The sequence below is a fragment of the Misgurnus anguillicaudatus genome, chromosome 7 (assembly GCF_027580225.2).
Source record: "Misgurnus anguillicaudatus chromosome 7, ASM2758022v2, whole genome shotgun sequence".
Lineage (NCBI taxonomy): Eukaryota > Metazoa > Chordata > Actinopteri > Cypriniformes > Cobitidae > Misgurnus > Misgurnus anguillicaudatus.
The window spans coordinates 20,382,112-20,510,556 of record NC_073343.2 but is presented as its reverse complement, the minus strand read 5'-3'; the positions used below and the strand labels follow the sequence as shown (position 1 = coordinate 20,510,556).

Here is a 128,445-nt window from a genome sequence, read left to right as displayed (position 1 = left end):
TTTAATTACAGAGTAATTGCCGAGCGTTGTGTTAATTAAATCTTGATCAGTTTAAGTAACTGGATTGCTCCCACATCGAGCCCATGCTGTGATGTGGTGTTTCACTGTCCCTTATGCACATCCTCTGTTTCACGTACGCTCACCCACATGCACTTCTTCAAGCTGGCAGTCTTTTCTCTACCTGTCTCTGCGACACACGGCCAAAATCTTTTTGTGTTTTATATGGGCTTTTCTTGAACAGCTTCATTTAGCTTTTTCTGGTTGGGTTCCATCACATATCGGAATCAACCCCAAAACTATTTAATGTGACTGATTTTATTGAACAAATCATCTTTCCTATTTAAAAATAAAAATGCACATTGATTAAAATGCTCCTTATGTCATCTCAGTACACTAACTATTCAGTACCAAAACTTTTCTTTAGCATTTGCGAAAATGCCATAACAAACATGATAGACGCACAATCAAGAGAGTACCATCTACTTTAATTTCAGACACTTGCATTATCTTTAGGTTCCTGTTGCTTTGGTTAAATTGAATCCTCTTAGTTTAATTGGGCTCCGTTAGGTGTTCTGCTCAAGGCAATTCCATGCAGCCCTTGCTTTTGTTGTTTCCATACTCCAGTCCCCTACCGCAGAATATTAATCACAGTGGTCCTAATCTCTGGGATTTTAATTGAAGTGCTTTGTAAACCACAAGGAGGTAAACAGAAGACAAAGGTGGTCTAAAACCCACCTCAAATAGTCAATGTATGCAAGTGCTAGCTTTTTGTTTCACGTTAGTTGTCAAGAAACAGAGATATCAGTACACTGCATATCATTACATGCTTGTCTCAGAAATTGTGAAAAGCTTGTGTGATAGAGCTATATATAAAGTATATAAATAAATATATATAAATGGGGCAAACAACTGATCCACAGGTTACGTTAGATGACAGAAGTATTGCATTTACTACTGCAATTAATCTTTAGACCGAATCCTTTCTTGCTGTGCATATTTGTGTAGCTAACACAGAGGATCATGGGATTTCCCTCTACAGATTTTAAAGGGCTTTATTGAAAATCCACTTGTTTGCTATATGGGTTGAGATTAAAACACACTGTCAGCGTACAGTAAGCAACAGGCTGTTAGTTGAAACATATTGCAGTGAGTGGAAGATTTATGGGGTTTAGGGAAACTTAATCCAGTTTCTACTTGATGCACTGAGTGATTGAATTATTTGCAGATGTTAATATGTGATGCTTTATCGTGTAGCATTCATTTGCTTTTAAAATGTTGTATTCTGATGTCATTGCCATATCAGCTGTAGTGGGCAGCCATTTCTACCTAATACAAAATAAGGGTTAAAATACATATTTAACATTTGTCCACTGCAAAAAATTATGTGTTAATTTTTTACACATTGTGTGTGTCATGCCATTTAAGGCACCATTTCATGTTAAAATAAATGAAAGGGACAACACAAGTTGTGTTAAAAACAGTGATGGGAGTAACGCGTTACAATTAATTCTGTTACTGTAATTCCACTACTTTTAGTGGTAATGAGCATGTAACAAAGTATTTTTTTAAATCAAGTAACGCAGTTACTAATAAATGAAAGGGACAACAAAAGTTGTGTTAAAACAGTAATGGGAGTAACGCCTTACAATTAATTCTGTTACTGTAATTCCACTACTTTTAGCGGTAATAAACATGTAACAAAGCATTTTGTTTAAATCAAGTAACGCAGTTACACAGTTACTAATAAATGAAAGGGACAACACAAGTTGTGTTAAAAACAGTGATGGGAGTAACGCGTTACAATTAATTCTGTTACTGTAATTCCACTACTTTTAGCGGTAATAAACATGTAACAAAGTATTTTTTTAAATCAAGTTACGCAGTTACTAATAAATGAAAGGGGCAACACAAGTTGTGTTAAAACAGTGATGGGAGTAACGCGTTACAATTAATTCTGTTACTGTAATTCCACTACTTTTAGCGGTAATAAACATGTAACAAAGCATTTTGTTTAAATCAAGTAACGCAGTTACACAGTTACTAATAAATAAAAAGGGACAACACAATTGTGTTAAAAACAGTGATGGGAGTAAAGTGTTACAATTAATTCTGTTACTGTAATTCCACTACTTTTAGCGGTAATAAACATGTAACAAAGTATTTTCTTTAAATCAAGTAACATAGTTATGCAGTTACTAATAAATGAAAGGGACAACACAAGTTGTGTTAAAAACAGTGATGGGAGTAACGCGTTACAATTAATTCTGTTACTGTAATTCCACTACTTTTAGCGATAATAAACATGTAACAAAGTATTTTTTTAAATCAAGTTACGCAGTTACCAATAAATGAAAGGGCCAACACAAGTTGTGTTAAAAACTGTGATGGGAGTAACGCTTTACACTTAATTCTGTTACTGTAATTCCACTAGCTTTAGCTGTAATAAACATGTAACAAAGCATTTTCTTTAAATCAAGTAACACAGTTACGCAGTTACTAATAAATGAAAGGGACAACACAAGTTGTGTTAAAAACAGTGATGGGAGTAACGCATTACAATTAATTCTGTTACTGTAATTCAACTACTTTTAGCGGTAATAAACATGTAACGAAGTATTTTTTCTTTTTAAATCAAGTAACGCAGTTACGCAGTTACTAATAAATGAAAGGGACAACACAAGTTGTGTTAAAAACAGTGATGGGAGTAACGCGTTACAATTAATTCTGTTACTGTAATTCCACTACTTTTAGCGGTAATAAACATGTAACAAAGCATTTTCTTTAAATCAAGTAACGCAGTTACGCAGTTACTAATAAATGAAAGGGACAACACAACTTGTGTTAAAAACAGTGATGGGAGTAACGCGTTACAATTAATTCTGTTACTGTAATTCCACTACTTTTAGCGATAATAAACATGTAACAAAGTATTTTTTTAAATCAAGTTACGCAGTTACTAATAAATGAAAGGGACAACACAAGTTGTGTTAAAAACAGTGATGGGAGTAACGCGTTACAATGAATTCTGTTACTGTAATTCTACTACTTTTAGTGGTAATAAACATGTAGCGAAGTATTTTTTTTAAAAATCAAGTAACGCAGTTACGCAGTTACTAATAAATGAAAGGGACAACACAAGTTGTGTTAAAACAGTGATGGGAGTAACGCGTTATAATTAATTCTGTTACTGTAATTCCACTACTTTTAGTGGTAATAAACATGTAACAAAGTTTTTTTTTAAATCAAGTCACGCAGTTACTAATAAATGAAAGGGACAACACAAGTTGTGTTAAAAACACTGATGGGAGTAACGCGTTACAATTATTTCTGTTACTGTAATTCCACTACTTTTAGCGGTAATAAACATGTAACGAAGTATTTTTTCTTTTTAAATCAAGTAACGCAGTTACACAGTTACTAATAAATGAAAGGGAAAACACAAGTTGTGTTAAAAACAGTGATGGGAGTAACGCGTTACAATTAATTCTGTTACTGTAATTCCACTACTTTTAGCGGTAATAAACATGTAACAAAGTATTTTTTTAAATCAAGTTACGCAGTTACTAATAAATGAAAGGGGCAACACAAGTTGTGTTAAAACAGTGATGGGAGTAACGCGTTACAATTAACTCTGTTACTGTAATTCCACTACTTTTAGCGATAATAAACATGTAACAAAGTATTTTTTTAAATCAAGTTACGCAGTTACTAATAAATGAAAGGGACAACACAAGTTGTGTTAAAAACAGTGATGGGAGTAACGCGTTACAATTATTTCTGTTACTGTAATTCCACTACTTTTAGCGGTAATAAACATGTAACAAAGTATTTTGTTTAAATCAAGTAACGCAGTTACTAATAAATGAAAGGGACAACACAAGTTGTGTTAAAAACAGTGATGGGAGTAACGTGTTACAATTAATTCTGTTACTGTAATTCCACTACTTTTAGCGGTAATAAACATGTAACGAAGTATTTTTTTTAAATCAAGTAACGCTGTTACAATTAGTGAAATTTAAAGGAACAGTATGTAAGAAATTTATATCAATTAATCATAAAATGGCCCAGATATGTCACTAGACATTAAGAAATCATTTTCATTTCAAATACTTATGTCACTCATAACAGTGGTCTGGCCAGGATATTGTCATTTAAAAAGTGGAGTTGCAGCCCTCAACTGATGTTTATGTTGTCATTTTGTGTATTGGCCCCCAGTTGTGTGATTGCAGTACCAGTTTTAGCCACAAGTTTTGTGATTGCAATACCAGTTTTGGCCACAATCCTACATACTGTTCCTTTAAATGAGTTGGTTACTCACGTTACTCTATTTTGTGATAAATGAACACTTGCAGACAAGACATTTCTGATCTAACGTCGCAGGACCATGGGGGGCGGCACAATGAATAATAACACAGAAGGTATGTTATTTCAGGGACAACACATTAAAAACCTTGTTTTCTGGACAAGGTTAAGATTGATCAAGGACTAGGCGTCAGTTATAATAGGCATTTAAGTAATTATTACAAACAAACTTACAAAAAAACAATACTGGTGTGCATCTTAGGACAATACATTGGCACTGATATATGTTAAGATATGTCAGTGCAAGTTGTTTCAAGTTTGGACAGCTCTTACATTTATTGTAGTCTAGGACTATTCTAATCCCTGTCCGGGAAACCACCCTGTAGAGTTATAATTTAGTACATATTTAAGTTACAATATTCTCCCTTAAAGGAAAACACAGTTTTTCAATATTTAACTATGTTCTTACCTCGACATAGACAAATTAATACATACCTATCTTTTTTCAATGCGTGCACTTTTAATCGTTGTACAGCGCGTCGTGAATGTGTTAGCATTTCGCCTTGCCCCATTCATTCTTATGGCTCCAAACAGGGATGAATTTAGAAGCCACCAAACACTTCCATGTTTTCCCTATTTAAAGACTGTTACATGAATAGTTACACGAGTATGGTGGCACAAAATAAAACTTTAGTTTGGAGCCATAGGAATGAATGGGGCTAGGTTAAATGCTAACACATTCAAGAAGCGCTGTACAAAGATTAAGTGCACGCATTGATAAAAGATAGGTATGTATTAATTCATCTAAGTTGAGGTAAGAGCATAGTAAAATATTGAAAAACGGTGGTGTTTTCCTTTAACATTTAAACCTAAATATGAATACTGTAATTGACTCTGTTTTAATCTTAGTATTTTGATTTAAAATTTACATTTAGCACTTTAAATGTGTTACTGTATTTGTACTGTATTTGCTCATACCACCAATGACTCGTATTCTGTGCAACCTGCTAACAATGCAAATTATGCTCAGTAATGCAAAGAAGTTACTTTTGTTGACACCCAAATTCTATATTGCAAATGTCTATGTGCATGTATGATATATTTCCTTTTTTCTATATATTTTCCTAACGGTAATTCTGAAAAGAAATGCAGATATTTCACTCTGAGGAAAGAGATTTGTGTGCATGTCGGAAAGAAGAGAATGTGTATTTCAGGTAGGTGGTTTAAACAGTGATTAGACAGTAGGATGGTAGTATGAAGGGGAGCGTGGGGGATTAGGAACTCTGAGGTGCTGAGACATCTCTCTGCTTCTCAGAGTTTTTATTTTAGTCAAGGATCAGACTCACTTTAGATAGAGAAGGATTAATGATCAGTCTAGCATGACATTTTTATGAGGGTAACCTTTCTGCTCACCAACTTCTTCACTCAAAAGACCCAGAGATGTCTTTATACTTCATCCACATCTTCCAATTTCCACCAGAGTGAACCTTTCTAGTTAATTGTAGTTAAGCTGATGTGAATATTGGTGATGGACGGTTTTATGTCAATTCATCACACATCCTGTGAACCTTTATGGCACTGTTTACACCTGGTATTAAGATGCATTTTGGTCGAAGGGTTCACCAATGGACGATGCTAAATATGTAAACGGGATGTGAAAAGTTTAGAGCTCGTCCACTTTCGACCACATTCAGGTTTTGTGGTGTAGACGCTAATGTGGTCGAATGTGTTCAAACAGCCACAAAAGACTGCATACTCTTCGCCTGATAATGATATTATGTGTGATGTACCGAGCACAATGTTTCTTCATTGGTCCTGACTTCTAGTACGAACCCACAGTGTTTGGTGCAGTCTTTAGGCTTTTATTGATTAAAGTGGCTGGTTTCCTCCTATTTTATTTTCGTTTCACTTTGCGAGCGTGTGAAAGTTGCGGAAACTAATTCATCAATTGCTTTGAAATAATAATTAATTATAATTAATAATAAATAATAATAATTTGTTACATTTATATGGCGCTTTTCTGCAGCGCTTTACATATGAAACATGGGAATCTTCTCAACCACCCCCAATGTGCAGCATCCACCTGGAAGATGCGACGGCAGCCATATTGTACCAGAATGCCCACCACACACCAGCTTATAAGTGGAGAGAAGACCAAATAGGATATGAGGGGATGATTTATAGGCCAATGAGCAAGTTTGGCCAGGATGCCGGGGCACACTCCTACTCTTTTTCGAAAGACATTCTTGGATTTTTAATGACCACAGAGAGTCAGGACCTAGGTTTAACGTCTCATCCAAAGGACGGTGCTTTTTGACAGTATAGTGTCCCCCAGTTAATCTGGAACCAGGATAAAACATGTCCAGGAAACCGCCCCTTAAAGTTTTATTTTTAAGTGTTTTAACCCTCATAAGCCTCTATTTTCCTGTATATTTTAGAGTTCCTTGGGGGTAAAAATGACCCCAGAGATTAAAAGAGTGATTGTAAAAAATATATACTATTTTAATGATACAAATAATATATAATTTTTTTGTTTAACTTCCCATCTATACATTAATGCTGTGTCTTGGGAGATTAAGTACTTTTGTACCTGTTTACCACTCAATTCCTCAACTACACCATTAGCTTGCCTGAAAAATATAAATTTTTAGGAAAAATTCACATAAATTACGATCTAAATTTGATTTAAATTGTTTTTAGATATTGATCTAGATGTTATGTGTTGAATTCGGCCATGTGGTGTTTAGAAAAAAACATAAAAGAATTACAGTTTAGGAAATAATCATTTTGACCAGCAGATGCCCATAGAGACCCATTCATTTTATTGGATGTGGCCAACTGCTCAACATCACTATTTAAGAATTTATGTATATATAAACATTAGAAACGACATTAAAAATTTATATTATTTTAAAGAGTAGACTTTTTTGTAGTTTTTGATGCATTTTGAAATGTCTGTTTTTACAAAATGCCACAGAAATTTGCCTGAATGTGTGTTTGTGTCTGTGTGTGACTTTGCCTTTCTGTGTGTGTCTGTGTCTTTATGTGTGTGTAAGTTTTACTGTGTCTTTGTGTGTGTGTGTGTGTGTGTATGTGCGCGCATGTGTGTGTGTGTGTGTGTGTTTGCGTGCACACACCTGTGTGAGCATTTTACATCTTTGTTTTGCATTTGTGGCTGTTTTTTTGCCAAATTCTGTAAGAAGTACTCTCTTTGGCAGTCATATCTTTGTGTGTGTCTGTTTCTGTGTGTGTGTGATTGAACATGTCTTTTCTATAATGCATTTTTGCTCTAGTACCACTGTACCAGGCCTACCTTTCTGTGTTACATTTTTTATTCTGGATGCATTGATTTTTTTTGACAAATAAAAGGGAAAAAATGTTTTTTTTTTTTTTTTTTTTGCATTTCCCATTTATTTCATTTGGGGTCATTTACACCCCTTTAGAACGACCGAATCAAGGCCAGTTTTTGACAGATATCTTGACAGATAATCTGGAAAAGTCACAAAATCTTATTCCACTGTGATGAAAGGAACCATGTTTTTTAACTAAAGAAAAGTGGCTTGGGGGTAAGATTGACCCCAAGGGACTTTTTTAGGGTTAAACACATGTTGCAATAAATTATCATTAACTGTGTTTATGTTAATTTAATGAACAGATGGTCTCGTTCTGGACATTTTTTGGGGGTAAGGAGGGTCTGATTTAGATTCAGATTTCAAAATAAAAGTGATGTGTCTTGGTTCAATCACAAATGCATATTTTGTAAAAGATATCCATTCAGTTAGTAAAATAGGCTAGAAATATCCAGATAGTGCATTGTTGTTTAATAGACTACTCTAGTACTACTGTAGCCACTCACGTTATTTGTATGATGATCTTATGTCCTTATTTTCTTTTCTTTTATTATTTATAGTTTTTGTATGTTCTATGTATTTGTTATTTATGTTTTTGTTTTGTCTGATATATTTTCTATTTTGTATGTTGTCATGATTATTGCAGTAATGTGACTGCAAGTAAAAAAAAACTACGGAAGCCACTCACACAGTACACACGTAAGGTTTCTTATGAACTACTAATAACTACAGTACTGCTACTTTAATAAAATTGTCAACAAATTGTCCAAAAAAGGAAAATAGACAAAATGGCTGACAAAATCTGAAAGTTTCTCAAATATTTAAATTAAACCCTAACCTGTGCGTTTTGGTTTTAAGTTACTATGGCAAATCTTGCAAACGCTCTATAAACCACGCCCAACCAGGAAGTAAATCACACAAGTCCTAGTGGACGTCTCAATCAACAGTGCCAATGCAAGTGTACTCGAATGAAAAACTGCTTACTTATTGAGATCGCTTCTTTTTAAACGATGTAATTCTTTGAACGATTCGTTTGGCGCGAATGCTGCTGCTGTATTTGCATTGCTTTCAACATTAATAAACGCTGCAACAAGGAACGCGGGTAACTTGAACTACACAGCTGTTATTTTAAATCCTTACCGCGATATCTTACGTTTATTAGTATGCAGCATGTTGGCTTCTGTCGATTTACTTAAGTAAGTTAACGTTACGCGAAACAAATGGATCTCGAGTCACGCGGAATAACCATGTAACGTATAAAGAAACCCAAATAAAGAAACACGTCTGAAATGTCGTCGGACCGGTTGACATGGACGCTGACAGGAGCTACAGTTGCCGGTGTTTTAGCGCTGTATGTTCCCTGTGCTCCCCGTACTGTGCCCGGTGGAGACTCAGGTACGACTTCACTCCATCACTTGTGTTTGTGGTTACGTCACATGCAGCCTATCACAAAGAAGCACAATATTGCTATCATAAAAAGTCTATCATACTATATAAGACCTATTGAGATGTTCTTTGTTTAATCCTTAAATTTTTTAAATGCCACATAGCCTGTTATCGTTATGACACATATAATAACACTTTTAATATGCTAGTTCATGCTAACTAATGCATATACTAATGTAATGTTAACAAACACAACATTTAATGTTAATGTCCATATAATCAGGATAACAACCTTTTTGTAATGCAAATAGCTTGAACATCAGGAAATATGATCTATCCATGGATTTGACTTCTTTTGTAATTTTGTAACAATGGAAACTGTATAATACCACTATACAGTACATATTTAGAGGGTATGTTGCCTATATAGATCATCTAGCCAGTTTGGACCAGCTTCTATTAACATTCTTCAGGTTTTTTTCACTTCAGTTTTTTCTTAGTGTCAAACCCTTTTTCTTACTTTAAACATTATAGTCTTTAATGACGTTTTCTTTTAAATAACAAATTATAGCACTTTATTCCTCTGGTTTGCTTAATCATTTAACCTTTTCAGCAACTTAAGTGTATGCAAGCACGCTGGTTGCATGACAATGCAGGCTGATGTATAGTGCAAATACAGAAATATACACAAACAGTGCTTTTAAAATGTCCCTCTTTAATCAGCCTGTTTAATAATATGAACAGTTTTTCTTCTGGGGGTGTGCAAACAAGCAGTGGCTGTTCGATTTTGCCACATCTGTGCAGGCAAGGTGGCTTTTGGAGGCTTTAGGGGGGCAAGAAGCTGGTTCGGGGCTTACAGAGGAAAAAACAGCCAGGCCTTTAAGCGTGGCATTTAGGGACATTGCAGGATGCTGCCATGATATGCCAGCTGAATGCTCGGCAGAAATTCTCCAGGTCTCCGTCTCGCAGTCTTAATCCCTTTAGGTGTGCTGCGCCCCGGAGAGGCTGATCGGGCGCCCCGCGGGACCGCTGTTGTCTAGGAATGCGAGTGTGGAAATGAGGGGGGATTATGATGGGGAGAAGACCGCGATGGTGTGCTATCAAAAAGGCACTTGGCTCCGTCGTTGCTGTCCTGTGCTCAGTTTCGTTTGAGCCTTTTTCTCTGTTTAGCGGCCCCTCCTAGGGCCTGGGCCCTGCTTTCAGCTCTAGACACAGCACTGCAGTGCAATAAATGAAATTTTGAGGTATAACATTTGATTACAGGGAGATTTGAAATGTGGTAGACCTGGCCTCATTGAGTGTGTATTTATTTCGGTTCTAAATAGGACAGCGAAAGCAAAGAAAATTCAGGCGCTGAAATGTGAGGGGTCTGCACCTTCAGATAGACGACTTCCAGCGTGACAACCAAAACAGACGACCGCTAGTGATACGCTGGAAGTGCCAGCTAACGATTTCAGAAATGTTTTGATGCACTGAATGTATTTTGTATTGCATCATAGAGCAGTTTATGGGATTTTACACTGTTTAGACAAGTATTGCATCAGGCAGCATTGCTCAGATTTATACAACAGGACTGAAACATTCAGCATTACTAGCTGAATTGACTTTATTATCCACTGATCTCTGAACTGCAGTTTATGTGCATATTTATTGTTGGTAGATTTTGGAGAAAAAAAAATCACAACAACATCACTTTTGGAAAGTCTGAGAATCTGTTACCCTTTTACCACCCTTTCTTGTTTTTAATTTCATATGTTTTCTTTATAAATACTGTTAGGGCTGGCACAATTATGAAATTTGGCTGACGGTTACTTGTCTAATAAATTTTGACGATTATGACAATAAATTGTCTGTTTTATTGCTTTGACATGTAATTTTCATACATTTTTTGTTTGTTTATGAAAACTTTTTCACACATTGTTCTAATTATTTAAATTAAATATTTTGCAAGGTTTACCTGGCAGTAAATATTAATACACATAACACATATTTCAAAGTAATTATTTAATGAATATATCTTTCAAAAACTGAAAATTCTTCATAAGAAATAAAGTGTCTGAAAAATAACTTAAAATAAAATTGCAATTAAAATAAACTGACTATACCAGAACAGGCCTTAAATAGAAGCCGGGTGATTCTCACGAAATCCAGATTTAGAAGGTGTCCAGCATCAGAATTTTTAAAAGCCCTTGAAGCCAATTTTTTTTAAGATTAAGGTCTGAACTTACTATAGAGTTCCTATAGAGTTCCTATAGAGTTATTTACATTTTTAGACCATTATAAAAAATTATCATTACCGCAACATGATATTACATTAAATATATGCATTTACAAACTCAAGTTTCGGTAATGAGAAATAAAAAGTTGTCTAGGTACTATGACAAACAAAATGTTAACTTTTATCTGGAAAAAAAGAACTGCTTATCTTGAGTGTCACAGTCAATTATGTCCCTTCCAACAAATATTTTTTACAATGTTAGTTCCTTGAGGGCTTAAACAATGATTGAAAATTAATGTGGAGGATGAGAAAATTGGTCTTGGACACATTTATTCCTTATTATCGTCTCTACATTTACCAATGATCACCAAATACCACATGCTTCTTTACTGTAAATGTTTAGTATAACATGCACTGAAGCTTTTTATTTTTTAGATTTTGTAATTATAAATATTTCCATGTCAAAGAACAAAAAAATCCAGTCATGGACACGTTGCAGTAATAAAAACGTTCCCCTTAAATGTGGAAAAAACAACAAAATTGGTTTGTATGATGTCATTTAAAATCATGTGCAAAATAGAACATGAAGAGATGTTTGTAACTGTATGCTTCTTATTTTGATACTCTTACTTTGCATTTACTTTTTTATCAAAATGTTTTATGACACCTCATAAGTTCTAATTTCTTGAGAATCACCCAGCCAATCCTACTATGGTCATATTAGTACTGGACCACCACATGTAAAAAAATTGCTTACAGATCCTTAAGAATAGCATCCTTGACTTCCCCAAATTTGAAATTGCTGTTGTGGAAATGTTTGTTTTACCTGGCAGTTCATACTGCTTATCAAAGTTTTGCAGCATTTCTTTAAATCAGATACAGTCTCATTTATACAGGCGCTGAAGCTCCCCCTTGTGTTTTTTAGAGGGATATGCAATCATTGCGGTGATCTGAAATAATCGCGATGAGGTCAAACAATCGCGATGAGATGATTTTTTAATCATTGTGACAGCCCTAAATACTGTAATGAACTGGGTGGGCATGGTCATTGAAAACCTCTACATATCAGAGATTGTTTTACATTAATATTCAGGCCTGGAAAAGGTGGAATATCTGAATATAAATGGTATATCTGAAGTGAATGTTCCGGTTTTGCTCTTCTCTGGTGGGTCATAACCCAAAAAGGCTTCATGTCTAACCAAACTTTTTTTTTGGTGCCTTGTTGCAAATGCATCTGTCACTTAGAAGCTAGCCAACATTTTGCATTACATGACCTCATGTGCATAAAGTTGCATACTGTACACGTTTTTATGGTTATATAAGACGCTCCAGTGTTTACTTTTTAGCTTCATTTAGTACTGTGTGTTGTGTCACATCATGCAGTCCCGTATGGAGTTTTACTGGGAGCATTAAGGATGTAGGGTGGCTGAACTTGCAGACATTGTATGCCTGTATACGCTATATAGAGATTCTTCGCTCTCTGCAAGCACCTCGCGTCACAAAATACAGGAAGAGCGAACAGATTTGCTTGTGTATGTGCGCATCTGTCTGCTCGGGGATCAGGGGACACTTGCGTGATGCAAGAGAATGAGCGTGTCGCTTAGAAAATGTCACACTGGGAAAATTGTGCAGGTTTTGATCCGGGCAAATTAATGCAAAACCCAGTGCAAGTATTTGATTTGGGAAAACTTTCAGGACTTGTCTCTTAATAATAATTATTGGGTTTACATTAATTTCCCTCTCTGTTTCTCTACCACAGGAGAGTTGATGACTGCTGCATGTGAGCTGGGGGTAAGCATTAGCTGCATTGTTTCATCAATCCACTCATTAACTCTTATAAGCATTAAGAAAGTTTAATTAAGTATGGGGAGGGGTGTGTGTGTGTGTGTGTGATTAATTCACTCTTTTAAGGCCACAGGTTTTTTATCCTCTCTTTTTTTTACTAAGTTAGGACTAGAGAATGCTATAATTTGCAACCCTGTTCTTCAAATCCAATTAGACTGAATGGTTAGGCGATGCTTTTGTAAGCTTTGCCTTATGTACGGTATAAGGCCTATTATACTCAACCCCTCTCCTTTTTGTGCACGCGTGTGTGCGCGTATGTAAGCCGCAAAGAATGAACTAAATCGGGTTAACAGTTATAATAAGTTTTATTATTTAATAAAGTTTATTACGCCGCCACGATCCTTTTAGGGAGGCTGTGGTGGTGTCGCTATGCCAGTAATCCGTCCCTCTGTCCGTGTGGCCTGCCTTTCTGGCGGCTCTCCCCAGGGTCGGAGGGCTCTCTCTGGGCCGCAGGCCGGTGGCCCTCCCTTCTTGCTCCCTGGAGTCGTGGATCTGTTCTCCTTTAAACTCCTCATAGCAGGACTGCCCCCTACTGCCTTCCAGCTGTGTTTACTGCCTTTTGCCACACAAGTCAATGCCGCATCAACGCTTCTTTCCATTCTGTATCGATGTCACATGGCTCCAGTGCAGGCAGTCCCAATGTAGTCGTCACAGGCCGTGTACACGTCAACAAGCATCTTTATTTCCACCTTGCTGGCACTTCTAAACGTGACCTTTCCGACCTTGCCATCTGTTTACTGTACTGTCTCTTTCTTTTCTTTTGCCCTTTCTCCGTCTTTCCTCCATAGACTCTTCTCTTTTTCTGCCTTGACCTCACATGCTTGTTGTCTTTAAGCTGTGTGTTTTTCTCACACCTTTATTTTTGTTATCTAAACAATTATGGATTTATGAACTCTTAGTTTGACAAACCCAGATATTAGTTTAAATTATGTTACTAAGGGTACATTTAAACCTATCTTTTGGTTTTTCCATATTTTACACAACCAAAGGTTGAAATAACCCAGCATTTTTTAGAATGTATCCACCTGTTTCTTGACGTAAATGTGGGCGCTGTTATCTTTGAGCTTTCCTGTTTATGACTTCCGGTGAGCCACTAAAGCTAATGGTAGTCTATTGCGAAGGACACAAGTGTGCCATTTTGACTAGCTATTTAATGTTTATTATGAAGTCCAGGAAAGAACGACATAATTTGTACAGTTAGGGGTTGCCATAATAGCTAATACAAACGCAGTAAATCTCTACAAAACATTTGTTTTAACCATAATCCATGCACAAGAACTGAATGTGTATCTGGCGCACATGCACTCGTGATCTGTATTCACAAATCCATCCAGTAAAACCTTTCATAGAAACTACCAGTACACAATAAATACAATAATTGTTTAAAAACAACTAATATGCTGATAAAAATATGCTGATTTAGCTGATTTATTTATATATTATTACAAAAATGCGATTACAGTACAGAATATATACGACATAATCTGCTTAGTTAATGTTTATAATAGTTTGTAATGTGTTTGTGTGTACTTTTGTTATGTTTTAAATGAAAAAGCAAATACTTTAAAAAGTAAGCTCATGTCTCCACCTAGCGTGTAAGGAGCGATTTAATAATATTTTCATAAAACAAAAACAATACTCATGTAGTAGTTTAATGTGTTTATTATGGTTTGTTCAAATAACTTACAATGTGTTGAATGAGAAAGATACTGCTGACGGTGTCGGATCGCGTGAAGCTTGACGTGTCGCCATAAACAAGTCCATTAAAAATTGCAGTTTAAAAAAACTTCACACCAGAGGGACAGTTGTGACATTTTAAATCAGCCCCTGAAAGTTAAAAACACAAAGTCTTTGTAAATTCCATGTACAAACTCTCAACTGACTTTCCCATTGTAAAGATACTGGTATGTCTCTGTGCTTTTATATTTGCGCATTGAAGACCCGTCACCTCCGATCAACAACACGAAATGATTGAATATATCTTCATATATCAAGCCACTTCTCAATTTTATCCTCACACTGGTTCATACATGGCAGGTGTAGTAAATATTAACTGTTTAAATCATGTTTTTGCGTGCTCTCACTACACTGTTTTTTACCGGTTGGCTATTGAACCGGAAGTCATGCACCGGAAAAGAAATACATCACATCACTTACTTCCGCATTGGAGAAAAAGGTGGATAGATGGATATCAGTGTTCGGGAAGCTACTTTGAAATTGTAATGTCCAAATCTACAAGCTACTTGTAAGTAGATCTACTACAGGCAAGACGGCTTTTTTAAAATGTAGGTAACTGTAAGAATTTTTAAGGGTGCACAGTTGCTCTGAACCGAGCCCGAATGTCCTCACTCCCCCATAGGCTTACACTAGATTTTCTCAATCTTTGCCCGAGCATGCTTTTGTCGTAAGGATACGATTTTTCGGAGGAAACAAGGAAGTAAAGCACTCTCTGAGAACACTTGAACCTATTGCAATGTCAAGTTTGTGGCTGTTTATTTCGTAGTCGATCTATCTCTTATCCCACTTAGATATTTTCACAGATGCGCGATCTACGCATACAAAGTATGTGTCTTTACAAAAATCTGTTGGTGGGCATATAGTGCGTGCATACTATTCTAATGACAAAACTTGTGTGACATGCACTGTATATGCGTAAAAAGCGAGACTATACTGTAATTTCGAAACCCAATTAAAGTTACACTTCTAAAAAGAGTGGTTACTCCTCAATGCTGTTTACTCTTTTATCACAGTTTTCTTCAGTAAACTGATTGGCATGGCCAGCCTTATGAAATTGTATGGAGGGACCCTCTCGTCGTCTTTGATCTTGAACTCACGCTGGCTTTTACACGACCGCTTGTCCACCGAGTTTTCAATCCACACCACAGACAACCCGTTTCCTTGTTCTTCACTCCAAAGCACAGCGTTTCTCAGCCTGCTGTGCCTGTGTGTGTTATCAGGCCTGTATGAATGAGACAGTCTTTAATAGCTCCAGTCCTTATCGCTCCTAAGGGGACTGAGTGCCTAATTGCTGGGAAGGCAAGGAGACGGCAGATCAGGCTTTTAGGGAGGAGAGGGACAGTGTGAAACTGTAACCCATAAATGTAAGACCTGCCTTTGAAAGCTGAACTGTAAGGTGATGAGTGTGTGTGTTTGTGTGTGTGTGTGTGTGTGTGTGTGTGTAGAGGGGTTTACTGGATTTTGTTGCTGTTATCTTTATTTCTGAATGTTGTGTGAGTTTACATGTCTGTTTTCCCCAGGTGGCCCATCCTCCAGGATACCCCCTCTTTACTGTGATCTCTTCTCTGATGCTTTCACTGCTACCCTTCAGTTCTCCGGCACACACTATCAATGTCCTGTGTGCTGTTTTTGGTGCTGGGGCTAGCGGTGCCCTCTGCTTCACTGTCTGCAGGTGAGATAGCTTTCTCAGACTTTAAAAAAGGTGACCAAAGCCTGGTAAGCTTAGTAATACATCAATACCAAAAGTTAGTGTGACTGTCACTTATTTAAGGTACAGTACAGCAGGACTGATGAGTTGTAGAAACTATATAGTTAACTCAACTCTAAATAATATTCAAGGAGCTAATTTTTTGGTTTATGACCCAAAATAATATTTTCTGGGTTGTAAAAAACAGTAGGTATCTGCTGCGTTTCCATTGCAGATTTGCGCAAAACTTCAGCGTTATTTTCTAAATGTCGAAAAAGTGAAATGACGCCGTTTCCATTATCTGATTATATGCGATTGAAACGATTGAAGTTTTTCATCTCACGAAAAGTCATTCCAAACATCACGTCGACTGATGTTGGTAGGTTTACTAATATCACATCCACCGCACTAGGCATTATTTTTAACCGAAGAAGACTTAAGAGTATTATCCAAACATTAAAGAGCACCAATGGTCCGATTTACGGTTTTCCATTTCCTTTGGTGTGCAAGTGTGTGTATTAGTACATGTTAACAATATGAAAAGGTACATACACCAAAGTAAACGATGACATGAGTTATCGTCTCCAACGTAAATCTCTTTTCTTGGACTACAACAAACACACGGATTGTAGGCAACAGTTAACTTTCTGAGATTGGTAACGTAATAAAGACCGACATTATCATTATTCCTCCCGCTTCGGACTCAGCCTGTAAGTTAACTCCTGTTAGCATTGCATTGTGACCGAATCTTTCAAATATGGTAAGGAGTGTCATATTTCCGTCTGACGGCAGAGGTATTCAGGCCAATCACAACGTACAGATTAGCTGGCCAATCAGGAAACAGAGTTTTGTAGAAAATCTATGTGTTTCAGGAAGAAAGGGAAATCTGGAGCTAGAAAAATGTACAGTATGTGGAAAATAATGTGTATTTTTTTAACCATAAACCACGCGAACACATTGTATTATACCAAATACACAAAATAACATTGGGGGTTTTTTTAGCAATGAAGTAGGTGCATTTTAATGCAAACAAAACCTCTTATACCTAATTGGTAGAGGCGGCAACATATAGGTGTTTCTTTGAGGTAATAGTACATTATTTTAAATCAAAAGAGCTGTGTTATCCAAACATTATTCGCAAGAAAAGCCTCATACTTGGGAGCAGACACGTATTGAGGTGTTTCTGGGAGGTTTTAGTACATACCGCATCATCTTCAAATAATAATTATGTGACTTACCCGCATCAGATGACCTGACAATGTTTCCATTGCAGTTTTACGAAATAGGGGAGAGCGGGACACAACCTAACGCTTTTTGGTTTTGGCTCAATCATTCAAAAAATATTTGAGTTTGATTAATTATATTTTACACAAACAACACACACATCTCTGCTACAAATTTGAAGTTAGTTTCTATTACTTACCATCTTGGACAATTACACCAAACATGACAGAAGTGCAAACGTTACACCTTACCCCATAGATGGGGTTAATTGTAACAGGCAGGGGGTTAGTTGTAACACTTGCTAAAAATTAAGTTTGCAGGCAAATATTTCAATACTATTTTGTCTATATACTTAAAGTGGATATCGTTTTATATCTGTCTATAATAGACAGGTGTCCACACTGTATTCATTCATTCAGCCCTTTTCTAACAATAGTTCAATTATAAATAGATACAAATGTCTAAATATGTGAGAAAAAGCAGCACAATTATGACAAAACATTTTTTATATGTGACTCAGTCTGTAATAACCATACTACAGTTTCAAAATCTAATTCTGAGATAATGAGCATCAAAGTCTGATTTTAGCCGTTCATTTTATTATGATTTCAATCTTTGACGTGACCTTATTCAATCAATATTAAAAATAAATTTGACACACAAGTTTTCATAAGACAGGCACATTTATTTTGTTGGCAGCCAGCAAACATTCTTGTGTAGCCTATTTAAAACAACGGCAAGAATTACGCTAACGTTAGCGTAAAAATATTTTCAAGCCCACCAAAAAAGTTGCTACGGGCTGCAGGCATATTTCAAAAACGATGCTATGTTTTAGTCAACAAGACACTGATTAATATGACATAGTATTGGTTTTGCAATCTTACACACCCAACTTAGAAACCGGAAAAATGAAAAAGATGAAAACCGAAGATGAAAAATTTACTTACATGCCACATGAACACTCGTTCATCATTAACTCTCTATAATGGAAAAAACATTATACATTTCCAATTATTTGCGGGAGATCGTCTTTTGGCAGCGTGAAAAAAATACCGGAAATCCAAAACGCTCAACCTGTAAACAGTCCGTGTTACAACTAAGCCCGCGTTAGTTTTTGCCCCCTTTTCCGAATTGCCTGAAAACAACCTTAGGCGAGCGTAAAAACTTGTTTGCGATATATGGGAGTTTTCGCGAAATTTATGTGCTTCCATTATCCGTATTTTCAATTCGCAATGTCAATTTGTGCAATTTAAAGGGTAATGGAAACGCAGCTATTGTCTTGTTGTCGACATCAAAGAGTGAGTGTCTAATCAAACTACAGTATTTTGGTGCAAGTGCACTTATCAATGGGTAGAAGCCAATTTAGACAAATGCCTGCTATGATAAAAACTATTTAAGGCAGATAAAAAAAATAACCTGAATAAAAAGACATACAGGTTCAATTGCAGTAAGGATTAATATAATTCGTGCCAATTGTTGTGTTTTGTGTTGTGCATTATTGGCTGCTAAAAGCTAAACACAAAATTCATGAGACATTTAGAAACCAGAATTGTCAGTTATGTGTCTGTTCTCAGCATAATTTTATAAATTATGCATTTCATTTTCTTTTTTTTTTTTTTTTTACATTTTTTTATACAATATTGGTTCTGTGTTGGGTCACCTCTTCCTGTAAAATTTGAAACCTGAAGCAAACCACCAAAGCCCACAAGACTATATGTAGTTCATATAGTATCATATCTATATGATATCTTCTATTATTTTGAAAGCAATATCTTGATTTTTTGTATGTACCTGTATTAACTGTGTGAGTGTATCAAGCTGTCTGTCATTAAAAGTCCTAATCCAATAATTTCATTGAATCATTGAACAGATTCATTGATAGAAAGCTTCAAATGAACCAATTGATTAAAACGAACTGGGTGCCCCCATGCTACTTAACAATGCTGACATTCTAGAGGAGTGCATTCAATATGCTTGGTTGTCTTTGCCTCTGCTCACTTGGTTTTAAAGGCTGTGTGCACTCAATGTACATTGTGCATTTGTGCGATGGTTTTCTGATCCCTCAGCAGCACTGAACCGACACCATAGTTCAGTTTGAAGCACATTCAAATGTTTAGCAATCTGTTTTTCTTCTGGCATGTCTTGAGTAGACTATAAACCTGTTTCATGAAATAGAAACAAAACAATTTTAAGTGTAAATCATTTGTAAAACTAAGCTTATGTTAATTGTCGTGCAGGATTGATATATTTTTTTATGTATATTACATGTTTTATAAATCAGGGATATTGGATGGTTGCATAGGAACATCTAAATCTTGGATGCGTGCTCTTTACATGAACTGCTCTTGACTAACAATGCAAATGCTGATGTTAGCTTATCGCTAAGTCCATAGGGCACACAAATATTGAGTTGAATTAATTGATTGAAAATATCCAGTACTGATTTTTTTTGTTAAATTTCCATTTCCTAGGTTTATTGTAAGGTAACTTGGCAAAAATATAATTTTTTACTTTTAATTTATGAATTTGGCAAATTCGTCTATCCAAAGCAAATAATAATGTGTATGTAATCTATATTATTTTTATTTGTTTGTTTTTTGGCAAATGACATTTGCGTTGCTAATGCAATGCTCTGCCAGTTGAGCTACATGAACACTTAACAGCATCATAGAGGCAAGTCTTCAGATATATGCAACATCAGATCCTCTGATTAACTTACTAGCTCATTTTGTGATTAAATGGAAATGTCCTCACATTGGTGCCGCATGTACTTTAGCCTCTACACGTGACTATTAAAAAATTAAATAATGCCGTGCTCCCAACATGCTGAGTTTGCGACCCAAGCTGGCCAGAGATTTGCCAGCCGAATGCAACCTCTGCTCTTAAGCCTCAAAGGATTTAGATCCAATTTTGGATTACAGCAACCAAAAAGTCATTTCCTTTGGCCCCTGCAACCTCGCAGCCCATCTACCCATGGCTGATGGCCATAAGGATTTCGCTGCATTCGCGTATGCAAACCAGCACACAAAACTCCCTTAGCCTTTAAGTTTCAGTATATAATCTATGCTTTCAATTGAAAATGTAAGCATAATAGGTTTTGATGGTTATCTGTCCAGGCTTAGGCTGGGGTTTGGCCTTGTGCATCTCTGCTGGGCTCAGAGCAGTAGCTGGCAGGTTAAAGATGCCAGAACTGGGAGGAGGGAGTGTTTTAGGGGTTTCAGAGCTTCCGGCACAGTCTGGGACTCCCCTCTGGGTTGGCATTGGGGTTTTTAGGTGCTTCGCCTGTGCCCAGTGGTAATGCTGAGGTGGCATGCCACTCCCAGTAGGGACACTACCGGACAGGCCTGCCCCCAGGCTGCTACCCTGGCACCTGACACTACTGAGTATAGACATTTTGTGGCCTATATGTTTTCTGCAATCATTTTCATCATTAGAGGAATTTCAAAGGCCCGAATGCCTGTTTTGTTAGTTTTGCCACCAAACTGTACATGAATTTTACATTGAATATATTATGTATCATGCTGTATTTAAATATATGGTTCCCAAAACACTTTGTTGAATTTACTGTAGCATAATCTAAATATTTATAAATGTGCGAATAAGCAAAACTTTGAAATTGTTCTGTAGACGTCCTCATTGTGAGAACTTTTTGATGTAACAAGTTAAATGAGATGGATGGACTGTTGTAATGTGCCACAGTGTTACTCGCATCCCAAACGCAGCACTCAATTTTACTTTGATTTGTCAGTTATAGAGAAGGTTTCTAAACGCCATGGTTATAAAGTCACATTACATGCCTTTGTTTCCTCTGTGAAAAGCTTTTGTCTGGGTAAGCCTTTGAGGATACCTGGCCTCGATAATAATGCTACCCATTGATTGACTAAGAAATATTTTTTTGGGGCTGACGCTTGAGGTTCTTAATATTTGAGAACTCTTTGTGAACCCTAAAATAAAAATAGTACAATAAAACTTCAGCTTTTTTGTACTGTAGATTCAGTTTTTCTAATACAGGCCACCTGTGTATTTTCATATCAGAAAACACACATACACACAGTGTTATGAAGTTTGCTTCCCAGTTTTTCAAAAGTCAAATATGACTATTATTGTTTGTTGAAGGGACACTTCATTTTTTTTTCAAAAATATGCAAATTTTTTATCTCCCCTAGAGTTAAACATTTGATTTTTACCGTTTTGGAATGCATTCAGCTGATCTCTGGGTCTGGCGGTACCACTTTTAGCATAGCTTAGCATAATTCATTGAATCGGATTAGACCATTAGCATCGTGCTAAAAAATAACCAAAGAGTTTCAATATATTTCATATTTAAAACTTGACTCTTCTGTACTTACATCGTGTACTAAGACAGACGGAAAATTAAATGTTGGGATTTTTTTTAGGCAGATGTGGCTAGAAACTATACTCTCATTCTGACAAAATGTGAGGAAATTACTTATTTAAACCTGCAGTTTGTAACTTTCTTTGGCTAAAAAATGAACCAAACTCAGTCAGAGTTTGTAAGAACAAATAATACGATATTGTAATCATAGGTGGTAACCACACAGTTGACGGTACCCATTGACTTCCATAGTTTTAATTTTCCTATGTTTAATGGTGTAATGCAGTGGTTCTCAACCTTTTTCACTTCAAGGCCCCCTTGATGCCCACAACAATATTTGAAGTCCCCCACAATTAATAATTTTAAGTCATCTTGAGGCCCCCTTGGAAATCTGCTGGGCCCTGGCCCCCTGGTTGAAAAAAGTCTGGTGTAATGGTTTATTAAGTTTAAAGGTATGGGTTTTTAGCATCATCTAGTGGTGAGATTGCATAATGCAATCGACCTCAATTTCGAACCGAAATGAGAAGATACTAGGGATGGGCATCGAACTCTGTACTTTTATAGGCAGCGAACGAATTGTGTTGGTACTACCGAGTATCGATTCACATAAAATTAATTTGTGCTCAATTTCGGTACCTGAGAGAACACGTCAGCGCGCCGCGGGAGTCTGGTACGTAGCAAAAGCGTGTGCTTGCGAGATAGATTGTGTGGGAAGTGACACCCCTTTGCAACTTGCTCAATGGCTAACAGAAAGCGCTCTAATGTGTGGTTACATTTCACAAAGGATGATGCAGACAATGCTACCTTGTAAGGTTTTGTCTTGTGTTTTCTTGTATTTTGTGTATTTTTGTTATTTGTTTTTGTATTTTGATTCTCTGCTTTGTTTGGACTTTTATTTTGAAACTCATCATGCCATGTCACGCTTCACACTTCCTGTTTGTTTTGTATATTAGTCACTTCCTGTACACCTGTTCCCCGCTGTATATTACATTCGTATGCCCAGCCCGTTACCTGTTTGTTCTGTTACCTGATCTGTTATCTGTTATCCTGTATTTTGTATTTGCATCTACCTGTTATTTGACCCACGCCTGTTTATTGGATTATTGCCTGTCTGCTGCCTGCCTTGATCTATCGCCTGTTTATTTGGATATATGATTGTGACTCTGCCTGCCTTGACCTCTTGCCTGTGATTTGGATTACGTGTACTGGATTTACCCTGTTTGGACTTGGTTGCTGGCCCTTTTGGGATTTTACTAATAAACACCTTTCGCACATGGATTCACTTCTCACTCACTTCATTTAAGAGCATACGTTACAGAATATACAGCCACACCGAAATCCAGCAAAGGACAGTAACTTCCCACCAGCACCATGAAACCCATCTACACCCTGCTTGCACTTCGTCAAAACCACCGCACCATTGAGGATTACGTTCAGGATTTTTTGGATTTAAGCTATCAGGTACATTTCGACATCACCACACTCAAAAGTCTGTTTTATAATGCCCTGGATGAACATTTACGTTTACTCATGCCTCGGGATATGGATGCTTGGACACTTGAGGAGTATATTGACTTTGCACTATTGTTATGTGGTTCACCGTTCACTGTGGGTGTTGGGGATACACCTCCGGTGAGCACTCATAACATACATAGCCATGATCTGCCCGTTCAGCCCAAGTCAGTAAATACCATGCCTGTTCATAAAATGGCCGCCTCCCTGACTGTTCCCAAAATGGCCGCCATCCTGTCTGTGTCTGCACCTGCACCCGTTTGTGAGAAAGCTATCACCATTCCTGCACCTGTTATTCAGAGGGCCATCGTCACCACCACACCTGCACCTAGGAGAGCTATTTTTCACCCTGCACCTGTCGTGAAGATAGCCGCAATGCCTGAACCAACAGCTGAGGTATGTCTCCTGGACTATAGACTTTCTGAGTTTGCCATAGCCCTGTGGTGCGTTTGGTCTGCCTGCTGCTCGTTTGTCTCTTGTGTTTCTCAAGGCCCTGAACCCGAACCCCTGGACTCACCTGACCGGCCTGATTCACCTGATCTGCCTGATTCACCTGATCTGCCTGATTCACCTGATCTGCCTGAGTTACCTGATCTGCCTGATTCACCTGATCTGCCTGATTCACCTGATCTGCCTGATTCATCTGATTCATCTGATTCATCCGACTCCTCTGATTCTTCTGATTCATCCAACTCATCTGATTCATCCGACTCATCTGATTCATCCAACTCATCTGATTCATCCGACTCATCTGATTCATCCGACTCATCTGATTCATCCGACTCATCTGATTCATCCGACTCATCTGATTCATCCGACTCATCTGATTCATCCGACTCATCCGACTCATCTGATTCATCCGACTCATCTGATTCATCCGACTCATCTGATTCATCTGATTCAATCGACTCCTATGATTCATCTGATCTGCCCGACTCATCTGATCTGCCCGACTCATCTGATCTGCCCGTCTCATCTGATCTGCCCGTCTCATCTGATCTGCTCGACTTATCTGATCTGCTCGACTCATCTGATCTGCTCGACTCATCCGATCTGCCTGACTCATCTGATCTGCCCGATTCATCTGATCTGCCCGACTCATCTGATCTGCCCGACTCATCTGATCTGCCCGATTCATCTGATCTGCTCGACTTATCTGATCTGCTCGACTCATCTGATCTGCTCAACTCATCCGATCTGCCTGACTCATCTGATCTGCCCGATTCATCTGATCTGCTTGACTCATCTGATCTGCCTGACTCATCGGATTTGTCTGTCCGGCCTGATTCACCATCTGAGACATCGCCACCTGGGACAGTGGGAGCTTTCCCAAGTTTTTTTTGGGGGGGGGTAGTACCCGGACACAGGGAGGAGGCAGAGGACACCAAGGCAGAGGCCGAAGTGTGCTCGGACCCGTCCTCTCCTTGTGTGCCAGGTCTATTCCTGCCCCATGACCCAGGTCCCAGCCTGCCCCATGACCCAGGTCCCAGCCTGCCCCATGACCCAGGTACCAGCCTGCCCCATGACCCAGGTCCCAGCCTGCCCCATGACCCAGGTCCCAGCCTGCCCCATGACTCAGGTCCTAGCCTGCCCCATGACCCAGGCCCACACCTGCCCCATGACCCAGGCCCACACCTGCCCCATGACCCAGGCCCACCCATGACCCAGGCCCACACCTGCCCCACGACCCAGGCCCACACCTGCCCCACGACCCTGGACCATCCTGGCCTCATGACCCAGGACCTCTTACGAACTGCCCTGCCTTGCCAAGAGGTCCTGGCCCGCCCACCCACCCTCTATTTGGACTTTGTTTTGTGAATGTTGGGCTCCGGGAGTCGCCCTTTAGAGGGGGGATTCTGTAAGGTTTTGTCTTGTGTTTTCTTGTATTTTGTGTATTTTTGTTATTTGTTTTTGTATTTTGATTCTCTGCTTTGTTTGGACTTTTATTTTGAAACTCATCATGCCATGTCACGCTTCACACTTCCTGTTTGTTTTGTATATTAGTCACTTCCTGTACACCTGTTCCCGGCTGTATATTACACTCGTATGCCCAGCCCGTTACCTGTTTGTTCTGTTACCTGATCTGTTATCTGTTATCCTGTATTTTGTATTTGCATCTACCTGTTATTTGACCCACGCCTGTTTATTGGATTATTGCCTGTCTGCCGCCTGCCTTGATCTATCGCCTGTTTATTTGGATATATGATTGTGACTCTGCCTGCCTTGACCTCTTGCCTGTGATTTGGATTACGTGTACTGGATTTACCCTGTTTGGACTTGGTTGCTGGCCCTTTTGGGATTTTACTAATAAACACCTTTTGCACATGGATTCACTTCTCACTCACTTCATTTAAGAGCATACGTTACATACCTGCAATATTTGTAACAGTAAGTGCAAGGCAGGCAGTTGGAATATACATGAGGAAGCACTTAGTTAAACACAATGGGCCTCATTTATAAAATGCTGTGTAAAATCCATCATACATTTGATCTTACGATCTTTTAACAAATATGCGTACGTGTGATTGATAAACCGAGCGTATGCGCAGAAAACGCGCGTACCCCTTTCAAATTTATAAATTGCAAATGAACTTGAACTTGTGTGCGCAGCCGAGCAGTTTCAGATCTCCGCCTTCAAACGATGCGTAATTAATGTCAGACATATAAAAGAGCGCTTGTCAATGTTTAAACCCATTTTCGAGCAGCAATAATGGCTTATTTTCCAAAAACTTGCACCAATCAGACAAGCAAAAGTGCGTTAGCACTTTTCCACGTCAAAGACAGTTTTTATAAATATGGACTTTGCTGTGGATTTTTGCGTACGCACACTTTACGATCAAATCTGTGCGTACGCACGCTTTATAAATGAGGCCCAATGTGTATTTAAAAGCACAGGAGTGCTTATTAAGATGCGTTTTCTTCGATCGGATCACAAGTAGACGAAAAGATACATTCTGTTTACACCTGGTATTTATCAATACCAGTCCGTCTCTTTTGTCCACTTTCGACAGCTACTGTCCGGATTACTTTGAGTTGTGGTCCGTGAAGACTGCGGGGAAGTCCCTCTGCTTTCATTTAAACGCGAGCTGGAGTAATGACGGGTTTAAAAAGCAGCGGACTCTGACATAATATTAGTTTGCGTCCAGTGTTGTAAGTAAACATGCTGCACAGTGTTTTGTACGTGAATATGTTGGCGCTTTCTCAGACTTTTCAGCGCAATTAATGAAATAAGATCGTGCAACTTTCACGCGCTCACAAAATGAACGCGCTTGGAAATCAGCCGCTTTAGTTTTATCAATGAATGTCTAAAGATAGCGCTGCACACTCTGTGTTCACGCTAAAAGTCAGAAAAGACGTAAAACTTTGTGCTCAGTACCACACCTTACATAAAAAGGCGGAGAGAAGGCGGTCCGTGTGGCTGTTCGAACACATTCAACCACATGCGGACCAAATGCCAATGCTGGTCAGGTTGGCAAAAAAGTATCTCTGTGTCCAGTCCTCTTCTATACCCTCAGAGCGAGGGGACAGCAGGGGACACAGTGAGCGTGGAGCGGGCATGGATTTTAACTGAGAAAGTTGAGATGCTGATTTTTTTTAAAAATGAACTGCTAGTATTGTTTTCTGCTTTTATGACGTTGATGTTCATTGATCATTTGTCTTACTTATATAATTTATTTATATGTAAGACACACATAAAAGTGTGATTACACTATTCCCTGGATGTTGTAGGGATTTATTTTTTTGTGTGTATTATTGAACATTTCGAAATAAATAACAAAATGTTGAAAATGAGTGGTTTGGGCTTATTATGTCCACTGAAACTCACTTAAGTCAGAGTAAAGTACCGCTGGGTACCGGTATCAAATTCCAGGTACTAATATTGGAACCGGTACCGGTAAAAATGTGAACGCTACTCAACCCTAAAAGCTACGGTAGCTACCACAAGACAAACATGTCATCGTCTGAGAGAATGTAGGGCTGAAACGCGCACTGTAGAACAGTTTGTCTGTTTAGGGCTACTGTAGAACCATGGCAGGGACTTCTGTGTAAGGAGACCCGTTGTGTATGTAGATAAAAACGGCTCATTCAGAGGTAATAAAAACAATACAGTTAATTATTACACCACTTATAATCTAGTTATGTATGTTGCAGAATATCAGAAAATATCGACAAGACTAGAGGAGGATGAACTTTTATGACTTGTAGGCTAATATAGGTACAGTACCATCAAGAAACTATTTAAAACAATTGCCTTTCATCCATCCAAAATACCAATCAAATAAAAACACGGTAAAAATCACAAAACAACAGCACTATTATCTATATTGTAAGTTATTCAGTACTCGTTTACTTAGGAAAAATCTTGTTAAATTTGTATGACCTAACATAGCACCCAACATTTAGACAACACTAAAACAACTGTGTTCTGTAAATTATTGTTCAATAATAACTTTGTATTCTCTGTAAAATCTTTTAATTATTACGTAATTAATGTTACCAAAGGTGACTCCACTCATCCTCCCCACCCCCAGCCCCAACTTCAACGCACCTGTGAGGGTGCACACCAGCCAAAGCCGACAGGTCCTGTTCCAGCTCATATCACAGCTGACCGAGCTCCAGTGCCCACCTATCCCAGTGTGTCCATGTCCATGTAAGGTGTTTTACCATATGGCCATGACTGTGTTTTCCTCAGTGTACCCACAAGTCACTCTTTCTCACCTCGCCGTTTTCCGTGGTGAGCTATGTTTTTAATCAGGATGGTTACTTTGTGAGAGTATATGCATCAGAATGTGTGAATGTTGAGGTATGTTAATATGGGATAGGAGTATGTCTTTAATGCTTGGCCTAGTTTAAGCTCTGATATTAAATATTCGGGTCTGTTCTGCGTTTATATTGTTTTTGAAGTGTCAGTTTTCAAAATCGAAGGTGTTGTTTGTCTATTTGTGAAGAATATTCAAATTGGTGTAATTTCCCACGTCCCTTGGCCGCCCCCTCCCGCATACCTCTGTCGTCAGGTAAATCATCGACCCAGAATCAACAGCTCCTGGCAGCTTAAGCACATGCTTTATTAGCCAGTCTAATCTGTAAAATGCTTTGGTTTGCAGCCATGCATTTTTTGGTAACTAACATGATCAGGTATTCCTAGCAGGGTTTTCTCTAAAACTCTGATAACCCCCTTTGGTTTTAATGCAAAGCATTAAACTTCAGACATAATATACTGCACCTGTATATATTGCAGGTTATATATTCAAGGTTAACTACAGTTTGCTCTGCATCTGCGTGGTGTTAAGTACCACTGAAAATAAGTTTTATGTAGGTGCTGTATAGAGCTAAAAATGGTTCATCTATGAATACGAGCTTTTAGTAAAATTTTACTAAAAGCGATAGGCCAGAAATGAGCATTGTTCACATGGAAAATTAACACAAAGTTAACACAAAGCCAAGTAGTGTTTATATGATTTGGTCAAATAAGTTCATTACTGCACTGTAAAAAGATATTACTGGGTATTACTGGCAACTAGCTGTCAGTAACTTACTGTAGATTTTACATTTATGTTATTAACTGGCAACTGTCTGTTCAAAGTTAAATGAACATGAAACATTTTCAGTCTTTATTTTCTACAGTAAGTTACTGGCAATCAGCTGCATAATTACAGCTAATTTTGTACAGTGCGTAACAAGCTTTTTGTTGGTTTTAATAATCTGAGGGATGTCAACATTATTTACTAAACAGTATTCCTTAGATATTTTTGATATAGTATATATTTATTTAAACGTCAAAATACCTCACTGCATATCGCCCTTATGTTCCCGAACTCAACATGACCAACGGCACCATTTAATCCGTGCAGTAATATTTCCTTAAAAGATGTTTAATGAAGACATCTTAACCCTCATTACCCCATTCAGAAAGGGGGAAATATGGCCATTTTCAGTGCTATGCCATCACTTTAATTTCCCCTTGCCTGCAGCTTTAAGATTGTGTCTATTACATTGGAAGTCAATATAACTCTATTACATTTTCTGAACTGTCTCCACAGGCAGTTTTTAATGGAAGTCTTACAAGGCAAAAATCAGCCTTTATTGGAATACATACATTCCACATGACTTTATCATACTATGATTTTTTGGGCTTTGTTAAAATAAAAACAGTAGAAAATAAAATAAATTGTGTATTTACCAAATGATATACAGGTTCTGTTATGCATAAGTTTGTTTAGATTATGTCTTGTCATTGGGGAATATAAATTGATTTGGGAAGTATTGTTGTGTCACAGGCTGTATTATTATTAATTTTATTAAGTTTGTCGTAACATAGTAAAATATTAAAGGAATAGTTTACTCTAATGTTGCTTGCAACCGTAATTTTGTTCTGTAGGACATGTGGCATAAAGTTAGTAATCTGCGAGGCTCACAAACGGCCGATCTGACTATAATATGCGGCAGAACGGTTCGTAGCGTGGGATTATACAGATACCACAATAGCCCTCGAGCGCATCGGGGATGCATATACAGTAGGTAATATTATAGTGCACAGGTCGGTGAGCTTCCCAAGCGCGCCGTAAATGTGTACTGACCATAAATTGCACGGGCACAGGTGAACACTTGAGTAGATCGTGAATGCATATAGATGAATCAGAGTGTTATAGTGCACAGGCCGGCAAGATTCTAGAGCGCGTCGTCATGTGTCCCGATAATAAATTGTGCGCCCACGGGTAAACCCTTCAGTGCACCGTGAATGCGTATAGATAAATCAGTGCAAAGAACGCGCCGTGAATGTGTACAGATATGATTGATGAACGTAACGGTGTGTACCCAAAGCACCGTGAACGTACACAGATGAACAACAATGTATGTGTCACAAAAGGATAACACAGCCGTGCATAGGTGAGCTTCTCTAAGTGCACGGTGGACGCATATAATTAAAAACCATATTGTGCATACAGGTGAGCTTACGGGCGCACTTTTTAATGCAACAAACCCCAGTAGTGCGCAAGGCAGGGATGTCGAAGCTGTAAAATTGACAACGTGGACGGCGAGGACCAGCCGGCCGTGTCACAAATTTCAAATGAGAAACCATGCCCGAGGTAAAGCTAATCCACACATGGAGTTGATTTAACCACGAGTGAGCATCATTGTTACGGGAGGTGATAACTTCAACGATCCATAAATAACCTATGTTGACAGGTGCACTAGTGAGTGATCTGTGAAGCAGACGAACAGCTGATCGTCTGATGTACGTCAGACGTATCTGTCATTCAGGACCTTGGACAGTTCCAGAGCGCTGCACCTCGGGCACCGACCACATCTGAGAAATGACAGGCTTATGAATTAATGAATGGCCGGCCGTAAAAGCGTGGTTCGCTGTTATCGCTGCCGTCCGCATCTGAGAGATGACAGGCTTGTGAATTAAATGAATGGTCGGTCTTAAAAGCGTGGTTCGCTGTTATCGCCGCCACGTAGATATAGCGTAGGGGGAGAGAGCCGCCATGCACGAGCCTCTGTAGTGAGGAGAAAAGTGTTCCACTCCACAATTCGCGGGGGTTTAGACTTTTCGCTGTCACCAGACAGAAATACATCAGACTTTGCATAAGGACGCCTCGCGAAAGGGGTCCTAGCAGCTTGTGTCAACGTTTCATAAGGCATGTAGGTCGTGTCTCACGGATGCAATCTCCACACGCCCGTCGTAACGGGTTAATATGTCTGCACCTTGGTGGTTTAAGCACGAGATGCGTATCACTCTGATTGAACATAGCTTATAAAAGCGATGCAATGAGTTTATAAAGGAGATGACTCGTCAGCTTGTACAGGGGGCGAGATCTCAGCCTGGCTCGGTGAATAATGAAACCACTGTAGTTGGCTCGACAGCATTATCACAATAACACAGTCGAGAGTGCTGCAGTGCTAAAATCATCCCCTTAAATGGACTGCATGTACAGTACAAGGTGATTGATATGAGACAAATGGGCGTTCCACGCGCCGAAGGCTGATTGCCGTCACAAGGCGTGTCCAACCCACAGCAGATGCTGGGCGAGCTTGTAACAATAGCACTTCATGCAGCCGTGTGTAACTCAGCATAAGCTTCCCGGCCGTCAGCTTGGGGCGGGACCTGTGCTTAGTCAAACTGAAGTGGTGTTATGAACAGAATGCCACAATATTCAGCTTTCTGGGGCTCATTAGGGGGTACGTGAGCCCACCTTAAACGAGATGCCGCACGTCTGACTGTGAGCGCGCTCTGGTGTTAAGCTCGATTTCCGAGCATCATAAATGAAACATCATTGTGGCAGGTAGCAAGCTCACTTGAGGTTGATATTACCCTTTATTTCTCCGAGTATTGGAGTGGAGCGGAGGTGTGAGCGTCTTCGGATCCACTGATATAAACCAGCCATATGGCCGAAAAACTTCATAAACCGCTTGGCTGTAAGCCTTTGAGTGGCCGTCCGGAGAGGGGGCGTGATTCAAACCCTTGGAGCCATGAAAAAGTCTGAGGCTGCTGCCTCTCTAGTGAGAAAAAATAACAGCCGTAAGACCGTGCTCGCTTGACCCGTCAGTATCATAGCGGAATAACTGAGGTGGGCTGCGAGTGAATTTCAGCGAGAAAGCTTCTGAATTATTGTTTAGAATCCAGCCCGGTGTCCCGGGAGTGGATCGCCAAACCGGGGTTTTTCAGCAAGCGCAGATACAATTATGAACGGTGGGCCGTGTGTGCGTATGTTGACTGCTTGTCGGTAAGGCAAAAAAAGTGTTTAGAGACACCGTACAGCCGTGGGGTGTCAATTAGGGCTGCAGCTATCGATTCTTTTTGTAATCGATTAATCTAGCACTGAATCGATCGATTAATCGAGTAATCAGATAATTTTTGTGTGTGTTTTTAAACAACCAAAACAAATAATGCATAACGAAAATGACTTGGCTGTAAAATGCAACCAGAAAAAACAGAGGTATTTGGCTCCAAGAAATAAGCCTATTTATTTCAATTTTTTACCCATTTAGTGTTTATAAGTGCCAGTGCCAACAATTAAACACTTTAATTTATTAATATGCACAACAGGTTTCATGCTGTAATCTAGCCCTGACATCAAAGTAAATATCTGGTTTATGTACATTTCTACACCTGTCCTGCAGCATTTACCATTAGGCTACTAACATATAGTATATCATTTCTGGGGTGAGCCTATTTGCTATGGTAACAACCTGTGTGTATGCGCGCACGTGCACTTGTGTGTGTGCACGCGTTCTGTGCGTGAGGAAGAGTGACACCCCAGTCAGACGTTCAGTTGCTTCATTGCATTTTGGTACTGCAGAAATACATACATTACTTTTCAATAGAACGCTGCATTTGGTTTGCATCACTTGCATTGCGGTGCATTTTAGGTTAAGAATCCGTTCGAAAAATCACAACATCCCCTCCCGCTGTATACAGTGAATGCATGCTGAAATTATTGTTGCGTGGCTACATAAGTTTAAGCATATGTGATGCATTGCGCGATCGGTCTGACTCGCGTGAGAGAGAATAACTTCCTTATGCTAAACTCCAATAAAACAGAGATTATTATTATTGAACAAAATATGTCAGATTACAAGTTGCCCATATATGATTGCACTGTGGTGCCGTTTTTTGATACACACACCTGTAGTGCATGCGTGTGTGTCAAAGGGTTCTTTTTTAATCTATACTGTCCTGCAATTGAACGTGAATACGTTTACTACTTAAAAACATCAAAGCTAAACATCATATCTAGTCAAACCGCATAACGACATCGCTACAAATACAGTACGGGATTAAAATCAGCGGAAGCTACGTTACCTTGTTTCATCGACGCTTGGTGAAACAACAGTGGATGTTTTCAGTTCAGATGCTGAATGTAAAGATAATGTAATGATCCCAAACTTTAGACAGTCTCTCTCTGCCGTTTATGGACATATTCGCTCCGCCATCGCGCCAACTAAATTCAAAATGAACCACGCGCTATGATGTGCTTCCTGAACATTGAACAACGGTCCGTGTGAACCAGATCTCAGCGCGTGTAGTGCGCGTCATAGGAATTTAATGAGGCTTCGAGGCAGAATTTTTGCCTCGAGGAATTTTTTGAATCGAGTACATCGAGTAACTCGATGAATCGTTTCAGCCCTAGTGTTAATACACAGTATAGTAAGCCCGGAAATTGCTCTTAGAGGAATTCAATACCGTTCGTCACTACAGTGAGGTCGCATAACCGACAGTATTACACAGTATGTTTTTTGGATAAACAGCACACAGAAAACATTTCAGGGCAGTCCAGCCGAGGCGCGACTTAACCCTTCCTCTCCCAGACAGTCTGTTCTCTGTCGACGCAGCTATGCTGCGAAGACCAGAGCTTGGCCGTTCAAGTGCACGAGCCTCAGTAGTGACGGTGACCAGAGCGGCTCACAGAGCAGAGCAGTATGTCTAGGTGGTTTGATGTCAGACTGGACCCATCACGCAGAGAGGAAGTCTGCCGTGAGGCCCGCGGTTTTGCCGTTTATTAAAAAAGCAGAAAAACCGGGGTATATAAGAAATGTACCAATATTCAGCGCACTGATATAGGTATTCGGGCCTCAGCATATTATAAACAAATTAGTTTTGCCTCTGATTCCGTCTAAGCCAGAGAGAAATGACCGGGCAGACGAATAGTGAGCTCTACCGAAGTGAGACAGACTCAGGCCGGTTAGTCTCTTATGTGCTCCAATAGCGGCGTGTTCGCCCTAGCGAGCAGACAAATGAGATTGCGCCGCTCCAGGAGGGGAGGGGCACGAAGCTCTGTAATCGTTGAACACTAGACAGCTGCACTTAGAGGCAAGGAGCCGTAAGACCGCGTGCTAACTCTAAGAAGCCGCTAAGAGACCTCACCACTGCGGGGGAAGGAGCGAGGGACTCCGCGAGCGTAGAGCACGAGTGGCTGTGTTATGACAGAGAACAGGGACCGGACCCGCCCGTGTTTGCTTGTCCTATGCATCTATTTTAGTTCTACGGCTCCGCCGCTTGTTCATCTCAACAAGAGAGGAACGGCAGAAGGGAGCTTGCAACACAGATAGAACAGCCATGCATCGTATGAACGGTCATCACCCAATGCACTCGGAGGTGATATGAGCGTGTCAGAGATCTCGGCACTGACTGTGAGAGGAGCGAGGGACTCTGTGAGTGTAAAGCATGAACTGTTGCATTGTGACAGAACACAGGGGGGATAGCCCGTGTGTGCTTGTCTTATGCATCCATCTTAGTCTCACGGCTCGCCACTTGTTCGTGTCAGCGAGAGAGGAACAGCAGGGGGAGCACGAAACGTGGATAGGACAACCGTGCAGCGGTCTCGGCATGGGACGTCCCAGACCGGTGACGCGCTCGGAGGAAATTCATAGCAGAGAGGCTCACTCGAGTCGCTGTGCTGGACGCTATTACAACAGCGCCTGCTCTTTTAGCTTATAGCTTTATATTAAAAATATTGATCTTACCGGGCGGCCGCAGGGGAGACCTCGTCAGGCATGTGTCCGCTGCACAGGGGTCGTACCATGGCAAGCGAAGGCTATCTTCGGTTCTCAGCCGGAAACCGGCAGGGGAAGTCGCTAGACCTGGATTCTGCTATCTTCGGTTCTCATCCGGAAAACGGCAGGGGAAGACGCTAGGCCTGGATTCCGCTGCAGGGCTTGGGTCGACGGCGAGTAAGGCTTCTTCTTCTTCGGAGCAGCGAGAGGTTCGCACTGAAGGAGAATGCGAATGAGGTATGGCGCTCTTTTTCGGACTATTATAGGGCATAGTCCCACCACTTTCGTGGGCTCGAACGCCATAGGTCTGTAATTTTTACAGACGTTAACCAATAGGCATCAATCGCGGAGTAAACAGGAGTTTCCCCCATAGCGTCAGCAACTGATGCAATGTGAAGTGAACCATACTGAAAGGGAACGAGGTTTATAATCTGAAAAATACGGTACTTTGATTTGAACATGGGTTGTAAATCCCCCCCCAAACAACAACAACAACAACAACAAAAAAAAAAAAAACGTTTAGTGATCTTAAAAGAATAAAAAAGTGATTTTAGTTTCATTTTATGTAAGCAACAAATTTAACATTTATTATTTTACAATACCATTGATGTGCTCGCAACATATACAGTATGTTCATGGTAGCATACCTGCAAATAATATGTACTTATATTGAGTTTGGTTCCAAAACGCAGTAAATCCATTTTCACTAATTTGCGTTAAACGTGTTTTCTATGCCATGAAAGTGACAAGATCAAAACCACTATTTTCTGTTACAATTACAAACTTTCACATAGCATCTTTAGGTTATAATAACTTAAAAAATTTAATCCATAATTTACTTTGAAAGATTTATTATAAAAACAGATTATTTTTTCAAAAAGTTTTTTTCCAAAATGCTAATCTGTTGAATCAATATATAAATGTGCATTCATCTTTGTCATGTTATATTCATTTAGTTGACTAGTTGTATACACTGATTAAAAAAATAAACATTAATGGCGTTAATCAAAACACACTGTCATATTATTACTCTGTCATTGCTGCTGTCATCCTTGTGACGTTGTCGCTGAACTTTTTTGACAGAGATCAGCTGTAAAATGTTTTGGTTCTGCTCGATTTTCGTTGAATAATGGAAAGTTTTTCATAAGATCCCCTGGGGTCAATGTGTTAGCATGACAGAATCTTGATGCTGTCATGTCAGAACAAGCAACTGCCTGCATTTTTCCTTCGCCTGATTGCCTCTCGCGTAAATTATTCGCTATTGATGGCTTATGTTTCTTCCCCGCCACAGAAAACCACCAAAGGTTTATTAATGCTATCAAAGTATTATCACGAAGTAAAAGTAGATGAGGAAACTAGGATTCTGTGTGTATTCAACGCCCCACCATTGTTGTTTACAATGCGTGGAATGGTGCACTATGATTTGTTGAGCGGATTTATTGCATTCTGCAGAGAAGGAGGATTGGCGTTTTTTCGTTTTGGAAAAAAGGGAGAAAAGATGACAGAATAACACGATATTGTATTTTGCGTAAAATTAGAAATTAACTTTTTAATGCTGACCAGATACAATACTGATTTTGGCAGTAACTAATTTTTTTAAGTAGAGATTCTTACATTTCAGCAATATATCTTGCACAACAGATATGTGTGTTCACTCAGTGTTCATGTGTTATTCTATCTGAGTGCTGCTCTCAAGTGTTTCTAGCTCGCTTATCATCACTTACCAACATGTGAGAGGGACCCTGGTGGTCCTGCATGTACAGGAATGAAGGACACCTCACATACCCTGCTTTCAAGCAGCCTGACATTCCTAAAGCGGGATGTGTCAAGCCCCCTTCAGTGGAATAAAGACGAGAGGAGGACAGCAAGGCAACTGTCAGGCCACCCCATTAAAGCGATGACAGGGGGAGGATGTGATATTTCACACTGCAGACCCCTGCTTCTGGATAGCACCCCTGCTTTAACCCAACCGCGGCCCCCCACCTCCATCCTGTGATGGGGTAAATTGGCACGCAGCAGGAATAAATGGAGGGTGCGGGGGGTCCGCACCTTCACCGAGACCTGTCTTCCTCACCCCTCCTTAGAGTGCACAAGCAGTAAAGAAGGCAACAGAGAAGAGCTGATATCACCAAGAATCCCCCGCCTCCTTTTGACAAGCTATTAGCCCCACTACGCACATGTGCGCACACACACACACACACACAGTCTCATCTAGTACGAGACAGAAAAATAAGAGGAAATGGGAAGTAGAGAAAAAGGAATAGTCAGCAAGCGCGAATTTAACCAGACCACCACATCCCCCCACCAAACACACACCATCCTTTTCTTCCATCCATACACTTTATTCCGCTCCCCTTCTTTTCTGACTTACTTTGCTTTGCCTGCGAAAGCTCCATTGTTCCCCTTCCCCTAAGTCTCATCAGACTCTTTTTGTGTCCGACTATCACAGCGGCAGGCAGAGGCGCGCTGGAAACGTCTAAATGGTATCAGGGCTCGTGATTAAGCGTGCGAGCTTCCGCGGTGCAGCCGCTGCTTATGAGTCAGGTCTGATAAGGCAAGGGCCCTGCTCTCTACTCAATTTCAGATACCGTTAATGGAATCTGTCTTGTGCGATTGTAATGTGAGAGCGCCTAATTTGCCATGGAGCTTGAAGCTGTCAGCGGCGAGGGATTGCGGGGTCAGGAGGGAGCTGGCAGCCGCTTGGCCCGCGGCGTGTATCGGTGGCGCTGAATAGAGCAGCTCTCCGCCTGTCACTTAGCTGATAGGCTGATGAGGACTCTAAGCCACTCGGCACAATGAGGAGAGGGCCATGCTGCCTCACTTCCTCTCCCCCCCTTTAATTGTCAAGCCCGCTAAAATTTTTCCAAGCCAGTGTGCTGTAGACCGGGCTAAGGGGTTTCTTCTACAGCTCCGTTTCTTTGCTCTTTCTTTTCACTCACTTTTTTGTATCCACTTCTGTTCCTTCATCTTCTGTGCTCTTAAAAAGACGAGGCTGACCACTCTTTCATCTTTTTCTACGTCACACACCTTCATCTCTCTTTAGTCACCCCATCTGTCTTTAAAAAGTAGTGGATCTTGGCATTTGACAGATTATCCTTAAGTCACCTTAATTACCATTAAAAAAATTGTGAGGTAGGTTTGTGTGTAGCTGCTGATTTATTTATTTATTTTACATAGGGGTCAGGTTAGACATTTATTGCTGTTACATGGGACTGGGTGAAATATCGAATGTGATGATATATCCAGAAAAATTTGCTGTGCTTTTAATCAATTGTTTAAAAATCAACATAAACTGTTCACTTCAATTAATGGATTTAAACTCTTTTTAACAATTAGTCTGCGTAATTTAAAATATTCCTTACGTTCACAATTTGAGAGCAAATTCAAAAACGATAAATGCTACATGTCATCCAAATTATGATGAATATCATTGTATTACATGTTTGCTTTAGCTATCCATATGATTAGACAATGATTTGGATCTTAATTATGGTTTTAATATGATGTTTTAAAGTTTCCCTGTGGTCAAAAATCACTTTAAACTCATCTTCAAGCATCATATCATATATAAAAGTTTTTCCTGTCACAGTAATTTCTTCAGGCTTTAAAACAGCTTCAGTGTAACTCTACATCCTTGCCTCATTTATTATACACAGATCAATGAATATGCAAATTAATCCCTGCCTCTACTTATTTGTACAGCTCGAAACATAGATATAAATATATACATATATGGTTAATAAGTTGTACTTACCGACAAATGTGTGGTACTTACTTTTAGGTATCTACATGGTAATTAATTGGTATCATTACTGTACTTACCAGTGATACATACTTGGTCATTATTATGTAACTCTAGGTAAGTACTGGGTAATAACAGATACATACTTATAGTGTAGGTATAGTGTAACTAACGAGAAACATTACTGTACTTACAAATAAATGTACAATATAAGTATTTAGTATTTACAGGCAAGTTAGGGTTAATGACAGGTATTTATAGTGTACATATATGATAACTAATATCAAACACTTCTGTACTTACAAATTGTATATTCATAATAAGTGTGTGGTACCTGTAGGCCAGTGTAAGTTAATGACTGGCACATATTGTGTATGTATACTGTAACTAACAAGAAACACTACTGTACTTACAAATTGTATTTACACCATAAGTGTGTGGTACCTGCAGGCAGGTGTAAGTTATACTTGTACCATATGTATATGATAACTAAGAACAAACATTACTGATGTGCCATTTTGGTACTCAGACTCAGTATTTTTGTCCTTTAAACCAAGCATTAAATAACCGTATAGATTAACTACTGTGTACATTCACTAGTACATCCATGGTAACTGCATGGAAACAGGACTGTAAAATAAAGTGTTGCTTTTTACACAGTTATTACATAGTGTGAGGAATAGCGGATGAATGAACCCAATAGCAGACGATGTCGGGGAAAACAGAAAACACTTTATTTGTGACAAAAAACAAAAACCCACGAGGGGGTACAAAACATGAAACATGAACTCTTTGACAGATAACACTAAACTTTGACTAGATAACTGGACTTGAAAGTACACGAGGAACAGAACACAGCACAATGATCCTGCACAAAACTAAAGATACACTGACATTAAATAGAAGCAAGCAAACAAGATAACGAGCGGGAACAGGTGATGGGAGAAAACCAATGATTACTAATAAGCAGGAGAACAAGGGGGGGGGGGGTCACAAGACAAGACACCGGAGGCACATGCCACACAAAAACAAGGCATGAACCTCCACACAAGGCCAGGGACTGCCAGAACTCTGCCACCATGACAAAATACAAATATAACAAGACTTCAAGGCAGAGTCCTGACACATAGGACCTACCACCTAAGAGATAGCATCATATACATGTCACTGTGAGGCAAACCCAACCATTGACTATCATACGCATTAACTACTGGGTACATTCACTAGTACGTCCATGGTAACTGCATGGAAACAGGACTGTAAAATAAAGTGATGCTTTTTACACAGTTATTACATAGGACATAACGCCTAAGATATAGCAAAATATACATGTCACTGTGAAGCAAACCCAACCATTGACTATCATACGCATTAACTACTGGGTACATTCACTTGTACACACTTATTATGTATATACAATTTGTAAGTACAGAAGTGTTTGATATTAGTTTTCATATATGTACACACTAAATCCCTGTCATTTACCCTAACTTGCCTGTAAATACTAAATGCTTAAATTGTACATTTATTTGTAAGTACAGTAATGTTTCTCGTTAGTTACAGTATACCTACACTATAAGTATGTATCTGTTATTACCCAGTACTTATCTAGAGTTACATAATAACTACCAAGCATTTACCACTGGTAAGTACAGTAATGATACCAGTTATTTACCATGTAGATGCCTAAAAGTAAGTACCACACATTTGTCGGTAAGTACAACTTATTTACCATATATGTACAAGGTAAGTACACGCACTGTAAAATAAAGTGCTACCTAGATATCTATGTAAATACATGTGTGTCGGAACCATTATACTGTATGTGGGTGGGATAAGAACCAAGCACTTTTTAAGACCAATAATATTGGACCCACTCACTTTTTTTCTAATTTAGCGCATATGTCACTTTACTTGTCAGAGTGCCGTCAGTCAATTCTACTAGAGCAGGGGTAGGCAACGTTGCTCCTGGAGTGCCGATGTCCTGCAGATTTTAGCACCAACCCTAATAAATTTTCTCCTACCTGTAGTTTTCAAGGACTCTTTAGACCTTGATTAGTTGTTTAGGGGTGGTCGATTAGAGCTGGAGCTGAACTCTACAGGACATCGGCACTCCAGGACAGATGTTGCCTACCCCTACACTAGAGAAATGCACTAATAAATTATAAATTATGCTCTGTTCTGCGTCTTAGCTACAACCTTACTGTACATTCACACGGCCGTCGGCGAGAGTCTCAAAAAACGCACTGGTTGCCCTTCCAACGACGCTAGGTGTGCACCGATAAATGCAGATATACACTAATAATACGTGGCCGATAACTATTCTGAATTGCACAGCCGATATTATTCACAGCTATTTCATGTACTATGGCTTTTGATCAGTAAGTCCTACTCCTTATCGATCTAAAATCACTGTTAGTTTGAATCGTTTATAACATGCATTTGAAAAAGCAACACTCGTTCTTTATTATCATGAAATTACCTGATAAGGTCTGAAGAACAGCAATATAAATATATCCCTAAGCCATTTCCTGGAGCTGCGTGTCATAGCTGCATGTGTATGGTTCTTCGTCTACAGCGCATATTGAGTTTCTGCACGAGAGCGTTCCCTGGCTTTTGGATGTAGCGGCATTTCACCGTAATTCATTGAGAAGCATAGCAAGCATCATCGGCATATATATTGGTGCACCCCTAAACAACGCTACAGAAAAAGTGTAGTGGATGCTCTGATACGCGAATGCATTCTCTGCACTTCTCTCAAGCAGAATTTCCCCCTTCCGATTGGTTGCCGCAGAACGTTTATGCCTTCCGATTGGTTGCAGCTGAAGCGCGTCATAGCTATTCACCATAACGGTAAATTCTAAGTGTAAATTACACATTTATATTTCTCTAACTAAGAGAGAGAGAGAGAGATTGGGTATAACAAATATAAGATGTAGGGTATACAAAAATTGTATCAGTTTACCTTTATTTGGCTTTGTCAAAATAAAAAAAATTAACATTTTACTGTCAGCAGATGAAACAATTTCTCGCAGAGAAAAATAAATGAAATATTACGTATGTCACTCAAATTATTTGCAAAATATGATTAAAGTTACAAAATATCTATGACTCGAACTACTGATCCACACGTTAAACTGTATTGATGTGATTGGTTACGTGTTTGTGACGTAGGAAACAAAGTCGATTTCAAACCGCGTGAATGAGACCGTTTCCAATTTCATGAATAAACTCAGCAATGGTGGTAATGGATGAATTTGCACATGGTTTGTCTTAAAGCATATTAAAAACAGCACATAGACATATAAACAACAAAAATTGATTTTCAAACCTGATTTTCACTACAGATGGACTTGGTTACACTGAAACTACCCAAGACTGAGAAAATAACCCAAATAAATACATTAAACTGGCTCAACTGAGCGATTAGGTAGAAACAACCAAGCGGTTCTTCAAGTGTATTTTAATTGCGTTTAGATGAAGTGCTGGCATAAGCGACATTTCATCATTTGGTCTGAATGTGAGAAAATTTTACTTCTGACAACCAATTTACCTTGTGACAACCAATTTTTGCACACATCCTCTGTTGACCAATAACAGTTTGGACCATTTTTGGTCAGAAATCCAGTTCACTTTATATTCCGTTTCAAACAAATTTGGGTTGAAATCCTGTCAACAAAACATTTTGGGTGTCAATCAGGTCCCATCTCCTTTGGCCAAGAATCAGTAGCTCATGTACACAGACTCGGGTAAGCACCCTGGCTCACTATACATTGGCAATCTTGATGACTTATTTTTTGATGACATTATAAATGGACATTGTGAGATATCACCACACATCATATCTCATGTTTGACCATTAAACACAGATACAGAGATTTCATAAGTTGTCAAAATGAGGCTGTGCTCTGTACACAAGCACTGACGTCTGCTTATCGCCTGAGATCTGACTTCCAAAAATGTCTGAGCAAATTTTTAAATAGGCACTAGCTTTAATAATCGACTTCAAATTTAAAGTATTATGTTCGTTGAGTTGGCTTTTTTGGTTAGAGAGCTTAAAGTGTGTGTTGCAGGTTAACCACCACTGTCGATTAATGGGTACATCAATCACTCAAGATATGTGTATAATTTTTAAAATGTCTCAAAAATGGTCTTAAAGACCACTTTTTTAAGTTTTTGGTATTAACGGTTTTTTTTACGCAATTCTGTGATGACGTCACGTTGGGGAGAAGTGGAGAAAGACTCAGCCAGAGCTATTGAGATAGATGAGACATTTATTGCTGTTTAATACTTACGTATATAATTTGGAAATCATATATACATCGTAGGAAATATATAATGTGTTATACTGCAAAGTTACCATGCTAATTATTATTTATGATATATGTGGAGATAAATAAAACTTCGCAAATCTGCTGATTTGATCCATTCATGTCCTGACCACCAGGTTAGAGATTTTTAAACATCCTTAATCCACACTTACTAGTCTATCAAATAATATCTCAAATATATTGTTTTGTGAAATAAAAGGATGCTTTGTTATATTGTTTATGCGATTATAACGAATCACACGATCATTTTATACGCAGCAGCAGTCAGCAGCTGCAGCACACTCGGATCCGACCGCATACATACTGTAATAAACAGGCGTTCGGCGGCTTTTTACATCAAGACAGACTATGCCATTTGAGGAGGAACCGCTCATTGATCACCGTATTTTTATAAATCCTGTACATGTTTGGACCTGTCGAACAGGTTGAGCACTTTTATATACTTTGTTGAGCAGAAAGGCTGCACAGTTTGACCAGCGGGCTGCGGGAACCGGCCGCACATCACGCCGCCAGACGGTGTTGCTAATATAACTCGAAACGTATAGCTATTATCAGATCAGCCAACCGGGAAAGTCCCGACTCTCTCGATTGCCATTTCGCTACTGGCTGTAAGAAAGTGAGTGCGTTTGGGTCGCTGGTCCCCGCGAACAGACGTGACGTGCTTCACTCACCTTCCAGGATTTGAGACATGCTGCCTAAAACCGTTTGTGCTGAAGATCGCATTTCAGGCAGGATCATGGACCCCCTCAAGCCAGCATGCACGAGTATGTTAATTGTTTGTTTACTTTCTACACGAAGATATAGCGTTGCTATCTGGCTGTCTGCCTATCTCTCTATACTAGCCTATCCATCTGTCTATCTATCTGTCTATCTGTCTATCTATCTGTCTATCTGTCTATCTATCTATCTATCTATCTATGTATGTATGTATGTATTTATCTATTATCTGCGCTATCAGAACTGTACTTTACTCGTCTTTCTATAGTCATTCTCAATGGTGTCAAGGCGGCTTTGGTAATTTTCTCCCCAGCGTGACGTCATACAGTGCGTTGTGAGGGAAAGGAGAATCATTGCAAATTGCTGTACTTTTTCATACTTTTTCGGGTTTTGTGATACCCAACAACATAAAATACAATGGATAACAGTTTAAATGTTTATTATCAACAAGCAAATTGCACAAATTCGTTGAAAAATTTTACCTGCAAAACGCCCTTTAAGAAGAGGTGTGATATCAGGTAAGTGAATTTTTAAGGAACAGATGCTCCAGTGCACTAGAAAGATTGTTACATTTGAGACAGCCCTTAAAATGATCAGTACCTTGACTACAGGGAGCTGATTGAGATGCACCCTTTGTATAAACTTTCTTTAGTGTGTAATTGCATTTAGAGGTATATGGATGATTTGGTTAGTAAATCCATCACTGTTTTCTGTCTGTTTAGGGTGTCGGGACCCGGTCCAGGGGCTATCCTGGCAAGTGGACTGTTTGCAGTGTCCAGGCTGGTATGGCAGTGGTCAATAATGGTTGAAGTCTTCTCTCTTAATAACCTGTTTGTGGGCGCCCTGTTTTCCCTCTCTGCATCTTTCCACTGTGCAGAAAGTGTTAATCAGAAGAAGAAGGTAATATAACCAGTCATACACATTTTTTATTTTTTTTATTGAAATTGGTTGTCAGGTGCAGTAATTTTTCTTTTGCATTTTCTCAGTTTGCTCTATGGGGGGCGCTGTGCTGTGGTTTGAGCCTGTGTAACCAGCACACACTGATCTTATATGTTATTGTCATAATTCCCTGGGCCCTCCTGGACCTATACTTTCATAATGTGAGTATTGATAATCATTGAGATATGTGATTTATCAGTATTTGTTAGTAGATTCATTCATGCCATTAATACTGTATGTAGTCTAACCTTAAAGGGGCCATGGCACAATACTTTTTTAAGATGTAAAATAAATCTTTGGTGTCCCCAGAGCACATATGTGAAGTTTTAGATCAAAATACCATATAAATAATTTATTATAGCATGTTAAAATTGCCACTTTGTAGGTGTGTGCAAAATGTGCCGTTTTGGGTGTGTCCTTTAAAATGCAAATGAGCTGCTGAAATTCAAACACTGATCACAATAATGGTGGTTTGTTGCAATTAAAACTCAATTGTGCTTTTCTCTGCACGAAATGGCAGTGCTGTGGTTGGATAGTGCAGATTAAGGGGTGGTATTATTATAATAAGAGCTCCTTATGACATCATAAGGAGAGTCAAATTTCAACTACCTATTTTTTCATGTGCTTGTAGAGAATGGTTTACCAAAACTAAGTTACTGGGTTGATCTTTTTCACATTTTCTAGGTTGATAAAAGCACTGGGGACCCAATCATAGCACTTAAACATGGAAAAAGTCAGATTTTCATGCCATGGCCCCTTTAAATAATTTTTTAAAGGTGACATAGAATGATTGAACGGAGTATTTATCCTTGTTCTGTGATGTGACATGTAGACAAACATTTTTTTGTTTGGGTCTGTAATGCCTTAGAAGGTTCCTAAAAACCTCTCTAAGAAAGCTCTATTAGGGTGGGGGATTTTAAACATGTGGTTTTGCACCTATTTGGCTCCCCCTAGTGGCTTAACTTGCAATCTCATTACTGATTGGCTGACTTTGCTGCCACTCAAAAAATGTAGCCAATTATTTTAAAGTGGAAGGGCAGTTAGATGCCTGTGATGTCATAAGCATCAGTTTTTCAGATTGGGCTGTTTTCTGGCTGACATTTCTAAAAGAGGAATTTCTATGAGACTGAGATGTTTAGCATGTTTAGCACTTTTTGTATGTTCGTGAATGTGGGTAGACTACCATTCAAGGTAGTCAAGGTAAAAAATTTTTTCATTCTCTGTCCCCTTTAAATTAGTAATTTAGTAATTTCATCAGTATGTAAATTTGAGCATTTGGTAATTTAAACATTTCTCAGTTACATGTGTGACATGTATCACCCACAGGGTTTGTCCTTCTCTGATCTTGTGTCTTTGGGGACGTGTTTCCTGGCTGGCTTTGTGCCCTACATCTACCTGCCTATTTCCTCTTATCTGAACAGAGCTCGCTGGAGCTGGGGAGACCAGACGTCACTTAGTGGTTTGCTCAAACACCTCCTCAGAACCGAATATGGCACATTCAGTCTGGTATCTATGCATACAGTGTCCTTTATTAATTTGTTTGTTTGCTTTCTTATTATAAGCTTTGATTGTAAGATTAAAAGTTCAAGCGGCAAGCATTTTTATGCATTTTCATAATTTATATACAAAATACTATACATACACCTTATGGGCCCTATTTTAACAATCTGAAACGCAAGCGCAAAGCGCAAAGCGCAAGTGACTTTGTGGGCGGATCTTGGGCGCTGTTGCTATTTTCCCGGCGGGAGAAATGACTCTTGCGCAAGGCGCAGATGAATAAGGGGTATGTCTGAAGTAGGTTCATTATTCATAGGTGTGGTTTGGGCGCAACGTCAAATAAACCAATCAGAACGCTATCCAACATTCCCTTTAAACGCAAGGGCGCAAGTTCCATGGCGGGTTGCTATTATAATGACGGATTTACCAGGCGCACGCCAGGAGCGGTTCGCAGCCGAGGAGACCCACGTTCTTGTTCATATACATTAAGGTTTCTTATGAAAACATTTTAATTATTATTTACATAAAATAAACGTAATACAGCCACACAACAAACTTATGAAAATATTTTAATCGTTATTTGCATGAGAATTTTTTAACGCAGCCACACAATAAATAAAAACTATCACCACAATGCTCACCACTATGATTTCCCTTATCTCATGTGTTAATATTTTTTATTGTAACAATTTATGATTTGCAAAAATAACTGTTGCATCTGTGTAGATTAGATAAGCAAAGTGTGTGCGCGTTGTGGACGCTATACATTATGGTCAAGCATGCGCCCTTAAAATAGCGTAATGAACCACGCGCAGCACGCCACTGACTTTAGACTAGTTTTTTTTTGGTCAGTGGCGTGGCGCAATTGTTTTTTGAAACTGCAAAATAGCATCAGGGATGGTTTGCGCCGGAACACGCCTCCTTTTTTGAGCTGAACCGCCCAGGGAGCGCAAGTTCATACCCTAGTTTGCCGACGTGCATCTATGGAGGGAAAAACCCGCTGTGCGCCGGTGCAAAATACGAATGATACATGCGTCACTGACAAAGTCAATTGCGCTGGGTGCAAGATAGGGCCCTTTGTATTATTATAATGCAGCATATTTTGGTTTTATTTTTTGGATTTAGGCAAAAACAGAAGCAAATGTGGACCTTATGAAGATGTTAAAGTGAGTATAAGAAACTTCCAAATTTAATAAAAATTTTAAGTTGTAAGTTTCACGGGTATATTTGTAGATATACAAAAATACATTGCATGGGTTGAAATTATTGATTTTTCTTTTATTCCAAAAATTATGATAAAGATCCATGAAGATATTTTGTACATTTTTGTACCGTAAATAGGTATGCAACAACGTCACTTTTCCACGTGACCACGACAGAGCTCTCCCTGTTGAGTGGCAAAACATTCAACAAAATGGCTGGTTTTCATAGCGGCTGCTGCGAAACCGCCAGTAAAACTGAATATTATCAGCTTAAATTGAATTTAGTTGGCCTTAACAGCGACCCTAACAACTTGCCAAACAACCAGTAGTCTGTTGGCATTGCTTTTTCTGACGTATATGTCTGTTTTGCCAAACACTATTAAACCATCCTACCTTTGCAGAACACAAGGCTCATCATAATAGATGTTTTTTACTGAAAGCTCACTGACAAAACTTTGCAATTACACAGAATAAGAGTGGTGTATTTTTTTATAGGATTTTTATCCCAAAATTTAACGTACCTGACATATGGCTACTGCTACTGATTCACTTCTCCTTTAAGTGTTTTTTTGCATTCTGGAAAAAGACAGCTCAAAATTTTTGTTGAATCTGTTAGCACAGTCGATCACACAACTACTTTTTTCCACTCAGTGGGTGTAACCGCAGTCACTTTCGCCGAAGGTGACGTCAGTTCCATACCCTGTATATATAAAAACATTATTTTTGTGAGTGTATGCAGCAAAATCGTGAACAAAATTGGCCAGAAACTCGCCTACAAACTTGCTCTTATTGTTCCCATCTCATTTCCCATTCAAGTTTGGTTTTTATGTATCCCCATTCAGTCTTTCAGTTCAAAATTGCAGCTTCAACGGACTTTCAAAGGACTCTAAACGATCCCAAACGAGTCATAAGGGTCTTATCTAGCAAAACGATTGTCATTTTTGTCAAGAAAAAAAAATGCACTTTTAAACCACAACTTCTTGTCTATCTCCGGTCCTGTGAAACGCCAGCGCGACCTTATGTAATTGCGTAATGCCGTGGAAAAGTCACGTGTTACATATATGAAACGCACATTTGCGGACCATTTTAAAAAATAAACTGACAAAGACTTTAATTAGTATCATTCCACATACAACAACGTAGGAACAGTCCTCTTTCTCCACACTTGTAAACCCTGGGGCGTAGTTTCGCATGCGTCCTCCGTGACCTCTTGACGTGATGAAGTATTGCGTGAGGTCGTGCTGGCGCGTCACAGGCGCCACAAGAAGTTGTGGTTTAAAAGTGCAAATAGTTTTTATGTATCCCCATTCAGTCCACAAGCTCATTGCTGCCGTAAGTCATTCGAGTGCTCTAAAACAAACCTTTTCATTAGTAATATGCAGCTGCTAGGAACTTAATTTGGACTTTGAACTTGCGATTTTCTTAATTAAATTTTTTCACCCTCAGATTTTAGATTTTCAAATGGTTGTATTTCGGCCAAATGTTGTCCTATCCTAACAAACCATACATCAATGGAAAGCCCTGCGCATTGTATAAAAAACTTTGCTGCCTTAAATTTTTTTGTTGAATCAACTCAGATTTACAAGTCATGTCAACTTACTATTATTTATCTTGACAAGAGATGAGTTGTTAGAACTTATAAAATATAGTTGAAAAACGTCAACTTCATTTTATAAGTTATAACAACTCATCTGTAGTTATAACAACTCATGTCCAGTCAAGATAAATAATGACTTGAAATGACTTATAAAACTGAGTTGATTCAACAAAAAATTTAAGGCAGCAAAGAATTTTTTACAGTGTGTTTGCTCTCTAACGAAACAAAATGATTTTATTACAAGAAAATAATCAAAACGACGGTGGAAGACAGTGCTGTGGTGGGCAAGTGATCTAATCGGTGAGAAGCTAAAGCATCATGTTTTACCGATTACAGAGCTTATTGAAACATGCCTAATAATGTATAAATCTCAATTTAAAAAAATTACCCTTATCACTGGTTTTGTGGTCCAGGGTCACAAATATGCATTTGTGCACTATGAATGGTTCATTCGATGCAAGAAAATATGATCTAGTTGGTATTGTTTTTAAATGATAAACATGCATTCTGTCATTTAAATCATTGGACGATTTTAAAATTTAAATGTAAATCTTAATGTCTATTAAAACTAAATTAAAAGACCAGCTGGTTGAATCTAAAAACACAACAAATGGTCATAATTTTCCATTTTGCCACATTTTCTTACTTATAGGAATGTCATGAATACCGTCACAGAAATGTAACCATCTTTGTCTCACTTTGCCTAGTGAATAACAAGTCTGTATTTTTTCTTCACTCTGGCTGTTGAAATGATCTGTGACATTAGTTTAACATATCACCAGAGACTCAGGTCCCCAAAGCCCAGCCTCATCATACGTTTGGGTGTCCCCCATAGAGAGCTTATTTTACAGTACATCCTGCTAGTACCAATCAGCCGGTTCCCATCACCCCCCACAGATGCCACATACTGTAGCATGATGGACAGGTGAGAGCGAGAGAGGGAAACACAACAAGCATGTCACAGCATAAACCTGCCATAAGGAGCTCAAACACACACACACACACACACACACACACTCTGCACACTCGCTTTCTCACAACGCTTAAATGAGCTGTCAGGGAGAGATGGGTATTAAAGCACGAACAGGGCAGTATCTCTTTCAGCAGGGAAATTAGCCATTGACTGGGTTCGGGAAAAAGATAGATGAGAGAGGCTGTCACAAGATTGCATTTAATGTTTGAAAAAAAGACCTTTAAGGGCACATACTCGTGTATATACACATAAATAAATCCATGCCAGTGTTTTCTGATTACTGAGTCTCTGTCCATCAAAGAGACATGTGTACAAGCAAGTAAATGAAATTTTTTTAAGGCTCTTTGCAGTGATGCCATAAAAGAACCCCTTTTGGTTCTCCAAAGAACCCTTTAAGGGGCCGTTTACAAGACACATAAATCTGTAAATGGAAAACTTTGTATTTAGTTTGAGTTTTGGGAGCCTGAAAATGCAAACACAAGTTTTTAATATGACGCTGTTATAGTCTCTGTGTAAACTACAAAAAACATTTGTCATTTGTGTTTTAGGGCCCAGTGGGATCACTGTGTGAATGATCTGTCTATTCCAGTGCTAGCGTTGGCAGTGCTAAGCGTTCTCCTTTCTTTGAGGAACAGGTAAGACATGCACAGATATTATAGATGAATTGACTGACCTTCAGTTTTATATTTAGTTCTGCTGAAGTAAATGGTAAATGGTAAATTATCCTATCCCAGTTGAATGTGCAGAGACAATTTTAAGTCTTTGCCTAAGATGTCTTTGGAACAAATGTGATCGAAGGCTGTAGTTTTGCTTAGAAACGCTTTCATTTACTATACATCTTATATCCCATTGTTAAAGGATTAGTCAATTTTCTTTAAAAAAAATGCATATAATTTACTCACCACCCTGTCATCTAAAATGTTGAAGTCTTTCTTTGTTCAGTCAAGAAGAAATTATGTTTTTTTAAGGAAAACATTCCAGGATTTTTCTCATTTTAATGTACTTTAATGGACACCAACATGTAGCAGTTTTAATTCAGTTTAAAATTACAGTTTCAACGGAGTTTCAAAAGACTCTAAACGATCCCAAACGAGGCATAAGGGTCTTATCTAGCGAAATGATTGTCATTTTTGACAAGAAAAATAAAAAACTTTTAAACCACAACTTCCTGTCTATCTTTGGTCCTGTGACGTGCCAGCGCGACCCCACGCAATCGCGTAATGCCATGGAAAGGTCACGCGTTACATATATGAAACGCACATTTGTGGACCATTTTAAACAATAAACTGACACAAAGACATTAATTAGTATCATTCGACATACAACAACGTCGGAACGGTCCTCTTTTTCTTCACACTTGTAAACACTGGGGCGTAGTTTCACATGAGTGAGTCCTCCGTGACCTCTTGACGTGATGACGTATTGCGTGAGGTCGGGCTGGCGCGTCGCAGGAGCGAAGGTGGACGAGAGGTTGTAGTTTAAAAGTGCATATTTTTTATTTTTCTTGTCGAAAATTACAATCATTTCACTAGATAAGACTGTTACGTGTTGGGATGCATTAAAGTCCATTAAAATGAGAAAATTCCTTGAATGTTTTTCTCAAAAAACATAATTTCTTCTCGACTGAACAAAGAAAGACATCAACATTTTGGATGACATGGTGGTGAGTAAATTATCTGGATAAGAAAAAATTGATTAATACTCTAAGTCTGACATCATGTGCTGCTTTCGGGGTCCAACTGCTTACAGATGTCATAGAGAAATAACAAAAAATCACGGATATAATAGACTCTTATTATAATGATAAACTACCAAAATCACTCAATCCTACTTTTTATCCATAACAAAATCCGACATTACCAGACATGGATTTATGGACGTGGATTTTTATGAATTATTAATATATTGCTGTCTTTGATTCTGGGAGCCTGAGACTGTAGTTTACACGTGAGTTTATAAAATTTTCGTTTAAATGTGTGCTTTGAATAAATAGTATGGCTGTTTAAATGTGGTGGCTTGGAGCTGGAAACGCTATTTCTTACATCATGACTTAACGGTATCACAGAACATGTTAGTGGTTTTGAAAGCTTGACTGTTTAAAACCTCGGTATACCTTGAAATCGGTAACCCGCCCATGCCTATTATGAATAAATAGTGCCTTTAAACGACTGTTTAAATAATATCCTCTATTAGAATGAGTCGAGGTTTGGACCCGGAGACAGTATTCCTTACGTCATCACTTAACAACCGGACAGACTAACAGCCTGGCCATCATGTTTTAATTAAAATTTAGTTTCACTGTTATGTGTAGTACATAATATGCAGTCAACTAGTATGGTAGTTGTCTCAAAATAAACCTGACTCGTTAACTGTACATTATTGCTTATTACATGTTTACGTAACTTGTAAATAAATAAATGAATTAAATTGATCCATACACACATTTTCTATATTGCTTCCCTACTTTATGTAAGGTCAAAAGTTGTGTTGACAAATATCTCAGCATATTTTGTCCTGAAGGGATCCACAAACTACCACAGCTATGTAGGAATATTGGCGTAGTATATTGTGTATGTTTATTTTACGTAATCACAACCACAGACTTCCCTGATTGACCAAATATTTATCACTAATTAAAAATAATGTAATGGTCAAATCATGCTGTTTCCTTACTAACTGCATGTATCTGACCTCCAGGGGGCGCTGTGTTTTTGTTTGGTTAATACTCGTTATGGTTAGCATCTACTCTATGTTCTTTGCCTGGAGAGCGAATCTGGACATTGAGAAACCACTGCTACTGGGGGTGGTGAGTGAGTCAGGTTTAACATCCATAATCAGTCACATTTCACATATGTTGTCATATATTTAGATCACACTTGATTTTCTGCATTTGCATTTTATGAGTGTGCATGTCAATAGGTGGAGCGGTTTTGGCTGCAGGCTGATGCAGGGTTATGTGTCCTCGCTGGTTTGGGTCTGAGCTGGAGCTTGTGTTGGCTGAACAGACACCTTGACTGGGGTGTGATATGGAACACAGGGGCCTGGATTCTTACTGCAGGCCTCATATCACACATGATCAGTTTAAACTATAGGTAAGCCATGCACATACAATCACATGAAGACTGGGTGCATTTATAAAGTTGTTCCAATCCTGTTGTTCTGCTGAGCACAAAGGAAGATTTTGTAATGACAACATTTTGGGGTGAACTACCCCTTTACCCCTAACAACCACCCACAGCAGCCTAGCATTGTAAAGGCAGCTTTTGCATTGGCAAACACCAACAAAACTACTTCTTCAGGTAAAAATCTTAATAACATTGTTATGAGCCATTGTATGATCACAGGCCTGCCTGCTTAACCCTCTGATTTGGAGTTTGCCATACATTTGTGGTCAATCAGTCAGGCCATGACAGTCACGCATTGAATTAGTTATTTTGTCCATGCTTTAGCACACATCAAAGCAAAAGCACTTCTACCGCTTTGACTCTATGCTTGATTAGCTGTCCTGGTCACGCTAGTCATGCAGAATAAAGCAGCCCAGTTCTGTGCTTGATTAGGGAACCTAGCAACAACAGTCATGTAGATTAAAACGGTCAGGTTTGGTACATCGCTGCCGAGTACTGCAGCGCTTTGATCAAACATGAGACTGACATTCTTGTCAGCGCTCATCACACCTGTCCGAGTCCTATTATTACAGCTGAGAGATGTTTTACTTCATCACTTCTCACTTCATTGCTCTGAGAGATGCGAAGGAACGGAATGCAGAACAAAAATGAACATTCTGTCATCATTTACTCACCCACAACAAGTTGTTCCAAACCTGTATAAATGTCTTCTAAAGGAAGATATGAAGAGTTTGGTTCCATATCTGGTCAGTATTAAAAAGTAAATTCTTCCTTTTACGCAAAATCCGATCTGCCGTGTTATTCTGTCATCTTTTCTCTCTTTTTTCAAACCGTGACAAATGTTAGTCCTCTTTCTTTGCAGAATGCAATAAATCCGCTTAACCAATCACATTGTAAACAATAATGCCAGTGCTTTGAATACACACAAAATCCTAACAAACAAACAAAAACAAAATATAATTTTGATGGTATTGATAAACCTGTGGTGGTTTTCTGTGCCGGGGAAGAAACGTAAGCCATTAAAATCGAATAATTTACGCGAGAGGAACTCAGGCGACTGAAAAATGCCGGCTGTTGCTTGTTCTCACGCGACAGCATCAAGCTTCTGTCATGCTAACACATTGACCCCAGGGGATCTTATGAAAAACTTTCCCTTATTTTACGTGAAGTTAACGAAAATTGAGCAGGACCAAAACATTTTACCGCTGATCGCTGTCAAAAAAGTTCAGCGACAACGTCCCAATGACAGCAGCAATGACAGTGTTCTTAATTTGACAAAGTAAGTGTTTTGATTAATGCCATTAAAGGAGCTCTACATAGGTTCTGAAATTTCTAACTGTTACTGACACCAGTGGCCGTTATAGAAACTGCAGCCAGTCTCATGCTCGTTCTCTGTGGGCACACACGTACGAGCACGACCACAACAACCAGAGTTGCCGTAGCAACCACAGACAGCTCATTGAGATTCACCAATATGTTTACAGATTTAAGAAAAGTAACAGTACTGTAAGGTTATTGTGTGACAAACCATATTTTAGTAAAATGTTGTAGTGCTACTTTATATTTTCAACAGAAGTCTAACGTTACTTCTAAAAGTTTTGTAACACTACACTGTAAAACACACTCCCGACATTCACAATCTTAATGCACCTATGCTCTGAATAAAGATAATTCATATAAGACAGTAACGTTTGAAACGGTCCTGCTACATGCTATCGTTAGCATTACACCACAAAAACAATAAAATATGGCCTGTAACTATGTCTTACCTTTGCAGTAGAAAGAAAGCTAGCTTGGGGTCTGTTTTTATAGCCAGCGCTGACCGGAGCTCCCTCCAAGTGTCACAATCCTGGCAGCTTTCATGTATTTTTGTGTCTTGTTTATTGTGACAGGATCGTGGCATTGCTACCTCTCGGTTATGATGTCTATTGGGGACCTATATTGACCTCAGTTGTGTGTGCTATGTGTTTCCCAGTTTTGAGTGTGGCCCCGCCCCCTTGTTATCTAATTAATGATTCATTATTAGTTACTCCTCTTACCTGTTTACCTTGATTAGTTTCCCTATTTAATGTCCTGGTGTTTTGAGTCTTGGGCTCGTTACACCATAAGTTGGCTTGTCAACCGCCAATAAACAGTACAAGAAGAAGAAGAAGTCTTGGGCTCGTTCATTGTCTTCAGTGTCTTCAATGTGTTTGGTATTTTGGTCATGTCATGTCATGTCATGTTAAGTTTTGTCTTGTTTGCTCCCTCTAGGGCTTTCTGTTATATATTAATAAAACTCATTTTTGTTGAGAGCTGCCTGCGTTTGGGTTCTGTCTTTGAAAATCTTGACACCAAGAATCAAATGCCAATCCGATGTTTACTCTTGTCTTTGCCCCGACGCCAGTCACGCTCTATTTTGGCCGCACTAGATAAGGATTTTTTTTAAACTTACGAGGAGTTTCCGTGAGTGTCTGTATTGTGCTGAAGGTTGGTCGCTTCTTTCCGTCTACAGAGTCCATTTGAAACATGCTAGCGATTGCCGCTTTTTACTAATGGCTGGCGTACGCATCTATATGGAACACCCAAGTAGACGAGCACGCGCATGATGTCAAATTTTGAATTTTCGTGCCAATTCGGACCCGACTCCTCAACACACAAAAGAGCCTACCGGCTGATAAAAGACAACCGTAGAGGACAGTCAAGTTGTCATTCTTTCTAATACATTATGGATGGCTCATAAATATACAAATGAAAACTCTATCTTACAGATTTTTTAATTAATAAGCTACATAATGCCCCTTTAATGTGTATACCACTAGTCAATATGCACACTTGAAAGTTGAATGTAAGGGAAATGTCATTTTGGACATTCTATGAACTAATGTGATATTGTTGTTCATGTTCTTGTTCATGATGACATTTTGTTGTTATAATTAATTTATAGCATTAACAAGATGATCTGTTGAATTCATTTTGGAAGTGATGACTGATTGAATGTATATATGGTATTCATATTAATATTGAAGTTCAGAGGCGATAGAGGTCATACGTCGACTTACTTTGTTACTTAAAAATAACTTTTATATTGATTCAATAGATTTATAGCATTTGAACAGTTATGTTTATAAAATAATATCCAAAATATATAATATCCGACGTAGTTTAAATAATGTACACCAGCACATGATTTAAACCTATAATGTGCTGTAATGGGAAAAATATAATTTGGCATCAAAGGGCAGCACTGAATTTTCTTACTATGTATTGTGTATGTGTGTCAACAGAGAGTGTGATCAAAGCGGCAATGACGTTGTGGACAGATTTGGTCGAGAAGTTGTGTTCTCATTGCCGGAAGGATCTCTGGTGCTGACGCGAGGTGATCTCCCCGGCAACACGCTGCGTTACCTCCATTACTGCCAGGGTCTCCGGCCAGACCTCAGCCTTGTTGACCAGGAGGTCAGTCATCTGTGGCACCTGTTTTTATTTCTCAAGCCACTACAATGGACAATCTGGAAATATCAAGAGATAAAGTCTCAAAATTGTGTTTTCCGAGCAAGTAAATAAAATATATGAAATGTGAATGTGAAGTAAAATATATGAAAGAGAAAAATCTAAAAAAATTGATGGATAATTTATATGCTACAGCGAATTTAAAATTCAGCTCTAAAATATCCTACATTTTGGCTAGAAATTGATCTTTTGGCATATGCGTATATCCAAAGTGACATACAGGGCATTCAAGATAAACTTTATTGGTTTGTGTGTTCTCTGGAATTAGTCATAATCCATCAGAAGTCATCTAAAAAAATCATTCAGCAAAGAGTACTCAAACAGGCCCGTCACGCACATGAATGAGTGTTGATTTTGTTGTCCTTTATATAATACAGATGATGACGTATGGCTGGTACGTGGAGAAACTCCAGAAACATCTTCCCAGAGTAAATTTTCCCGGACGCTGGTGGGACCCCATCAACAGTGCCGAAAAGAAAACATTCAGTATTGAAGAGTTTCTCAAGCACAATATGAAGTACGTTTAACACACACCCACACATACATAAGCGGTTCTCTGTTTATACGTAATGTGTATATGCTACTACCCAAAAAGCACTTATATAAGGTATTTTAGTGTATTTGTCAAAATGTTTTAAACAATTACAAACCACCTGTAGTTAAGACCTTATTCCGGTGGGAAAATAAGCAAAGAAAATAAAGAATATATACTGCCTCCCTCCACCAGACGGCAGTATTTCCTTGGTAAAGCCCCTGGTCTCTAAGAAGGGGGCAATAAAAAGTAGGGTTTTCCTGGTAGGCAGTAATGAGAGAATAAAGTAAACAAAGGGTGAAACACATGGAGAAATGTATGGCAATGTTCTGTTTGCAAATTCGTCATGCTGTTTTTTATAAGAAAACAAAAATGTGAATATTTTTCTTCGGGAGGTGTGGTTGAACAGTTTTGTTTAGGAAAAAAGCAAAAAAGGAAGAAAGCATTAATAAGACATTTACAAACATTATAATAACATGGTTACAAACAGTAATAATGTAACAGATCAGTAGTTTATATTCATTAGAATTATTAAAATATATATAGTTAAAAATGACATAATGACATGTTTATTTGAATGTACATTAATAAAACAAAGTTTGTTAAATTGTAAATATCTATTCATGGCCAAAGTGCAATGTTAGAGCATTGGTGACATCTACTTGAGTTACTGTATAACATTAAAGTAAAAATGTAAGGCTTGTTTTATTACCCAAATTCTTTAATCCGTTCACCTTAAAGACAGATTCCCTTGCTGTTACACAACCCAAAAAAATAACCTAAATTTGCAAGCCAAAATCCACTATGGGTGCTGTGTGCATTGTGTACTAACATTTCACATCATAGCTAAATCAAAGATTTTACTACAGCTGGGATGCTGCATTAACCAGTGAGCATCCTGAACTATCTTAACAATGACCTGTTAAGCCTTACATCCTGTTCAAATGTTTTTGTTGTTCGCATAGAGATTATTATTAAAATGTTTCCTGCTCCAAGTAGTTCTCTAGAGTGATACTAAGGGGTTATGTGTCGAATTTAGCTGCGTTTGCTCTGGTGTTCTACAGCAGGCCTGTGTTCGTGTGTATTGGTCTAACCGAGGGCGACCCCAGCTGGGAGAGGACCTTCTCTCGTTGGCCCTGGGGCGTCTGTGAGCAGCTGGTACCCGTCAAGACCCCATTTGACCCTGAGAAATGGGCCCAGCGCACACTGCACCTCTACAACTGGAGCGAGGCACACGACAGGTAGCACATCACTTATGCTAGTGTATGTTTACTTCATAGAATAGCCTTTATCCACTGTTTGGTTGACTTTAATATCTTACATTACAATGTTTAGACCGCAAAGGGGTGGTTTCCCAGACAGGGTTTAGATTAATCCAGCACTAGGCCTTAGTTATACTGGGACATTTAAGCAGTTTTTATAAATAAACCTTACAATACTGGCTAATATATGTGAAGATATGTCAGTACAAGTTTTTTTTTATTAATTATGGCAGCTCAAACATGAATTTTAGTCTGGTACTTTTTGTAAGGGGTAGACAGTATCACTCTTGTCAACATTCTCATCAGGTGCACCCCATCCCTGTTTTTCCCCTTGCATACTTCTGTTAAAGTGTTTCTGGTCTTTACCAATATTAAAGTGCACTCTTCTGACTTCATGCTGCGCATACAGCCTCCATTTCCAGCTTCAAAGTCATTATTAGTCCGCTGACCCCACCCTAATGACTTTCTAAACTGCCGCGTGTCAATATCTGTGTATAAAGTCAAATTAGTTTCAGTCTCCAGCACTGAGGCTTTCTGCAGCCGGCTGGTATTCAGCAAGTTAATCGGGGTTGAATGGTGTGACATTACTCTCCTCTCACCCACTACAAGCGTGTCCATCCCTGCCTGCCAGCCAAATATTAGCGGGGAAGTCACACGCTAAAATATTCCTTTGAAGGAGAGGCCGCACGTTTATTAACCATGTAGCGGAGAGGGAGAAATGCAAAAATATGGGAGTCGTTCGCCACAGAGAGTTTCCAGAGACAGACGAAGTTGAAGATCAGCTGTTGTATGGTTTGAAAATATGCAGAATGTGATCCGATGGATTACTGGCTGGTTTTAAACTTATGCTTAATGTGTACAAAAATGCTTAATGTGTACAAAACGGGAATCTCACTGGGTTCCGATGAGGTCACAAACTTGGTCAGTGTATTAAACTGATGCATACTTGAAAACCAGTGATTGAATGAATGATGCACCAAAGTTTGGGGAATTTCAATAAGATTACTTTTATGATTAATTATCATTTCCTCTATAAAATACTGGAGGCGCATTCAATAACTGTAGCATTTTTTGTTTAATATTGTTAATCTATTGCTTTTAAAAGGGCCACGTTCAGGTTAACCCAAACTGGTGCAGTATAGGCGAGCATCAAAATGTATGAATATGTCAAGACATTACCACCTTATCTCATATTTGTAATACTGCAGTTCAGTTGAGCTTTCAATGTACAAAATTATCTGCATTAACAACTACTTTTATATGTTTTAATATATACACTCACCTAAAAGATTATTAGGAACACCTGTTCATAATACACATGGCAGTTGCTTCAATGCATTTAGGGGTGTGGTCCTGGTCAAGACAATCTCCTGAACTCCAAACTAAATGTCAGAATGGGAAAAAAAGGTGATTTAAGCAATTTTGTTGTTGGTGACAGACGGGCCGGTCTGAGTATTTCACAATCTGCTTAATTACTGGGACTTTCACGCACAACCATTTCTAGGGTTTACAAAGAATGGTGTGAAAAGGGAAAAACATCCAGTATGCGGCAGTCCTGTGGGCGAAAATGCCTTGTTGATGCTAGAGGTCAGAGGAGAATGGGCCGACTGAATCAACTTTGCAACTTTGACTGAAATAACCACTTGTTACAACCGAGGTATGCAGCAAAGCATTTGTGAAGCCACAACACACACAACCTTGAGGCGGATGGGCTACAACAGCAGAAGACCCCAACCATGTACCCATCCTCTGATGACTACTTCTAGCAGGATAATGCACCATGTCATAAAGCTTGAATCATTTTAAATTGATTTCTTGAACATGACAATGAGTTCACTGTACTAAAATGGCCCCCACAGTCACCAGATCTCAACCCAAATAGAGCATCTTTGGGATGTGGTGGAACGGGAGCTTCATGCCCTGGATGTGCATCCCACAAATCTCCATCAACTGCAAGATGCTATCCTATCAATATGGGCCAACATTTCTAAAGAATGCTTTCAGCACCTTGTTGAATCAATGGCATGTAAAATGAAGGCAGTTCTGAAGACGAAAGGGGGTCAAACACAGTATTAGTATGGTGTTACTAATAATCCTTTAGATGAATGTATACTGTAGTTTTCATCTGAGCTTTTTCGGGTACAGAATGCGATTCAATTGTGTAAATACCCAAATGCTACATGTTTGGGACCGCATTAAGCATCTCAGAAGATGAATGACACATGTATTTAGAAGCAATGTGGCTTTTTTATTTGATCATGACAGCTTTCATCTCGGTTCCTGGGAGAGAGTTGCGAATGAAGAGATGTGGCAGGCCAGGTAATACACTCACAGTCTACTGCTCTCATCAGTGTTTGCTTACTGTTTGGTTTTGTATACCTTCACCAAAACTCCATGTACACTTAAGTGCCTTTATTTTCTTACTGTTTAGGATGAAAACGGCCTTCTTCCTATTTGACCTGGCTGAGAAGATGGAGAGAGAACCACAAGCTCGTCTATACGAGCTCTCTTATAATGTGAGGAGGAAATGACATCACACATAATAACCCTTATAAGTATCACAGTGCTAGCAAAGCAGTACTGTATTAATATTTATGAAAGTCTTGGGTATAACAGGGATCCCACGGGTCCTTGAAAGTTTGTGAATCTGGGGGAAAATGGCCCTGTGAAGTTTTTGAAAATATACTTACATAGATACAGGTCTTTGAAAGTGCTTGAATCTATTTTATGCAAGAAGTTTTCCGGAAAAAAATCCATATTATTCCCTGTGTAGTGTGGGACAGTATCATATAGGGCCCTATTTTAACGATCTAAGCGCATTTTCTAAAGCGTACAGCGCAACGTCTAAATGGGCGTGTCCCAGGGGCGTAGCCAGTAATGGGCCAGGGCGGCACTGGCCCGCCCACATAACTTCCTGGCCCGCCCAGGAAAGTTTAATCCAAATACATTTTTTGTTTATTTTTATTATTCAAATGTATTTAAGAAAATACATTAATATAATCCTGATTTATTGTTGACCGGTGTGTGTATAATTTGCTTTCTAAATAAAATGGAGTTGTTAAAGCAAGTTGTAGGAAGCCTCCGGAACGTAATTGGTTGCTAGGGGTTCTGACAGGTAGACTCTGTGGGGAGCGACGGGCTCTGGCAGCCAGCCAGCTAACGTTGCTAACTGCTTTTTTAGCTAATATTAAAATTGCCACAATAATGGCTAAAGTTTCTTAAATGTGTTATTTAAAAAAGCAAGAGTTGAGGAAGACGATACGCCACTGCCTCCATCTGCCGAGTCCTACCAGCCCAGTTCTTCAGACTCATCAACCCACAAGGCGGCTAGTCAGGCGCGCTGGCGGCGCCGGTTGCCGCTTGCTCCCTGGCGGCAGTTCCAGTGCGCTCTCCGGTCAGACTGACACAGGTTGACCCGCCGATCTAACGGCAATTGATGAACCACGTACAACCCAATTTGAATCCACGAGTACTACTCGGCTCAAAAACCTGTGCCTTTTGTTTTTTGAAAAATAACTCTGTGACTCTTTGGACTATAATGAGATCATTTCTGTTTTCAACATTAAACCCAGGCGTTTGCGTCTTGTTTTGTAGAATGAAAACAACAAAGGTAAGCCTGTTGTTTAACTAATTTCCTTAATTTTTGCTCGGGAAGTGATTTAACTGAAAGTGGTGTGTTGTGTATAGATGTATGCCTTATAGGTTAAGTTACATTGCTTAATTTAAACGAGTTGCTATTTTTTGGCACAAAAGCTTAATTTCCACCAGGCTGATTGCACTGTATATGGTTGATTTAATATAAATTAGGCAGTGTGTTGTTATTTATTTCAAACCGTGCTCTGCTGAGAGTTTTCATTATTTCAATTTCCTGTTACTTTTAGCCTACTTTATTTCAGGTGAACTGTTTTTGCACTACTGACTAGCCTAAATAAGACTGCCTGGCCTGGTTTGTCCAGCCTTTATTGAGCTATGTGTTGGTTGAACATGTTTAGACAGTGTTTTATTATTGCCTTCGCCGAAAATTGCTTTTTGCAGATTGTCTATTCTTTTTTCTACTCTTATGTTTAATTATTATTTAAGTCATTTTATTCTAATATAAACTAGTGGCCCACCCAGTTTTGCCCCGGCCCGCCCAAAATAAAATTTCTGCCTACGCCCCTGCGTCCGAATCCACTTTTGCTAATTTAACGACGGGAAAAATGGTTTGTGCGCCGAGCGCATGTTCGAAAAGGGTTGGTCCTATAATGATTAATGGGAGTATTTTGGGCGTAACGTGCAATAAACCAATGAGAGTCTCAGCTCTCATCCCTTTTAAAAGCCTGTTGCGCTGGCGCTTATCTAATCCGTATTTAGATGACGGACTTTGTAAACTGAAAAACTAAGCGGAGGAAGAAGATCCCCAGTTTAAGATTAATGTTAAATAATTTTGTTGTAAATTGTTATTTTTTCATTAAAACCTTTAAAACCCGTTTTCTTTTAGTCATGGAAGTAAAAAAGCAGGCTTTTAATTGCTTTAAATGTATGGCTATCCAATATCATCAAAAAATAATTTACAAGTATGTAAGAAAAGGTTTGTAATGTAAAAATACTTATTTGTAACAAACAGGAGATAAAGAATTTACAAACAGCTCTCTGCTAGGTTCAGCACTTGGACAGCGTCAGTTTTTTTTAAAAATGTTTCTCATCTCACCATATCCACAGGTACAGAGTCATCATATACAATAAATCCGTGAGGTAATTTAAAAACAGATGCATTTGTTTAAAGCAAAGCATTTATTTACTTATCACGCTATAGGTGAAGCAGCTCTTTGCGCCTTCTAACATCTCATAATTAGTCCTCATTTATGTCCAAGAGACTCAATAATAATCTTTTACATTCAATCCTTTAATCTTTCATATTTAAAAGCGTTTTTGTGCTGCTGCGCATTCATGTATGTGTTAAGCAAACCCGCGTTGTCGTCCCGTTTAGGCGCATATTACTGATGCGCTCTTTAAATAACAAAAAAACATATTGCGTCATTGACTTTAGACTTTAGACCAGATTTTTGTTGGTCAATGGCGTAGTCTATTTTAGTTGCCTCAAAATAGCAATGCGCCTGAACACACCTCGTTTTCAGACCAGAACGCCCATGGGCGCAAATGCATTTGCTATTTAAACAACGCAGCGCTAAACGTGAAATTATATTTGCGCAGGGTGGAAACTAGCAAAAGACACTTGCGTCGCGCATTGTGCCGCATTGCGCCGGGTGTAAGATAGAGCCCATAAATTCTAGACTTTTTAAGCACACGTGCTTAACTGTTCGCTTTAAATGCTTATACCTTCTGTATGCGAATGTTGATTCATACCAAAATGCTTTTTTGCATAGTTGTGTTTGACAAATGAAAATGTCTTGGGTTACATATCTAACTGTTGTTCTCTGAGGGAACGAGGCGCTGCGTCTCCATTGCCATACTTCCTGCCCTGTAACGTCGTCTTTGGCAATATTTCAGATAGCGATATACTTCCTGGCTCCCGTGTCACCCTGTCTTTGTCATTAAGCCTCACCATTGGTTGAATTTGATATACACATTCAAACACACTTACCCCTGGAGGCGTCCCCAAAGTGTCACCGCAGTGACGCAGCGTGAGTTCCCTCGAAAGGGAACAGTAACGATGTATCTTTAAAGGTAACACAATGTTACACAATGACATTTAGTCCTTGAATTTGAGGGTAGTGGACATGGAAAGTCCTTGAAAGGTCCTTGAATTTGAAGTTAACTAAGGTGTGCGAAACCTGTATAAGTATTAGTTGTATATTTGACACTTTCTAAGACATCAATGTTTAAAATGAACCTATAAATTCTTCATTGATTATGTAAACTTCAGCAACAGTAACATTGTTATACTGGCATATTTTGCACACTGAGGGCCATGACAGAAGCAAAACAACTATGATACAGCAGTTCATGCACACAACCAAAGTCTCTAAACTATGCTTACTCAAAACTAACTCAACTGTTTTGATGACTTGCATGCACTGGTATTTCCTTCAGCAAAGCTAGATTATTAGTATGGCGTCATTATTTGTAGACTAAATGCTGTTCTGTATTTACATTCATGAATTTGACAGACTATTGCATTCAAAGTCACTTATAGTGGATTCATGCGATAAATTCTATCAGTATAAAGAACTGTTGCCTGGAAATCAAACCACAGCCTTTTTACCATTGAGCTTCAGAAGTAGGAGATCTTTGGTGCATAATTTGATATTGGTGATATAATAGACCTTTTGCGTGTTTGCAAACAGAGATGACGTTTTTTTGTGGGCGGAGCCCAACTGGTGGCAGAAAGTGACAGCTCTGCAGTAGTAGTTTTTTAGCGTTAAACTGTGATTTTTATAAATGGTAAATGGACTGCATTTATATAGCGCTTTTAACAGACCTATGGCCATCCAAAGCGCTTTACAATTAGCCTCACATTCACCCATTCACACACTCATTCATACACCGATGGCGGTGTCAGCCATGCAAGGCGCCAGCCAGCTCATCGGGAGCAGCTGGGGTGAGGTGTCTTGCCTCGACACTTGGTCCGGTGGAGCCGGGGATCGAACCACCAACCTTCCGGTTTGTAGACAACCTACATGAACCACTGAGCCACTGCCGCCTGGATCCAGTGTTCTGTCAAAATCTGTTTCCCTTTAGAGTAATGTTTCTTGTAGTGTTTTCATCACGTTACGCTTATTTTTTAGATAAATTAAAAGTTTAAATGCCTTGGCTACTGATATGTGTGCATGCATGTAATGTATATGTATTGTTCTTTACTGGTAAATCAATTATTTTTACAGTATGATTTGCAAAAGTACATATAAAAGCAAAACTATAATGTATTCTATATAATACTATTTATTAAATATTTTACCATTTTCCTGTTTTCTATTATTTCTTCCTTATATTTAGGCCTTGCTTTAAAACTATTATTAAACTATTATGTTTACATACAAATTAATATGCATAGTCCTGTTTATATATTAATAACACTTTACATTGTGTGTGCTATATTTATTAAGTATGTAAACATAATAATTTTAGAACAAACAGGAAGAAGACAGGCTAAGATATTAGGTAAAAATAAATAATAGGAAACAGAAAAATTATTAAATATTAAATAAATGGTGATATTATTGCTTTTTCAGTAAAACTCATTCAAATCTTTAATCTTTCTAAATAAATTAGAAAAACAATGTGATGAAAACACTATACAAAATACATAGAGGGAACAGACAGAACACCAGACATCTTCACTTATTATTTTCTATTCTAATTATTAATAGATTTCCAGATGATTTCATCACTCCAGTCTATCCATTTAAGGGCTTATTGAAACCATAAATACCTCATTTATCTACAAAACGGTATTTTATAAAATTGATTCTTTTTTTGGCGTTCCTGTTCTGACACTCAACAGCACAACAACACATTTTCTAGTGAGTTATCTTGTTCATTTCACTCGTGTATAATTTATTTCCACTGTTTTTCTGCCACCACATTGCGCGCAGCTTGCAGTGACGTAACTGTGACGTCTACTCGCAAAAGGTCTATTGCTAATATAGTGTTGATGTAAAGGTAGTTTGCCCAAAAATTTTCATTATTTACCCTTCCTCGAGCTGTTTAAAACTGGTATTAATTTCTTTGTTTTGCTAAACACAAAGGAAGATATTTGTAATCATGCAGTAGGCAGGAACATGAAGAAATGCTATGGAAGTCAGTGCTGCTCCATAACTGTTTGGTTACAAACATTGCTCAAAATAACTTCCCTTGTGTTCAGCAGAACAAAAAATTTATAAAGAATTTGGAGCAACTTAAGGGTGAGCAAATGTTGACAGAATTTTCATTTTTGGGTGAACTATCCCTTCAATAGTTACTCCCCTTAACTCTCAACGTTGTCAATTCTCCTCATCTTTTCTTCGTATTATGCAAATCTTTTAATCTGTGTGCATTTTTTTAATCAACAGCTGTACTGTCAAATAGTGGATGCCCAGGTAGACTATCCAGCCAACTGGGATAAAAACCTAGCTCTAGCTGCAGAGCGTTTATTGCGCTCAGGGGGCGGAAGTTACGGTCCAGACACCCTTCTGAGTCGCAGCATCCTCCACTTTACTCGGTACCTGCAGAAAGAACCAACTGACACCCAAAGCAAAGCCATCCGCTCGGCCATCTCACACCTCAGGAAAGAGAGAGACAGACTCAGAGAACGACAAAAGGTCTGAGACAGGAATTGAGAAAAAACAACACTAAAAACATCTACACTGGGTATGTGTCAGCTTGTATACAGGCGGCCAAAAAAGGCAAAAACGAGTTGAAAGAAGATACAGAGTTAAAAAGTTGCATTTAACAGAGAAGTTTTCTCACAGACAAATGGATTGAAAATATGGGACAATATGAGACTTTTGTACTGAGATCTTTTATATTGTAGAGACTACTGATTCACAACTGTATTATGGTTATAGCACAGAAAGTCATTCATTTAGATTGACAGACTTTATACGGTATAAAATATGGCTTGAGGTCTGTAATATACAAATTAAGTCTTAAGTGTATTTTCTCCATGTGTTGAATACAAACCCAAGACTTAATATTTCCATACAATATGTTTGTCACATTGTTGCTGTTCACCATGATACTGCCACGCTGAAGGTAACACGCACACTCTTCGTAATCAAGTCTGACTTTACAAATATTTGTGTGTTTCATATACAACAAATAAAAAATGTCACATTCAGTATGTTAATATCCGTTGCGTTGATGATCAAAGGCTCCCGCTCTCATTCTCTCTTTGAATAATTTTCCTCCCCCACTGTCACACGCATGTATTTCTCTCACATTAAGATCACCAAGGTCTGAGATTGAGTTTGGGTGGGGGTGTCCAACCATGAGAGATTAAGAATGACCCATTAATCTGGGACAGATTTTGAAATGCCCCACCCAGTTCCCTGTCTCGGCCTTTAGTGCTGCCTACCTCCATCATCTTCCAATACAACACAATTTTTCTTATAAAACAGCAGCACTATTGAATGAGCCACGTTTAGCCTGTTGTTTCATATCAATGCACAGTTAGCATTACTTGATGTTTATTACTCGGGAGAGAAATTATTAGTTCCACTTTGATAATTAAAATCACTGTAACACGTGGCCTTTTGTGGAATATAGCTTTTATTTTAAAACCAAAAATATAACACTAATGGTTATTCACTATGGATTTAAGTTAAAACATAGCAGCAAACAGCAAGGAGGCTCAAGCCCCCTGGGTCACTTAGCTGGATTTTAAAGTGTTGATGTTTATGTCTTGTTTGGTGGTTATAGGTGAAACTGGCCCCACCTATTTCTTCAGAAGGGTTATGGTTTAGGCCAGGGGTCTCCAACCTTTTTGTGAGCCAGGGCTACAACAATGGATTAAACAATCTGCAGGGCTACTTTTTGATATAATAAATCTACTCAAAACTTTTGTTTTACTTGTTGCACCTCAAAGACTCCCGCGGGCACCACGTTGGAGACCCCTGGTTTAAGCACGGTATATAGTCCTCTTTGTTTTAACTTGAAATTTAAAGCATATAGAGTATCTCAAACTCAAATCTCCTGAACGCATACAACAAAAGTAATCTTTAATGTACTGTCTACAGGCAACTTACTGTATGATATTAACAAACCCGTGTAAGCAAATCACTTGCTGCCAGTTGGTGAGATATGGCGGTGACAACACCAGGTAACATTCATGTGGTCACGCCCAGTCACACGAAATTACGTACCTAGTCACGCAATTTTTTTATTCTTTTTCGTGATACTGTAACAAATTTCCTAAAGTTTAGGGTTGGATTTACATAAAATGACCCCTTACCCAAACCCAACTCTAACCCTTACGCCAGGCGACAATGTTTTTAAATTTAGAAAATATAATAGTAAAAAGATAGTATAAACCAATACTTAAAGTGACATCCTAATGCAAACACCAAATCTAACCCTGAATCGAAAGCGGAAATGGTTTGAAAATAGGAAAAAGCAGTTGAGTAACCAATACGTGACAATGACACAATCACGAAAAACCACGGAAATTCGTGACAGTATCACGAAAAATTATTAAAAAAATGATGTGACTATAAGTACATAATTTTGTGAGACTGGGTAGTCACACCCCATAAATGAAAAATACAGCTGAAAAATTAGCTGTACATTGTAAAACAATTCTGTAGAAGTTACAGTATTAATGGGTATTACTGGCAACCAGTGTTGGTCAAGTTACTTGGAAATAGTAATTAGTTACTGACTACTGATTACTTCTCCAAGAAAGTAATCCATTTACTTTACTGATTACTTATTTTCAAAAGTAATTAGTTACTTTACTAAGTTACTTTTCATAAACATGATGCACAACCTGAATATGCTATAAAGCAACAGACCTTTTACCCTAATTCTATTCTTTCTGCATATTCCATCATCTAAAATTAAAACAATGGAAACATTCTCTTTTTTAACCTCTTGACGCGCACTTATTCGTGGGCATGATGTCGTCGTTTTTTTTTTAACGCTGCTAACAATATCTATATAGTCTACTGTCTAAAAACATGAATAATATTAACATTACTATACATCGTTTAAAAGGTCTATGGCTTTAGCATCACTGTATGGTCTCTGTTTTGAGATACAGATGCTCTAGCATCATAAATGTAGTATTTTGTGACAGAAGTCCAGATGACAACATGCAAAATATAAACGGGACTTCTTACCTTTGTGTTATAATCCAGTCTGTTTCTGATGTGTGAATAATCCATAAAAAACGTCTAATAGAATACATCCTTTTGTCCACAAATGCGTATAATCCATGAAATATAGATATATAGTCTGTTGTTTACATCAGATTTCGCATGAACGTCTTGTAATAGAATATAATACACAATCTGAGGACTATTTACGTTGTAACACTGTATGAGATGGAGCTGCAGCGGTCATGTCAGCTGGGGGTCAGCGGTCACATTCCTGTGCCGGCTTGCTAGGTGTTTGCTCAGATTTGAGGGGGAATTTTTCGCTGTAGATAAAAGTTTTATTCCCACGCAGAGTGTACAGCAGATGCTGATGTTTTTGTCACCTTTAACTGAGTTAAACTCAAAGTAATGTCGGTACTTCCAAGCATTAAACGCTGTTGTCTTTCGCGCTCCATGTTGTCTCTTCATTTTCAACACTACACTGACTGATGGCGCGGCGCTCATATGTCATTGTCACTCGACTCAGGTCACGACACGAGACAGTCTCACGAAACAAAAAAGGTTAAATAACGCAGTAATGCAGCCTGCTTACGGGAAAGTAACAGTAATCTAATTACTGTTTTTGCAATTGTAATCTCTTACTTTACGTGTTACTTGAAAAAGTAATCAGATTACAGTAACGCGTTACTTCTAATGCGTTACTGCCCATCACTGCTGGCAACTAGCTGCCAGTAACTTACTGTAGATTGTACATTTATGTTATTTACTGGCAACAGTTTGTTCAAAGTTAAATGAACATGAAACATTTTCAGTCTTTATCTTCTACAGTAAGTTACTGGCAGCCAGCTGCATAATTACAGCAATTTTTTACAGTGAGTTAAGCAGGTGTTTTCCAGTAACTTACTGTAGATTTAAATTTATGTTATTTACTGGCAACAGTTTGTTCAAAGTTAAATGAACATCAAACTAAATAAAAAATATCTTTACAGAATAAAACTATAAACAACAGCCTCGTCCAAAGCATTCTGGGAACCATCATCAACCTTTTTCGTTTTTATCCCTTACAGATTTTGGTTCCCAGGATGTTTTGCACAAGGCTGTTTTTTATAGTTTTATTCTGTAAAGATAAAGACTTGTTAATGTTTAATGTTCATTTAACTTTGAACAAACTTTTGCCTGTAAATAACATAAATTTAAATCTACAGTAAGCTACCAGCAAACAGCTGCCAGTAATACTGTAATTTCTACAGAATTTTTTAATGCACGAAAAACATGTAATACTGTTTAGCTTTTTGGTCATACATTTATTATCTCGCCATTACAACAGCATCCAATGAGAAAATTCACAATTTTATCATCTTCAGTGTCTTGGCATACTGTTGACAAATTTGTTTAGAATCAAATAATCTTTACTTTGATGGAGTATTTAAAAGTTCACAATGTCCAATTTTTGCAAAATAACCAAATTCAACCGAATATGGATGATTTTTCTGTTTAGAGTGTAAATGTGCAAACAATAGGGTGACAATAGGGTCCTCACAGGTGCATTAGCCATAAATATAGTATGTAACAGTGTCAACAAGCTGTTGAGCAACGCTGTACATACCTTTACATATATACACAAATACACAAAAAAACAGTACTTTCCTGGTCCTGTTGTGCACTATTTGTGTTCATTGTTGCAGAGAATAATACAGTTTTTTCTTGTAATTTTTCATTAAAATTTTGAAAGCATTGCTTTTGATGATGCCACATCTGTCATGTAGGCAATTGGTTAATGAAACAACTCAATTGGTCAATTTACAACTCAATCATTTCCTGATGGATAAACTGAAATTCTTCCCTTCATGTTTTTGGTAACACTTTAGAATAAGGTTTTATTTGGTAATATTAATTAATGCATTAGTTAACATCAGTCAACAATAAACAATACTGCTACATCATTTATTAATATTACTTTAACTTAAATGTTACCTTGTTTTTTTATTAAATATAGGAGAATGGGTTGCAAATGCCACTTCATGTTGATTATAAAGCTGCAATTGATGTTATTGAACATTATTGTATACAATGATCTGGTTTTGTGTTTCTAAATGTTTCAATCCTAATGTGTTGTTACAAACCCTCTAAGAAATCCAAATGGACACTAGACATCACCCTTACCCATGTACATTCACCTCTCCTCTGAACTGCTTTCTTTCCATCCAACCCATCCCTCTTTTTGCTTCTCTCTCATCTGAGGGATTGTGTGAACCCATGGAATTGCCGTGACTGTGGATGCAGGCAGGGAGCCACAGCAACACTGGAATGTGTGGTGTCTGAGCAGATAAGAGCCGAGAGCCCAGCCAGAGAGAGACGGCAAAGACAGTGAGCAAGCACAAAGTAATAAGTACATAGGATGGTGTGTATGGCACGATTGGACAGGAAGTGCTTAGAAAGAGGCAAATGGACGCTGACAGACAAAAATAAAATCGCAGCACAGGGACTTTGAGACAAAAGAGAGAAGGTGAGAGAGAGAGGCCTTGTGAATAGTAAACCCCCAGTAAGAGCCAAAGAGAGCAGCGCTCGTACACACACACACGCGCACACACATAAATGGGAACCCAGCCTTATTCCTCTTTGCATTTCATTTACATCCCTGGCTGTATCGACCAATCGGATTGGGAGCAAAGCCCGAGGCTTAGGAGGGGAATAAAAGACAAAAATGCCTTCGCTGCTCTCATCCCTCTCTGATAATACCCCCACTGTTTCTCCTTTCTCCTCCGCACCCGGAGAGAAGTAGATACTGTCCGAAATGCCATAGCAGAAGCGACACCTCCACTCTCTGTGCATTGCCGATAGACCTCACCAGCGGCGTGCCTGAAAAGGGGGCTTTAGCTGCGGGCCCAATCTCCTCTTCTTCCTTTCCTCTGCTGTAGGAGGGGGTTGGAGGAAGGTGGGAAGGTTGGAAACACAATATGTGAAATTGGCTATGATGTACATGTCATATTACAGACTGGAGGAGACAAAATTGTTGTCCAGTGTAGCAGATCACTTGCTGTCTTAAGTGAAGAAGATGCTTTTCTGAGTATTTCAGAAGCCAAAAGTCAAATGTCTCGCTGCCCATTCTGCCAATGAAGGAAATTTTAGAGATAACCAAGCAATAAGACAATAACTTAAGACCCTTAAGGAAAGTTGTAGCACTCGGCGGCCATGTTTTCGGTGATGAACCCAGAGACAAAAGTCTTTTAATGATTGGCTTTTTTACCGGAAGGTGGGACTGTTGCTAGAGCAGCCATATTGAATGTTGCATTTCCCCCATAATAATAGCAGTGCCGCATCTTGTTACTATCTATTATCGTTGTTTAACCTGATAAGGAACACTGTGCCGTACACGGCACACCCCCTCCCTTGCACGTGAGCCTGCATAAACGTCATTGTAACTTTGAAGCATTAAATCTTCGAAATATACGGTCATGCGGCACATTGTTTCAAAGCTTAGACTTTCGGGATTTCACACAAAGCATCATATGATTAATAGCAGTCATAAAACTGTAATCTAGTTGTTAGTTACCTAAACCGGGCGCCGCCGATTTAGGGTATTTACTTACCTTCAAAATTGTTCCTTTATCTGCTTCGGTGAAATTGTCCAAAACAAAACAAATTGTTCATAAATCCCCAAAAGTCCAAGGAAATGGAATATCCAAGCCTTTAAATCGAAAACGATTTGTTCATCTCACAATCTTGACGTTTCTGACCGAATTACGATATAAATACAATTAGTTCACTAATGGACGTTCGTTTGAATCTCACTTTTCATTGACGATTTATAATTAATATATTCGGATGTCACGTTTATTGTGCAATGTCTGAGGAACAAATACGCCCCCTTGTGGAATTTCAGCCGTTCCATAAGAGGTTAAAGGGACAATAAGTAGGATTTTAAGTATTTTATTAGTCAAAATCAATGTCTTTATTCATAAATATGTCCTCGTTGGTGTCAAATAACCTCTGCCAATGATCTGACTTTTCTTTGTAAGCTTAGAATTTCTTCTCTTTACTTACATTGAACGGGAAAGTCCATGGAGGCTTCCATGTCGTTCCGCCATATTGATAAACTATAATAGCAAAGAGGTACAAAAAGCACTAGCCTACCAACGCATTTTCCATAACGCGTTTTCGTTTAGAAAACATGAACCAGCTGAAACGGACAAGGTGGTCAGTGAGTAAATAACGTCTACCAAAGTTGCAACACGCATTTGGAAAAGCGAGGCGCTAGAGAGCACTATTCGTTTGAATGCAAAATACAATTTCACCACTAGATGGAAAATCCTACTTACTGTCCCTTTAATATAATATCTTTCACTAAATAATGTAAGCATTTGCAATAAATGTAGTAAATTAACCATTTCCTCTGAATAACACAGGGCTGTCAGATATATCCATGCTGGGTTCAGAAGCATCTTGGTAATGGTAATGTAATGGGGCATACACACCAAACGCGAGTTCAACGATTTGCGCGAGTAGATTACATACAAAGTCAATGCAAAGACGCAATGCGAATGACGCGATTAGGGTGGCGCAGTTGCCGCGAAAACACATGTATTCGCCTCAAATGCTTCTTCGCCCAAGTTGAAAATATTCAACTCGAGCGAAAAATTCGCATGACACACAGTTAAATCCCGCGAGTAATCTAGAGCGAGTAACGCGATGCCTTGCGTGTGTAAGTAGCATAAGCATTGCATTTAGGAATAAGATGCATTTAAGTCCTCTTAGTATGTCCGTGTACTGCACTTTATGGTGCTAGCAACACCAAAATCATGGGTTCAAATCATAGAGAACAAACATTATACTAATACCTTACTGTAAATGCATTGGGGAATTTTCAGAAACAGCGCCTCTTTCTTTTTTAATGAAACCCACTGTTGGGTGTTTAAGAAAACCCCTGAGACTGAAACTCACCACTACTCCACCACTTCACCTCCTCATGTACTCCTCTGCGTCTCCTCATTCTCTCTTTAATAAACCCCTGAACAATGGAAGAAGATATGAGGAGGATTAGGCAAAAGCAGGGATTGGGTCTGTCTCCATTTTCCCAGATTGATTCTTGAACCTGTGTTTAATCCCTGGCCCTTGACTCGCATAGCTGTGGTTGGCTGCCTATGTCTGAAAGCTGGTTGAGGGTGAAGAGATGAAGACTATAGGCTGCTGTGCTGGGTGAGGGAGAAACAGAGCGGCTCATACCTCTGATGGTCCTACTGGCCTTGGGAAGCCTGATAGGAATGAGGCCATAGAGCAGCTAATGGGTAAAAGAGATGAATGGTATTCACAGGCTTTTAGACAGTATGGATCGTTTTAATGGTTTTAGTTTGTGTGCGTGTGTTTCAAGCATTGTGGGTTCATACACACTGCCATACTCCTTTTCCACTAACATTGTGCTGGTGACTGGTGAATTCATAACTGGACCTCGATTTTATTTAAAGACCCCAAGTGCCTTAAAATGCATTTTTTTCATGTGACATCACATACTTAGGAGAATGACCTGCTGGAGGGCAAGAGAGCGTTATCTGCCGTTGTCCGCAGGTTAAGAAGTGAGTAATTTCTTTTGTTTAGCCTAAATACTGAATAGTTGTTGTGCAATAAAATGCACTAACCGACAATGAGACAATCATGGGCTTTTACAGAATGCCGTTAGAGAAGAAAACACTGAAAGGAGGAATTTGTTAATTATGTGCCATAAACCTATGTGCCTCCGTCCCCAGTGAAGGGAAACAATAGCAGCCATCAATCTCACTTGTATTTACAGTGACCACTTCATCAAAGGTAACCTCATGTAAACACTAACATCATTTTATCTTAGAGCCTGTACACACAGAGACCCTTTTAGCTGTATACGTACAAATCAAATTGGTGTTTCGTACACACTTTCAGAAAAAAAGATTGTACCCTTTTGTCATTGGGATGGTACCTTTTAAAAAGTTCCTAATATGTTCTATTTCGGTACCAATATACCTTTGCGGTACCAGCGTGTAGCTTACAGGTATCAATATGTATCTTGTTTAATTACAAATGTGTACCTTTTGAAAAGCTATACCGCCACAGTGACAACTTTTGTATCTTCGTGTACTTTTTTCCTGAGATTGATCCTGCATTTTGGGAGCCTGAAACTGCTTTATTTTTTAACAGGGTCCTGGAGTGGATAAATCTGAAACCGACACCCTTGCGTGTTCGTGTGCATAGCCAATCCGTATATTTTAGCCCTTTTCTCACAAAGATTAGGTTAAATACACTCCAAAAATGTGTAATGTATAATCCGCTATTTCTTTCTGGAGAAACCAGGCACATGCATTTATTTTCTGATCTGATCACGAACTTGCGCATGACGTGCGCTGTTCTATGAAGCTGCCGATCAATCTCTGTTTCAGCACATATAGTGATGAGCTCCCATATCTCGTTTTTATTCCAGTTTGCAGACATTTCTCTTTGTGAATGTTGATCTATGTTTAAAGCCTTTGTGTCAAAGAGCTGAACGGTAACTTGTTGCGATGACACAAGTGTCCTCACTATGACACGCACCTTAAGGCATTGTTTCTGCTTTTTGTTCACATAGAGGACACATTTCTTGGAACAACTTTGTGTTTAAATAAAGATTGGATAGTGGAAGCACTGGATTTGTGTGGATGTGGCCTTAGCCATGAATTGTCTTTGTGCAATTGTCTGGAGTGTTGTCACGTACAGAGGCAACCAACTATATATATATATATATATATATATATATATATATATATATATATAAAGTTTATATGGCTTGTTCGAAAGTCTCGCGAGACGTTGGAGATGCTGCATGTGGTTCGAAAGGTGGCTACGCATTACCTTTAGCACGCTTAGATGAAAGGAGCAGAGGAAGGCATGTGCGTTGTGTGATCTTTGGAGGCAGATCACGCGTTGCCTCAAGTGCGCTCTGTTTCAATCCAAGTGGTCTAAAAGAATAGTTTCATAATGCAATGCATGCTGTGCTGTGTGAACCAAAACAAAACTGACATCTCAGCGTACAAAAATTCAAGCTCCAACCTGAAACAACACATAGCGGTAAGTTATGTCTATTTGAACACTATTAATGAATAGTTTGGTAACTATGGGCTTGTTATTGTAATACGCAAAAGTCAGTCTCGCCTAGGGCAACCAAAGAGCTAGAGCCGACCCTGGAAACATCCTAAAACGCTATAGTACAGATGTTTTTCAAAGCTGGTTCCACTAGGAACAGGACTCCGTAAGGTCGACCAAAGAAGTTGATTCCTCGTGCTGTGTCAGGTGCAGAAGCTGGCTTTAAAAAACTTAAGGCTAACATGTTCGTGCAAAAGCCAAAGCTTCCTTTCTGATTTCATGAGGAAATTTTTGAGCCATCTAATTGTGATTCTACATATCCTGTCCACAAATGAAGAATTTGGTTCCAAAACTCAATACATACATTTTGACTAATTTCGGTAAAAACGTGTTTTCTATACCAAGAAAGTGACAAGGTGAAAAACACTATTTTCTGTTACAAACTTTCACATAGCATCTTTATAATAACATTGAACTAATTTAACAGCGATCAGCTGTAAAATGTTTTGGTCCTGCTCGATTTTCGTTGGCTTCGAGTAAAATAATGTAAAGTATTTCATAAGATCCTCTGGGGTCAATGTGATAGCATGACAGAAGCTTGATGCAGTCGTGTGAGAACAAGCAACAGCCGGCATTTTTCCTTCACCCGAGTGCCTCTCACGTAAATTATTAGATGTTGATGGATTATGTTTCTTCCCCGCCACAGAAAACCACCACAGGTTTATCAATGCTATAAAAGTATTATTTTGGTTTTGCTTGTTTGTTGATCACGAGTACAAAGTAAATGAAGAAAACGTCTCGGTTACGTATGTAACCCTCGTTCCCTGAAGGAGGGAACAGAGACGTCACGTCGTGACCGACGAATTGGGAACTCGCTTAGAGAGACCAATCTGCTTCGAATACTACTAAAACGCCAATGAACTTGGCATTGAGATATTTGCATAATGCTGGCGCCGCCCCGCCAGGTGCGTATATAAGCCACAGGTGCAAATGTAGAAATCAGCTTCTTTTTCGCTGAGAAAGCCGGAAAGTGTGACCGGCCGATAAACAGCAGGGAGCAGCCCTGTGGCGACGGGGCGGGACGTCTCCGTTCCCTCCTTCAGGGAACGAGGGTTGCATACGTAACCGAGACGTTCCCTTTCAGTCGGTCACTACGACGTCACGTCGTGACCGACGAATTATGAATCCCTACCAAAACGCCACTGAGGGCTGACCTCTTCCAGTGTCTGCGTAAAGCCCTCTGGTTCCACTTAAGGATAAGGAGAATTAGGTTTTAAGGCAGAAGGCCGGGCACTAGATGTTCCTTTAACCCACAGTAGTGCCAGCGACTGGGAAGCGCCCTATCTGAGCGGTATAGGGACGCTGCGGAAGCCACCGCCCCGTTAAGGGCTATTGGTGGGCGAAAGTCAACCGTAGTTGAGGTATAAATGACAGCCGTGGCTGTGTAAGCAAAGCAGTGCTCTGCTGAGGGAAACGTGGGCTAGTAGGATTAACCCCACGGAAAAATACTCACAAAGGAACCCGGTGGGACGCAATGTGGATGCCCGAGCCAAACACAGGTTCGCGAGGATGCAGCTAGTGAAAGGCTGGCAGCGGATGCTCCGCAACATCAGGCTGCCAAGGCAGCAGAGGAAGGCAAAACAAATTATTACGCATTTTTGCCTCGATGGCCTTCCATACTGAGCTCAGTTTGGAGCAGCAGTCGGAGGCTGCAAGCCGACCTGCGAGCCTGTTCCCTGTGCTTCCCCTAACGAGGAAAGGACACGAGAGGAGACAGGCTCGACACGAACACTGTAAAATCTAATGAACGTATTAGGTGTCGCCCAACCAGCAGCTCTGCAGATGTCTGTTAGCGAGGAACCACGAGCGAGTGCCCAAGATGAGGCAACACTCCGTGTGGAGTGCGCTCTCAAATAAAATGGACAAGGAATGCCCTGCAGATTATAAGCAAGGGCGATAGTATCAACTATCCAATGAGACATCCTCTGCTTAGTGACAGCTTTCCCTCTCTGCTGACCACCGTAACAAACAAAGAGCTGATCTGAGGTCCTAAGGCTTTGTGTGCGATCCACGTAGATGCGTAACGCTCGTACGGGGCATAATAAAGCCATGGTTGGGTCTGCCGCCTCCGCGGGCAAAGCTTGCAAGCTCACCACCTTATCTCTGAAGGGAGTGGTGGGAACTTTGGGCACGTAGCCTGGTCTGGGTCTCAGTGAGACAGCAGGACCAAACTGAAGGCACGAGTCGTCAACAGAGAATGCATATAAATCCCTTACTCTCTTCACGGAGGCCAATGCTAGCAGGGTCAGAGTTTTCATTGACAAAAGCTTCAGACTCGCAGACTGCAAAGGCTCGAACGCGGTACCTGTAGTAGGGCTTCAGCACCATGGACAGGTCTCGGAGGAATAGAGGGAGGGCGCGAGGGGTTTAGCCTGCGAGCGCCTCTTAAAATCTAATAACCAAATCATGCTGGCCAACTGATCTGCCATTAATAAGTGAGTGATGAGCAGAAATAGCGGCGATATCAACTTTAATGGTGGAGGGTGACAGCCTACCATCTAACCTATGTTGAAGATATATAAAAGCACAATGTAAAGCATTCTCTGGGGTCCTGGCGTTGCGAAGAGCACCAGGTGACGAAAAGGGTTTGATTTAAGCGCGTAAGCCCGTCTTGTGGACGGTGCTCGTACCGCGTCAATGGTGTTAGATACCGCTTGCGATAAATCACCTAAACCTTGCGCGCACTCAACGACCATACATGGAAATCCCACAGGTCGAGGCGCGGGTGCCAAATGTGCCCCTTCCTTGAGAAAGAAAGTCCTTCCTCCGGGGAATTCGCCAGGGAGGGGCTGTCGCGAGGAGCATTAACTCTGAAAACCAATTCCTGGTCGTCCAGTACGGGGCGACTAATAAAAGGCTCTACTCGTCCTTCCTGACTTTGCACAGTGTCTGTGCGATTAAGCTCACTGGAGTGAATGCGTATTTGCGCGTCCCCCGCGGCCAGCTGTGTGCCAACGCATCCACGCCGAGGCTGCCCTCGGTTAGTGAATAAAACAGGCGACAGTGGGTATCGTCCGGTGACGCAAATAGATATATCTGCGCACAACCGAACTTCTTCCAAATTAGCTGAACCGTCTGGGGGGTGGAGTCGCCATTCGCCGGTGCGCGCAGCTCGGGAAAGCGCGTAGCCACTGTATTGAGCGTACCCGGGATGTGAATGGCACGAAGGGACCTCAGATGCTTCTGACTCCAAAGGAGGAGATGACGAGCGAGATGCGACAGGTGACGAGAGCGCAAAAACCGCCTTAACGGTAAATAACGCATCAGTCGCAATGTTGTCGGTGTCGGCTAATACATCCTTCCCTCGCATCTCCATAGCGGAGCGTACAAGTCCCAGATATACAGCGCACCGCTGAAGCATTAAATCTCTGTGTTCGCGCACGTCTGCCAAGAACGAGCCATTATAGTTGACGTAAATATAAGCAGAATGCGAACAACGCTCTCTCTCTGAGATTTTAATGCCGTGACTTGCACTTTCATGGAGACACGGGGAGAGAGAGACAGCTCGAATGGTGTACTTGGTATTAATATGCCCACCCCATGACGCAGAGCGAATAAACGGTCTAAGGCGAGGGGAGATGGACACATGAAGTACACGTCTACAGGTCTAAGGCTGCAAACCGATCTGAATATTGAAATACGAGCCTCGGCGTATCATCCTAAAGGATCACATTTGTAGAGCCGGTGCGTAAATAAATCGGTCGTAACCCACCGCGTATTTTGGGTAATATGAGATAAAGGCTGGGAAAAAACCTTATCATCATTCTCGGTAAGAGGGACCGGCTCGAAATGTCCTTCGCCAGCAGGACATCGACTTTTGCATGCAGTACATGTGCATCGGACGCTTTCACTTTAGTGAAACGAATGCCCGTAGAATTTGGGGGAGTGCCGGTAATTGTATTTTGTAACCGAGGTGGACAGTGCGTAAAACTCAACGAGACGGGCTGGGAACTGAAGCGAAGCATCCAGGGACCGTACGAGGAGAATTAACGATACTACCGAAGTACCCGCGGTGGGGCAGCGAAGCGAGACAGGTGAAACTGCCGGTGCGTCTGCTGTGACAGCATAAACATCTACAGTATGTGTGTGTGTGACACTGACCTGAGCCCGCTGAGGGTGACGGTCGTCTGGTCTCCTGCGCGGAGAGCGCAGACTCCGGAAAAACACCCGCTGGCGATAGAGGAGAGATAGGGTGAGCTGGTGTGCCCGCTCACGGCTCTTTCGATCCTCTGGAGACCTGGAGAGGGAAGAGGAATGCACTCTTATGTGTGGTTAAGTGGGTACCGGCTGGACAGCCGGTGGAACAGATGCAAACCAAGAATTTTCCAACCGACCCTCTACCGGGGGAAGGAGCGAATCACCGTCTCCTGAAGAGTGATCCTCTGCCAATCCGGGTCGCCCGTTACTGGCCACTTAAACTCCTGATTTTCACGGGAAGCGGCTAAGCGGGCGGGGCGAACTGCTGACGACCGGTTCCCATGCGCTGCCGAGATGGGGTCCGAGGAGGGGAACAGAGGTGGCCGCCGCAGGACGCCGACGGCGAGAGGCAGACTGAGGAGCCGGCGTGGTGGACCAAGGGCAGCTTTCTTTTGCCGGGGCATGACCTAGGAGATCGCCTCAGTCTGTGCAGCGGAGCTGTACGACTCCACGGGCTCGCCGAAGAGGCCGGTCTGTGAGACAGGAGCATTCAAGAAGTTGTTCTCGTCTGCGTCCGTCATGTAAGCCAGACATAGCCAAAGTTGGCGATCTTGAACACTGTGGTGGACATCGCACGACTGAAGGTCGCGGCTGCCCTCGTAAACCTCTAAAGCCTTCGCTTGGTGAACCTGCAGTGACGTTATTACGTGCAGGGCTGAAGCCGCGTCTCCGCATGCCTGATGGGCAGCGCCCGTAACCGGACGACTGTCTATACAAACACGGGAGGGAAGGGTTGGGTGGTCCCTCCAGGAACGCAGCTGCATCGCAACCCCCCGCTCTACTGAAGGGATCCCCGTCCTTAGCGGCCCCGTTGGTGAGGGAGGTGAGGGGTGAAAGCTAAACGGCCGAGACGGCCGCAAATCACGTCAGCTCTTCGTGCCGTCGGGAAAGGCAGGAGGTGAGGACCGTATAGGCCCGGGCAGCTCCGAAATACCAATCATATGGGCGGGACGGTTCGGGCGGAGAGGGATTAACCGTTTCCGCTGCTCGAGCGGGCACGGCCGCCATCTCCGGGACGACTCCGCCTCGGAGGGAAAAGATGGGCACCCCTCTGATGCTGCAGAAGTGACGGGACCAGAAGGAGGTCCAGTGGATTCGGCAGAAATCGCAGAACACGACTCTGCAGTCTCCACCGGAGCCTCAACTGGCTGAGGATGAGAAGGCCGGTAGGTGAAGGACGCATCCTCCGTCCTACTCAGCGTAGTGATGCGAAGAGCGTCCTGCGAGCGCTTGACAGCCGCACCATGGCGGCGTTCAGCACTGCAAAGGCGCGGACGTCGTTCCCATAGAAACGACAGTCGGCTCCGCAATCCAAGAGAGTTATGCTCTCACAGAGAGAACAAAAGCTCTCCACGAACGCAGCCTCAGAGAGCTCGATGCGCAAGCACGAAGACAGCGCTCGTGACCGTCACTGGAATCCCTGTACTTCTCGCACCCAAGATCGCACGGAGGAAAAGCTATCCTGAAAAGGACGCTGATCTCCGAATATACGAGAGAGTGGCTGTCTTTAAAAAGACACAGAGCTCTCACGTATCACTCTTTAGGGAAATCACTCTTTTGGTGCTCAGCTGATGATGCGCACAGGGAGAGGCAACGCACACACTAAACTCAAAACAAAAAATATGCAGAGCAGTGGAATACTGCGAGCGTCCGCTGTGTCAGTACTGCTTGTCAATCAACTTCAGCAACCGTTCCCAGAAGAGCAGAAAGTAGCTTCTCAGTAGCAGATAATGCCGGCTTTCGAAGCGATAAAAAGCTGATTTCTACATTTGCACCTGTGGCTTATATACGCACCTGGCGGGGCGGCGCCAGCATTATGCAAATATCTAAATGCCAAGTTCATTGGCGTTTTAGTAGTATTCGAAGCAGATTGGTCTCTCTAAGCGAGTTCCCAATTCGTCGGTCACGACGTGACGTCGTAGTGACCGACTGAAAGGGAACTAGGATTCCGTATTCAAAGCGCCACCATTGTTGTTTATAGTGTGTGGAATGGAGCGCTGTGATTTGTTGAGCAGATTTATTGCATTCTGCAATAAAAAGGAGGACTAGCGTTTTGGAAAAAAAGGGAGAAAAGATGACAAAATAAGGATATTGGATTTTGCGTAAAATGAAGACCAGATATAATACTGATTTTGGCGGTAATTTTTTTTTTTTGTTAAAAATGGCTTCAGGTTTTGGACTCAAACCCTTAAAAAACACTGCTGTCTTTGCAGTTTGTATAATTTTAACTTCCAAAGTAATTCAACTTCAAGTTGTTTGTGATTAAACTGAAAGTTATAAAGGAATATGAATATTAAAGGGACACCATGAAACTTTTGGCCACTAGGGGGTGCTAGACACGTATTTTTCACTTCTAGCGCCCCTAGAGACCACAAGCGCCGCAGCACTGTCGCAAAGGAAAGGAACTGGCCAACCTTAAAACTAAACTAAAAACTAAACATTTAAAATGCTAAACGATCAACATTTTGAGACAACAGTGAGAAACGCAGTCATGTTACAACTTTCTGATGAGGAACTCGTCGTGGCAGAAGCCATTTCTCAATCTGAAGGTTGCAGCCTCCGGATGTCGTATTTCTAATACGTCATCAAGACTGTCTTATTTCACAATATTAACAATTAAAAAGTTGACTATTATACTTAGTTAATCGTAAATTGTTGCAGTATGCTTATGACTTGCGAATGTAATGCTCAGTTTACCTTAATAACCCAGGCTTGATGACGTGTGCAGCCTGCATATTTGACCTCCGGAGGCTGCAGCCTTCCAATTCAGAAACGACCAGACGTATTTCCTTGCCTTTTTCCAAACAAATATTGTTGCATCCTCTCTCTCTCCCTCGCCACCAGGATTTTCCGCAATGGCGCTCGTTATTCCTCTTTTTTGTGTGAAAATCGCTCCAAATCCAAGTAAACCGATGCGTTTAGGTCTGCCGCTTTGTAATACGTCACGCGAGTGACAGCGGAACGCAGCAAATGAGGAAGAGAGAAGAGAGAAACGCTCGGATCTGATTGGTGAATGAATAGGGTTTGGTTTTACCCTGTGAGCAAGTTTGAGTGCTATAGCATCCTGGATTGTAATGTAAATATCATAGACACAGTAAAAAGAAAGGTAAATACGTAAACACAGCCTCTGAATACAGGGAACTATATGCAATATAATCGCCGTAATTTATAAAGAACATCGCATTTATGTATGAATCAACAGTTTATACACTGTAAAAAATTGCTGTAAAAAAACGGGAAAATTTGGACAGTAATTTACTGTTTCTCATAAATACAGTTGAATACTGTAAATAAACATTAACATGACAAGCAAAATAATAACAGCAAGCTACTGTTCAGTCTTACGGGATAATACAGTATTTTTTGGTCTGGTCAGGCATGTCAGACATGTGACGAACTCATCTGCAACCACGAGTCAAACTGATTTAACTACACTGTTTTTCTGCATTTTATTATACGAGAAGGAAGCAGAATTAAAGACTATCTATTTTCACTCCGATTGTGACCCTACCAGCACTGAGATGGACTACGAATTCACATGTTTTTTCCTCCTCGCCTGTATATCAAGGTAAGCAAAAACTGAACAGAGTGAAATAATTGACAAAATGTTATATATATTTGCTTATTTTTGAAATATTTCTAAAAACAATTTAATTGATTTTGGCATATTTAGGGCTGATTGTTAAACAAATTGGCAACTAGCTATATAAGTTAAATACAAATAAAGATGCTAATGTTAATTTGCAATCTAATCAAATGTCTGACTGACGTGTGATTATCTATTGATATTTTTTAAAATCTACATGAGGTATTGGGCTCTGTATCACCATTTGTTTGTATCTTTTTTCAATGTGTGCACTTTTAATCTTTGTGCAGCGCCTCGTGGGTGTGTTGGCGTTTGGCCTGGTCCCGTTCATTCCTATGGCTCCAAACAGGGATGAATTTAGAAGCCACCAAACACTTGCATGTTTTTTCCTATTTAAAGACTGTTACATGAGTAGTTACACGAGTAAGTATGGTGGCACAAAATAAAACCTTTGTTTGGAGCCATTGGAATGGTTGGGACTGGGCTGGACGCTGGCGCGTTCACGGGGCGCTGTACAAAGATGAAGTGCACGCATTGAAAAAAGATAGGACTGTATTAATTCGTCTAAGTTGAGGTAAGAACATAGTAAAATATTGAAAACAGCTAGTCCAAGGCTGATACTGCTGGGTAAGTGTAACAGTAAGGTATGGAGTATAGAACAATAAAACAGTAGGCCTATAGAAAAGTCTTTCAGTCTGTCTAAAAATCTCTTTCTGAAATTAATATCATTAGCTTTTCTAAGTAATGGATTTGCAGCTGTATAATATCTGATAGTTTTTTGGGACATTAACTATAATTGTTGTCTGCATCAGTTGCTGGTGATGAAGTCAAATTTGGAGGTTGGATGATCAGCAGTGAAAACAACATCATCTGTGAAGGCAAGATGAAGCTGCGAGGACACTGGAGTTTGTTCAAAGGTAAATCCTCTACTAGCTGTTCAAGAATGTCACATTGCGTTAAATTAGTGTCTCTTTCTTTTTTGTAAATTGACTTTGATTGCATAAGGTCTTTTAAATAGTGAGTCGAAGTTTAAGCTAGCATGTGCATATAGACATAACACTGGGTTTAGGCCAAATTTGTTATCATGCTACATGTTTTTGAATAAAGTATTTCTTTCTCATTACTGCCAGAATATTTATACTGTGAATGCAGTTGGTTTTATCTGTCTTCATTGCAATTAATCTTTACTTTTCTCATTGTACTTTGTAGATGCTTAATTGGTGTGAACCCTAAGAGGGGAACAAAAGCCAGGCAGGTGAAGGTGTCCGAGAAGACAGGAAAGCTTGTCCAGAAAAATGCAGCAATGGAGTGCAGAGTGGCCACCCTCATCAGAAACCTCATGAACTTTGAGTGGGGCTTTCACATTGTATTCTGCAATGTTGTGATATTTATGTGACATCACAGCATTATGTTTTATTCAGCCCAGCCTCATTGGTGAGGCAGAAACTGACATTTAAGAATGCACTGAATTTTATTATATTTAATAAAAAAAAGTGTTTTATCATCATCCTTTGTTTGAGTATTTTTTTTTGCAAGCAATTTAAGTGTTTATTTTAAAATTACATTTTAACAATGCTAGAAAAATCACATTCTACAGTATAAATTACAGCAGGAACCCTAAAATAACAGTATAATGCAACCAAGCATCTGACAGTATTATACTGTGCAGCTCCCTTTTTTTACAGTACCATCCCGTAATATTTGTACAGTAAAAAACTGTTGTTGTAAATTACAGTAAGTAATCTGTTAAATTACAACTTTATGCTGGCAAATCTAGCTGCCAGTATATTACTGTAATTTAACAGTGAAATTTTTTACAGTGTATAAAAAATTGCCTTAAAGGGGAATCGAACCCGGGTCGCCCGTGTCATAGGTCCGTGACACTAAAGACTGTGCCACAGAGTCACATAATAGAAACTGCTCTCTACACTCCTTAAGTAGCCTCCAGCAAAATTCACGTTAAAAACAAATTGTGTGGAGGAAGTGACGTATGCCGTAAAGCAGTCGAATTTTGTAGTTTTTTTTGTGCTCTGGTTACTACCACAAACCCTAAGTTTTAAAATACGAGTAAAAGTGATACAGACCCCGTCAGGCTATGGTAGACATGTCATTCAACCTATTTAAAGTCGATGTACTATCACAAGGGTCTTGAAAATGTATTATGAAGGTTGAAAAATTACATGGTGTCACTTTAATGAAAATGAAAGGTTGGGATGATTCTAGGGACTCTGATAAGAAGGGTGGCAACTGAGGGCCATAACTGACTTAAATCAAGGGCTTTAAAGTACTAGTAATGACCAAACGTGACCAAACATTTTATAAAAGATCTTTCGCTTTACATAGTTACAGCGTTTCATTGTCTGTATGTATTTCAATAATGGTGAGGTAAACTCATAAATTAAACACCTTTATGAATTCCCACAGGCTCTGCAAATGATGTCTCATTGTATGTAAGAAAAGAGTGAGATGATATCTTAGCTTTCATGCGATGAGTGTGTGAGTGTGTGTAAAGGCCTGGAGCAGTGTTTCTAATTAAATGGACCCATCTTCTTTCTCCCCCTGGTTCTAATTTTGTGGCACATTAAGGAAGTGTGACGCCATTGAGGACACAGAGCCACATTTTCATAATTTGCTGCCTGAATGTGCTTGCATTCACTTGCATCTGTGGCTGTGTCTGAATGCCTGAGGAAGAGCAACCATCCACTGAGAGAGAAATCGGTATTCATTCAATCAACTATATTTTCATTTAACTTTTTACTAATGTATTAAAAATGTTGCCTGTTCATGAAACATTTTTAGCTCTTAAAAACATCATAACTTTAAAGTTGATGGTAGGAATAGTTCACCCAAAAATAACAAAAACAAAGTATCTGAAAAAGTTTTATAATATGATTCCAAGTCTTTTGGTGCTATTTGATAACTTTTTGTAAAGAGCAAGTCAAACATGTCAATATTAAATATAAAATTACATTTATTTGATTTACATTTTTGTGTATTAAAATATGATGCGTAAAAATGTGCATCTGATTTGGTGTCAGTGAGGCCAAAAGCCCTCGCTAGTTGTATGTCACGTGACTTATTGTGTCGTACATTTTTTAAATATTATTAAATGCAAATGAAATATGTGACCCTGGATCACAAAACCAGTCTTAAGTTGTACAGGTATATTTGTAGTAAAAGCCAATAATACAATGTATGGGTCAAAATTATAGATTTTTTTAGTGCCAAAAATCGTTAGGATATTAAGTAAAGATTGTTTTCCTACTGTAAATATATCAAAACTTTATTTTTGTGAGTCGATGCATTTGCGTAGGACTTCATTTGGACAACAAAAGGTGATTTTCCTCAATATTTGGATTTTTTGCACCCTCAAATTTACAAATAGTTGTATCTCGGCCAAATATTGTCCTATCCTTACAAACCATACATCAATGGGAAGTTATTTATTCAGCTTAAAATATGCTAATGACTGGTTTTGTGGTCCACGGTCACATATGAGAGCTACAGTGTAAGAGGAATTTAAAAACGACGAAAAAACGGGCTGAAACACATTTTCTGTTTCCACAACACTTAAAGTTTAGTGCACATGTCCTATGAATTACTGTTTAAAACGTTTGTTATTTGTGCTTTTTGGCACTTGAAAGCCCCATGGCAGTGCAAAATTACTTGAAACTTATTCTGTTTCACTGAAGAAAGTACAACAATTTGGAACATGAGGGTGAATGAATTTTCTTTTCACTCCTATAAACTGACAAAGTATCAAAAATCGACTGCAGCTTGTTTATTCAGCCTTGCTGATTTTTAAAAATGTAAAATTGCTAAATGGATTAATGGGTTGGGTTACTGTAATTTCATTGGTTTATGATTTATTTATTTTGCAACAAACATTTAATCATGGACTGTTGTTTGACACTTTTTCATCATTTCCTGTGGAAAATATTTGTGAAGGGCTTAAAACGGATGAGCCACGTTTTGAAAAGTTTACATTTCCACCCTGACAGACAGCAGCATTGGGGAAAACATTGAGAAATGTTTCATAATGTGCAGACACCGGCTAATCTAAAAAGCTCCCCATTTACAAATGAAAATCCCAGGATCCAATTGGGCTAATGAAGAGAGTTGAGCGGGATAATACGATGTACTGTAATGCTGTGTAAGAGGCCTGTAATGTTGTGTTGCTGGTGGAGCCTGCATGTGTGCTGTGAGTTATGTGACTGACTGGAGCCTGAAGGTCTGGCTGCTGCTCTTAGTGCTCGCATTGAGAGACCTCTTCCTGGGAGAATCTGTCTTCTTGGCCCTTCTGGAGGAGGGAGGGAATTCGGCATGCTAAAGTGGTGCAGAATGGACTCTTCTCTGATCTCTTGCCCCATCGGTTCCTACTGCTCTCCATCTGTTTTTTAGTTTCAGATGCAGGTCTAAATAAGTCTGTACATTTTTAGACCTTCTCTGTGTGATGCTTTCGCTTGCTTCTTGTTGCAGTATTTGCCAATGTCTTCTGTTAATTCGTTTACAGAAATAGGACCCTGTCTGTGAAATCCAAGGTAAAGTCACATAATCTAAATATGAAATTAGGAACATCAATGTTTGGTTTTAATCATTGATTTAAATCTTGACATGGTCTCATTTGTCAATATTAAAGATATCAAGGATATATTTTCACAGAATGTTCTTTACATTATGTAAGATCATTTTACAAAGGTGTCCAATCCAGTTTCTGCCTTAACAGGCTGCGATGGAGACATTCGGTTCTAGATAAGAAGCCGTTTCATTTAAATGTCGTGGCTGGTCAGGACTCAAACACAAATGTCTAGAGATGAGATTAGCAACTGCCCCATAACTGGTAATGTTGATCAGGGGGTCGAAAAATGCGTGGAAGCACAATTTTAAAGTATAATGCCTGTGTTTTATGACATCAAACTGTATCAGGTACTGTAATGCTTTACAAATCTAGCATTTTCTTTGCTAAAATAATGTTCTCGTTACGTAAGTTCATGATTTATACATTTTTTTTGGCAATACAGAGAGGATAAGGTATAAGCATAAGGTATAAGTCTGTTAAGCTTCCATACAGATGAAAGCGTTGGTTTTTATTTTACAGTTGTAAAATTTTGTGTATGTTAAATGTTTCTGATCACTTATGAAATTTAGTTTTTACAGGGCTGTTGTTTTTTCTAGTTTTCCTGCTAATTAATTTGTATGTTTGTTTAGTTAATATTAACACAATTATCTGCACACTAAGGTTTGTTATCTGGCCCTCATGGTGACGTTGTTTACCATCCGGCCCTCAACCTAAAATGAGTTTTACACCCCTGCCCTAAATTGACAAACTGTTTTACAGAGTGCATTTCATCTCTATGTTGTCTCAGGCGACGACATGTTTGTCCTGTGGCAGCTACCGTATAGCTTCTCATTGCGTTTCGAAATGAAGGTTGGTTGCAATTCGCAATCTCTCCCTTAAAATGCATTACACGTTTAATTCACAACAAATACAGTGAAAAAACGAACTTTTTGGTGTAGTAATATATATTAGATTAGCTCTCATAATTTCTACATAATAATATTAACATTTATTGTGAACTAGATTTTCCTAAGTAAAATGATAATAAATACACAATTCATTGATGTAGAAAATGAAATGTGTGGGAATAGTAAGTCGTATTAGATATTTTCTTGTATTATTTAACTGTTTTATAGTCACTGCACATAGTCCTAAAATAATTAACTAAATTTTTATCAAAAACTTGAGCAGATTCAAGTAAAAATCTTAGTTCATTTAACTTAAGAATATTAAATCCGTTAAACTGAAAAATTCAAGTAAAATGCTTCAGTGTTCAAAAAAAAAAAAACTAATATACTTTACCTAAACGATTAAAATATAATCAAGTAACATTTACTTAATTATTGAACATATATTTTTTATGCATTATTAAGTAGATTTTATTTGATTTTAGTAGGTAAGTTGTAAAAAGCAGTAAATTTTACTTAAAAAAAGTTTGTCCAAATTGTTACGAGGATTTTTTGAAGTAAATTTTTTTGAGTGTATCTTAACGTTTCGACTTCAAAAAAAAAAAATCTGTGTATTTTGTTTGACACATCCACTGCAACTGAACATACAGTAAATATACAGTAAGACATTGTGAAATTAAAAAGCAAATTGCAATCTTATGAGAACAGTAATATTAATGCTGGTTTTATTAATCGGGCTGATTTTGGGCCTATTTCCCCCCTTCAGACAATCCTAGCTATGTACTGATTATCTTGATGGTTCTACAGATTACCTCATCAGATTTTTTCTTGGGGTGAGGTGTGTTAAGAGTGTCCGAACCTGATCGAAAGAACGTCGGAGCCGCCCCGATCGCAAATCTTAAATATTTAACATATTTAATATTTACGATCAGAAATCCTGATGTGTTGGGGAACCCCGAGGACAAACACACGCACTCTCTTGAGATTATCATGTGAAACAAAACAATATCCAATCAGAATGCGAAATGATGGAAAACGCAAGCAGTCATCATGGCGCAGCACAAAGTGAAGTTGATGCAAAGTGAACTTGTCCACACCATGTTCCTGCTGTCTCCATGACTTCACCCAAACCCTTCTCTTTCTTCCCTTGAATTTTCTGTGAAAATCATTTTAAACACTATAATGAAATTTCTTTCTGCATATCTTCCGCCCTGCTTATTCTAAAGTCTCGCGAGAACTTGCGAGATTTCTTGTGTTCACAGTTGAGACTCTGTTTGTGTGTGGTGTGCTGTTTTTGACACATCATGGCACACAACACACTATAGGTGCAAAACGGTTCAATCTAGGATTTTTATCCTCATGTTTGTGCTCTATCACATTTTGAAAATCTTATAAAATGTAAAAAATCTTTTGGTGTGTACCCAGCATAAATTATTGGTGAGGGTCAAGGGTTATCATTCATGGAGATTTAACATTTATGCATTTGAAATTCAAGTTTCCTTTCAATGTGTTCCTTGGAATTGACCCCATGACTTTTGCGCTGCTAACGTAATGCTCTACCAGATGATCTACAGGAACACTGGAGGTTTTGATGTTATATCACACCCTGATAGGTTCAGAGCAACGTGATCTCACAAAGTTCCGTGGGATAGTCACAGAATTTTTTGCTAATTTTTCCGTGGGATTCTCACTGATTGGTTACTCAACTGCTTTTTCCTATTTTCAAACCATTTTCGCTTTGGTTTAGGGTTAGATTTGGTGTTTGCGTTAGTATGTCACTTTAACTATTGGTTTATAAAAAAAATTCTGATTTATTCTTTTATATTTTCTAAACTTTAAACAATTGTCGCCTGGCGTTGGAGTTAGAGTTGGGTTTGTGTATATGTCATTTCATGTAAATCTAACCCTAAACCGAAACGACAATGGTAAGAAAATAGGACAAAACAGTTGAGCAACCAATCCGTGAGAATGCCACGGAAAAATTAGCAAAAATTCCGTCCCACGAAATTCGTGAGATCAGGCTGTTCAGATCTGTCCACTGCATTGGATGTCATGCATCAGATGTTTTACCAAATTCACGCACCATTGTGTTTACTACAGGGTGCTTGAAAGAATACCATGTTATAACAATGGTTCATGTCAAACAAACAAGGTATAATCATAATTCTTTTCAAAACATAGTAACACCAGAGTACTTTTTGGTACTTTGTTGATGTGTCCTTTCTCCTATTACCTGTTTCCCCCTCGTTGTCGCTCTTTTTTTATACGAACAACAGCCCCTCCCCCTCTCTAATGCAGTCGCTCTCACAGATGTGCACAAACAAGAAGAGATTAAAGCAAAACGAATCTAAACAGACAAACGGAATTAGACTGACGGGTGTTGGTGGCCTGGGTTGGAGTGATAAACACAGTGATGCTGAGTGTGTATTTCTGTGTGTGTTTGTGCGTGTGTGTGCTTTCTAGTGTCTAGAGGATTAACAGTGGTTAGGTGTGTATGCTGGGTTGATTGCTTTTGGGTAACGCAAAGTGTTTGTATAATGCATTCTGTGTTTGTAATTGTTTCTTTTTCATTTCTATGTGACATCAACCTGAACTGAATGTTTTCACCAACACATGCAGTAGGCTACATATAAGAACTAGTATGTTCAATGTTTATATATGCACACATAGTATTCTCACATATATTTTGTCCCACAATTTCTTACAGGTCATTATGAGACAACAAACAGTCCTTTAAGAATTTTGTGTCTATTTCTTCGTGAACCTAATAAAAAAGATGTAGCATGTATACCGCCAAGTGGCTTAAAGTTGTCAAAGTGTCTCTCATGTGTGTGCCAAGTCAGCAGACTTGAGTGATGTGTGAAGATGAGAGTGTGTCAATGGACACTAATAGGTTGTTTTGATCACCTGTCTGTGTCTGATTTGAGACCTGCAGGCTACAAACATAGGAGATGGAATGTGTGTGTGTAAAGTATATCATGAAAGTGTGTGGTCAAATGGTCTGGTACACATACTGTATTTTAGATAAGATGTGTGGATGGCTACCTGGTTCCAACATATTTACAGAACTAAATGCTAGATTAGAATTAGAAAAAAATTGAAATAGTTAGTCATTTCTGGACCGCAAAATATCCAATAAATATTCTCAACTATGTTTCCCAAACACTTTCTGTTTGGACACATGGTTGTCCTGACTCTTGGACTGTTTAAATGGAGACTACAACCTACAATGAATAAAACTAAAACACATTCAGGAATGCAGTAGTCTTTATTGAAAAAATACAGATTTAGCTCCTGTTTGGCCTGATGCTTAATAAGGGAAGAATACAGTTTTAGGCTATATTGACACATTGCATTCTCATATAACATTGAGGTGCCTATAAGTGAAATGACAGGTATTTTTTGATGCATAACCAGTTATTAAAATGCTTCAATCCAGTCTTTCTATTTAGAAACTGATTACCACTGGTGTCAAAAGTATTCACATTCATTACTCGGGTAGAAGTTTAGATACTAGGGTTTAATAAGACTTCTGTAGAAGTTGAAGTATCAACTCAAGCTTTTTACTCAAGTAAAAGTGTAAAAGTACTGGTTTCAAAACTACTTAAAGAATAAAGGTAAAAGTAATGTAAGGAAGAAAATGCCATTAAGGACAAAAGCTTAGGCTGCACCACAGGGGCCTATTGTGCACTACCCCACCTCCTCAAAAAGACATTTTCTAAAGGCCATAATAACTATATTGTTAAATTAAAATATTATTGTTGAAAAATTTGGGATGCACTAGGCTACCTGTTTAAGTCGCATATATGCCCATTAAAAATGAACACATTTTAGTACAATGCAAATACATTAAATGAGCCAGTATCCGGGTGGTGCAATTTATCTGGATAGGTGTTTTTTAACAATAACAAGCCGAAAATAATAATAACTCCTTGAAGAACAATAGGGTCCTCGCACCTTGGTGCTCGGGCCCTAATGAAATAGGAGTAACGAGGCTATTTTTAAACGTAAGGAGAAGAAAGCACAGAAAATTGTGTGAAAATGTAAGGAGTAAGTAAAAAGAAAAACAATTAGGCTACTCCACACTCTTTTAAAAACAACACATTAGTGTTGATTCTGGGACAACCAGCCCAGTCTCACCAAATTTTGTGCTATAGTCACGTAAATTTTTTATTCTTTTTAGTGATATTGTCATGAATTTCCGCGTTTATTTGTGATCGTATCACGAATTTCTGTTTACGTGTCATTGTCACGTATTGGTTACTACTGTTTTGTTCTATTTTCTTACCATTGTCGCTTTGGTTAAGGGTTAGATTTACATAAAATGACATCCTTACCCAAACCCAACTCTAACCCTAACGCCAGGCGACAATGGTTTAAAAATCAAAAAATATAAAAAATAAATCAGAAAAAATTGTATAAACCAATACTTAAAGTGACATAATGCAAACACCAAATCTAACCCTAAACCGAAGCGACAATGGTTTGAAAATAGGAAAAAGCAGTTGAGTAACCAATACATGACAATTACTTTTAACCCAACTTGTGTTTTAATTTAACACAAAATCAACAGATAAAATTTGTTAAAATGACATATAATGTGTTAAAATCTTAACACAAGATGATGTGTAAAAAATTAGCACATCCTTTCTAAGAGTGCAGTAAAGTATAGATATCCAAAATTTCTACTTAAGTAAGGTAACAAAGTATTTGCACTTCGTTACTTGACACCTCGGCCGATTACAGACATACAGACAATTATTGTTACAGTTAGCATTGCTTATACAAATACTTAATACTATAACGGTCTGATTACAATCCTATAGACTTATATTTTTACACTTATTATGAAAAACTTCACAATAATAGAATATATTATATATATTTCAAAATTGTCGTTTTGTATTTTTTCATATTTCTATACTGTTTTTCCTTGTCTCTACTGCCTGTATTAATATGTATACTGTAAAGCTGCTTTGCAACAATGCAAACTTATAAAATGTGCTATAAGTTAGAAATAAAGTTTTAGGTGGTTTAATAAGCTTAAGTGGCTGTTCTATATGTAAGGAATAATTGATGACGGGCCATTGAATTATAAGAAAATAATGCACACCCAAGGTGCAATGCGGCACGACGTGAAGCAATTTTTGCATCTTGAAATAAATATGTTTTATGTTCCGTATTACTCTGTGTTGTGTTTGTTTCCTTTTTAAAAGATAACGGAGACTTTAAATCTCCTTTATAAAAGCTTTACAAAACATAAATAGTCCTCACTTTAGATGAGCTCACAAAAATAGTTAACTGACCACTTCTAAATGTTTTATACCTGAATTAATCATGAATTAAAGTAGGAATATGTGTTAATTAAGCATTTATTAACACACTAACTAACTTATTACTATATGTCTAAATAATAAGATGTGTAAATAATGTTTAAATAGTTTATTAATCATTTATTTACACTTCCTAAATGATCTTATGAACCACTGACAACATCTTAATAACTGATCTGTAAATAATGTAATACTTATTTTAGAAATGATGAATTGATCATTAATAAAGTATGAAAAGACAATTATTAAACACATTATATATATGCTTATAAAGAAAACGTTTCACATATGTTAATGTTGTTCCACCAATGGTCCTATTCACGATTTTACATTTGCTTTTGGTGTGTACTGTAAGTGTCTATTAGTACATGTTAACGATATGCAAAAGGTACATACCCCAAAGTAAACGATGATGCGAGTTATCATCTCCAATGTAAATCTCTTTTCTTGGACTACAACAAACACGGATTGTAGGCAACAGTTTACTTCCTGGGATTGGTTACGTAATGAAGATCGACATTATCATAATTCCTCCCACCTGGACTCATAGTCTGTAAGAAAACTCCTGTTAGCATTGCATTGTGACCAAATCTTTCAAACATGGTAGGGAACGTCACATATCCGGCTGACTTCAGAGGTATTCAGACCAAGATTAACTGGCCAATCAGGGAGTTTTGTACAAAATCCGTGCATTTCAGGAAGACAGGGAGCTATAAAAATGTACGCTATGTGGAAAATAATGTGTTTTTAACCAAAAACCACACGAACACATTATATTATACCAAATACACAAAATAACGTTGTGATACACAGAATTGTTCGGTGCAGTGGTCATAGATGTGTTTTACCATAAATGAAACACAGCTATTGGCCAATCAGAATCAGACTGGAGTAAACCATTTTATAATAATACATATTTAATACATTTTAATTAAATTGTTCATTGAATGTGTTTTCTCAAGCATACATACCATTATTACTTCTTTTTCCGAGGAGAATGTGTTTGGTGCCTATTCAAAATTTGCTGGCTTTATGCATGGATTTTGTGAGTGGTTGTTTGAGCTTTGCTAAGCAGTTTTTAATGTGTTCTGAGTCATTTTAAGCACATTGCTAAGTGGGCGCTAGGGTGTTGGAGTGCCCATCCTAAAGTCTGTATATGACCACTGGTCCCTGGCTGAAGTAGCTCATTCAGTATATCTAGAATCAGCCATTTCTGCCAAAATCACGCTCAATTACGTAAAAAATAAGCAGGACACCTCTCTTTAACAAACTTTAAGATTTTCGATATCAATTATTTCTGTAAAATAAACAGTATGGGATGAATTACACACCTAGGCTTAATAAGTAGTATTAAGAATTTGTTCAAATATATTTCACAGGCACCCCTAATCATATACAATAGACCTTTCTCCAATTCCAGAATGCAACAGGCCTGTGTTCCACCTGGGACAGCTGTTCTCAACACTAAAGGGGATCGCACACCGGCCGCGCAGCTCAGCGCCGCTCAGCGCCGCGCCGTTCTAAAAAAATGTAACACATTGTTTTCTATGAGTGTACGCACACCGGCGCCGCCAGGTGGCGCCTGTCCGCGCCGCCCAGCTGTGACTCAGGAAGTTTTTCTAATCCCTGTCGCGCCACAGAGCGCCACTCACATAGTTTAACATTAAATAACATCATATTTTCCCACATCATTAACAAGTAACATTGGCTGCTAACGTATATTTTACATTTTGAAATAGACGTTATCTGACGAAGCTCGCGCTATTTAATGTGCACTTCCGGTTTACAATACCTCCGAGTTCTCCTAGGCGCGACGCGACGCGGCGCTGCGCGGCGCCGAGCTGCGCGGCCGGTGTGCGATCCCCTTAAGTCTCACTGCAAATACGAGAAAGCAGCTTACACAAGAAAAGTGTACAGACAAATGAAAGATTACAGACAAGACATTTTCAGCCCAATGCCCTTTTACCAGGCTGCTGAAGTACAATGCAGCCTGATTCCTTCTATCCCTGCAGCAAAACTTGCACCTCTTCTACTATTGGTCTGTTGTGGTAGAGGAAGAGTTTTTCCTGCGACACGTGCTGGAAAGGTTTTCTCCTAATGACACTGTTTCACACCAATGCCCTATCTGCTCAACCGGTATTAGTTGGGCTTTAGAGTTCAAGTGACTACAGGGTTTAGAGATGGATTTAAAAGAAGAAGAGTCAGAGAAGGAAGAAAGGCAAAGAGTCTCTCTCTGTTGTTCTTGAAAAGCTGCATTTATCCAGGATTAGAGACACCAACATGTTAATAATTGTTTCTCACAGAACTGTGAAGAAGCACTTCCTCTGTAATCCTCTAATCAGACATTACACCTCTGAGCATGCCCGCAACAGAGGCACGCCAACCTCCACGCTCACTCGCTTTCCCAGCATGCCACCCGTCTGCGGTGCTGGTGACGCCCACTGTACTCGAGTCTAAATGACCAGAGTTTATATGCGATGATGCTGTTTTGCTGCTGCATCGGATCTCTCAGTATCATACATCCAAGCTAATGAACTGAATTAGCTGGACTATATGATCCTTTTTCCGGAAACTTTCCAATTCCCTTCCGAGTAATCCAACTGGAAATGCCATCCAGAGATTGATGTGTCATTTGAACAGAGAATCTAATGTGGTAATATCCCAGCAAGCAATTTTGCATTTAAAATATGTTGAATAGCCATCCAAACACAGCTCAGGCGTCTAGGCTAAAACAAGGCAAAATTTGAGCATCAAGTTGTTCATATAATGCTTTTATAGGCATTGTGTTCTGTTTTGATTTTGATAGAACAGAACAGGATACAAGTGAGCATATTTGGCTTACTGTCTATCAAGGCTTTGAACCGGTTTACGTAACGAAAACCAGAAAATGTTGATGTTTTGCAAGGAACAGAAACGAAACCAGAAACTTAAAAAAATATATGTTCCGGAACAGAATTGTTTATTTAAAATAATGGTAACCGGTTAATAACGTAATTTTTTCGTTCTTTGACAAGATTTCTGTGCAAAATGACTCAGTGAAGTTAACTTCCGGTCATCGTTGACTCATTGGAGAAATGAGAAGCTTGCCACCAGCAAGTAGTCAAGCCCAAGTCTCAAGGCTCAACCATAAGAGGGAAATATTGTAGGCTACCAAATTTCTCAAGATGTTTGTTTTTTTTAATACTAATTAGTGGTGTAACGGATCGCAGATGATACAGAATAAATACGGTGAAAGTTGATAATTTGCACGTGTTTCAAAGGCTTGCAAATGTTAACACTTAAGTGATTTAAAACATTTTAACCGGAAAAAGGCGCTAAAGTGAGCAATTTTCTGTACCCACTGACGCACATGCAGTTTAATGTGTCTGGTCCAACTCCAATCAAACGTGATTATCCCTATGCCCTTCAGATCAGAACTCTTGATGTATAACCTTAACAGAGAGTTGCGCTACTGTGTCGCATAGCCCATTAAAATACATTGGCGAATAAAGCACTGAAAAACAATGTAATTTTCACTTTATGTGGAGCGACTGTTTATGCTACATCTTTTTCCTGAAGCGCCCTTTGGAATTCGTCCTCCGTCTGTGTGTGTGCGAATGTTTAAGTGCACTCAAAAGTGCATACACACAGAGACGTGTTCAAAAAGAAAACGAACATTCTTTCTGTTCTTTGACAGGACACGTACAAACCAAATGATCTCGAAATACCACAGTATTCTTTTTCTAATAAAACATTTAAGTTGTTTGCCAATTAACAACATGGCAGAAATTGTCCTTGTCTTAATTCATGTATAATGCTGAAACAAAGACATGTCAGAATTACAGTTATTCCACTTACATAATGTAGCCTTTTTAATGTTTGATGACAAGATAGAGAAAATTATGCAGACTAATAAGTCCTAATGATCAGCCTACTTATTTGTATGCCCCACAGCTGACATGGAACGTTATTAACTGGTCCGGGAACTTTATTTTTTGTTCTAATCGGTTCAGGAACGTCAATTTTAGGGTTGAACCGAAAACTGGAACGTGTTTCTGTTCGGAGCGAACCAACTGGGAAAAAAATCTGGTTCAAAGCCCTGATCTAATACAAAGAACTAAATCAAGACACTCAGCCTGAGATACCCCCTTTGGACTACCTCTGAATGTTTGTAACACATCTTATATGTTAGTAAATAGAGGTGGAGTTGGGGTGGTAAAAAATGCTGGAAGAAATGTTAAAGAAGTGATTGTTTATTATATATTATATTGCCTTACAACTGACAGGATTACATAAATCTTCTCTATGCCCTAGCAATTGTATCTTTAATCCGTGGCGGCCGATAACTTCTTTTTTCGAGGGCGCTTGATGTGAAGTTATCTATGTAGCCCGTCATGTGTGTGGTTTGTAAGTTCAAAATATGTGTTCTGCGCATCGAGTGATCCTATGTGCATGACGTGTCTTGTCAAAATAAGTGTCTGCTGCAGCCGCGTCGAAAGGGTTTATGATAAAATAGACGCTCGCGTTTGCCAGATACTCGCATAATCTCATGAATAATCAGAGTTTACTGTTAAGGGAGTGTCTTACGTGTATTTTGTGAATGTGAGCGTCTCTTTTATCATAAACGGTCTAGAGGCATGTGCAGCAGGCACTTATTTTGACAAAACACGTGATGCACATAGTGAACATGACACAACAAACACACATTTTGAAAACACGACCAACACACATGACCCTCCGAACACTTATTTTGAATTTGCGCCCCTCGGATGATCAGTCACAACCCGCCACTGTCTTTAATGCTTTTACCAGTTTATTGTATAGACGGTTTCAGCAGTAACAACATACTGTAAACAAGCGGCTGTCGTGGTCTGCACGTAACTTCCGGTAAAGAATAAATAACAATAAAGTTCTTTAAACGTAGTTTATTTATATAACAAGCAAAAAACAACACATATAGAAAACCAAAGCATTTGTTATTTTCGACGAGGCATTTGTTGAAGAGATCAGTTTAGCAACTAGTCAGACCATTAAAAATAATGAAACCGGAAGTAAAGCTCGGATCCAGACGTGTATCACGTCAGCGCATGTGTGACCGATGAAACCGTCTATAACAGAACACAAGGGATAATCATTTAAATAATTTAAAGTGCATTTCAAAGAACCATTTCAATGGGCAGATAGTTTGCTAGACCAAGTGATAAAGTGAGAAGGTCATGTAGATATCAAACAGGTCATAAAAACATCATTCCTCACTGTCTGGGAGTTCCTGAGGGGATGGAGGGCAATGAACCTGTATGTGAGTTCATTAGCACCACATGCTGTGTGAATGACAGACTGAGAGTCTTTCTCTTTTTGGACATAGTTGAGGGTCTTAGACCCCTGGCCATAATGGAGGTCAAATGTTAGTGTTTTTGATTATGGGGAGTTCTGGTTTCTATAACCATGTGTCATTCATTACAGGATAACAAAATTTTCTGCCTTTATAGTCGCTTTGATCATTTAAAAAAAATAAAAAATAAAAACCATACAAAACCATACAAAACAATACAAAACAAAATCTTAAATTGTTTTGTTTTGTTTTTTGAAGACTGCAATCTGTTCGGACACCATTAAGCAAAACTCAAGTCAGCGTATGTCTCCTTAACTGTAAACGTTTTGAACAATGGTACACTTGTTTTCAACAGCAGGTGTACATTAATGTTGTTGTTTTTCATCATCTGCCTTGAGTTGTTTTTTTGTATTCCCTTTTTGTAACAGTGGCATCTCAGCCCAGTGGCTTATTGTTTACCCAATTTCACCCGCTGTCTTTTTCTTTGTTTTTTTTATGTTTTACTATTTTTTGTTTCCATTGTTAATGATGCATGTTGATTGTTTGTCATCGTGTCTCTCCTCCCCCAGCTGGTTTGGGATGGAGAGTGAGTAGCGAGGACACAGAGGGATTAACCTGGCAGAATTTAATTAGTGAGGCTGTTGTCTCTGCCCTTAACCATCCAATCTCTTCCAGCAACAGCTTGGCCTGACGGACAGACCTTGTGTTTGGGGTGGTGGCGGCGTGTGTAAATGTTCCCGTTACAATACTGAAATGGACATCGGATGCATGTTTATTAAGTGCTGATTTTATGTATAATTAATTATTGGAATTGTTTAATAACCTGTTTATTGGACAGACATATGCATTAAATGTCTGGCACATTTTGTGGCAGCATTCGCTGCCTCTATATTATTTGAAGAACAACATGCAGTCTTTAATGTTATGCTTTTTGCTCTTGTCCTCTGACCCCCCTGCCCCCCTGGTGGGTCGTATTGAACGTGTGGTCCAGCGCGTGGGCAATCATTGGCAGATCTGAGGCTGACACTGTTTTATTGTAATCTCGATGCTAAGCTTCCCATTAACCCATCTGGGGTCTAACGCCCCGCATAACCTCCCCAAACACACGCACGCACGCTTTTGATGCTGGTCATGTGCAGGAAGTGTGCCTGTACACCCAAACACCTGCTGGGCATTAAGGAACAGTTAATACCCACATATTCCACAAAACAAGACCAAATGCCCTACAATTTAATTTGGTGATTTTAAAGAATAAGGGATGGAAATTATTGGCAACAAAGATAACTTAATTGTTTCTGCATGAGCTTACTGTGTAAAAACATATATGGTAAACATATACCTATAGAAAAAGTGGTCTTGTTACTGTAAATATGTATGCAGTTATTGTATTGAGCACAAAGCTGGGAAATCATCTATAAGAACTTAAAAATGGGTGTCACTTGTAACTGTGTATCAATATTATGTTTTAATAGACATTTTTGTTATTGCTTAATATGTATTCTTTCAGCAAATTGAGTGCAATTGTTATTACTTTTTAAATGACATTTTTGTAATTTTTTTCACTTATTATGAGATATTCAGAAACTAAGCTTCTTTAAAGCCCTCCAACTGTCTCACAAACAAACCCCCTCTCTAACAAACAGCCCTCTCTCTAAACCACTAATTAGTAGCTCATTAGGAAACTAGTGTTCTTATGTTTCGCCGTCCTGACAGAAGGCGAGTTACAGTTAACAGTTTTCTCGACCTCTCACCACCTACTCAATGACTATGTATGTGACACATATATGACTGAATCAATGACTAAAATGTCTACATGAAAACTTATTTAAGCTTATAGACTTGGACAATATGTAAGACTGCCTGGATAATCCAGGCTAAAGTCTCATAATCTAATTATGAGATTTGGAGCATCAAAGTTTGATTTCATTCATTAATTTCACTTGAATATCAGTTTGCCTTACTGAGTTGATATTTCAAATATTATGGTTATATTTTTACAGATTTTATATTTTAAAAATTACTAAATGCTGAGGTTTCACAAGCAAGGTCACATATCGTTGATAATGTATGTATTTGTATGTGTTTGAGTCGCTATTGGATTATTTAGAATGTCTAAATCATATGAAATATTCACATTCATAGAAGTTACATATTTATAATTTCTACTTAAATGAGTAAGGAGATATATTGATAGGAGAAATTATTCCATTATATGTTTTTCTAAGATGACAATAAATATATTTCTCCAAATGTTTAAATAATTTTTTTTGAAGAGCACTATTTTCTACCATCATACTGTTTAGTCCTGACAACAGCCTTGTTGACACTGTAACAAATTTCTGTAGAAATTACAGTATTACTGGGTATTACTGGCAACTAGCTGTCAGTAACTTACTGTAGATTTTACATTTATGTTATTTACTGCCAACTGTCTGTTCAAAGTTAAATGAACTTGAAAAACTTTCAGTCTTTATGTTCTACAGTAAGTTACTGGCAACCAGCTGCATAATTACAGCAATTTTTTACAGTCTCTCAATTAACATAAAAACGACAGCTAGAAAACAAAAAGTTAATAGATGCGTTGTTTGTAAGAAACTAGGCCAAGCGACTTCTGGCAAACAGAAGGGCCATCATGGGTCACAGTCTCGACGCTGTAGCATCAAACCTCTGACAAAGGAAACAATAAACAAAAACAACTCTCACTGACGAATAAAACTGTAAGGTACTATAGTCTGGCGAAAGGTTTTTAAACTGTGGGTCGGGACCCACTTGTGCGTTTCTCAGTGGGGTTGCGTAAAATTGCAAAATTATATTTTATTTTTCAATTAAACTTAATGCTTAAACTTAAATACTTGAAACTTAAATTTCATTAATAAATAGACAAGGAAAATAAAAAATACTCAAATATAAAAGAAGTAAAATATGTATTTTTCCAGGATAGATGACACATAGTTGCAAATTTAAAAGTCTGGAAACCACTGGTCTACACTACATTTTACATTGTGCACTCAATTTCTGTCATGTTTACAATTTTTATGGATAAATTTACAGTATATGAATATCAATTTTCAAATTAGTGGTGAAATTAATGCACTGAAAAAAGATTCATTCAATTTACTAAATTTTTATAAGGTAAGTGGTGTAAATCAATTTATTTACAAAATAAACATTTAAAAAAATTTGAAAAACCAAACAAAACAAAAAACATTTGTTTAAATGTAGCTTAAATAAATCGATTGCGACCACTTACCTTAAAACTTGAGAAAATTGAATGAATAATTTTTTTCAGTGATTGATAATAAGATTAACAATGAATAATAATAAGCATTCATTTTAAACTGTCTGTATTTTCTGTATAATCTGAAACAGATAAACAGCGAAATGTATTTATGCAAACTTACACTGTTGCTTTTTGATATATGCATTATGCAGAAATTTGATCTAGAACGTGAGGTGTCATTTCAAAGGCTCGTGAGAGGTTAACAACGCTGCCCTCCGCAGGGACTCTAGCGTGACCCCATGAGCATCGGCTGCATGTCCCCTGGGAATAAGAAGTCAATAAAAATGCTATTGTGATAACAAAGGTGTGCATACATTTATTGGACCATTGCTTTTTATGCTGGTTTGCCCAGCAATGTCAAAATATGTTATTAAGTTGGGATGAAGATGCTACAGCTTTTTCTGTAGGATGAAGTCCTTGGGGCCAAATAGGATTGAGATAAAAAGTGTCTATATGAGATTTAAGATTGTCTACATTATAAACAACTAATATTCATTTACCGTAATGCATCATCTAAATTGACTTACACTGTAAAAAAATTTGCTGTAATTTTGCAGCTGGTTGCCAGTAACTTACTGTAGAAGATAAAGTCTGAAAATGTTTCATGTTCATTTAACTTTGAACGAAATGTTGCCAGTAAATAACATAAATGTAAAATCTACAGTAAGTTACTGGCAGCTAGTTGCCAGTAATACCCATTAATACTGTAATTTCTACAGACATTTTTACAGTGTACAGTGAATTTAAACTATACATTTTAAACAGTACATTATGTGTGTTTTCTACGAATGCTGATAAAGCAATTCTCTACCAATCCTTTCATGAATAAACACTTCCACTGTTCACCATACCTCATTTTCACCCAAGTACGCGGTCTTATGGTGTACACACAGAAGCCTTAGAAAACACACACACACACACGCACGCACGCACGCACGCACGCACGCACGCACACACACACACACACACACACACACACACACACACACACACACACACACACACACACACACACACACACACACACACACACACACACAGTGTCCCACAAATAAACAAGCACAAACAGATGCCCCAAATACACATGGGGGCATGGCTAGGAAACCCCACCAGCTAATGCCCATACCCCCACCACTCAAGATCCTCATTCTGCCCTTTGGCTGTGTGACCCATTCTAAAAAACACTATTTGTCTGAATGGGATAAACACCAGTCAGATGAATATGGCTGGTGTGGCACACGCTTTCATCTGTGCACTAAACAGGTGGGTATTAAAGAGTAATGGAGTAAGGTGATAAACAGAAGAAGGATAGTCATATAAATGAATACAATGTAAACTTATTTTACATACAGTATAAGTTTCATATACTTAATTATAAATAAATACAATTACAATTATCTGTCTGTTCACCTATAATGGCATGGAAACTGCTTAGCTCATACACAGTACAATTCTGCATAACCACAAGTTCCTTGTCATTGTTTATGGTGATATTTTATCAATGCATTTTGATGAAATCAAGTTCATGAACTGTAATAAGTTCTCTATTTTTTCCAAATTATGATTTATTGACATTGCTTTTCTATGAGTTGTATGGATAGGCTACCCAATGACTAATTCTCTAATGGAGACACTGGGTCTGTTTTAAGTGGCATAGTAGTACCTGAAGCACATGTGAATGGCACTGAGATCAATAGAGCAGTTGCTCACAAAGCCCAGTTACTGAGCTCTCACAAGTACAATCAAGTGCTCTGATTTCTCTAGACTTTGATTGGGATAATGAAGTATTCCCAAGAGCAAATCACTGCTTTATCCCTAAACAATTAGGACTCTTCGGAGAACTAATTACCCTGCTCAGAAAAAAGGCCTGAGACATGAGGGAGAGGAAATAAGACCTGCATGGATAGTCTTATATAAATGTACACTCTTAAAAACAAAGGTGCTAAAAAGGTTTTTCACAGCAATGCCATAGAAGGACCATATTTGGTTCCCCAAATAACCTTCAGTCAAAAGCTCATGAATAAAAATTGTCATTATAAATATACACACTCTTCACAACTACGCAGTAGCTTCACGGAAAGTTGTGTTATAGTTTTATTAATTTATGGCTCAAAATATTGCTACATTTTTCGTGCATTGAGCATGCATGTCTTTTTCGTGTCACTAGTTTCTGGTGTCCGTGGCAAGACTTTCTTTTTTGTGTCATTATATGCAGAGGCGGATACTACTTGAGTACTTTGAATGTTTGTCTTGGAAATTTTTTTACTTTACTAAAAAATGTTCACTACATTTTAAAGCATAGAATCATACTGTGTATTCCTTTTATATTGCATATTAAAATTGATTTAAAACCTAATTACATAAAAATGGTGTACTTTTACTTTCTTGAGAAGTAAAAGTAAAAAAAATACTAGATGTTTAATGTACTTAAATATTAAATATAAACCAAAAACTTGAAATTATGAAGTGAAGTGGAGTAAAAATTATGATAATATGCTTTGGAATGTATGTTTTCCAAAGAAAAACACTGATAAAATACGAACACATGAAAATGTACTTTTATGTAGAAAGTATAAATACTTAAGTAGTGTCCGCCTCTGATTATATGTATTGTTTTCTTATAGTTTTTTCCTGTTTTCTTACCATTGTCGCTTGGGGTTGGGGTTAGAATCACTTTGTTACATTTTTAGACATCCTAACCAAAACCCCAACTCCAGGCGAGAATAGTTGTAAAAGCGGAAGAAAAACATGTAGAAACCAATACATAAAAGTACACCCAAACGTCAAATCTATCCCCAAGCGACAATCATTTTAAAATAAAAAAAAACAATGAGAAAACAATATATAAAATGACACGAAAAAGAAAGTTGTGCCACGGATGAGAAACTATTTATAGAAGCACGAAAAAAGCTACATTTCGTGTCATGGACACAAATAAATTAATCAAATTTTTTGTGACTATAACACGACTTTCCGTGAGATCATGTTGCTCTAAAAAGTGTTTTTACACTTTTGGACAGGAATGTTGCTGTTAGATAATAAAAATGGGATCTGCTTTTCTCAAGCCTCATTTTGCGACACTTTTTAGCTACACTCAAATTTTACAAAAGTTGTGCCCTTTTTGTCACTGGGACAGTAACTTTTAAAATGTACTATTTAGGTACAGATATTTCCCTTTAAGGTACCAGTTTGTACAATATGTACCTTTTAGATACAAAAGTGAAAAGGTACCGGCCCATCTTTTGTACCTTCATGTACCTTTTATTCTGAGAGTGTCAATCAGTCATTTAAAGAATCTAATATCTATCTAAAGTGTCTATTGTTATCTAATGCAGTGCCATAAATACATATGAAGAGTTTTGTTGCAAAACGAGATGACCATCGTTTTTTTAATTGTTCTGAAAATCACGTTTTTTGTTTGTGCATTCCAATTAATTTCAATTCAACTGCAGTTTTTTTTAAACCTTCATAACTTAAAAAATACAGCTAAGTAGCACCATAAAAGAAAATAATAACATGATAACATAATAATAAACATGTTTTGACAAAAAATGTTAAAAATGGATTTATCTCGTTTTGCAACGAAACTCTTCATATGTAAATGTGATACAAATTAATGTATCTAAATACATGGATTTCGTATAACACAAAACAGCCTGTAGGTTACATTTATTGGCAATAGATTCAAAAGTAGATATTTTCATAGACACAACTGAAAAACAACATCTTCTGTCAACTAACCTGCAGGGACTGACAGACTTCAGACCTTATTACCTTCTCTCTTTGTTCCAGTACAGGCTTAGCATGAACCTGTGTCCATTCACACAGGAGAGTCTCAGAGCAATAATCTCATGGTTTCGGCTAATTAATTTGCAGTCTCTATTACTCTTTCTAACAAGTGCACCTTGTTTGTGAGAGATTAAGAGCTGGAAAGGTGTAAATGATTGGTAAGACCTCCTCTGTGCACCTGCTTAATTGGACTAATGATGGGTCCCAAAGGAGTCAGAGGGAGCCATGAGGTCCAGCTCTGGCTACGGTTTCAAGAACAAGCCCAAAGACAACTAAAATAATAAATGTAACAGTGATAATATGCACTAAATTAAATGACATGAATGTGTGTCCTGTGGACTCTCATGTTCTGGGAATGCTTGTATGTGTTTGGGATTATCATTTTGCTTTTATCATGTCCATGTAGGATATTTAAAAACATTGCTATTAGAGTCCAATAATCTGCTGTGAAAGTATTTCCATTTGTCTCTTTAAGAAGATTTTTCATTAATGGGCTGCAGGCCTAACAGAGGAAATAGATGTTGGGTAGCTGTGCCATCCGGCATAATCCACAACTTTCGTCTCATGGGGGTCCTAAATGGACTCTGAATGTGGGGGTGTGCATTAGCTAAATAGGTATTAACTTGACCAATAGACGCTGCTATGACACACAGTTTTAGCACAGCATATGCTGAGACTGCATAATCAGCTTATATATTTTAGTTTTAGTTCTTTTTCCCCCACCATTCCAAATGACCAAATATTGCTCTGTTTAATCTTGCTTGTTCACTTGCACTGTGGTGGTAGTTAATGCCAGGATCAAAGACCAAACATAAGACTAAGGCTTGAAATGACAATGGCTGAGCAAAGAAAACATACTCTAAATGTTATTTATCTCCGTTTCATTTTAATTCAATCATTTTGAAACGTTAAAGAGAAAAGAAGGAAACCAGTGTTTCTGAATGTATGCTTTATGCTTAACATATGTGGGTGTTTGTGTGGTCTGTACATTATCACAAACCCAAAGTTGTCAAGCTGTTAGTACTATTATCAGTTTCAGATCTCCACAAATCCACAGATTTATGTGAGCAGTCAGTGAAATTAAAATCACATGCTTTTTAGTGCTCTTAACCCAATCCCTTTAGATTTCTTTTTTAAAACATCTAAATCTGTTATTACTGGCACAAAAGCCCTTTAATTTAATCTTTGACAAGATTATTAGATTCATTGATGATGTCACAAACTTAAATAAATAGTGCAAACACATAGTCAGCTTAGACTGGATAAGTAGGGCAAAATGGCTAACCCGCTGCTCAATTGATTGGCCTTGATGGCCTGTTTATTATTATCATCATACTCATTATTTATTAAAATAAGCAGTTTAAGAGTAGTAGGTATATAGAATTTAATGATTTAACCCTTTCCGTCTTGCACTTCATCCTAAAGGTGAATTTGTGAAACCTGCTTTAATAAGGTCATCAACAAGATAGACAAATTAAGATATATGTATGTTACACTGTCAGAAATAATGCGGTCAAAATATGTACCCCAGCTGTCACTGGGGCTTTACCCTTTCAAAAAGTAAAGTTTTGGACCTAAATAGTGCATATTAGTATCTCATACCAAATGCATATCTGTACCTAAATGGTACATAGACCTTTTTAAAGGGTACTCTTCCAGTGATGGCTGGGGTACATATTTTGGTCCTTTTACCCCTAAAACTGTATTTATGGATTATACTGGGGAGACCAAGGCAACTTCACATACAGTTACACAATTTTTTTTTACTTTTGTCTATAGGAACTGTTTACAGTTTTATGTTTAGATGCTTTATATGTCTATATGTGTTTCAACTTTTATCTGATTTTTATTTGACAATTTACTGTAATTCATCAAGTTCTCATATTTTAGGAATAGCAGTTGGTAAAATTAGCTTTGAAAAGTGCTGGAATTATCATGAACTAGAGTAAGATTAACAAGGCAAGGCACACAACACTGATTTGAATTAAATCTGGCCTGGTCAGGGAGTTGCACTCGTGAACCTATTTCACTGTTTGACCAGCATCTTACACGCACAGGTTGCCATGGTGCGTGGGGTTACCCATCACTGGCACAGAAGTTGGGAAAGGATTCAGCAAACTTCCATGACTGTCTCTTGCTATCCCAAGCGCCAGGCAACCTGTGCCTATAAGAAGGCTCTGGCTCGTGAATGGTTAAAAAGAGCCATTGTTTAGCCTAACATCGACCAACGCGGGGTGCGGATTAGAGCGGCGTCTGCCCGTCCCATATGTTACTTCAGGACTGCGTTGCCCATAATTAAAAAAGAAAGATGCGCTCCGCAGGAACGGAGGCCCCCGGTTTTGCTCATGAACGTCAAGGCGTCTGATCTTTCAGTGACTCTTAAAGTGCACTATTAAAACAATACCAAATTTAAAGTTAGAACCCGCGGGAGTATCCTACTGTGTGGTAAAGCATGCCTGTACACATCTGAAACAGACAGCATATGACAGCACTGTTAAAAAGTCTATATATCATGAGAGCCGGACTTCGTTCACGCCCTGTTTATCGGTAAATAAACAGTGGTCTTTAAACAGCAAAGAACTGGTTTTAAACTAGCCAAGCTGTAAACAACCTTGGCTCACATATTTAAAAATAAATGTATTTCAGCTTACACAGAAGTGTCCAAATTGTTGGTTAGGCTACATGTCGATACGGTACGGGTTAGTTAATACAAATTTTAATTTCAAAATTAGCAATAAATAAATAAATAAAATAATAATGTGGGAGATATAGGCGTATGTGATTAATTCACATACATTGTGCTATGACATTGTGTTTTTGTGGGGCATCGGCTAAGATGGTAAACAACTTAAATTATGGTTATTAAATATATCTTACCATTTATAAAATATTTCTGGTTATGTCCTGACTTGTGGTTGACCACTTGAGTACTGGGGGTGGGTGGCACTGTCGTACAATTTCACGTAACTGTAGCTCAAAATTTAATTAACTGACGTTGCAACGGGCACGTCTGTCTTGCCACAATGGCAGTAACTGTCATAATTGACCTACTTATCCTAAATATTTTCTCACTTCAGGGTTACGGCCACAGTATGACAGTTGTAATAGTGACAAAAAATATGACAAGATTATTCATAAACCCATATCTTTTTGTGATGTAGTGCGGATTATACATCAGCAGACAATTCTAGTTCTACAGTTATTTATTTTTCTCTTTATTTTTTACAAACTATCCTATTAAATAAACGTGCTTGCCATTTTGCTGCTGTTTTTTGCATTTTAATTTGGCAGTATTTACACTGCATGCATTGTGTTGAAAAATATTATTAGTTATATTATATGTCGCGCTTTATTGCATATTGATTCATATGCACACTTTCATATAATTTGTATCGTGTATATTAGTGTTTTGGGGTGGGCCATCATCAAGTCAAATTTTAAACTTTTTTGACTCCTAACTTTGTAATTAAAAAAATTATTTTGTAACATACAGTATGTGTTTTATCTATATTAACTGATGATATTCAAACGAAATATATGATTTAGCCAATAAGAAAAAGATAATAGAATACTGTTTTGGGCTAGTCACAGCAAATCTTGTGTTTAATTACAGCTTTTATTAAACTGAGCATATCCTAACTTGCGAACAAGATTATTTTAGAGGTAAAATAGTCTTTTTTGGTAAATTAGAGTTAACCATAACAGCCTAATGAAAGCAATCGCTCTGTTCTTTCGTGTAGTTTAAGACAAAAAAAAACTGATTATTGATTTCTAAACAGAATGCGAGTATTAATACAACAAATAAATTTTAATATAAGATGTTATCATATGCACGTATTATGCACAAAAATAATCCACAGGACTCATTCAAAGAATGTACAAGATTAGATAAAGAAAATAATATTAGGCTATTCGAAAATCAGTCGACGCTGTTTTATACAGCCATTTTATGCATATTGTTTTACATATGTCATTGAACTTGCGATTGCCTTGGTTTCCTTGTTACCTGTAATTACTTTGTTATCTATGTACATTGTATGTTTGTTACATCTTTATACATGTTTATGGAACATCTCAACAGTTTTGATATTTTCCGTTGGATATTTATGAGTTCAGCGTGCTGTTTAAAAACCTTTAGAAAATGATGTACGAGTTCAACGAAAATATGAGAAGCTATTTAAGAAAATATCACCTGTGAACAGAGAGAATATTTCGGAGCTTCAGCATCATTTTCGTTCAAACCTCATGCTGACGGAGACAAAAAAATCATATGAACTAGTTTTTAAATGTTTCTATTATTTCAATTAATTCTGTCAATTACAGTGTCTTTAGTGAAAATTTAAATGACACGAATAAAATAAAATAAAATGTCAAGGACCGTAAGGGAATGTTAAAGTGCTCGCACTTGGAGCATTAGAAATCTTTAAAAAATACACTCCTCTGCCTCGGCATTAACTAATGCAAGAATGTGACGTCGTTAATCCACAACTTGCTCTTCACCTCCCTTTGGAAATGTTGTAAACATTTTCATTCAGCCCCCAGATGCAATTATAAATATCAAGTTCCCTTTTATTCTAAACCCCATAAGATTTATTATTGTAGTTCCGTTGTATGTTATATAATATATATAATTAGGTTTGTTTAAAATAAATGTCATGGGATCACAATGCTATTTTGTTTAAAGTGTGTAGAAGTGTCACGCCATGCAAAATTTTCTATTGTGAATGTCCATCCACGGTTGAAACCAAAATGTTTCAGAAAAGGGGTCTTTAAAGCAGGGTTTAAGTAACGTTTGAATTGCCCTCTGCCCTAAAGAAACCCCGCTAGTGAAATATTGGGATTAACTGGTCTTTGAGGCGCGGATTAGTGCGATTTTCCCAAGCTACACATTCCTGTTGCCATGTCTTAAAACGAAAGGGCCGGAAACCCGAAGGGTTAAAAGAAAAATAATTAAAATTTGCTCACGCCTTGCCATTACAGATATATTTACTTCAAGTGTTTCGTTTTTACAAGTCAAATTACAAGACACAAACAAGCCAGTGCTCTTCAAGTTTCATCTTTAATTTAAGTTTCTATGGCCCTACATTATTAAACCTAAAATAAGTCACTTGTTGACACCAGATTTATAAAAAAATAACTGGGAATACACTGTTCAGGGTGGACATTTTCATTTTTTGTAAACCAGTCAACCAGGAGAATGCAATTAATATTTATATAATGTGAATATGCATGGTATTATCAGGGAAATTAACACCAAATGTTTATTTCAGTTCAATGAATACCAAAATAATTCCCCTTTAGTGTGCCGTTACCAACTATTAAATACGTTAAATGATTTTAACGTAGGTGACAGTGGATTGGTAAGAAATTACCTTAGCGCAAAACCAAGATTAAAATTAAAATTTGGTGTTTGATTTTTTTTATTATTTTTTTTATTTTGGCATAAAATGCGCATCTTCGTCCTAATAGTAATCAAATAAAATAAAAGCACACACATACAAACAATTCATAATAAATTTAAGTAGCTCGTCCAGACTTAACCTTACATATGGTTTCAGATTTGAAGTTGTTTATTATTGTTCATTCTCTGGTGGGAACACATCACCTCTCCATCCAAGTTTAAAACCCACAAGGGTATATCAGCGTTACAACCAGTTCTTTTCTTACACGTTACACTCTTGAATCCCTGTATTCTCAAGATGGTTTGTATTTTAAAAATAATTAAATGGTAATCATGTGACTATTATTCTTTACTCGTGTTTTTTTTTTTAAAGAAAAGAGTTAAAAATCTATTAAAATCACAGCCGAGTCTTCGCAGATGCGACGGAGCTCACAAATTGCATACAGTTACAACAGATCACAGTTTCGAAGGCTAGCACAGATAAAAAAACACAAATGTACCATTTATATAAGACACACATTGATTGTCTTTTAAAAACTACATATTGATTCCTTATAAACACATTTTCTTAAATAAAGTAGTGCATCCAGGTCGCCTTGGGGGCGTTCAGCACACACACGCACGCACGCACGCACACACACGCACGCACACACACACACACACACACACACTACACACCCGTACAACACACTCACACATCCTCTCTATCATCCTCCTGATGGAAGTGTCTCTCGTCTTGCCAACATTGAAATAGGTCGGCGTGCTGTAAGAGGCTTAGAGAAAGCCTGCCCATTCCAAGCACTTAACCAAAAGACTGGCTCCTTTTGCCGTATTTTTTGTCTCCTGTTTTCTTGTGTAAGGATTTGTTCCGTGGCTTTGACCTAACTTATTACAATATTTCCTCTACCTTAAATAACAGGTTATGGTCAAATGGCCTATGTTAATATGCACTCGTGACCCTTAAATACTTTGCACGACAGGATAGGTGCACGTAATTTAAACAGATATCTCGTGTCAAGCGCTGTCTGGTACAGTGCGACCCATTCACCTCGGACAGTCCAAGTTTCACGGAACACTTCTGTTTTTGGAAGGATGGCAGCAGGTATACAACGTTTATTTTATTGTCTTTTAGTGTGTTGATTGGATGTTTTGTTAGTTTCACAACACCTGGAATTTCCAGGAGGAAGTCTGGTCTTTGTAATCCAAGCAATCAGCATTAAAGTTCAGTTTCCACGAGGACGCTTGGTCCTTATAATCCAAGCAATCCGCTGTGGAGTTGAAGCCGAGCCCCGAGGCTCCGTAACCCTGTGTGGGAAGGGATGCGGCAGACTGGTTCAGGTGACTTGTAACAGCATTGCCGCTCATTGGGCTTAATGTGGATCCTGGCCCGGTCAGTTGATGGTGCATGGGTGTCAAGTAAGAGCCGCAGTCCATTCCCCCAAAGTATGATGTGGAACCAGCATAACCCTGACTGTATCCGGACGCTTGAGTGTAGGTCATTGGGTAAGATCGCTGCATGCAGGAGGAGGAGGAGGTAGAGAGTGGGTCTGACAGCGGTGAAATGGAGGCCGGGCTCCAAATGGACACCGGCGCGGTGGTCGTGGAAATGGCCGGGACTGAAGTGCTAGAGGGCGGGGTGAACTGGCCACTCGCCCCGCTTTCAGAACTGGCCTCTCGCGCTGGAGAGCTCTTCTTTTTGGCAGGTCGCACCTTGTTCTGGCCTCCGTTTTGTTGTTGCTGCTGCTGCTGGCGACACTTTGCCCTTCGGTTTTTGAACCAAACCTGACGTGGGCAAAATAGAGTTTATTACAGTCATGTTAACTTCTTTACTTTTACTTTGTACTTAAAGAAAATCGCATAGTATCATAAAAGTGCTTTTTACACTTCATAAAGAGTTTGACATTTGAGATGTTTCATAACACTCTTGCGAGACTTTTAAAAAGATAACTACCTGTACACGGGACTCTGGTAGGTTGATTTTCAAGGCCACTTCCTCACGCATGAAAATGTCCGGGTACCGGGTTTTAGCGAATAAAGCCTCCAGCACATCTAGTTGAGCTCGAGTAAATGTTGTCCTCTCCCGCCTCTGCTTTCGAGGAGTCGCTGTTTAAAACAATGCGAAAAAAATACATTACACCAATGTTTACCCAAAAAACTATTTGGCATAGATTACACTACCCAAGTTATGAAGCAATGAATATTGTTTTAAACGGCATCGTAAATCAGTCAGCAAATATACAATATACATATTTAAATAAATAACAAGATTTCTGTTTTATTTTAATATTTTTTAATTAAATAAAAAATTAGTGCTTATGTTAACTTTTTTTCTACCGGGATACGTTGGTATTGCGCGTTTTAACAAACAACGGAATTCTGTGAAATTGATAGGCCTAAATAAATGAGAACAAATTATCAAAAATAAATAAATAATCAAAATAGAATGTTGTTAAATATAGCCTATTGTTTTCCTTTTCAGGAACCACACTTTTTTAAACCCGACAATTGAGTGAATCATCATAAAACTGGACTTCAAAACAGTTATGAACCCGACAGAATTTTTTTAATGTGATTACTGCATAATGCAGCTCCATAACCGTAGAATAGTATCTCGGAACTTATGCAGCACTGAGTAAAGTAATAAGAAACTAGCAATCATTTCTAAATCAAGTCGCTAGACTCACTATTTACATTTATAAAAAGTTATAACTACATTATCCTAAATACATACAGCACTAAATTGAAATTGGGAAATGCCTCTCACCTGGGTATCCAACGGACGGATGCAGAAGGTCCATACCGGAGGTAGTTAAACTTAACCCGTTGACTGTGTAAGGTGGTTGCTTAAGATACGACATCATGCTAAAGATATTTGTGGGGATAAAGTTGGAGAGAATTGAAATGTTGAACACCTGCCTCTTCAGTCCGTGTTCCTGTTTTTGCTTCTGGCTTGTTTCGTCTTCAGCAGTGGCGCTAAAACCAAAAGCCCTGTTTCAAATAAATAAATAAAATATATCACAAAAATAATAGAGACGTTCACTTTTTATAAGGCGCAGGTTATTGTTTCAGCGTCTGACATTTAAAAGATACTGCGTCCTTCTAACTGCGTCGACATAGACGAATAAACCACAACCAGACGGCAACGTGCTCTTAAAGCCGCTACAGACCTCCAGCTGTCCTCATAAGATGAACGAAGCTCATCTTGACAAACGCCCCTTGTCCCTCCCCTTCCTCCCCTCTCCCACCAACCCCAAAAAGTAACATCTATTAATTGCAACAAATCTTCACAAAGACAAAACTCCGTCGTTCAAATGTGCACACAGACCAAAACACAATTTGCATAGGAACCCGCTAATTGTCTCAAGCATAAGGGCATTGTGGGCCATTGGTGCAAACAAAGACCACTGTTAGCCTGATAACTAATGCTGATAACAAAAGCTCAATTGGCAAAAATAACAATGACAAAAGTACCCTGCCTTTCACACTCATGTAAGTCCAAATGACTCCATACATTTAATAATTAGGTATTTTAGTGTTTCCTATTAAGAATGTTTATTAATGCAACTGAATAGAACTGGGTTTAAAAACTGCAATGAAAGCTAAACTGCAATGTTATTCGTTTGAATTTAAAACAGAACATTTGAGTGAAAAAAAATCGATATAAATTAAAAAAAAATTCAGATCCACATGAAACGTTAAAAAGTAGCAATGTTGAACTTTTTGCAATCATCTTAAACTTAATTTATATTGCACGTGCAGTTCAAAATTACGTGCAGTTCAGTGCCTTCCAAATCACAACGACATTCTTTCGAATAAATAATTTTCTTTGAAAAAAAAACACAAACGTTAGCCCTAATATGCAAAAAGGGATTTTTTTAAAACATCCAACGGTTATGCCCCTCAATCTGTCACTTAAAACAGACCTCGTCTACCAGTTGCACAACCGCTCAATAGTAATTACCTCATCCAAGAATTAATTATGATAAATGTTGTTGTTGATAAATTAACGAGATAATCCGTATGGCACGCGCTCCCTAATTACTGGACGCTACCTCTTCAGCTGAACGTTTGGCCTCATTGATTCTGTGCATGACTACAATAAAAAAAAAGAAAAACATGGGTACGCGCTAGCACGCACACACAACATGCACCTGTATTTCACTGAAGCATTACTTCTAACAGGTACATAACTATCTGGAATATTTCTATTCAAGTTTTTAGTTTTTTTCAACAAGAATTAGCTTTTATGCATGCATTTAAGAAAGTTAAAAGCACAAGCATGCAAATACACAATGTCAAATATGTTTTCTTTCAGAAATAAAAAAATATGTTCACGAAATGGTGTGCTACTTTATATTAATTTTACATCATACAGATGTGAAATAATTAGAACATAAATAAATAACATTTCACTTTTAAAATGGACCGTGTCAAAGAGCGTACCATACATCGAATCAAAGTATCATTATTATTATTATTATTATTATTATTATTATGCTATACCGGCTAGTGCCCTACGTAATTTTGCTTATTTCTAAAAGGCCCAACAAGAGATAGCCTAAAAGTTTGGACAATGAAGCGATGAATAGCCTGCAGATAAACATAATTTACATATTACGTACAACAACAATAAAACTCACAAAAATACTAACAACAATAGGTAGTAGCTAATGATAACGAAATTGTTCGAAACGTCAATAATGCGCAATCAAATAAATTTAACAAAGGCTACATACATCTGGCTACTTACAGAATATCTGGAATCAGTTCGAAGTCCGCTAAAGTTTAATGTCCAATGGCGAATATAGCATAGGCTTCGTCTAAATCGTATCAAAAAAATTCACGACATCAAGATAATATCCTTTTCATCATTATGAAACCGTGAAGCAAATGAGTTATAAGGAAGTCTCGACAGCTATAAGCGCGGAGAATGGGTGAAATGGTTTAGAGAGATTAAAGCACATACGGTTATGATTCGCTGCTCTTCTGGGCTGAAGTTACTGGAGTCTGATTTGTACAGCACGCTGGCCAATGAAGAGCTCAGGACTGGAGTCTGTTTCTCTCGCAGGGTAACAAATGTCGACAGCTACTTTTTGATGCAAACTCTCCAGCCAATGAGAGTAAGGCTCTAGCGGAGCACATTCTCATTTCTAAGAGTCAAAGGGATGTTATTTTTCGTTGTAACATAAAATTATGGTCTAAAAATACAGTGGAAGGAAATATCTAAATTGTTACAGTCTTTTAAACGCTCTTTAAAAACATTTATATAGGAAATGAGTTTATATATTTAAATATGTTCTGCTGTAGCGGCCGGTAGTGAATATGCGCACGTTACAACCGTACCAGTCCTAACAGTTGCAGATGTTAAAAAATTAGTAGGCTATAAAAATGATAAGAGTAGGTAGCCTATAATTACAATCGTGAGAGGAAACAGAAGACTCAATCCTTTATTATTATTGGGAATTTCTTGTTAAAATACAGAGGGTACGGGAAACGCAAATGTTAAATACAAGCTCCTCCGGTATTTCTGTTGCGTAGCTGGAGGGATTTACGGGGACTTAATTCCTTTAAACTGTCCTCTCGTCCACATGACGCTCAGACTGCAAGTGCTCAAGCTGATATACTCAAATGCATCATGCGATGAGTGCATCGCATTGCCATGGGGCTAGATTAAGGCCTTTTATAAGACATGTAGAACACACTTGATTGCAGTGTGGAGTCATGCAACAAGGAGGTGAGTTAGGTATCTTTAAAATGTTTAAAAACGTTGCCAATTCACTTTGAGAAATGTCGATCGGGATTCTTCTGTGTGGGAGGTATTCAGACTCTATCACATCAGCTTTAAGTCAAGATATTCAGAGACGAAAACACCTGACAAGCGACCGGGTGACTCCAGATGGATACACGACGGTGAGCAACATCATTGAAAATCATTGTTATTTAATGTGCAGCATTTGTTGAAAATAAATATCAATTATTTTAATGTAAATATTAAATCATGTTATAATATTACTACAAATTATATTAACCACATTTATTATTATTATTATTTGTATTACTTTTATTATTTTATTACTACTTCTGTTGTTGTTGATATTATCATTACTGTTGTTGTTGTAGTTGTTGTTGATGATGATCATCCAGTTATAACAAATTTGTAATTCCCAACCAAACTAGCACCTTTTTATCTTCATGATGCATCTATTAATTTAACACTATGTGGTTGGTGTAATACAATGTTGAAGTTTAAAGAATTTTTTTTTTTTAATAACAACTATTTTAACATATCATGGAAACTACAACTAGGCTACATATATTTTGTAATAACTATTATTATTATTATTATTGTTATTATTATTATTATTATTATTATTATTATTATATTACATTATTATTATTATTATTATTATTATTATAGTAAGAATTTACGGTCAACTGTTTGGATACGCAGATGGCCCAGTAAATTCATCTTCAGTGTGTTCCTCTGAAAAGAGACTACAGGCCTATATCTTACTCATCATAGATCATTTAACTAAATCATCTTATTATAGATATCCCATTATTGTCCCAATCGTTGGGTTACAGATGAAAGATCACACACAACTTTATAGTTACTAAATAAACTTAAAAGAAGATAAAGAGCTTCAGTCGCGCGCCTGATAGTGTTGTGGAGGCTCGGGAGAGGATGACCGCTACCCTGCTGCTTTTCACCCCAATATTTCCCACATTCACCTGCCACGGCTATTGTTTTAACATAGTAGTTTGAACATCTTTAGACAATGTTCTTTACTTACAGTATGTTACACGCTTTTGGGTGTCTTTTTGTATGAACGGTTTGTTTCATAAAACTTCAAAGTCCAATCGCCTCTCTTTTCTCTCTGTAAAATTTTTTACTCGCTCCATGTCAAGGATTATTAAAAGTCGATAATTATTCTATGAGGTTTATTACTATATATAAAACACACTTATAATACAGGACACATTATGTAAGACTTAAAATTGTAAATATGTAAAAAAAAAAGTAATAAAATGGTAACATAAAACTTCTACCGTATGCTACTATAGTGTGTGTTTAATGCCCAATATATTTTGAAACGCACAAATCACAGCTATGATAAAAACGATGCTTTATCAAGTGCTTAAAAACCCGTGCTTGTGCCGTTATCGCTGGGATCTCGCCCAGCGTTGCCTCTCGCTGTTTAAATTGCTAAATTATTTATCAAATTGTAAACGCCTCGCGTCCGGAGGGAATTCTCATCTTTAAAGGAATTGTGTTTTGTCAAAGTGAGAAAGAGCAATGCGTATTGGCGCCTGTGGCCACAACAGCACGATCCCAGTAAATGACACCCTTTCCCTTTAATCTCCACTTTGCTTGAGTGGCGAGTGGCAAAATGAAATGTTTATTTGTGTTATAAAGCAAAACGTGTATTAAGTAACCTATATTACTACGTTGTAATATTGTGTATATTTAAAAATGGCTTTATAGATTACATTCACATATAATAACAATCACCACAATCATGATCATATGAATCATTCATAATCATGATATAATATATTGTTGTTTTATTTTATTATTAGTTTTGTTGTTGTTGTTTTAGTATCAAAGGTTGGCAACCATATATCATTCAATTAACAATACCGTCTTAAAACTTCATAGCAATTCTTTCTTCCCTCCAGGTCCAAACGTTTTGCAAGAACTAATGAGCAAAGACAAAGTGGACATTATGTGAATTTGTGGAGAAGCGCAGTGGGAGAGGATCAGTTTCTTCAGAATTTGTATTAAACAGAAGATTAAAAACATCTGTGATGCCTTTTCAATTCTGCCACCATGTTGCACTAACTGAAGAATAGTTACACTGACAATAAAGGAGATGTTGATTAATTTAAATTAATTTTCTTGTGTTTTTTTCCAGTCTACATTATGCTGTCAATGTTTTCAAAGCCCAGATTAAAATCATAGCCTCTGTTTAAATTCACATAATTCATGGTATTACAAATGGACTTGCTATAATATGCTTCCAAATTTTTCTCTGATTTGACATAATTGTGACAGTGTTTAAATGCGATAACAGAGTCATTTTTTTGATGAGAGGAACACTTGAATGTGAAGGTATATTTGCACAAAGTAATTACTACGAATGAAAGAGCTCGTTTGATCTGTATTGACATTCATAATTTGCTGTTTGCCATGTCTTCCCGTAAGTTACGGGAAACTTAAATGGGGTTAAATGTTATGCGTCATGGTCCAAGAAAATAAGGATGTCAGATTGATTAGGGTGGGAAAAACATAGGATGATTGCATGGTAATTTTTTAAAAGATATGTGAGGTTACAAATATCAGCAAATAGGAACTATTTGGAACTGTGATTAAAATCATTAGTTGCTCACATTACAGTCTTAATGTACAGCATCAGACTCTGCAGAGATGTTTACACCTGTTCACAAAACATGTTATGCTTCAATGTTGTAAAAGCATTTACATATAATTTTGTTTTATATTATTATTTTTATTATAAAGAAAGATGCATTAAATTTGATAACTTTCTCTTTCAACTAAGAAAGTTTTAATTTTATTAAATCTAATTATTATTCAATTACAATAATTATTCAATTATTTTCACCTAGACCAGAAAAAGATGCAAAACAAAAGCCAAACGTGTAATGAATTTGCATTTTCTGAAAATATTTAATGGCCATTAATCACTACTGTAATTGTTTGTTGGCTGTTTGCACAGAGGCAGAGTGACAAACAAACGGATTCAATTAAAACTGATTTTTCCCTTCAACTCATCAATATGAGGAGGCAAAGTAAAGCCCTCCACCAGACAAGGACAAACAAGTACACACTCACTCTCTCTCTCTCTCTCTCTCTCTCTCTCTCTCTCTCTCTCTCTCTCTCTCACACACACACACACACACACACACACACACACACACACACACACACACACACACACACACATGCACGCACACAAAGGCCCTCAAAGTGAACTCAGCAAAAGATCTATTAACTTCACACACTGAAAAAAATACTTTGCTGCCTAAAAAGTCATAGCAACACAGATGAGTTGTCACAACTTATAAAATTGGGTTGAAAATATAGTTGAAAAAAGTCAACTTAATTTTTTAAGTTATAACAACTCACCTGTAGTTATAACAACTCATCTCTATTCAAGATAAATAATAGTAAGTTGAAATGACTTGTAAATCCGAGTTGATTCAACAAAAAATTTAAGGCAGCAAAGTATTTTTTACAGTGCAGAATTTCAATCAAATCAATTGTTTCTTACTGTATGCACCTTCTTTCCAAAGTGCAAATAGCAAACAACATTAAAAACAAAATCTAGCCTGGAAAGCTAACATCCTTTTCTGTAAAGCCAGAGGTAACCTGCCCTATAGCGTGGACTTCACTTCTCTTTCCTTTTTGAGTTCAAAGGCACAGGAACAGAGAGTGTCGGTTTTATTCAGGCATTATGTGGTAAATGCTTGGATGTCTTTCTTGTAGTCTGCAAAGCCTTAAGATCACATTTAGGAAGTGTGCTATTGTGAGGTTGCCTGTGAAATCCCCATAATAAATTCACCAAACAGGCAGAAGTAATGGCTATTTATGATTTTGGCTTTTATTCCTTTTTATCTTGCCTTCGAGGTAAAGGTGTGTCTGTTTACGCATCACTTTTAGTCTCGCATGGTACTACAAAACGCACATACAACATAGCCCCTTATCAATGACTATAATTAAACTGGATATAACGTTCTGGTTTTGTGAAACAAGGGTAGTGAAAAAAGTCTAATTAAGTTTTAAAAGGCCACAAAGAAGATATAAACTGATGTAACAATTACTGTTGTTTTGGTAACTTAGCCAAATATGTTTGTGTTATTGTGTTACAAACTTCAATGAGTCTTTAATTATGTGATATAATTAACCCTGCACCCATTCTGAAAGGCATGTGAGTTGAGGACTAGCCCCCATATGGGGTAAGCATTCCTCGCTTGTGCCCCGTCCAAACCCCACTTTGTTTTGAGTGACATCCTGGCACTCTTACTCATACACCAATACTCAGCTTCCAAATTGTACCGTCTTGCTGTGTTATGAACTGCCAGTTCACACACATCTATCTCTTCCTTCAAGTGTTCTTTTTGTCTCTCTATATCACACTTTCTTTCTTTCTTTCTTCCTTCCTTGCTTTCTTTCATTTAAAACCACATCGACACCAGAATGCTGGTTCCTCTCAACTATTTATATCTCTTTTGGGATTGTGGAGGCTGTCTGTCGGGACTCCTCTTATGATTCTGTCAGTTGGATGTTTCCATTACGTTCCCATCACGTTCCTGCCATGTTCTTGTCCCAGTTCCAGTCTGTAGTCAGTTACCCTTCCAGCCACAGGCTGGCAGCTGTTTTTGCAATTGTGTATCTCTAAGGGCTTTTCTGTCAACTGGAACCCTCCCCTTCAATTAGGAGAGTAAACACAAGACCAGTCTCTGTGTGTGTGTGTGTTCACAAGTTCCCAAACCGTCCCCTAAATCTTAGGAAGTCATCCAGACTCTGCTGTCTATGATCTCTCTATCTCTTACTCTTTCATTTTTTAAACCTTCTAAACTTAAAGAGCTTCTTAAATGTATGTTTTATGCAACACAATCTCATGCCAAATTTTTGAGGTGGCTAAATTCATTAATTTTTTTTAGATTTGCTTTTGGGTTTAAGGTTTGGGGTGCCATTACTGTTTTTTTATTTTTGTAGTAATCATACATTTTGAATGATTCACTTTAATACGTACAAATTACGGATTAGCCTACTCGTAGAATACATACAAAATCCAGCAAGATCAGGTTGGTTTGAAATGTGACAGAAAGCAACACAGTCAGCCACTACAAATTTGAACCTTAAGAATATGTTAAGGAACTGATGCAGTATCAAAAAATATTCCTCTTTACAATCGGTTAAAACAATGGCACTGTAAAGTGCTCAATTGTATATATACTTTAACCAGCCACTCAATATGTGATATTGGCATTGCAAAAAAAAAAAAAATCTTGAATGAAAATGATCTCACGAATTTCCGTGGCATAGTCACGGAATTTTGTACTCATTTTCCCGTGGCATTCTCACGGATCTCCGCATTTTTGTCATATTTTCTTACCATTTTCGCTTCGGTTTAGGGTTAGATTTACATGAAATGACATCCCTACCCAAACCCAACTCTAACCCCAACGCCAGGCGACAATTGTTTAAAGTTTAGAAAATATAAAAGAATAAATCAGAAAAAAATAGTATAAACCAATAGTTAAAGTGTCATACTAATGCAAACACCAAATCTAACACTAAACTTCAGCCGTTACTTATTCACGATACAGCACTTGCCTCGAGTACCTTATTGCTTTTATAAAACGGTTACCACACAATATTAAAGTAAAAAAATATATTAGTGCAACTTTCATGAAGTTAAATCAATAAAAGCATTCCTTCCGCTAGAAAAAATAGTACCTGACTGCGAACAACAACATGAAAGCTCAAATAAAAACAACAAACTGTTCTCAGACTTTGTCTCATTATATGTTTATGTGTTGCTAAGGGTGTTGCTAAGGGCGCAGTGATATTAAATAGAACCGTTGGGTGAAGCGGTCATAGCAGTGTTTTATCGTGAATAAAGCACACCTATTGACCAATCAGAATCAAGGATTGGAACTAACCATTTAAAAAAAATTCATACGAAGTTAATCGTGCACAAATGTACAATTCTCATGAAAAAAACAACAACAATAAAACTTAACCCCCGCACCTATACCCAACGTCAAAGGGGTCAAGGCAAATCATACCAAAACTTACGAATGTGGTCATATGAATTAATACGAATTTGCCAACTCGTAAAATATGTATGAATTCTCATGAGATTGGGATTGCATTGGTATACAATACATTGAAATGTTGTACCTATTGTGTACCCTGAAAAATTTTGTATCAGTTAAATTTTAGTGGTACAAAACAGTTAACTGTACCTTTAAAGGTACACAATAGGTCTTTAAGGTACAGTAATGTACCCAAAAGGTAAAACATTGCATTATTTTGTGTATACATGTAAAGGTACAAATGAATCACCCCAGTGACACAAAAGGTACAGTTTTATACCTTTTATTCTAACAGTGTACTACCTCAATTTTGCAGTATTAACATTTAACTGTACAGATATTGCTAAAAATGAGAGTTGAGAATAACATGACAGTTCACCACTCAGCACTCTCCTGGTTACTATGGGGAACGAAATTTTGTTGAAAAGAATGTAAAGTCTGCCAGAGTCTGTAGAGTTGCAGACTGAGGCAAGACAGGGTAAGTGTGTGTGTACTGGGGGTGGGAACACTCTCAGAAACCCCAGTGGTTAACGCCTTGCGGCTGGCAATAGGGATGCAGGAATTTCACAAGACCTACTGCCCGGAAAATGCCAGGTGGGAGACGAGGAGCGGACAGAGGGTGTGGAGGAGTCACATTAACTGCCGGCAGGGGAGGTGGTGGATAGGTAGCTCAGGACCTGACAGAAGCTCAATGGAAAAATAGAGTGGTCAAATCATGCAGCTTGATATAATTATCATAACTATTTTTGTCATTTGCAGATTAAGCATAAAATAAAATTTCTTTAGAAAGTTAGATTACAAATGATTTAAGCTCAGTTTCCCAATTCTCAATTTAATTTAGCTTTCTTTTAAAAACTTTTTGAATTTGCAGTGCTTAAGGTAACACTTTAGGTAAAGTTACAAAACATTACATTCTGTTGAGAGGGTTGGAAGCAATCCTAGAGACAATGTTATTTTAAATGTTTTCTATACAATCATTTAAGATATTCCAAGAAAAAACTGCCTCTAACTTGTGAGGATTATAAGACAATAGTAGCATGTTGGGCATCAGTCATAAGTGGTAATAACCTGCAGCTCAATTACATTTCCTTTGTAAAACCTTTGTATGTGTTCTGCTTCCGTTCTATTTATAATACTTTGGATATTGCTTCGTTCATGTTTTGAATACACGTATGGTTGTAAGTCTATCAATCATAACAAGTTTCATAACGTTACTTAAAGCCTACACAAAGAGATTATAATAAAATACTAAAAGTACAAACAACATTACAAATACCAATCCGGCTGAGGGGAAGAGCAGTTGAGTTGCTCTGAAATCATTGTGGTCTCTGCTGTGGAGCTTCAGGGGCACAGTTCAATAAAGCAGCAGCATAATGGTCAGCACCACGGTGGAGCCATCGAGTCATGGAGCAACATCATGCTCCGCAGCAGGGGAAGACATCGGGCAGATGGGTCCAGTGTAGCGGTACAACTCCATCCCTCCTCCTCTCTCTTCTGTACTTCTCCTTCTCTATCATTCCACCCCACGGTGGGATTGGTCCATGTCAAATAAATCAAAATCAAATATGAAAGGTGATTGAACAGTAAAGATGAACAAAGCACAGTGGGAATGATTTGTCAATGATTCAAGAATCAATTATAGATGGAAGTGCACAGTAATTTCAAATGAAATTCGTAGTAAAGATAGAAGAGTAAGCAAACAATTTGATGATGAACTGAGAGCTAGAGAGACGGCAAGGGCAGAAGTGTGATTGAAAGAGAGAGGGCAGGCATATTCCTTTGAAATGCCCACTCAGGGGTAGGAGCCTGGAGAAGCAGGCTGGAGTGGTCCAGCGCCTGGACAGACAGGCAGTCACCACTCTGGGCCAGAGTCCAGCACCCCTCCGCCATTCCCACCAGCCTCTTCTCCTCGCCCAGGCCAGACTGGCTATGCCCCCCTCTCTGCCCATCAGTCAGCCAACCTCCAGTGGACCAACTGGAGCCTCGCAACCACACCTTGCCAACAAACCCTCCCTGCAACCCCCACCCAACTGTATGGCTCAGGCCCCAATAGAGCAACCTCTGCAGTGTGAGGGACTGATTACTCCATAAGCTCAGCACATTGTGCCTAGACTGTTTAATGTGGTGGGTATGGCGGGGTCTTTGTAAAGTCGCTGTTTAATTGTATCCTTTCATGACCCACCGGAAATTGTTATTACCATCTAACCCTAACCTTTAACTCTCATGTTCATGAGCCTCTGATGTGCAGTCCAAGTCAAGTGTAAAGTCAACGAGGAGTCCAATTTAAAGTAAATTTAATACTGTGCCGGTGAAGGTTTGCATTTAAATTGCAGGTTAGTTTTATTCTCGTAAGAGTATCCTTGTTTTCTGATATTGTGCATGGTCTAGACTCTAGCCTATAAAAAAGTAACCTGCACTGACTATGCAAATCCGGATGAATTAGACACAAACTTTGTGATAGCTTATAGTGCACTCAATTGCAGGCGCAGACAACAATTGAAGCTTAAATTGATGTGGCACACACAGTGCCAAGATGCGGCTAAACCATAACCGAAGCATAAGCTCAACAGCTTAAAGTCTCTGATTTGGAGTTCAAATCTATTTAAAATGTCATATATTGCCCTTGTTGGTGGTGCCATTGTCTGTTTATCAGTTGTGTTTCTGATTTTGACTTGCCAAGTGCATGCCCGCTTTTCGAACCCCTCGCAAATCCTTGTTCTGTACATTCCTATATTGTTTTATTTGCTGAGATATCCTACGATGCATCATCTTGTCATTATTATCTGCTCTGCATACTGTCAAGGATGACAAGCTCAATCTCTCTGCCACCCCCAGGTCTGGGACAAGGTTACTATGTCCCCATGGCAACAGCAGCAGGCCCACATGATTCGGCACAATGTGAGTGGGAATCATGCCAAAGATTGGGAATTTGGGTGTGAGGTAGACATTGTGGGTAACAGGTTCAATGGAAGCACATAGGTCACATGAGAGCTGACTTATTGTATTACATTTGCAATACTTGTATACCGTGCACAGCATGTGAATTTTCTTAAGTGTAAAAGAAATCTGACATTTACATAATAAGGGACACTGTATACCCCAATGCAATTACAAAAATTGAAGTAATAACAGATGTAACCTTATTTTGGACAGTATTGTGAAAAGTTACGACTTTTTAAAATAATAAAAAAATCAGTTAACATAACAATAGATGGACGCTTCTCACTTTTAAAAAAAAATTGTTTTTATTTTATTATTTTTTATTTTACCTTTATTTAACCAGGTGAATCGGTTGAGAACAAGTTCTCATTTGCAACTGCGACCTGGCCAAGGCAGGCGCAAAGAACAAGGCTACATAAAACTACACATGACATACCGACATTCAAGTACAAAATCATATAAAACATACAGATACAATTAAATAAATTAAAAAATCAACATGTACATCGCTCCGTCAGTAAATTTAAAAGCAAAACTTTAAAAGTTCTGATCGAAACCAAGGATTGTAATTCATTGAGCATTAATGTTACTGTTTAAAATGTTTCATAATGGATAATGGATACTTATAGCATTATAGCATTATACAATTTATACTGTGCAGTATTTCGTAATTTAGTGAGCTAGTTTTCTGTACCAAATATAGCCCCAGCGCAATCGATAATATACTGTAAAAAATACTTTGCTGCCCTAAATTTTTTTTGAATCAAAGTCATTTCAACTTACTATTATTTATCTTGACTAGAGATGAGTTGTTATAACTTCAGGTGAGTTGTTATATCTTATAAAATTAAGTTTACTTTTCTCAACTATATTTATAAGTTGTGATGAATCATCTCTGCTGACATTACTTGTAA

At 38.4% G+C, this 128,445-nt stretch overlaps 2 protein-coding genes and 1 long non-coding RNA gene across 5 annotated transcripts; 2 read left to right on the top strand and 1 right to left on the bottom strand.

Annotated features, from left to right (window-relative positions):
* Nucleotides 1-8,560: 8,560 nt before the first annotated feature.
* On the top strand, nucleotides 8,561-66,753 carry LOC129417826 (protein O-mannosyl-transferase TMEM260). Its single transcript, XM_055172667.2, has 16 exons — nucleotides 8,561-9,047; nucleotides 13,016-13,047; nucleotides 16,359-16,510; nucleotides 44,609-44,786; nucleotides 44,873-44,986; nucleotides 46,152-46,331; nucleotides 47,448-47,488; nucleotides 50,643-50,729; nucleotides 52,792-52,900; nucleotides 53,014-53,186; nucleotides 56,486-56,657; nucleotides 57,089-57,228; nucleotides 58,308-58,484; nucleotides 60,771-60,824; nucleotides 60,937-61,021; nucleotides 66,497-66,753. The coding sequence occupies exons 1-16, from the start codon at nucleotides 8,942-8,944 to the stop codon at nucleotides 66,749-66,751; spliced, it is 2,055 nt and encodes a 684-aa protein (XP_055028642.2). The 5' UTR covers nucleotides 8,561-8,941; the 3' UTR covers nucleotides 66,752-66,753.
* A 17,029-nt stretch (nucleotides 66,754-83,782) lies between these two features.
* Nucleotides 83,783-85,647, top strand: LOC141365188 (uncharacterized). The gene is made up of 3 exons (XR_012370365.1): nucleotides 83,783-84,146; nucleotides 84,977-85,081; nucleotides 85,374-85,647. It is a non-coding gene; the product is annotated as an uncharacterized lncRNA (long non-coding RNA).
* A 26,717-nt stretch (nucleotides 85,648-112,364) lies between these two features.
* On the bottom strand, nucleotides 112,365-117,803 carry LOC129418203 (homeobox protein OTX2). 3 transcript variants are annotated; one of them, XM_055173146.2, is made up of 4 exons: nucleotides 117,481-117,702; nucleotides 115,509-115,732; nucleotides 114,696-114,847; nucleotides 112,365-114,526 (listed from the first exon to the last, which is right to left on the bottom strand). In XM_055173146.2, coding segments are annotated over exons 1-4 (1,002 nt in total). In that variant the 5' UTR covers nucleotides 117,483-117,702; the 3' UTR covers nucleotides 112,365-113,902. The 3 variants fall into 3 exon arrangements, with proteins under 3 accessions (XP_055029121.2, XP_055029123.1, XP_055029122.1); XM_055173148.2 differs by lacking the exon at nucleotides 117,481-117,702 and adding an exon at nucleotides 117,711-117,803 and having other exon boundaries at nucleotides 112,366-114,526; XM_055173147.2 differs by having other exon boundaries at nucleotides 112,366-114,526; nucleotides 117,495-117,702.
* Between the last annotated feature and the right edge of the window lie 10,642 nt (nucleotides 117,804-128,445).

What these genes read in the sequence shown, in the direction of transcription:
- LOC129417826 (XM_055172667.2), top strand. Translation starts at nt 8,942, where the DNA reads ATGTCGTCGGACCGGTTGACATGGACGCTGACAGGAGCTACAGTTGCC. An exon ending in AATATGGCACATTCAGTCTG is followed by an intron (nt 46,332 to 47,447) that starts GTATCTATGCAT and finishes TTTTGGATTTAG; the next exon opens with GCAAAAACAGAAGCAAATGT. An exon ending in GAAGAGATGTGGCAGGCCAG is followed by an intron (nt 60,825 to 60,936) that starts GTAATACACTCA and finishes CTTACTGTTTAG; the next exon opens with GATGAAAACGGCCTTCTTCC.
- LOC129418203 (XM_055173146.2), bottom strand. An exon ending in TCCGTCCGTTGGATACCCAG is followed by an intron (nt 114,848 to 115,508) that starts GTGAGAGGCATT and finishes TGTTTTAAACAG; the next exon opens with CGACTCCTCGAAAGCAGAGG. An exon ending in TACCAGAGTCCCGTGTACAG is followed by an intron (nt 114,527 to 114,695) that starts GTAGTTATCTTT and finishes TGCCCACGTCAG; the next exon opens with GTTTGGTTCAAAAACCGAAG.